The sequence below is a fragment of the Bos grunniens genome, chromosome 14 (genome assembly GCF_055505025.1).
Source record: "Bos grunniens cultivar Pamir isolate PY7600 chromosome 14, Bosgru_T2T1.0, whole genome shotgun sequence".
Taxonomy (NCBI): domain Eukaryota; kingdom Metazoa; phylum Chordata; class Mammalia; order Artiodactyla; family Bovidae; genus Bos; species Bos grunniens.
The window spans coordinates 5,704,485-5,839,890 of NC_141178.1; the positions used below are offsets into that span (position 1 = coordinate 5,704,485).

At 42.8% G+C, this 135,406-nt stretch overlaps 2 protein-coding genes and 1 non-coding gene across 4 annotated transcripts; 2 read left to right on the forward strand and 1 right to left on the reverse strand.

The window, feature by feature from the left end:
- Nucleotides 1–5,620: 5,620 nt before the first annotated feature.
- On the reverse strand, nt 5,621–34,589 carry PSKH2 (protein serine kinase H2). The gene is given in 10 exon segments (XM_086338139.1): nt 5,621–5,918; nt 5,920–6,025; nt 6,028–6,076; nt 14,011–14,116; nt 14,118–14,279; nt 14,281–14,312; nt 14,314–14,537; nt 14,540–14,629; nt 14,632–14,666; nt 34,405–34,589. Coding segments are annotated over 10 exon segments (1,131 nt in total). The 3' UTR covers nt 5,621–5,776.
- A 10,077-nt stretch (nt 34,590–44,666) lies between these two features.
- LOC147358987 (small nucleolar RNA SNORA61) lies at nt 44,667–44,792 on the forward strand. Its single transcript, XR_015141366.1, has one exon. It is a non-coding gene; the product is annotated as a small nucleolar RNA SNORA61 (small nucleolar RNA).
- A 3,980-nt stretch (nt 44,793–48,772) lies between these two features.
- On the forward strand, nt 48,773–105,108 carry ATP6V0D2 (ATPase H+ transporting V0 subunit d2). Of its 2 annotated transcripts, none has more exons than XM_086335239.1 (8): nt 48,773–49,293; nt 62,794–62,965; nt 90,426–90,604; nt 91,790–91,869; nt 93,872–93,949; nt 101,056–101,232; nt 102,420–102,497; nt 104,168–105,108. In XM_086335239.1, the coding sequence occupies exons 1-8, from the start codon at nt 49,164–49,166 to the stop codon at nt 104,327–104,329; spliced, it is 1,056 nt and encodes a 351-aa protein (XP_086191365.1). In that variant the 5' UTR covers nt 48,773–49,163; the 3' UTR covers nt 104,330–105,108. The 2 variants fall into 2 exon arrangements, with proteins under 2 accessions (XP_086191365.1, XP_086191364.1); XM_086335238.1 differs by having other exon boundaries at nt 48,905–49,293; nt 90,375–90,604.
- The last annotated feature ends 30,298 nt before the right edge of the window (nt 105,109–135,406 follow it).

Here is a 135,406-nt window from a genome sequence, read left to right on the forward strand (position 1 = left end):
TTTAGAATCAAAGTCGTTGTTTTGGTCAGATGATTCCCAGCTTTTAACTAGCATAAAGTTATTTGTCTACACGGTATGTTAATTTACTCTAGAAATAACTTCTTAAATATTTCTTGAATAAATGCCATAAGGCAGAATTAATGATAATTATTTGTTAAGATATATAGAGATATATATTTTAAGTTTTGACCCTGAGGGTCTGTGTTGCAGCCCCTGGACTCCTGACTGAGGCTCACAGGCTCTACAGTCCGAGGGCTCAGTAGCTCTTCGGGGTTTCTCGAGTTCCTGTTTGTGGGCTTACTTGCCCCATAGCATATGGGGTCTTACTTCCCTGACCAGGGATCGAATCTGAGACCCCTGCCTTGGAAGGCGGATTCTTAACCACTGGACCACCAGGGGAATCCCTAGAAATAGTTTTTTTATGCTCATTTATTTTAGAAGTTCAATTCAATTCAGTTCACTAACTCAGTCATGTCTGACTCTTTGCAACCCCATGAATCACAGCACGCCAGGCTTCCCTGTCCGTCACTAGCTCCAGGAGTTTACTCAAACTCATGACCATTGAGTCAGCGATGCCATCCAACCATCTCGTTCTCTGTCGCCCCTTCTCCTGCCTTCAATCTTTCCCGAGCATCAGGATATTTTCCAATGAATCAGTTCTTCACATCAGGTGGCCAAAGTATTGGAGCTTCAGCTTCAGCATCAGTCCTTCCAATGAATTTTCAGAAGTTACACCAAGAAAAAAAAACATTATTTAATAGTAAAGGTTCTGTGAAACTTTGCTGAAATGTTTTCACATCTGCAGTAAGTATTTCGCCATAAACATCTAAAGAGTTTTCAAATATAAAATCACCGCTATCGTTTTGCTGTGGAGCTTCGGTGGTTCTGGATGCCCTTTCCTTGGGGGACTGGGTGCGTGCTCAGTCGCTAAGTGGAGTCCAGCTCTTTGCGATCCCATGGACTGTAGCCCACCAGGCTCCTCTGTCCATGGGATTCCCCAGGCCAGAGTACTGGAGTGGGTGGCCATGCCCTCCTCCAGGGGATCTTCCTGCGTCTCTTGCATTTTCAGGCGGATGCTTTACCACTGAGCCGCCTGGGAAGCCCCTTCGGGCCCTGCAGCAGACACCGGCTCCTGGAGGAAATTGTGCGGCCCCCAAGGCGGTGCCCTCACCCTCCTTCCCTGGGGCAGGTGCCAGACTGGCTGTCGGCCTGCCCCTCTGACGGCCAGCCAGAGCACACACAGCTGACCCTGCAGGACGCCGTCCTCCAGGCTCTGTAGCAGCCTGCTGTCACTGCCGTACAGCACAAGCCAAAATCACGCTGAGAAGCAATATATTTGCAGTATCACTTGGAAGGCATGTGAGATATCCCTTCCTTTTGATTGTCTCACAATCCCTCTCTCCAGCAACCCAGACAAACATTTGAGCTCGGTACCTGGAGCTTTGGAGCTCCCAGGAACTATCTTCACCAAATCACCCACTGGTTTATATTAAGGGCCATCATGAACAAGAAACTTGTTGAAACTTCTCACTGCGTTTACTCTAAAGATGCTGCCAATCGTATTGCACTTGCTAATTACACGGCGCATCCTCTGCGGAGATCCCACAAGAAATTTTCTTTTGAGTCCCAGAGTCAGGAATGAATGTGCTCTTTCCAAGCAACTAATTAAAATTAATTTGCTTTAATTTTACAGGCACTGTGAAGCATGTACCTGTTTTCTTCTTTGAACTGACTCCTAGAAAGCTGAGAGTCAAATTTGAAGTTTATCTTTAGCAAATCACCTTCTACAATCTATGGTTTTTAATATTTTTACTTATAAATTTTATGTTATAATTTTACATTTAACTGTTCCCTTTCCCTGAATTGATACTTTAGGAAATAGAATGGAATTATGCAATTTTATAGAATTGGGACAATTCCATAGAACATTGCTTCAAACAAACCCACTAGTTAATAATACTCAGAGCACCATTTCCTGAAAGACTGGAAGTGGGGCCCCAAGGCCAGGGCCACCGGCAACAGAAAGAGGAAGATGCTTTAGGAAGGCAGATCTAACGGAGGACCCCACGTGTGACCTCAGGGCCACAGACACAGGTGCTGATTTCCATCTGTAGTGGGTTGAATGGTGACCCTAAAACACGAGGCCAAGCAGAACTTCAGAACATGATCTTGTTTGGATTAAGAGTCTTTTAAAATATAATCAAGGTAAAGATCCAGAGATGAGATCATCCTAAATTAAGGCGGTAAATCTGGTGATGCGTGTCCTTATAAAAGACAGAGAACGAGAGAGAGACACACAGAGAGAGAAGCCGTGTGAGGAGGGAGGCAGAAGCCGGAGGGCGGCCCCAGGCCACCGGAAGCCAGGAAAGCGGCGCGGAGCCGATTCCCCCGAGAACCTCCACGAGGAATCAAACCCGCGGGACCCGGACTTCGGACTCTGGTCTCCAGAGCACATTTCTGTTGCTTTGAGCCTCTCAGTTTGTGGAGCCCTGGGGAATTGATGCGTCATCTCCAGATTCAGATCAATCCATGTTTCAGGTTTCAGAGCCTTTCTCTATGAATTTAACTCTTGGTTAAAGTGCTTTTTTGAAAGTGAAACTTCTTCACTTCAATAAAAAAAAAATTTCAAACACAAATCAGTAATTATTCCACATATCCAGTTGAAGATGTTTTCACTGTAGCTTAAGTGTTTTAACTTTCCAGAAGCTTGTGCTCTTAAAGGCTATTCACCATTACATTGTTATATGATGTATTTTAATAAATAATGCTATGATATGCAATAGAATGAAAAAATATAGCTCACATGTGCATGATTTCTATTATCCAGATTATATCAATCAAATATTAAACTCCTTGAAATATAGTTATCAACCTTATATCATGCAAAGTAAATCTTTTTTGACAACCCTTTTTAAAATATGCAAGCAAAGATAATAGTAAACAGTCACATAACCACCAGGAGACAGGGAGAAAGGGTAAGAGAGAAAATATTTAGATAAAAAACTCAGGACAAATAATAATACAAGACAATCTAAATGGATATTAGACAATGATGAAGGAGGAAATTGATATCGTTATTCAGGATAAATCTTTTTTCTCTATTAGAAAAATATAAACGATTTCATAAAAGTAATAAAAGAAGAAATGTAAAAGGAAATATGAGACAACGTATCTTTTATAAAATGAGTTGTGTTCTTTTCACTCAATTCATGTTAACCACGTTCAAGTAAAGATTCAACTGTTTAGAAACTGGTTGACAATACCTTATTTCACCAGAGGATGGCAGGAGAGGGTTAAAACATATGAAAAACAGCTAATTTGTAGTTTTCTCTCAGGAGCTCACAACAAAGTTCCGTGATTTGTAAACCTGTCGAAGTCGTTTTATTCAGGGCTTCCCTGGTGGTTCCATGGTATTAATAACATGCCTGGCATGCCAGGGACGTGGGTTCAATCCCTGGTTCGGGAAGACCCCATATGCCATGAGTCAGCTAAGCTGGCCCCAGTGCCTCAGTGAAGGCCAGGCGCTGCCGTATATGAATAAATACACATCTATTTTTCAAAGCTAGCATTTCGAAAGATGATACTGCCGGGGTTTTGGTGGATTGGCTCATCAGTCTGTTTCTCCATGGTGGAGAGAGGAGATGGACATTAGAATACGACCTACAAGCTCCTGCTCACACAAACCGACGGAACAAGGAAGGCAGCCTGTGAAAGAACCATGAATTTCTCAGTGAAAGCGTCAGTCTCTCAGTCGTGTCCAACTCTTTGCCACCCCATGGACTGTTTCAGGGAGACAATCAAAAACAAAGTAAGTTGATTTGTAGGAACTTTACAGAAGCTGGAAAGAAGGGGACTTACCCAAATCACAGCCCTCCATTCAAAATCCTTTATCAGGTCAGGGACAGTGAGCGAGGTCCACGAGTAGCCAGCAGGAGAGAGCAGGGTGTTTCTTCTGCTCGTGAAAACCCCTGGTATCCACCCTGCTAGACAGCTCGAGCCCTTCCTGTCACATCCACCCAGTGTCTACAGATGATTAAGAGATTTAGGTCAGTGGGGACTTGTTTTTTAAGCAGGGAAACCCTTGGGACAAGGGCAGGGGCAGACCAGTCCAGCTTCACTTTCAAACAGCGCATGCCTGGTAAATGCAGACTACCAGGCTCTGGGGTTTCCAAAGCAAATAAGGTCTGGTGCCTGCTCTTCAGAATTCGAAAATGTAGGAGACGTGAATCACACAAGCCACGATCCCTCTGGGCCCTTCTATTCTGTGGGTTCTCTCATCAATGGTCCCCAGTCACCGTGGAAACAAACGCTCTGCCCCTGGGGAACCTCGGGCCTGGTGTCAAGCTCCTCTCCTGGGCTGCTGCTGCTGCTGCTGCTAAGTCACTTCAGTCGTGTCCGACTCTGTGCGACCCCATAGACAGCCTCCCACTGGGCTCCTCCGTCCCTGGGATTCTCCAGGCAAGAACACTGGAGTGGGTTGCCATTTCCTTCTCCAATGCATGAAAGGGAAAAGTGAAAGTGAAGTCGCTCAGTCATGTCCGACTCTTAGCGACCTCATGGACTGCAGCCCACCAGGCTCCTCCGTCCATGGAATTTTCCAGGCAAGAGTACTGGAGTGGGGTGCCATTGCCTTCTCCCCTCTCCTGGGCACTGAGCCCTTACTGTCCCCCTCTATCTGAGTGCCCGATCCTTCTGGTCTGGTCCCCACTGACCCAGACCACCTCCCTGGATTCCACGCTCCCTTCTGTTGTTCTTCTCTGGGACTCAACCCATCTTCCAGCCAGCGCTACCTCTCCTAACCCAAAAGCCAGCACCCTGCTTGCCACGGTAGCTGCACCAATGCACGTTTCCACCACCACTGTACAAGAATTCCCTTTTCTCCACACCCTCACAAACACTTGTCTTTTGCTTCATTAGTAACAGGTGTGAGGTGATGTTGTGGTTTTGATTTTCATTTCACTGATGATCAGTGATGTTGAGCTCCTTTTCATGTACTTAATAGCCATCTGTAGAGAGATGTCTATTCAAGTCCTTAACCCATTTTTAAAACTGTGCTAGTTTTTTTATTTTGTTTGTTTTTTAATATTGACCTATAGAAGTCTCTTTTATATTGGAGATGGACCTTTTATCAGATATATGGTTTGAAAATACTCTCTCCTATCTTGTGGGCTGTGCTTTGTTTTGTAGTTTGCTGTGCAGAAGCTTTTTAGTTTGAAGTATTATCACTATTTATTTTTATTCTATTGCCTGCTAAGTTTCCTTATATTCCCCATAATTAACAACTTCAATGAATAGTTGCAGGCTAAATATGAAATTGACAGACACTTGTGACTATCCTGAGTGTTACCCATATACTGGTCTTAACTATAAAGCAATAATTTCAGAACAAGTGCATTTATTCCCCATATCTAACCATGCCTGCTGCATCTCTGATTCAGCATCCCTTCACTTATTTATCCCTTTTGCCTATAATCTCATATTTTATTTAATCCATCATTATTAACAGATTTATCTACTATTTCCTATTATACGAAGGTATGAGTCATCTTTTACAGTAGTATATTTTGGAGAATTATATATTTTTATATGGAACAATTGCAGATAAAAATGTTAAAAATGAAGGTCACCATTATCCAATAATAACCACATGCCCTCAGATCTCTGGAACTTTAGGTACCTTAACCATGATGAAATGATCCCTATTGATCTAAAGCTACTTATGAAGTCAATGTATCTGGCTTAAAATGGATAAAGTGAGTTAAAGGGCATCTACTCACTAAAGTACAGATAGCGGTGATTCTTCTGCCCTTAAGCTTCTCTTGCTCCACATATGCCTTGATTTATGATAAGAATATGCCTTCGAAGACTGTGCAGATCCAGGACTCTGTGGATGGGGAGATGCACTCTGATGAGATTCCAGGAAATGACCCTTGAAGCATCTTCATGGAAGACCCTACAGCCATGGTGATGACCCAGGAACGGTTCCAGGCCTGCCTAGCTGACAAGTGATGATTACCCCCCAAATCACTAGCTTGTGTATAAAGTTCTTCACCCAGTGTAAAAAAGCTGGCCAAGGCTGAGAAGAAAAGTAAGCAATTAAAATAGAATAAAATAATAAAACAAACACACATATACACAAACACATATATAGAATTACATTCTTAACTATAAAGATCAAAGCTTATCAAATCCAAATGACTTCTTCAAATAAGCCACTCAAAGATCATGTCATCAAATATATAGTGAGCCTAAAACTCCACTTTTGAAAAAGAAAAAAAAAAAAAAACACTCTTTTTAGTGAAAGATAAACATAGCAATTCTCTTTCAACTCTCTAACGAATGAGAGTTCTTTTCCAACCTGTCCAGTGTGCTGCCATCAGCAATGAAAGCTCCCACACCCTTTCACACTAGCAGGACAAGGTGAAGCAGCCGTCACTGGTGAACTCCACCAGCAAATGTTAGGTGAGCATTTATCCCATTGTGGTCATGTCACAGAGTCCCTGTGACTCCAAGAATGAGTTAGAGTGGAAAGTGGAATGAACATCATCGAATTTTGAAAGCTCACTGTGTGGAGAACAGGGAGCCCTCCGAAATTGTTGTTGGGAATGAAAACTGATAGAGCCAATGTGGAGAGCAGAAAGGAGATTCCTTCCAAAACTAGGAATAAATCTACCATATGATCCTGCAATCCCACTGCTAGGTATGTACCCTGAGACAGCCACAATTCTAAGAGACACACGCTCCCCAGTGTTTACGGCAGCACTGTTTACCATAGCCAGGACATGGAAGCAACCTAGATATCCGTCTACAGATGAATGGATAAAGAAGATATGGTGTGTCTATACCGTGAAATATTACCCAGCCATGAAAAAAGAATGAACTTGAGTCCGTTCCAGTGAGGTGGATGAACCTAGAGCCTATTACACAGAGTGAAGTTAAGCCAGAAAAAGAAAATTATTGTACATTAATGCATATATATGGTGGAGCAGGAAATGGCAACCCACTCCAGTATTCTTGCCTGGAGAATCCTATGGACAGAGGAGCCTGGCGGGCCATGGTCCCTAGGGTTGCAGAGAGTTGGACGCGACTGAAGCGACTAAGCACACACACACGCATACATATGGAATCTAGAAATATGGTGTTGATAAAACTATTTACTTGCAGGGAAGGAGTGGAGATGAAGATGTAAGGAACGGACTTGTGGGCACTGGGAGAGGGAGAGAGTGGGAGAATTCAAAAAGGGAGAAAGCAGCATCGACACGTAGACACAACCATGAGGAAAACGGACAGCCGGTGGGAAGGTGCTGTGCAACACAGGGAGCCCAGCCTGGCGCTCTCTGAGGACCCGGGGGGTGGCGGGAGTGGAGGAAAGTGCAAGGGGGAGGTGATATATGTCTAATTACGGCTGATTTGCACTGTTACATGGCAGAAACCAACACACCATTATCAAGCAATTCTCCTCCAATTAAAAAATAAATTTAAAAAATTAAAACAAAAGCAACAACAGCAACAAGAAGAGAGCTTGCTCTGGACTTACTACGCCTACATCTCTAGTATGGAGAGAGAAGGGGGCTTCAGGGTAGAACCCACCATGGTGCATTTCCTCTGAGCCCAGAAGGCCTCTCTGCGCCACTTGGCTGCCTACAAGTGCAATTCCGCCTGTAGCAGAGATATGACATGTGCATTCAGCTATTTGAGGTTTCAGGGACATATTCTGGCAAAGTCTACAGCTTTTGCACTTCAGTGCAATGGCAGAAAACCACAGTGACTTTTCTGAGAACAGGGACAAAAGGGCAGTTGTTTTTTCTCAAACTCCTTTTCTGTGTTACCTACCAATGAGCAGGTATCTAGGAAAAAAAAAAAAAACACTGTGATTTTGTATCCCTCCTCATCTACAAAGCAGAGAGATTGAGAAAACTGCCTGTATATTTGCTATATCTCAAACAACAATTTCTAGTTGGTGTGTATTTTTTTTTAATTGTAAATTTCAAGATAAATAAGGGAATCCCTACAAACTATTGTCTTTGTTCTTGTGGGGGAAAAATAAATCAAATTCCATACATAAACATTACATCCTCCAATCTCTTAGCATTCTGAAGATTTGGATCAAAGAAACCAGTAAAGGAATTATTTTTCTTTTTTTCCCCCTCAGTTTACTTAGATAGATGATCTATGAGAAATATTTTTCCCCAAAATAAAATTCTCAAAATAAATGAATGTGTTTGCCAAATACTCAAACACAGGGAAAATCAAACACAAACCTTGCAAGTCTAGACCAAGCGTGTCGGTGGTTGACTCATGATGCCACGTCCTCCGATTCTGACTAGACATTTATTTGGTACTGGATCCATACATATTTATCTGGGTTCAAGGCTACTTAAAGTTAAACCATTTGTCTTCAGTGGAACATTATAATAACACATGCCACTGAAAGCTGGAAAGAATACAAAATATGTGCAATGAGACTTATGGAGAGCTCATTAAGATGACCAAATGAATATACATTGAAAATGCAGAAAATAAGGTAACTGGTGTCCTGGACAAAAATTCTTCAGACAAACCTCATTATTCAAACACAGGTTACAAATTACAGAATCCCTGAGCCATAACGAACAGCTGGAGAGTATATAGAAGACAATTTCATGTTGCATATTAGAAAACAACAAGTAAAACTAAAAAAATGTCAGAATGTCTACTATATTTTTATCTTCTTAATCTAAATTTTATTTTTGCCTATGTTTCATAAAGAACAAAACAGATTAATATACATACATGTATATATTCTAGAAATGCATAAAAACAGCATGCATGCTCAAACTTCTTGAATAGTATAATGTGACACAAAATGATCAGTTCATGGGATCACAGGTTTAATAAGATTCCTCCTCTGGACCACTGTCACCTGGTGAGGTCATTCAGCCCCATGAGCAGCTTTCACACCCACGTGACTAACTGGCCTGGCAACCCGCTATAACACGGAGAGAGCTGGGGACTGAGGTCAGTGGGTCTGGATGAGAGAGGCTGAGCAGCTACACTCAACTCTGAACTGCAAGGTCTCGGTTTCTGCACCAGAAAAGTGGGGATCACCAACTCTCTTTCATAAGATTGCCTTTAGGGGAGGCACCCCACTTCAGTACTCTTGCCTAGGAAATCCCATGGATGGAGGAGCCTGGTAGGCTGTAGTCCGTGGGGTTGCGAAGAGTCGGACACAACTGAGCGACTTCATTTTCACTTTTCACTTTCCTGCATTGGAGAAGGAAATGGCAACCCACTCCAGTGTTCTTGCCTGGAGAATCCCAGGGACGGGGGAGCCTGGTGGGCTGTCGTCTATGGGGTCTCACAGAGTCAGACACGACTGAAGCGACTTAGCAGCAGCAGCAGCAACCTGGGGGTCCAGTGGTTAAGAATCCACCTTGCAATGCAGGAGATGCAGGTTCGATCCCTGGTCTGGGAACTAAGATCCCACCTGCCGCAGAGCAACTAAGCCCACACACCACAACTACTGAGCCTGAGAGCTCTGGAGCCCGTGTGCCCCCACGAGAGAGTCTGTGCATTGCAGAGAAAGATCTCACGTGATGCAGGGAAGATCTCGCATGCCACGACTGAGACCCGACGCAGGCAAATGCATAAGAAACATCGAAAAAGAAAATATATAATATAAATCAAAGAAAAGATTTTCTGTTAGGACCAAAGTAATAAAGTATGTGAAAAATGATTTTCGAAGTACAAAATATTACCTAGATTGCTGTTGCTCTTGTTCTGGTTACTATTAAATCACCATGTGACTCTTTTATAGATATATTTCACTAACAACATTTAGAGGACTAGAAGATGAAAATCGTCCAAAAGTTCTCAGACCTATTCCACTTACTATTACTGTGACAAATATATGCCATCAAAACTAAAAATAAAAACACCATCCTGTGTGAAGAGGCAATGAACCATGTGAAGACAAAGACAGCCCTTTGCTTTTATCCAAGGCTCATCCAGTTAGTTACAAGCACATTGTAATATTCATGAACAGTGTGGGCCTTTTCCTCCTTTCTTGTCCCTTTCCTCATCTGTGCCTATTTCTCTGTCCTCTGTGATAGAAACTAGCTAAACTGTACAAAACAACAACAAAGAAGGCAGAAAACTGAAACTCAGTATTAGAAATCGCACTATTAGCTTTGGAGAAATAAAAGAAATTGAGAGCAATGGGAAAGATTCCTGGGAAAGATTGAGGGCAGGAGAAGAAGAGAGCGACAGAGGATGAGATGGTTGGATGGCATCACCGACTCAACAGACGGGAGTTTCAGCAAACTCCGGGAACCGGTGAAGAACAGGGAGGCCTGGCGAGCTGCAGTCCATGGGGTGGCAAAGAGTCAGACACGACTGAGCGACTGGACTGAACTGAAGAGGCTCTTGACATTAGAGGAAGGATGCTTTCAGCTCTTCACTTATATAGAAAGCACTGAAGCTAAAAGGGTCGGGCAGGGCTTCCCTGATGGCTCAGTGGTAAAGGATCTGCCTGCCTGTGCAGGAGATACAGATTCCGAATCTGGGAAGAGCCCACGTGCCATGGAGCAACTAGGCCTGTAGGTCACAACCGCTGAGCCTGCGCTCTAGAGCCCGGGCAGCTACTGAGCTCATGCACTGTTGGTCCTGAAACCCAAGCGCCCTGAAGCCTGTACTCTGCAATGAGAGAAGCTGCTGAAGTGAGGAGCCCATGTGCTGCAAGTAGAGAAAAGCCTGTGCAGCAGCAGAGACTCAGCACAGCCAAAAAATAAATGTGAAAATTAAATTATTTTTGAAAAAGGATCAATCCAAGAAGATATAACAATTATACACATTTATGCACCCAACATAGGAACCCCTGAATACATAAAGCAAATGCTAAGAACCGTAAAAGAAGAAATTGGCAGTAACACAACAGTAGTGTTCGACTCTGATAGCAGGCTGATGCCAACTGAAGGGTCATCTAGACAGAAGATAAACAAGGAGACACAATCTTTAAATAACATAATAGACCGGATAGGTTTGATTGATATTTATAGGACATTCCACCCACAAGCAACAGAATAAACTTTCGTCTCAATTCTTCAGGATAGACCACGTTTTGGGTCACAAATCAAGCCTTGGAAAATCTAAGAAAATTGAAGTTGTATCAAGCATCTTTTCTGACCACAATGCTATGAAATTAGAAATCAATTACAGTAAAGCAATCTTTAAAAAACACAAATACATGGAAACTAGACACTGTGTAGCTAAATAACCAGGTGATTCCTGCAGAAATTAAAGAACTAAAGAAACAGAAATATCTAGAAACAAATGCCAATGAAAACATGATGACCCAAAACCTATGGGATGCAAAAGCAGTTCTAAGAGGGAAGTTTAGATCAATTCAATCTCACCTCAAGAAACAAGAAAAATCTCAAGTAAACAATCCAAACTTACATCTAAAGCAACCAGAGAAAGAAGAACAAAGAAAACCCAAAGTCAGTGGAAAGAATGAAATCATAAAGGTCAGAGCAGAAATAAATGAAATGGAAATGAAGACAGCAATATCAAATATCGGTAAAAGTTAGTTTTTTGAGATGATAAACAAAATTGATAAACTTTAGCCAGACTCTTCAAGAAGAAAGGGAGAGAACTCAATAAAATGAGAAATGAGAAAGGAGAAATGATAACCGACACCATGGAAATACGAAGGACCATCAGCGACTGCTATAGCAACTACATGCCAATAAAGCTGACAACCTGAAAGAAACAGACAAGTTCTTGGAAAGGTACAGTCTTCTAAGACTGAACCAGAAAGAATTAGAAAATATAGACACATAGATCACAAGCACTGAAATTGAAACTGTCATTTAAAATCTTCCAACAAAAAAGTCCAGGACCAGATGGCTTCACAGGTGAATTCTATCAAACATTTAGAGAAGAGATAGTACCTACCATGCTCAAAATCTTCCAAAAATTGCAGAAGGAAGAACACTCTCAAATTTTTTCTATGAGGCAATCATCACCCTGATACCAAATCCAGATAAAGATGCCACAAAAAATGAAAATTACAGGCCAGTATCACCGATGAACATAAACACAAAAATCCTCAAGAAGATACTAGCAAACAAAATCCAAGAACATATTTAAAGGGTCATACAATGTGATCAAGTGGAATTTACCACAAGAATGCAAGGATTCTTCAATATATGTAAAGTAATCAAAGGGATTCTTCAATATATGTAAAGTAATCAAAGGGATTCTCAAGAGTCCTCTTCAGTATCACAGTTCAAAAGCAACAATTCTTTGGCTCTCAGCCTTCTTTATGGTGCAACTTTCACATCCATACATGACTACTGGAAAAGCCATAGATTTGACTACATGGACGTTTGTCAGCAAAATGATGTCTCTGATTTTTAATACAATGTCTAGGTTTGCCATAGCTTTCCTTCTAAGGAGCAAGTGTCTTTTAATTTCATGGCTGCAGTCTCTGTTCTAGATGTATCTTTCAAACTACTTTTCAAGAAATCTGTAACTATTCTTCCCCTACCAACAGTGGATAAGAGGGCTATTCTCTTAGTACTCTTAGCAACAATGAGTAAAATTGAGCATTTTTTAAAATTTTTTATCAATTTGAAAGACAAAGAAAAGATACGGTTGTCTTCATTTGCATTTCTTTGGGCATTAGTGAAGCTAGACGTTTTTTTAAAGCTTCTCATGATTTGTGTTGTCTGTGAATTCTTCCCATCCTTTCCTACCTCCCTGTGTAAATCTCAGTTCTCAATTACCAATTTGTATTCAAACAAATACATGTACAATAAGACATTAAATCTGCAAGAGGATAGAAAATATTATTTTTCAATTTGTTATTTAACTTTTAATTGTGCTTAAGATGTTATACATATAGATGTTACACTTTAAGTACGTACGATCAAGCTATCAATACTTTTCCGTAAGAGGAAAAAAAAATCCCTTTCATCATTAAAAATCAAATAAATTTGGTCACTTGCTCAATAAGAAGTAAATTTCCTGTTTTGTCAGGATTCCCACATGGGGCATTGGCAACCTTCCTTCCCTAAACAAAACAACGAAAAGTTAACACATTCCTAAGCACTGGGAGTTCCAAGTTTAAACAATGGATAAATATTTTACACAAACTATAAGGTTAAATATTTGAGAAAACACTGCATCTCACAGAGGGCCTGGATCCTCTAGAATCAAGGCAGAAAATGTCTCCCCAAACACCCAAGCATCACTGTGAGCCTCTGGGTACACATTCGTCTACACAGGGGCTCAGGCTCCGCATGAAGACTGAAGACGTGGCAAACTCACTTACCTACTTGATTGTCAACGTCATGTGCTAGCCACAGACAGCTCAGTCGTTGAGGCCCTCTGCTACCTTGAGATATGGCTCTCAATCAGGGGTGATTTTTGCCCGATGGGGGCCATTTAAGGATGTCTGAGGACAATTTTAATTGTCACAACTCTGGGGAAGGTGTGTGTCTAGAGTAGCTACTGGATGCCAGTATCTAGCAGACTCTGCTAGTGGTGTGTCTCCTGGTACCTGGTTGGTAGGCTTGGCATCCTACTGCATCCAGGGCAGCCATACCCCACACCTCTCCCCACCCGCTCCAGTAGAGAATCATCCCCCTGCAAACACCAATAGTGTTGAAATTAAGAAACTTTGTTCAACTGCCCACCAGTGCAGGGGACACCAGTTCAAACCCTGCCTCAGGAAGATCCCGCACGCCGCGGGGTAGCGAAGCCTACGCAGCACAGCCACTGAGCCCGATCTCTGGAGCCCACAAGCCACGACGGCTGAGCCCGCACGCCGCAGCCACTGAAACCCACGCACCAGAGCCTGTGCTCTGCAACACGAGCAGCCACCTCAGTAAGAAGCCTGCGCACGGCAACCAGAGAAAGCCCGCATGCAGCAACAAAGACCCCGGACAACCCCAAATAAAACACATTAATTTCTTAAAAAGAAAATCTATTCAAAACCAAGTCAATAGGAAGAAACTGAGCTCTTACCTCTCCTGTATAACTATCTTTGCCTTTCAGAATCTTCCTGTAAAGTCTCACATGGCTTTCATCGTCAAAAGACAGGGATCTGCCAAGTAACACATATTCAATTAGTCCACGTGTCAACTGTGCTGGTATAGGATTTTCTCAGCAAAACTTTGGGAGCTATGTACTCTGGGGTCCCACAGAGCATCCTCACTGTCCAGTCACCCCCTTTGTTCCTAGAGTGTGCCAAATCAAAGTCTGTGATTAAAATGTTTGAGTCTACTCCTGGGTGATCGCGTAAGTTTTTCAGGCTTTAGGTCCCTGTTGAGTTATTCTCAACACATGCACATACCTCCTGCCATCAGCAACCACGTGGGGCATTCTGACAGCATCTTGCTCTGTAAAGGATCCCTGAGAGATGAGTTGATCAAAGAGCTCCCTTTCTGGACCCAACCCCACCACCATGTAAACTCGATCTTGGGCCCCAAAGATCTCCAGGAGCTGGATGATGGAACAGTGACTAACCCCCCATAGGATGGGTGACTCAGACTACACACCTCTCTGCCTTCTCTCATTCTGGTTTCCATCATTTGTATTGCAAAAGGTTTCTTGGTGGTCTTCAGCTCCACCCTGACCACCTCCTGAAACTGTCAGTCCCAATAAAAGTCTTGATATCATATCTGTTGGAAGAAAAGTCAAATAAATCTGCTATCCTCTCAAGTGATGATTTTCAAAATGATTTAATTCGATGTTTTACGTCAGTTTTTCTAGCTTTACATTCCTGCATCCAGTTTCCTTACTTGTGTTCATTATTTTTAAAAATCCCCCCAAATCCTCTTTTGAAATGGAGGCAAGGGATAAAAAGTAATTAGTTGGTAGAAAGACAAACAATCTTAATAACAATAACTACCATTAATTATGCATTTATTATGTGCTAGGATCTTTTTTTAAATTGTATCCAATAAAAGTCCTGCTGGGTGATATTAAAAAGTTAAGTGATTTCCCAAGGCTATACAGTTGCAATAGATGGAACTTAAATCTAATTCCTTCAAATGTATTGCTCCAAATTTTCCTTGAAGAATTTTGGGACCTCCATCTAGCATTTTCTCTCCTCCCTACAACTCTTTATGTTTATCATTCTGCAACAGCAACCACCTAAACCAGGTGGAGAAAATAAAAAAGAAACTTAGTCCTAGTTATAACTTCTCCAAAGAGGGAGGAAATGGTATCAGGAGGCAGGGCGCAAGCAGTAGGCTTCCTCAGGTTGCTTGACTGCGAGCTCTCAGTCCCAGCAACGTCTCGTATTTCACTCAAGTTCTCGCCCAGAGATGCTCCTTCGCAGATGACCCCTGAGAAAGTCCACGTGGCTGTGCTATTGAAAGGGCAGCTTTCAGAAGATGGGTGGGGTGGTATCAGGACCACCCTGCGGCCAGCAGCTCTCATCGTTTCCCCGACGACTCCCCTGCACTTGCAATATTTAAGGAGCCAACAGAATCTTAACCTGGGATGTGTGTCAGTAATGTGTAATCATCTCTCAGAAAGACCAGGAAGTCAAGTGGATTTCAAAGGCTAGGGCTCTTCACCTTGAGTTATCTTTGTTGATGTCTATGTAAATTTAAGAATCCTATCAGAATTTAATCTTCTGTCTATATTTAAGAAATGTTGAGGAAGCGCTTGACTTAGAATCAAGATTTTACAGCTGGAGAGAATACTAGAGAATGATTTCATCCAATCTCTCATTTTAGCAATGAGGCCATTTGAAGATCGGGCTAGCTGATTGGTTAAGCTGTGGAGTGAGGACTAGAACCCAGGCTTCTGTACCTGCATCATAATTCGCTGCTTTCCCCACTTTATTGCAATTTCTCCCAAGTAAGGATTTCAACAAATGAAATGTACTCAAGGAGGGTGCAGGGAAAAGATAATTTTTTTAGATGCATACTCAATACCAAAGATTCAAATGCAGATATCAACCTGGACTTTAAATAATCTTATTTCTTTTTGTTGAATTTATTCTTCCTCTAATTTCTTTTTGGTTTGATCCACTTACTTAGTCCTTGTATTCCTGTGCTTGCTGAATAAAAATGGCCTTTGGCTGTACCAGCTTACAGGAAATAGCTTTGTTCTATACAGTGCATTTAATTTTCTGGCCAATTACCTTATCAAAACAGATAGCAATTTAGCAATCTTAAATGGATTCTGCCCCTTCTTCTCTTGCCAACTCTGTTATTTTTATTCGCATGCATTCCCAGTGTGATTTTGAAGATAATCACAGGCATTTCAAATTCTGTTGGTTTGCAGATGAACACATTACCTCTAAAGTGGATGAAAGCATTTTGCAAATACTAATTTATCACTCTGCCCTCAAAACTGCAGGAAAATTCATTTGCTCATGGGATTAATCATCAGCTATCAGAAATTACCATTTCTGAGGAACCACACTCTTACTCAAATAAAAGAAGCTTTACTCAACACTGTTACAGGCTTTTATATACCAACAATTTGAGGAAAAAAAAAAATGCTAGCAATTTGGCATTGGAAGAAACAGCAAGCTTTAAGCCAAAATTTAGAGTTGTGGAAATAAATGGTTTTAGAAAACAAATGTCCTATAACAAGCTGGAAGCTGTGGCCTTGCTCGTGAGCCGCTAATGGCCATGGATGGTGGCCTTGCTCATGAGCTGCTGATGGCCATGGATGGTGACTATTTTTATGACTGGTGTAGCTGTATCTTGTGTAGCGCCTGGCACAGAAGGGACAGCAATAAATGTTGAATGAGAGACCCAGTCACTGAATGCTTATTTCCAATTATCACTTGTAATTTGAAAACATTGAGAATAGAATCAGGCATGGGAGAATCCATCTACAAGGCCAGCCCATCTGCTCCACTCCCACCCTCCATCCGCAGCCTCCCACAAAGCAGCCCCAAAGGTAGTTTTGTGGGTCATCATCTCAGAGATTATAGGAAACAAATTATTACTTTGACCTCAGCTGCCACAAACTGGGAATTTTCTGAACATGATTAAAAAAAAAAATGGAAAAGACAATAATACCTATTTGACAGAAACAATTGTAATGAATTCCCATGAAGAAAGTGAGTATAGTCAGAGTTAAATTCTATCATCTATATCTCCCTGCAGGCTCACAACAGAGCCTAGACCTAATTATGCCACCAACTTGGACAAGTCACTTAATCTTCTGGGGCTCAACTCCTTGCTGGTTAAAGAAGAGCCTTGACTTAGTCTCTAAAGTCCTTCAAGTATTGAGATCCTCACCTTATACGACGCTTTCATACTGTAAGGAGCTGAGTTATAAGGGTAGATAAAGACTATACCAGAGCCTCCTGGCTACAGATGACCAGATATGCCACCCAACCGTTTCAGGCTTGACAAGATCCCACGTCCCTTCTAATTCAAGTTCAGCTGCATCAGCCAACTTTGTTCCTCTCTAAGCTTAGCGGATACTAGACTAATCATCAAGTCATCTTTGTGCCAGAACTTCCCATGGAGAGCAGGAAAAGGCTCTGCATAGAATCTGGTCAGAACACTGTGAAGAAGCAAGCAAATAACCCCCAGGCTAGACTCCAGCTGGGCCGTCCACATCTGTGTTCCTCCAAACGCTGCAGAGTGGAGAGGATTCCGTGATGACTGTCTTCCGCTCGGCCAACCTGGGGCACTCTGACCAAATTCCTTCTCAGGCCAACCAACTGGCTGGCCTTCCTTGCTCATTACTTACATATCAGTTAGATCTTATGTCTACCTTCAGTTCAGTTCAGTCGCTCAGTCAAGTCTGACTCTTTGTGACCCCATGGAATGCAGCACGCCAGGCTTCCCTATCCATCACCAACTCCCAGAGCTTACTCAAACTCATGCCCATTGAGTTGATGATGCCATCCAGCCATCTCATCCTCTGTCTCTGGCGTCCCCTTCTCCTTCTGCCCTCAATCTTTCCCAGCATCAGGGTCCTTTCCAATGAGTCAGCTCTTTGCATTAAGTGGCCAAAGTATTGGAGTTTCAGCTTCAACATCAGTCTTGCCAATGAACACTCAGGACTGATTTCCTTCACCTTAAGAAGACAATAATATCACATGAAGATGTGCACCATCATTTACATATATTACCTAATAGACCTCACAACATTCTAATGTTGTTGTTGTTCAGTGACCCCGTCATGTCTAACTCTTTGTGTCCCCGTGGGCTGCAGCGCACCAGGCCTCCCTGTCCCTCACCATCTCCCGGATCTTGCCCAAGTTCATGTCCATTGCATCAGTGATGCCATCCAGCCATCTCATCCTCTGATGCCCCCTTCTTCTGCCTTCAATCTTTCCCAGAATCAGGGACTTCTCCAAGGAGTCAGCTGTTCACATCAGATGACCAAAATACTGGAGCTTCAGCTTTAGAATCAGTCCTTCCAACAAGTATTCAGAGCTGATTTCCATTAAGATTGACTGGTTTGATGTCTTTGCTGTTCAAGGATCCTTCACACACCCCAGCCCCAGTGTATCCAAAGCAAGGTCCTCCTCACTGCCACTGCAGATGGTGACTGCAGCCACGAAATTAAAAGACACTTGCTCCTTGGAAGAAAAGCTATGCCCAACCTAGACAGCATATTAAAAATCAGAGACATTACTTTACCAACAAACGTCCATCTAGTCAAAGCTATGGTTTTTCCAGTAGTCATGTATGGTTGTGAGAGCTTGACTATAAAGAAAGCTGAGTGCTGAACAATTCATGCTTTTGAACTGTGGTGTTGGAGAAGACTCTTGAGAGTCCCTTGGACTGTAAGGAGATCAAACCAATCAATCCTAAAGGAAATCAGTCCTGAACATTCATTGGAAGGACTACTCATTCATTGATGCTGAAGCTGAAGCTCCAATACTTTGACCACCTGACTCATTAGAAAAGACCCCAGTGCTGGGAAAGACTGAAGGCAGGAGGAAAAGGGGATGACAGAGGATGAGATGGTTGGATGGCATCACTGACTCAACTCAACAGACATGAGTTTGAGCAAGCTCCAGGAGGTGGTGAAGGACAGGGAAGCCTGGCATGCTGCAGTCCATGGGGACACAAAGAGTCGGACAGGGCTGTGCCACTGAACAACAACACCCCCTCTACCAAATCCCCCTGCACCCCACCCCTATCTGGTGCTGTGTGGATGGGAGACCTTCCTCCTGCCCCTGGACTCTGAGATCAGGGATTCCCTCCCTTTCCTCCTTGTGGTTCCTCCTTCCTTTTAGTCTAGAACTTTCCCTATCCTCTGCCCTCCCTACTCTTTTCAAAGAGACACTGGCTAAAAGAGCAAAGAAGGTTTTATTCCAGACTACTGCAATAGGGGTCAAAATTACTGTACTGGGAAAGAACAGCTGTGGAAACACACGGCAGGAGAGTGTGAGGCTGGAGCGAGCTTGTAGGACACTATCAACTGCAGAGGCCACGGGAGAGGGAAACCGGGAGTTAGATTCCGGACTCCTGTAGAGACTGGTTCATAAGGCCAGGATCTTTCTTTCTTTCTTTTTTTTGTTTCCAGGATCTACTTTTTATTTACTTATTTTAATTAGAGGCTAATTACTTTACAATATTGTGGTGGTTTTTGCCACACAAAGACATGAATCAGCCACGGGTGTACATGTGTCCCCCATCCTGAACCCCCTCCCACCTCCTTCCCCGTCCCATCCCTCTGGGTCTTCCCAGTGCGCCGGCTTTGAGTGCTCTGTCTCATGCATCGAACCTGGACCTGCGATCCGCTTCACATATAATATACACGTTTCAATGCTATTTTCTTGATGATTGTATTTCAAAAGAAAGGATGGCCCAAGTCCTGGAGAAAGACATTCCTGGGTTGTAGAACATTTACATCTCAAAGGGGCCGAGATTTTAGGGAGGTCAGGGGCCTTTTATCAGAAGACCTTGGGCTCCTGGCTTCCCTTGTGGCTCAGCTGGTAGACAATCCGCCTGCAATGCGGGAGACCTGGGTTCCATCCCTGGGTTGGGAAGATCCCCTGGAGAAGGGAAAGGCTACCCACCTCAGTATTCTGGCCTAGAGAATTCCACAGACTGTATAGTCCATGGGGTCACAGAGAGGTGGACACGACTGAGTGACTTCACGAGGTCTCTGGCAAGTCTAGGGGAATGACAAGGCCTTGGGTCGCCGGTCACCTTTCTCAGCCCCACTCCAGCCCTCCCGCTGCCCCAGCGCTGCACTGCACTTTACCTGGTGAGGCCCCGGGGCTTGAACTCGGTGCAGAAGCAGGCAGCTTGCATCCTGTGTGTGGCCGTGGGTCAGGGTCCTCCAGAGTGGCCTTGGCCTTGACCCTCTGCTGCAACCCAGGGCCAAGGCAGGGAGCAGGGGCCCGCTCCACAGGGGGTAGCCACCCACTTATCACCGGAACCGCAAGGGAGGTGGGAAGGAGCACCCGGCCCAGGAGTCCTTGCTGGGAAGAAGGCCTTGCCGACGTCAGACTGCCTTGATCCACACTGACCACTTACCCTAATAGATTTAGAGGTGGTAAAAGCAAAGTGGAGGAGAAGGCAGGAGCCTCAGTTTTCTGGTCTGTGAAATGGGGACGTGAACATACGAAGTTATATCTATAAGGTATAGCTTCCCTCTAAAGGACTTTTCCTGTCTCCAAAGCAGAGCTCACTCGTATTAAATTGATACTGTCATGCGAGTGTATGTTCCTCAGTTCTTTGTCTCGTCATGATTTGGAATGACAATATGAACTTTAAATACATTATTTTTAAGCTCTAAGAGCTTGTAATATTTAAAGTATGAAACATCACTGTACTCCTTTGCGTTAGCTGTGCACTCTAGTCCACGTCTGGCTCTCTGCCAGCTCCTACAGCCAGGAGAGACATGAGCTGCACTCTCCCAGTGATGCATCTGAGACGCAAAAACTCTGGGCAAAACCAGGTGTCTAGAACTAAGCGCAATACACTATGCAAACACCAGGATAAAACCTGTGGGGGGAAATTGTATTAATAATTATGTGGTGGTTTAGTCGCTAAGTCGCATCTGACTCTTGCAACTTCATGGACTGTAGCCAGCCAGGCTCCTGTGTCCATGGGATATCCCAGGCAAGAATACTGCAGTGGGTTGCCATTTCCTTCTCCAGGAGATCTTCCTGACCCAGGGATGGAACCAGGGTCTCCTGCATTGCAGACGGATTCTTTACTGACTGAGCTACGAGTCTCAGATATTAATAGTTATATGAATATTAATTAATAATATAATTGTGCTATAATTTATAATTATTCTATAATATATAATCTTCTGTTTTGTATATTTCATTCTTACCTTCATAAGTGTTTTTATGTGTTTGCATGCATTATAAGTATTTTAATAAATGATATTTTAAGTTTGGGTTATATATCAATATATTGATTTTACGTGATTTATATTGATAAAGTTTATATAAATGATACACAGGAAGTGAAATTCGGTGACGATCAGACACCCTCACAGGTTATGGAGCCAGAACTGGAGGCCAAGTCTCCCCGTTTAGTGCCCTCTTAGTGGTCACTTCGTTTATAATTTCAGATAACCCGGGGCCTCCCAGGCGGTTCAGTGGTAAAGAATCTGCCTGCCAAGCAGGAGAGGTGGGTTCAGTCCCTGGGTCGCGACAGTCCTGAAGAAGGAGATGGCAACACACTCCAGTATTCTTGCCTGGAAAACCCATGGACAGAGGAGCCTGGCAGGCTGCTGTCCGTGGGATCACAAAAGAGTCAGACAGGACTGAGCACTCTCAGACAGCATTTAGTCTGTTTTAACAGGGAACATCTGTGATGGGTCAATTAGTCCTGGATTTGCCCGAAAGAACTAACTGTATTTTGAAGGAAATTTTAAAATATGACTTGGGTGTAGCTTAGAGAAAATGAGCCCATTCTGCAGAGGGAGCTTAAGCGCCAAACAGACTTTTCACAAAAAAGAACCTGCAGGATTCTCCAGATACTGGGGGACAAAGAGAGAAGGTTGACGGTAAGCCAGTAAAGAATCTGTGCTTTTGCGTTTCAGGCTTTTGAATGAATTGGCAGAATAGGCAAAAGACCGAAAGACGTGGAATGGGAAAGGAAAGAAAGGGGCGCTGATGGAGAGAAATAAGACATTTAGAGGCTGCTCAAGGAGCCAGCTCGCTGCTCGGGAGCCCAGAGCTGTGAGCTGAGGATGTGGGCGGCTGCCCAGGGCACAGGAAGCGTGCTCCTAAATCCGGGCCCTGGGCCACGAGGACAGCCTCCTGCAGCTCCCAGAGGCGGTCAGTCCATAGAGCTGGTGCCCTGCGGTGAGAGCTTCATCAAGAGCCTACTGCTCAGCCTGAACTTTGCTTGAAAATGGGCTAATACAATCTCTGGCTTTTAAGGCCTTTAAAAATGAAAACAGTAAATTAGAAACCACTGATTAGGTCTCTTTTGGAAAGCACCAACCATTGTTAATAACTGCAAGTGTTGTTGAAAATATAAATTCCATGGCAGGAGACAAAATTTAATGACAACATAGTCAAAACTTTTATGGGTTTTCACCAAGCTTTGAAATCAAAATGTTAAGCACACATCATCAGTGTGTTCTTGTGGCCTATCTGCTGCTGCTGCTGCTAAGTTGCTTCAGTCGCGTCCGACTCTGTGCGACCCCATAGACGGCAGCCCACCAGGCTCTCCCGTCCCTGGGATTCTCCAGGCAAGAATGCTGGAGTGGGTTGCCATTTTGTTCTCCAGTGCATGAAAGTGAAAAGTGAAAGTGAAGTCGCTCAGTTGTGCCCGACTGTTAGCGACCCCATGGACTGGAGCCCACCAGGCTCCTCCGTCTGTGGGATTTTCCAGGCAATCTAACCCCTTGGAAAGAACCTGTGTTGCGTAGAGTAGCATCCTCCCGCAGTCCCCTGTGTGTATTTGTCTTTGTTGTCATAATTGCTCCATTGTTTTCGAAACCATGCAAACGTCGTTGGGGATCACATGCTGTTTACACATTAATTAACTATTTATAGCTATTTAAATTATGTATTTTATCCTAATTGAAGTAATACAACTGTTGAAGTAAGTTTTAGACATTAGGCTCATTTTAAATGAACTTTTATTTTTATGTTCATGTATTTAGTGCTTATGAACGGCTTCCTGTGAGACTCACAGCAGCTGAAGAAGGATGATGGTGTTTAACTAACATCTGGTTCTGGTGCTAAAGTTTACTCCAGCAGTGTTTTCTGAAGAGGATGAAATACATTGAACCTCCAGTTTCTAAAGAAAAAAATCCAACCTCATCCTCAACTCCCACTCATTACCCACAAGTCACAAATTCTCATTAATAGTTGGTGATAACATTCAGAGCAATATGTAATACATTGCACCAATCAGTTAGGGCTGGGTTGCCTCCTATACCCAGCTTTCAAAAAGTAGAGTCAGCAGGGCACAGGGAATCCTAGGCAACAGAGACTCTCAACTAAGCAACTTGATGTGTGAAAGACATACTCAACAAATTGTAATCCAGTCCTAAGGAATATTGCACTGAAAGGTTTTAAGAGCACGTGCTTGTCTGACTCTTTGCAACCCAGTGGACTGTAGCCCATCAGGCTCCTCTGTCCCTGTGAGGAAGTTATGATACCCTTACCTTCCACACAGAGCCTTTGTTATTGCTGCTGCTGTGCTGTGCTCAGTCACGTGCGACTCTGAGACCCCAGGGGCTGCAGCCCGCCAGGCTCTGCTGTCTACAGTATCCTCCAGGCAAGAATACTGGAATGGGTTGCCATCCTTCTCCAGGGGATCTTCCCTACCCAGGGATCGAATGTGTGCTTCCTGCATCTCCTGCATTGGCAGGCAGATTCTTTGCCACTGAGTCACCTGGGAAGCTGTTGAAAGGATATAAGGAATTAAGCCAAATCAAAAACAGCAAAAGAGACACTGATGTATAGAACAGTCTTATGGACTCTGTGGGAGAGGGAGAGGGTGGGAAGATTTGGGAGAATGACATTGAAACATGTAAAATATCATGTAAGAAACGAGTTGCCAGTCCAGGTTCGATACACGATACTGGATGCTTGGGGCTAGTGCACTGGGACGACCCAGAGGGATGGTATGGGGAGGGAGGAGGGAGGAGGGTTCAGGATGGGAAAAAAAAAAAAATACTAACGATTAAAAAGTTGATATCCAGTGTCTTTAAGGAGAACAATAAACACTTCATTTAAAAAAAAAAAAAAAAAAGCTCAATAAAGATCGTTTAGAGAAAATTCATTTCTCTCTTACATGAATGATATTGGCAAACAACACAGAAAAATAATACAAATTTTTCTATTCTCTCTATTGTCAGTCTTTAGTATTTGTCAATAAAGGAAAGAGAGCAACACAAGAAATTAGGGGTGTCACAAAAAGTGACGCGCTGGGAAGCCCTACAATTCTATGACCTGCCTAGATTAAGAATAAAAAGATAAAACCAAAGGACGTATTTAACAGATAAAAAGGAGGAATTTGCTGCATTTGGGATGGGTTTGTTTTTTTTTTGAATAGCTGCAATTTTGTTGTTTTTCAACTTCTCCTTCTTTTTAGAGCCCCCTTGGGGCTTCCCTGGTGGCTCAGAGGTTAAAGCGTCTGCCTGCAATGTGGGAGAGCTGGGTTCGATCCCTGGGTCGGGAAGATCCCCTGGAGAAGGAAATGGCAACCCATTCCAGTATTCTTGCCTGGAGAATCCCATGGACGGAGGAGCCTGGTGGGCTACAGTCCACGGGGTTGCAAAGAGTCGGATGCGACTGAGCGACTTAACTTTCATTGGGGTTAATTTTCTCTCGAATGAACTCATGCCTGAAACATCAGTTTGAAGGTGTTCATCTTCTTGACTTCCAATTTCCCAAGGTGCAGGGGCTGTGTTTCTAATGAGGACTAGAACGGGGCTCTTTTAAGTCAATTTCACATGCACAGTCAAGTGTGGAGCCAACAGTGCAAAACTCCTCTCTGAGCTTTCTTTCCATAAAACCAATAATGAAGAACCATTAAGTAGGATGCCTTTGTGTGAAATTTAGAGATGAGAATAACGTTCCTGCTACCCCTGGAAGACTATTTTTCATTATCACAACAGGTACACACATTAAAAAAAAAATTATAATAATCCAGACAAGTCAGCAAGAAATTTTTAATTACTTTAAATATTTTGCCTCCACTATAGTAGTGAGTCATTCCTGTTAATTTGCATAGCTCTACATTTAGCACTGAAAAAAAGTATTTCATTTTTGTAGAATTTCGATAATTACAAAAAGAAGATAAATGTTAAAATATAGCACTAAATTGCCAGTAAGATCTCTGCTGTCAAATAAAAACACAAATCTTTCCCTTTTTTAATAGTAATGAATCAAAGAAGCCAACAGCCAACTGTGAGTGAAGTTTTAGTGCATAAATCAAAGAAGATAAAGTGAGTTTTTCCATAATATTTTAAATGATTTGCCCAAAAGAATTCTGCATTTTTAACTTGACAAATTGTATCCAAAGCCTTTAGAAAAAAATGATGATTAGAAATAGGTTTAGTTACATGGCAAAAAAATTTACAATACATTAATATTTCTGGGTGGGAAAAAAGATAAAAAAGAAACCCTATATTGTGTGATCTCATTTGTAAACTCACTAATGAGATAAGTTCCTGTGGTGTGGAAGGAAGCCTCCAGCCAAAAATCAAGCAGCAAGGAACCAAGGCCTGTTGACAGCTATATGACAAGCCGGGAACAGATTCCACATCCCCAGCTGAGCCTTGAGATGACTACGGCCCCAGATGACAGCTTGATGCCACTTCGGGAAAGCTTGGCTCTGAAAGTAGATTTCCAAGTTCAAGTCCTGTTAACACCACTCCCCAGCACTAGGACCTTAGCAAAGTTACCTAGCCTGTGTGTTCTCCCACCTTATCCATGAATTTGAAATGATAGCGTCACAAACGTCATAAGGTTGCTGTGAATAACTTCATTGATGTAAAGCACTTAGAACAACTACCTAGAACTTGATAAATGCTCAATAACTATCATTATTGTAATGTATTATATACAATAATTACACAGTTTACTAAAAACTAGCCTAAATAAATGGCTTTAAGGGATTGTGTACCTCCAAATTTAGCCGCTTTGGGCTAAGTGAAGTTGCTCAGTTCTGTCCAACTCTTCGCGACCCCATGGACTGTAGCCTGCAAGGCTCCTCCATCCATGGGATTTTCCAGGCAAGAGTACTGGAGTGGGTTGCCATTTCCTTCTCCAGGGGATCTTCTTGACCTAGGGATCAAAACAGGCAGACTCTTCACCATCTGAGCCACAAGTGAAGCCCCATAATAATTACATAGTTCACTAAAAACTAGCCTAAATAAATGGCTTTAAGGGATTGTGTTAGTTACCTCTTGTTTCATAACACATCTCCAAATTTAGCTGCTCTCAAACAACAAAGTCAGGGGAGAGGCATCCACTGACTCTCAGGACTAAGGCTCTCCGAATATGCCTACCACGTGGGGGCATCAGAGAATGCCTGTCTGAACACGCACGGTTCGTCGGCTCCTCCGGCAGTCAATTCCCTGCAGTAGGAAGTTCTCACAGAGAAGGCAATGGCACCCCACTCCAGTACTCTTGCCTGGAAAATCCCATGGACAGAGGAGCCTGGTAGGCTGCAGTCCATGGGGTCGCTAAGAGTCGGACACGACTGAGCGACTTCACTTTCACTTTTCACTTTCATGCGTTGGAGAAGGAAATGGCAACCCACTCCAGTGTACTTGCCTGGAGAATCCCAGGGACGGGGGAGCCTGGTGGGCTGCCGTCTATGGGGTCGCACAGAGTCGGACACGACTGAAGTGACTTAGTAGCAGCAGCAGGAAGTTCTCAAGGTGTAGTTCTCATGGCTGCCACAGGTAATCAAGTATCAAGACAGTTATTATGAAAAGAAAGCCATATTTCAACAGCTAAACTACTTTGAAATGAGCTTTTTAACAAACAAAACTCAAAACTTGTTGTTGTTTTTTTTAATGTGCATTTATTTAGCTTTGGCCAGAAAACGAAGATCATGGCATCGGGTCCCATCACTTCATGGGAAATAGATGGGGAAACTGTGGAAACAGTGTCAGGCTTTATTTTGGGGGGCTCCAAAATCACTGCAGATGGTGAATGCAGCCATGAAATTAAAAGACGCTTGCTCCTTGGAAGGAAAGTTATGTCCAACCTAGATAGCATATTCAAAAGTAGAGACATTACTTTGCCAACAAAGGTCCGTCTAGTCAAGGCTATGGTTTTTCCAGTAGTCGTGTATGGATGAGAGAGTTGGACTGTGAAGAAGGCTGAGCACCGAAGAACTGATGCTTTTGAACTGTGATGTTGGAGAAGACTCTTAAGAGTCCCTTGGACTGCAAGGAGATCCAACCAGTCCATTCTGAAGGAGATCAGCCCTGGGTGTTCTTTGGAAGAAATGATGCTGAAGCTGAAACTCCAGTACTTTGGCCACCTCATGTGAAGAGTTGACTCATTGGAAAAGACTCTGATGCTGGGAGGGATTGGGGGCAGGAGGAGAACGGGACGGCATTGGACGAGATGGCTGGATGGCATCACTGACTCGATGGACGTGAGTCTGGGTGAACTCCGTGAGTTGGTGATGGACAGGGAGGCCTGGCGTGCTGCAGTTCATGGGGTCGCAAAGAGTCGGACATGACTGAGCGACTGAACTGAACTGAACTGAACTGCTGTGTCTTGTTTGCTGAGCGGGCTTGTCTCTAGTTTCAGCAAGAGGAGGCTCCTCTCTGGTTGTGGGGTACAAGCTTGTTTTTGCAGTGTCTTCTTTTGGGGAGCACGATCTTCGGGGCACATGGGCTCAGTCATTGCGGCTCCTGGGCTCTTAGAGCACAGGCTCAGTAGTTGTAGCCCTCGGGCTTGACTGCCAGCAGCATGTGGGATCTTCCCGCATTAAGGATCGAACCTATGTCTCCCTCATTGGTAGGCAGATTCTCCACCACTGAAGCCCCGCAAATCAAAATGTTTATTCCAAGAAAGTTTGCGCAGTTTTCATAAACATTTCAAAAGCCAGTGACCTAGAGACTGATTCCTAACTTGAATAAATCCAAATTTCTTAACTATTTACTGAAACATGCTCTGGATTTCCCCGCTGCAATATTTAATTCAAACAAGACTCTACAAAAAAGTCAACAGGGATGAGAACCTTGGTTTTTTATTGGCCTGTGCTTTCAAGGCATTTCCACAACGTGATACTTCTCTAATATCTGTTATTCCCACATAAGCCTCTCTCACCAGGGAAATAGCTTTCTCATCCTTGGACACTGTCACCTGTATCCTTGGCAATGCTTTTCTCTCCAACTGTTAGTCTGTGACTAATTTTCTCTCTCCAGCATTTTGTGGAAACCTGCTGTGGACTGAAATCGGAGGTCACCGTTTCCTTGCAAACGTCAGTCTCAGAATCAGGACACAGCCTTACCTCCGAGAGGAGCCCATGGTCATGCTGAAACCACCTGTGAAAGCTTTCAAGACCTGAGCTCTTCACCCTGTCATCAATGCCTCTGGCGTCCAAATTTGTCTGGTGCCAATTGACTTCAGGAAAAACAGAGAATGTCTAAATCCAGACTTATTCCTCCACTATGAGAAGTTTATTTCTGAAATGTTATTTTGTTTCATTTTGTCCTTTTTAAGACATTACTTCTTGGTTTATTTACTTCAATTTCCACATATATGCTGGGTGCTTTTATGAAGTAGCAAATTTTTGATATGACTGATGGGGAAGTGCTTAAGTTATTAAAGTTATTATCATTAGTTGGTCACTATATGTTTGTGCCTTTAAAAATATTGAATATATAAGTATCTGTTGGAAAAAATAGCTGAGATGAGACGTCTGATAAATATTCAGACTTTGAAAGTGTTCCCTAGTTTGATATTTTCATTCTTGTTCTTCTCACACTTGATCCCAACCACTACCAACAGTTCTCAAATTTCAGTATGCATAAAAATAACTCAAGGAGCTAGTTAAAAATGAAAATTCAGAACACTTTTTCCAAAACTGCAGATTCATTGAGCCTGGGAAAAAGCCCCAAAATCTGCATTTTTAACAAATCAATGCAAGGTGGTCTATAAACCCCGGTTTGAAAATATTGTTTTAGACATTGAAAACTACAAGTCATTAAAATTTAAACCAAAGAATCGTAACTATATTCAGTACTATCACTCATGAATGGCAACACTGACCACCTAAACAGCGGACTCATAGACACCACCCAAGTGCCATCACCTCCAGGGAAATCAGATATTAGGTAGTCACCACCTCTACCAGGAGAAGGAGAGAGAAAAAGAGAGAGAGAGCAGGGCAAGCTCTCGATGGCTTGGACAGCAGGAGCGCAGTGGGTAAAGGAGCTGCTTTACCAACCTTTCTGTTAAATGTTTAGTTTCGTTGTCTTCCAATTTCAGAGATAATACATGCTTAGTACAACTTGTGAAAACACGAAAAGAAAGCTGACCTTTAAAAAGAACTTTGATTTATGGATGTAAATAAATGTCATTATTTTTCATTTTTATTTTTCATTATTCCCTAAACATATTACGGTATATATTGATATAATGTAACATTTTTTCCATTTACCAGTATCTTTACTTCCTATGTAAAAAATTATCTAAACGATTATTTTAAATGACTAACCAGCATTCCATCATGTAGCTATTCCGCAATTTAAATATTCCTTTGCCACTGAATATTTAGTCCCACTGTGAGGTGGACATGGGATGTCTTTCAACATAGATGTTTCACTTTATTTTTAATATTGATTGATTTGACTGCATCGTCTCAGTTGCAGCATGCAGGGTCTTCGCTACATCATGTGGATCTTTTGTTTTGATGCATGAACTCTCTAGCTGTGGTGTGGAGCTTAGCTGCTGCTGGATCTTAGTTCCCTGATCAGGGATCCAACCTGTGTCCCCTGCATGCCAAAGCAAATTCTTAACCACTGTACCACCAGGGAAATCCCAGCACGCAGATATTTTAAATATTCCTGTTGAAGTCTTCTTAAGCTTTTTCCTTTATTGCTTCTGCTTTTTGCATTGTACTCAGAAAGGACTCCCAAATTGGATACACTGTGATGTAGAAATGCACTGTGCAATCAGCCTTTGAATTTTTAATCAGTTTCTTATTTTCTACCCATCACACAGATTGGCGATCACCAAAGCAAATTATATCTCAGGGTTCAGGAGCTGTTAGACCTGGCTCTCACTGCTGTAGAGGTAAAGTACGGGAAAGTTACGGCCTCATTCTCCTCGGGTAAATCCCGATTCACCAGACTGTTTATAACGTCCTATCTCTTGTGACTTTGCAACTTGCCATTGTCCTCACCGACCCTATTTACCACTCTGCTGCTGCTGCTGCTGCTAAGTCGCTTCAGTCGTGCCCGACTCTTAGCGAACCCATGGATTGCAGCCCACCAGGCTCCTCCGTCCGTGGGATTTTCCAGGCAAGAGTACTGGAGTGGGGTGCCATTGCACTCTGCTGCTGCTGCTGCTGCTGCTAAGTCACTTCAGTCGTGTCCGACTTTGTGCAACCCATAGACGGCAGCCCACCAGGCTCCGCCGTCCCTGGGATTTTGCAGGCACGAACACTGGAGTGGGTTGCCATTTCCTTCTTCAATGTAGGAAAGTGAAAAGTGAGAGTGAAGTCGCTCAGTCGTATCCGACTCTTAGCGACCCCATGGACTGCAGCCTACCAGGCTCCTCCATCCATGGGATTTTCCAGGCAAGAGTACTGGAGTGGGGTGACATTGTCTTCTCCGCCATTGCACTCTAGACCTGTGAAATCCTGTATTGTGTATTATTCAGTAGCCTGCCATCTAGTGGTGGAAATGGAAAATGAAGGTTTTTCCCCCTTAGAGAATAATCCGATTTTACAATACAGCTCTAAGGTCACTCACTCCAGTAATAACTTAATATTTGTATAAAATTGTGAATAGTTTAGGCTTCCCTAGTGGCTCAGTGGTAAAGAATCTGCCTACAATGCAGGAGACACAGGAGATTTGGGTTCAGTCCCTGGGTGGGGAAGACTGCCTCCAGTATTCTTGCCTGGAGAATCCTGTGGCCAGAGGAGCCTGGTGGGCTACCGTCCATAGGGTGGCAAACAGTAGCGTACGGCTGAAGCAGCTGAGCACGTACGCACACACGAACAGTTTACGGGGGCTTCCCTGGTGGCTCTGTGTAAAGAATCCGCCTGCCAATGCAGGAGACGCAGGTTCAATTCCTGGGTCAGGAAGATCCCCTGGAGAAGGAAATGGCAACCCACTCCAGTACTCTTGCCTGGAGAATCCCATGGACGGAGGAGTCTGACTATAATCCATGGGGTCCCAAAGACTCAGACATGACGGCGACTAAACAACAAACAACAATGTGAATAGTTTATGAATCACTTTTTAAATAGTAGAATGAATCATAAACCTAGAGTCAGAATATCTTTATCTCCAGATTTGCAATTACTGATTTGTAATATCTGCTTTTTTTTTTAATCCTTAACTTTTTGAAGTTGGGCCTCCCTTTCTTTGAGGCAAGAAGGTCGGGTTTTTCTGTGTGTGTGTGTGTGTGTGTGTGTGTGTTTAATATTTATTTATTTGTTTTTGGCGACCCTGGGTCTTGGTGGTTGTGCACAGGCTTTCTCTAGTTCTCTAGCTGTAGACTGCTCCCGTGGTGGCTCGGACGGTAAAGTGTCTGCCCGCAATGCGGGAGACCTGGGTTCGATCCCTGGGTCGGGAAGATCCCCTGGAGAAGGAAATGGGAACCCACTCCAGCATTCTCACCTGAAAAATCCCATTGACTGAAGAGCGTTGGGTCGCAAAGAGCCGGACACGACTGAGCGACTTCACTCTCCCTTTCACTACTCGCAGAGAGTGGGGACCGCTCTCCCGCAGCCGAGCGCAGGCTTCTCACTGCGGCAGCTTCTCCTGCAGTGGAGCGCAGGCCCTAGGACGTGGGCGTGGGCTCAGCAGCTGCAGCGAGGGCCTCCACCGTGCAGGCTCAGTAGTTGGGGTCCTTGGGCCAAGTTGTCCCGTGACTTGTGGGAGCTTCCTGGCCCAGAGATCCAACCAGAGTCCCCTGCATTAGGAGGCGGATTCTTAACCACTGGACCACCAGGGAAGCCCAAGAAGACTGTTTTTGATGTTCCAAAGTTCTTTATAATTTCCAGTACATTTTATAATCTTATGAAATGTGGCACTGGGATAACTCAAATCAAGAAATTTCTTTTCCAGATTCTTTAAAGAATTAGCCACAAAAAGCCGTGAGTGTCTCCATATTTCTTCAGTTGGTATGACATCCTATCAAATTTTCTCTGATAACATCCCTTCCTATGCTAAGATTATAAGCTTTGTATGTATAAAACTATTTCTGATTATAAATCTTTCTTGGGTAACATTTTTAAAAATGTAAATATAATGTATAATAATGACCTCTATAATAATGTAAAATAATGACCTTTCTACCTAATAATTCATTTTTTCTTAGTTCATATTTTTTCATAGAAATAATGTTCTCAGCATAACAATGCCATTTATTATTCCCACTGGTGAATTTTCCATCTTTGCTGCTGCTGCTACTGCTGCTAAGTCGCTTCACTTGTGTCCAACTCTGTGCAACCCCATAGACGGCAGCCCACCAGGCTCCCCCATCCCTGGGATTCTCCAGGCAAGAACACTGGAGTGGGTTGCCATTTCCTTCTCCAATTACATTTTAAAATGTGCATGAATTCAAAAGTAGATAATTTCTTCAAGTAAAAACATGAATATTTATACAATTGTGTGATATATGAATTTTATAACTTTTTAAAATAATTAATGTTATAAATCAGAATTTCTCAAATACTATTCAAAATAATACTACTTCTTCAAGTCACTAAAGACACTAGTTGCCCAAACAAAGGGAGCCATTGTCCAATCTATTGTTTGGAAAATGCTATCTTAAAGTTCAAAGGCTCTAATCACCAAAGGACTTCCCAGAGACTTCAGTATGTTAGCATGCATTTTGATTGTCCAAGTTGGTTGTTTGTTCACAAAGCTTTTCCTTCCACCATAGAACATATCTCAAGGAAATATCGACTGATAATAAAAGATAGAAAACCAAAATCACAATTTAAAAGCAGTGAGATTCAGTTTTACTTGGGAACATTACTGAGGACTGTAGCCAGGAGACAGTCTCTCAGATAGGTCTGAAGAATGGCTCTGAAGAGGTTGAGAAAGAGCCGCCAATATATATGTGAATTCGGGCTGGAAAATATGTGTAGTCAAGCATACATCTTGATAAAAGATTATTGCTAATCACACACACACACAAAAACCAGATATATGAAGTCAATGAGTTTAGTGCTTTTCTGTTTATGGGAAGGTGCGAGAATCTGGAGTCACCAACATTCTTCCTTAGATATGCGTCTTAACTACCTTGGACCAAAATCCAAAACACAGAATGCTCATCCTATTTTTTCCATCCTGAGTTCCCTGAGTTCAGGACTCACTGTTGGAGGCTGTCAGTCGGTTGCGACTTAACCCTTTGTATAACTGGATGATGAGCAACATTCTGTTCTTTTCTGTTTACAGATCCTTAAAACAAGGTAAGTTGCAGTGAATATGTAGGGTGAATGCAACCAGATTGTGAAATAACAGATGAAAACATTTTTTTTTTTAATGCTATTTAGGATGAAGAGAAGGGCTTGCATTATGGGGGAAACCAGTGATGGCTTTGTTGCAGGGACGGGGATGCCTACCAGGGTCCCAGAGTGGGCTCTTGGGTAACACCAGGAAATAGGTCATCTGAGGAGACACCATGCTGACAAAACCAGAGGCTTCTTTGGGAAGGGGCACCCGGACGGAGAGCAGGAGCATAAGGGAACCCAGCTCCGCCACAAGGCTCTCAGTCTCCAGGGTCATGGTGAGGGGATTCGTTTCCAGGTTGTCTATGGCCTGTCATCCTGGCTCAGGGTCTTTCTTGGTGGTATGCGCATTGCTCAGCCAAGATGGATTCCAGCGAAGAGGATTCTGGGAGGTTGGTAGGTCACACGGACTGGTGTTTCCTTTTGACCTTTCCCAAATTCTTCTGGTTGGTGGTAGCATGTCAGCTCCTTGCTCCTTACCAGGCCTCCTGTCATAAAATAACTGTAAAATAACTCATGCAAATGGTCACTGAGGTGCCTGGCCAGGGTGGACGGCTTCAGTCAGTGTTTCCCCTAACAGTTTGGTCAGCAGAGTAAGGGACAGGAAGTAGGAGAACTCCTTGATGTTTGTTAACGTATGTTAAAGAGAAAAACCACAGGCCACATGTAATGCCACTTGTGCCAAAGCCCATGATTCCACCTGGATTTAATCTAATTGTAGTTTCAACCTTCCTCAGAAATGCAACCTTAATCAAGCAGTTGGAATTTTCTGGGCATATGTCCTCTTGGAGGAGGTCGCCATTAACCCCACCATAGAGCCGCCAGAACTTACACAGGACTGGGAAACAGACTCGGGGATGGCACAAGCAGAACCTTGTGTACCAGGACCCTGACCCTGACTTGCCCAGGAGGGTCCAGGAGTCTCTGGAGGAGGCGAGGGTCGGCGGAGGCCTGCTGCAGGGTCGGGAGCACTCGGTGCGACAGTGCGTGCACAGACCTTTTGAAGGAGGTCGCCATTATCTTTGTTATATACAGTATACGGTGAAGTCGCTTAGGCATGTCCCACTCTTTGCAACCCCATGGACCGTAGCCTACCAGGTTCCTCCATCAGTGGGATTTTCCAGGCAAGCATACTGGAGTGGGTTGCCATTTCCTTCTCCAGGGTCCCAACCCAGGGATCAAACCCAGGTTTCCAGCATTGCAGGCAGAGGCTTTACCTCTGAGCCACCAGGGAAGCCCCTTTTACCTTCATTACCTCCACCATAGTTTGGCCCCAGGCAAATAGCAGGGTGAGAACACAGCCCCATCCATCAACAGAAAATTGGATTAAAGATTTACTGAGCATAGCACCATCCATCAGAACAAGACCCAGTTTCCCCCTCAGTCAGTCTCTCCCATCAGGAAGCTTCCATAAACCTCTTATCCTTCTCCATCAGAGGGCAGAGTGACTGAAAACCACAATCATAGAAAACTAACAATCTGATCACATGGACCACAGCCTTGTCTAACTCAATGAAACTATGAGCCATGCCCTGTAGGGCCACCCAAGACGGATGGGTCAAGGTGGAAAGTTCTGACAAAACGTGGTCCACTGGAGAAGGGAATGGCAAACCACTTCAGTATTCTTGCCTTGGGAACCCCTTTTTATACTGAAAAGCCAAAGATAGGACACTAACAGATGAACTCCCCAGGTCAGTAGGTGCCCAATATGCTACTGGAGATCAGTGGGGAAATAACTCCAGAAAGAATGAAGAGAAGGAGCCAAAGCAAAAACAATGCCCAGTTGTGGATGTGACTGGTGATGGAAGCAAGGTCCGATGCTGTAAAGAACAATATTGCATAGGAACCTGGAATATTAGGTTCATGAATCAAGGCAAATTGGAAGTGGTCAAACAGGAGATGGCAAGAGTGAATGTCAACATTCTAAGAATCAGCGAACTCAAATGGACTGGAATGGGTGAATTTAACTCAGATGACCATTATATCTACTACTGTGGGCAGAAATCCCTCAAGAAATGGAGTAGCCATCATGGTCAACAAAAGAGTCCAAAATGCAGTACTTGGATGCAATCTCAAAAACGACAGAATGATCTCTGTTCTTTTCCAAGGCAAACCATTCAATATCACAGTAATCCAAGTCTATGCCCCAACCAGTAACGCTGAAGAAGCTGAAGTTGAACGGTTCTATGAAGACCTACACGACCTTTTAGAACTAACACCCAAAAAAGATGTCCTTTTCATTATAGGGGACTGGAATGCAAAAGTAGGAAGTCAAGAAACACCTGGAGTAACAGGCAAATTTGGCCTTGGAATACAGAATGAAGCAGGGCAAAGACTAATAGAGTTTTGCCAAGAAAATGCACTGGTCATAACAAACACCCTCTTCCAACAGCACAAGAGAAGACTCTATACATGGACATCACCAGATGGTCAACACCGAAATCAGATTGATTATATTCTTTGCAGCCAAAGATGGAGGAGCTATATACAGTCAGCAAAAACAAGACTGGGAGCTGACTGTGGCTCAGATCATGAACTCCTTATTGCCAAATTCAGACTGAAATTGAAGAAAGTAGGGAAAACCACTAGACTATTCAGGTATGACCTAAATCAAATCCCTTATGATTATACAGTGGAAGTGAGAAATAGATTCAAGGGATTAGATCTGATAGAGTGCCTGAAGAACTATGGATGGAGGTTTGTGACATTGTACAGGAGGAAGTGATCAAGACCATCCCCAAGAAAAAGAAATGCAAAAAGGCAAAATAGTTGTCTGAGGAGGCCTTACAAATAGCTGAGTAAAGAAGAGAAGCCAAAGGCAAAGGAGAAAAGGAAAGATAAACCCACTTGAATGCAGAGTTCCAAAGAATAGCAAAGAGAGATAAGAAAGCCTTCCTCAGTGATCAGTGCAAAGAAATAGAGGAAAACAATAGAATGGGAAAGACTAAAGATCTCTTCAAGAAAATTAGAGATACCAAGGGAACACTTCATGCAAAGATGAACACAATGAAAGACAGAAATGGTATGGACTTAACAGAAGCGGAAGATATTAAGAAGAGGTGGCAAGAATACACAGAAGAACTGTACAAAAAAGATCTTCACGACCAAGATAATCACGATGGTGTGATCACTGACCTAGAGCCAGACATCCTGGAATGTGAAGTCAAGTGGGCCTTAGGAAGCATCACTACAAACAAAGCTGGTGGAGGTGATGGAAATCCAGTTGAGCTATTTCAAATCCTAAAAGATGATGCTATGAAAGTGCTACACTCAATATGCCAGCAAATTTGGAAAATTCAGCAGTGACCACAGGACTGGAAAAGGTCAGATTTCATTCCAATCCCAAAGAAAGGCAGTACCAAAGAATGTTCAAACTACCGCATATTGCACTCATCTCACACGCTAGCAAAGTAGTGCTCAAAATACTCCAAGCCAGGCTTCAACAGTATGTGAACCGTGAACTTCCAGATGTTCAAGCTAGTTTTAGAAAAGGCAGAGGAACGATAGATCAAATTGCCAACATCTGCTGATCATCAAAAAAGCCAGAGAGTTTTAAAAAAAAATGCCTACTTCTGCTTTATTGACTATGCCAAAACCTTTGACTGTGTGGATCACAACAAATTGTGGAGAATTCTTAGAAGAGATGGGAATACCAGACCACCTTACCTTCCGCTTGAGAAATCCGTATGTAGGTCAAGAAGTAATAGTTAGAACTGGACATAGAACAACAGACTGCTTCCAAATCGGGAAAGGAGTATGTCAAGGCTGTATATTGTCATTCTGCTTATTTAACTTATATGCAACTTATATGCATATACGTTATGCATCATAAGAAATGCTGGCCTGGATGAAGCACAAGCTAGAATCAAGATTGCCAGGAGAAATATCAATAACCTCAGATATGCAGATGACACCACTCTTATAGGAGAAAGTGAAGAAGAGCTAAAGAGCCTCTTGATGAAAGTGAAAGTGAAAGAGGAGAGTGAAAAAGCTGGTTTAAACTCAACATTAAAAAAACTAAGATCATGGCATCTGGTTCCATCATGTCATGGCAAATAGATGGGGAAACAATGGAAACAGTGACAGATTTTATCTTTTTGGGTTCCAAAAGCACTGTAAGATGGTGACTGCAGTTATGAAATTAAAAGACGCTTACTCCTTGGAAGAAAAGCTATGACCAACCTAGACAGCATACTAAAAAGCAGAGACATTACTTTCTCAACAAAGTCTAGTGAAAGCTATGGTTTTCCCAGTAGTCATGTATGGATGTGAGAGCTGGACCATAAAGAAAGCTTAACACTGAAGAATTGATGCTTTTGAACTGTGGTGTTGGAGAAGACTCTTGAGAGTCCCTTGGACTGCAAGGAGATCCAACCAGTCCATCCTAAAGGAAATCAGTCCTGAATATTCATTGGAAGAACTGATGTTGAAGTTGAAACTCCAATACTTTGGCCACCTGATGCAAAGAACTGACTCATTTGAAAAGACCCTGATGCTGGGAAAGGCTGAAGTCGGGAGGAGAAGGGGGCAACAAAGGATGAGATGGTTGGATGGCATCACCGACTCAATGGACATGAGTTTGAGTAAGCTCCGGGAGTTGGTGATGGACAAGGAGGCCTGGCGTGCTGCAGTCCATGGGGTCACAAAGAGTCAGACACGACTGAGCGACTGAACTGACTGCACTGAGGCAGCACATGGGCCTTCTCCCTGACACCACACCAGAAGAAGACGAGGGAATCCCATGATAAAACCCCTGGGTCTCTTCCTTCCAAAAAGCAGTTATCCTGGCCCCCAATAATCCTTTGTTTTCTTTTACTAATGACTTCCTCACCCCACCCCAGTTTCTATAAAAGCCTTCTGCCTTGAGCTGCTCCTGGCCTCTGGAGTGCCCTTCTAGTACCAGATGGAATGCTTCCTGGTTCATGAATTGTCTAATAAAGCTAATTACACTTTCAGAGATACTCAGTTGAATTGATTTTTGACTGGTAAATCAAATGAAAAGATGCTTGCTATAATGTTATGATGACCCCTTGTAGTTCAAAGTCAAAATGATCCTTTGAAAAGTTAATCCTGGCACCATGAGCAGCAAGTATCTTAGAGTTTAAGTAACTCCTTTCCATGTTTCCCCACACTATTGTCAGTGGTTATCTCTTCGGAGTGGTATTAGAGGGACTTTCATCTCATGTATTTCTGTAATAGTCAAAAGTTTTGCAAAAAGCATGCATTGCTCTGGTGATCAGAGCAAAACACAATGAAGGCTAAACAAAATACAAAGGAAACGATCACCCTTCTCGGTAGATGTTCATTTCTCTGCAAGCCCAAAGATAGAATCTGGATTAAAGTACATTAATGCTCTTAGCCTTTCTAAATAAACAGGATTTGGGCCCTTTTACCTTTGCTTTAAAGTTATATAAGTATTTTATCTAAATATTATGAGTGATGATTCGTTTTTTGTACTTTTCTAATCAGATTAAAATTTTTTCCCTAGAACAGATTTAGTACTAAGACATTAAACAGGGTCTCTGAAGAACAGTAAGATATCATGAAGGAAGACACATATTATATCAGGTCCAGCCTTAATTAAGGTTTAAAGAATATCATTTTGATAAAGTATAAAAGATAAATATTAGTGCAGATAGCACCTTACAAACCCCTGACAAAACAGATTTCATCACCAGCCAACACATGAAGTGCTTTTCGTCTTCTCTTTGGCAAGAAGAAAAATATTAAAACATCCTTAAAACTTTAAATTAGCCAAAGCCAACAAAGCAAAAATAGGCCCACTTTTAACCTTAAACAAGAGATTCTCCTGACCGACGTGGCCCAGAAAGGCAATGATGCTGATGGCAAACCCTCCTGCTTCTAAGAGAGTAAAACCAGGAGCACAGCCGGGCTGAGCACCGTGATAGCCGTTCTGAATCAGTGTCAAGGAAGCATCCTGCTTTGCCTGCGGAGTCCTCGTACTGAATTCGGTCACATGCTCTCTGGGGTTTCTCACTGTAACCCCCTTTAATCCAGCTGGGATTCTTGAAGAACATACACGGAAGTTCATGGGGCTTCAAAACTCAGTTTTTCAATATGAGGGGATTTTTTGGACTGATATGGGAAGTCTGCGTTTATGTTCACATGTTCTAATTGGAGAGCTTGAGTACTGGAGAAAACAGTTAAGCAGAGGTAACCGCAAACCCATTGACACAAGCATTGCCTCTACTGGGCCCATGTGCTCTTAAAAACCCCCTGCCTGCATGGACTAACCTTAGCTTCCAGTGGACAGTGTGGGGCTCTCACACCGCTGAGCACACTGTCCACCCCACTGCAGAGAATCTGCTTTTTTTCTGAACACTTTTTTCTGAACTGAAGTGTTAAAGCAGAGCTCCTTGGAGAAATAGCTGATTCTAGGTCTGGGTGAAAATGGAACAAAAGCACAGACCAAGCTGTCGTTACAGAAAGCAAGGAAGTTGTCGAAGACTGCTGCTGCTGCTGCTGAGTCGCTTCAGTCGTGTCCAACTCTGTGCGACCCCATGGACTGCAGCCCACCAGGCTCCTCCGTCCATGGATTTTCCAGGCAAGAGTACTGGAGGGGGGCACCATTGCCTTCTGCGTGTCAAAGACTACTGGGGTAAATCAGAAGAACACGATGGGGACTTCCCTGGTGATCCAGTGGCAAAGACTGGGCTGTCAACGCAGAGGCCTGGGCTCCATCCCGGGTCGGGGAAACAGACCCCACGTGCTGCAACCAGCCACTGGTACAGTCAAACAAGGAAGTAAACATGTAAAAAGGAGAAGACGACTATGCTTAGATCCATGTGTTAATAATAATAATATTTTTATCAAAAAGAAAATTCCCAGAGATAAATCCACGCACCTAGGGACACCTTATCTTTAACAAAGGAGTCAAGAATACACAAAGGAGAAAAGACAATCTCTTTGACAAGTGGTGCTGGGAAAACTGGTCAACCACCTGTGAAAGGATGAAATTAGAACACTTGGTAACACCATGCACAAAAATAAACTCAAAATGGATTAAAGATCTAAATGTAAAACCAGAAACTATAAAACTCCTAGAGATTTGAAAACATAGGCAAAACACTCTCTGACATAAATCACAGCAGGATCCTCTATGACCCACCTCCCAAAGTAATGGAAATAAAAGCAAAAATAAACAAATGGGACCTGATTAAACTTAAAAGCTTTTGCACAACAAAGGAAACTATAAGCAAGGTGAAGAGACAGCCTTCAGAATGGGAGAAAATAATAGCAAATGAAGCAACTGACAAAGAATTAATCTCAAAAACATACAAATAGCTCATGAAGCTCAATTCCAGAAAAATAAATGACCCAATTAGAAAATGGGCCAAAGAACTAAACAGACATTTCTCCAAAGAAGACATACAGATGGCTAACAAAACACATGAAAAGATGCTCAACATCACTCATTATCAGAGAAATGCAAATCAAAACCACAATGAGGTATCATTTCACGCCAGTCAGAATGGCTGCTATTCAAAAGTCTACAAGCAATAAATGCTGGAGAGGGTGTGGAGAAAAGGGAACCCTCTTACACTGTTGGTGGGAATGCAAACTAGTACAGCCACTATGGAGAACAGTGTGGAGATTCCTTAAAAAACTGGAAATAGAACTGCCTTATGACCCAGCAACCCCACTGCTGGGCACACACACCAAGGAAACCAGAATTGAAAGAGACACATGTACCCCAATGTTCATCACAGCACTGTTTATAATAGCCAGGACATGGAAGCAACCTAGATGTCCATCAGCAGATGAATGGATAAGAAAGCTGTGGTACATATACACAATGGAGTATTACTCAGCCATTAAAAAGAATACATTTGAATCAGTTCTAATGAGGTGGATGAAACTGGAGCCTATTATACAGAGTGAAGTAAGCCAGAAAGAAAAACACCAATACAGTATACTAACACATATATATGGAATTTAGAAAGATGGTAATGATAACCCTGTATGCGAGACAGCAAAAGAGAAACAGATGTAAAGAACAGACTTTTGGACTCTGTGGGAGAGGGAGAGAGTGGGATAATTTGAGAGAATAGCATTTAAACATGTATATTACAATATATGAAATAGATGACCAGTCCAGGTTCGAGGCATGAGACAGGGTGCTTCAGGCTGGTGTACTGGGATGACCCAGAGGATGGGATGGGGAGAGAGGTGGGAGGGGGGTTCAGGATGGTGAACACATGTACACCCGTGGAGGATTCATGTCAATGTATGGCAAAAACCACTATAATATTGTAAAGTAATTAGCATCTGATTAAAATAAATACATTAAATAAAAAGAAAAACCTTTATTGGTCACTTTTGGAGGATTCTAGGGAACCAACACATTATTTGGAAAACTGGTAAATGGAATGAGTTAAGCATTTATCCAGCCTTTTTTTTGGCGGGGGTGAGGGGGTGGGGGGCGGTCCTGGATCTTCGCTGTAACACACTGGCTTTCCCTAGTTGCGGCTCACAGGCTTATCCGAGCACAGGCTCTGGAGTGTGCGGGCTTGGTAAGCTGCAGCAGGCAGGTTTCTCTCATTGGAGCACACAGGCTTAGCTCTCGTGCACATGTGGGGCTGAGTTCTCCAACCAGGGATCGAACCCACGTCCCTTCCACTGGAAGGCAGATTCTTGACCCACCAGTGAAGTCCTCTATACTATCTTTCTTGAATGAAATGTAAGGTAAGGTAACCAACAGTTGATGTTGAAAAGTCTCTTTCTATGTAAGTTCTCCAGCTAATAAATGAAGAAGGAATGATAGTCTAAAATATAATCATTTTGTGACAATGAAACAGTGGATCTAAGTAGTAATCATAAATGGCAGGTGAAATTTAAAAAAAAATGTTACAGGCATCCTGATAGAAGTAGTCAATACCACTATGAAGTGCTCTTACAAAAACTTTAACATGAAAGTGATCAAGCCACCAGATTTAACTACCAATTTATAGGAATAACAGGAGATAGAGCAACAAGTTCAATGACACATCAGGATGTAATCAGCAAATTCCTAACTGTGGGAAACTCTCTAGATTCTGTGACCAGGTTTTTTAAACAAAATGCAAAGCTAATGGAGAGAAGGTGTACCTAAAAGGAAATTAAGATACATAAAATCCAACTGTAATGTCTCCTCATTAAAGCAAACCAAGTGTAAAAAATCATTACCTTGAGAAAATTTGGACATTGACCGGATATTTAATACTAAGGAATAACTTAAAGTGTAATATAATTATGATTATATTATAATGTATAATATTTGTTGTTCAATCACTAAGCCATGTCCAACTCTTTGCAACCCCATGGACTGCAGCACTCCAGGCTTCCCTGTCCTTTACCATCTCCCAGAGTTTGCTTAAACTGAGGTGCATTGAGTCAGTGATGCCACCCAACCATCTCATCCTCTGTTGTCCCCTTCTCCTCTTGCCCTCAATCTTTCCCACCATCAGGGTCTTTTCAAATGAGTCAGTTCTTCACATCAGGTGGCCAAAGAACTGGAGCTTCAACTTCACCATTAATCATTCCAATGAATATTCAGGACTGATTTCCTTTAGGATTGACTGGTTGAATCTCCTTGCTGTCCAAAGGACTCCCAAGAGTGTTCTGCAGTAACACAATTCAAAAACATCAATTCTTTGGCACTCAGCCTTCTTTATGGTCCAACTCTCACATCCATACATGACTACTGGAAAAATCATGGCTTCGATTATACAAAATTTTGTCGGCTGAGAGTTGTATATGCTTCTTAGTATGCCGTCTAGGTTGGTCATAGCTTTTCTTTTAAGAGCAAGCATTTTTTAATTTCATGGCTGCAGTCACCTTCCACAGTGACTTTGGAGCCCAAGAAAATAAAGTTTGTCACTGTTTCCATTGTTGCCCCATCTATTTGCCATGAAGTGATGGGACCAGATGCCATGATCTTAGCTTTTTGAATGTTGAGTTTTAAAGCCAGCTTTTTCACTCTCCTCTTTCACCTTCATTTAGAGGCTCTTTAGTTCCTCTTCACTTTCTGCAGTTAGAGTGGTATCATCTGTGTGTCTGAGGTTATTGCTATTTCTCCTGGCAATCTTGATTTCAGCTTGGGCTTCATCCAGCCTTGCATTTCTCATCATGTACTCTGTATAGAAATTAAATAAGCAGGGTGACAATATACGGTCTTGACGTACTTCTTTCCAAATTTGAACCAGTCCGTGGTTCCATGTCCGGTTCTAACTGTTGCTTCTTGACCTGCATACAAGAGACAGGTAAGGTGGTCTGGTATTCCCATCTCTTTAAGCATTTTCAACAGTTTGTTGTAATCCACACAATTCAGAGGCCTTAGCATGGTCAATGAAGCAGAAGTAGATGTTTCTCTGGAATTCCTTTGCTTTTTTATGATCCAACTGATGTTGGCCATTTGATCTCTGATTCCTCTGCCTTTTCTAAATCCAAGTTGTACATCTGGAAGTTCTTGGTTCACATACTATTGAAGTCTAGCTTGAAGGATTTTGAGCATTACCTTGCTGGCATGTGAAATGAGTGCTGTTATGCAATAGTTTAAACATTCTTTGGAAGTGCCTTTCTTTGGGACTGGAATGAAAACTGACCTTTTCCAGTCCTGTGGCCATTGCTGAGTTTTCCAAATTTGCTGGCATATTGAGTGTAGCACTTTAACGGCATCATCTTTTAGGATTTGAAATAGCTCAGCTGAAATTCCATCACCTCCACTAGCTTTTTTTATAGTAATTCCTCCTAAGCCCCACTTGACTTCACACTCCAGGATATTAAGTTCTAGGTGAGTAACCACACCACTGTGGTTATCCAGGTCATTAAGATATAATATAGTATATACATCAGTGGACTTCCCTGGTGGCTCAGATGGTAAAGACTCCAACTACAATGCTGGAGACCCAGGTTTGATCCCTTGTTTGGGAAGATCCCAAGGAGAAGCAAATGGTTACCCACTCCAGTCTTCTTGTCTGAAAAATTCCATGGACAGAGGAGCTTGATGGGCTACATACAGTTCATGGTATCACAAAAAGTTGGACACAGCTGAGTGACTAACACAAACATTCACATAATATTATATTATCACTAACCCTCCAGTTCCCTTTCCCATCGGATCTAAACCCTGGTCTTGGTGGTCATAAAAGGAGGAATAGTAGTACTGAAACTGTGCTCGTGGTGTGTGCTGTACAGCACGTGGGCTAATTTCAGACAAGGTTGAAAAGAAAAAAAAAAAAAAGAAGAAAAAAAAATATTATCACTAAAGGATTTTGTCTTTTAGAGATACTGACATATTTATGGACAAGACATAGGGTATCTTGGGTTTCCTTGACAGTCAGTCAGGGAAGGGAGGAGATGGGTGATGCTATAGAGCAGACCCAGCAACAGTGATCCAGAGGCCAAATCTGGCTCACCACATGTGTTTGGTGAAGTTTTACTGGAAAACAGTCAAGTTCATTTGTTTGTGTGATCTAGGAATGCTGCAAAGGCAGAGGTGAACAGTTGCAACGGAGACTGTTTGTTTTAAGTGCTGATAGCTTTGACTTGGCCTTTGACTTTGTCATTAAGGATGGCACCCAGGGCCCACCCCAGGGTGAATCCTACACAACACTTTGAAGACACTCTGAGGGACTGTCTGGGGGCGGGTGTGGCTGTCCACAGCTACCTCAGAGTTTAGCCCTGGCTTGCTCTGGTCAACTGAATGGCAATATCCAGGCCTGTGGGAAGGTGTCTAGATCTTCTTTGCTTCCTCCCTGTCCTCTTGAGATCCTGCTACATCTAAAAAAAAGACAACCATTTTATGCTTTGGAGAATAGACATTGCATCTCTCTAAAAAATAACTCCATTCTTTATAGAATAAGTTGACCTTCTAATGGCTGCAAAACTAATGACTCTTGGGAGCTCTTAAAATTATCAGAAAGTTGTAAGCAGTCCTATATACTCTATATAGATAGGCATACATACACACATACACAGATGTATAGCATGCTAGAAAACCACAAAATACCTTCATTCTTCAAATACAATTGCCAAATATAAGGTTTCCTAGAGACACATGGAGCTAAAGATTCTGTTAAGCATAATTTTATCCAGTGGACAGCTATCGAGTATCTGCTTTCCTCAAGGCATGTGACTAGGCACTTGAGAGACAGAAAGATGAATAAGATACTGATCCTGGCTTCCAGGAATGCAGTCTAGTTGGTGAACTGAAATCACAGTGTTTTACAGTGACGAGAGGAAGAGGAGAAGCCGCCGCAGTTGCTTCTTAGCACATATACCCACACTTGCTAAGTATATTTAGGATTGTATCTCATTTAATATTTACAACAAACCGAGGTGCTATTATCCTCATTTTACACGTGAAAGCACTGGCACTTGGAGAAGGCACTGAAACTCAGGCTCTGTCACACGCCAAAGCCCGCTCTCCTAAACATCATTGGTAGTTTAAACACTGAAGTGAACATTTTTATTATGTTTCCGCCAGAAGGACCCATTTAAGAAGAAGCTTTAGATTATTGTCACTGTTCTGGGTTTCCTCTCCTATCCTATGAGTTTGATCTCATTTTTTTTACAAGCATCTTTAGCAAGAATAAGACATGTTTGCTCATTCAAGAAAAAGGGAAATACTTTGCTTACCTCATCTGCCAATTTCATAAAAGTAGAGAAAGTAGATGTATATAATTTTAAAGAAACATTGGAACTCATCTACTTATGAATATAAAATATGAGAAACAAGTTTTCACATACACAAAATCCATTCTTTTTTGAGCGTGTTGACATTAAGGGCTCAGTTCAGTTCAGTTCAGTCGCTCAGTTGTGTCCGAACCAGCATTCCTTTTGGGAGCAAGACATTAAGGGCTGCTGCTAAGTCACTTCAGTCGTGTCCGACTCTGTGTGACCCCATAGACAGCAGCCCACCAGGCTTCCCCGTCCCTGGGATTCTCCAGGCAAGAACACTGGAGTGGGTTGCCATTTCCTTCTCCAATGCATGAAAGTGAAAAGTGAAAGTGAAGTCGCTCAGTTGTGTCCGACTCTGTGCGACCCCATGGACTGCAGCCTACCGGGCTCCTTCATCCATGGGATTTTCCAGGCAAGAGTACTGGAGTGGGGTGCCATTGCCTTCTCCCATTAAGGGCTAGTTAGCAGCAAAACTATGAAGATTTTGTGTTGTGCTGTACATGCTTAAAAACTGGCTCTCTCTCCAAAATAGGTACATAGGTTTATCCTAAATTTTATGATATAATGGATGTGTATCACCCAAATTACAAATAGCAATAATGTTTTTTCATATAAATTCCATTTAGCCTATTGATTTTCACAGTATGCTTTCATTGGTTTTTGTTCAGCTCTAGTTTCTGTTGCCAGCATTTGGTTGCAACTGACAAACGAGTGTAGTTTCAGGGTGGTTGGCTGGTATTTTTATTTACATTAACGAGCAGGACAAAAATGAAACAGTGAAGACATATGTAACGTGACTGGCTTCTCTGTTGAAAAAAAGAAATAGTCAATGGTTTTGAATACTGAAAGACTATTTCTTCAAATTTTTTCCAATTCACAATGTAACTGTTACCGGAAGGGGGACCCCTCTCAAAGCCCAAGAGTGGGCTCTTGTGTGACACTGAGAAATACACTGTCCAAGGAGACACATGTACTGACAAAACAAAAGACTTTGATTGGGAAGAGGCTGGAGGGCATCAGGGGAAGGGAACCCAAGACAGCTGCCCTGTTCCATGGCATGCGGTCTTAGAAATACTGAGAAAGACTTAGAAATAACTGGAGATTTTCTGACACTTTAACTTCAGTTAAGAATTTGACATAATATATATGACAGTGAAATGCAACATGTGTAAAATCATGTTCAGGATACTTGGCACAATGTTTGAGCTAGGTATAAGGGAGAACCAGCGTTCCTTTTGGGAGCAGGAAACAACAGTTACACCCTGGCTTAATTATGCTGTGCATTCTGAGCTGCCTCCCAACTTCTGAGAGTCGGTCCCTTATTTGTGATTTGGTAATAATACTATGGCTTCTGTGTGTTTGATCCCTGGGGTCACAAAGAGTCCAAGAGAACTTAGCCACTAAACCAGCACCACCACACCAACACTATGGCTTCCCAGGCAGCGCAGTGGTAAGGAATCCGCCTGCCAATGCGGGAGATGTGAGATACTGGGTTGGAGCCCTGGGTGGGTAACATCCCCTGGAGAGGCGGTGGTGGTGAAGTTGCTAAGTCAGGTCCAATTCTTGTGACCCCATGGACTGTAGCCCCCCAGGCTCCTCTGTCCATGGGCTTCTCCAGGCAAGAATCCTGGAGTGGGTAGCCATTCCCTTCTCCAGGGGAGCTTCCACACCCAGGGATTGAACCTGGGTGTCCTGCATTGCAGGCGGATTCTTTACTGACTGAGGTGCCAGGGAAGCCCCAGGAGTAGGGCCACATCCCCTGGAGTGGGAAATGGCAACCCAGCCCAGCATTCTTGCCTGGAAAATTCCCTGGACAGAGGAGCCTGGAGGGGCTACAGTAAAGAGCAGGACAGGCCTGACCTCAGGAATAGAGTCAGTCCAGATACTCCTCTGAGTAAATCCTGAGATCTAAAAGGGAAAAAGAATGAAGAGCACCTCCTGAAGACTCAGAGTTTGCAAAGACAGTGGCTTATTATTATAGAATCACAGCGCTGTGTGCCTGCTCCCTGGACTGCCTTCTGGTCTCTGCCCCAGGACCTGGACGAGAGGGAAGCAGCTAGGAGACTTGGAGTAGGCTAAGCCATTACTGGGGCTTCCCTGCGGAGGGCTCAGACGATAAAGAATCAGCCCGCAATGCGGGACACCTGGGTTCGAATCCTGGGTCGGGAAGAGCCTCTGGAGGAGGGCATGGCAACCCTCTCCAATGTTCTTGCCTGGAGAATCCCAAGGACAGAGGAGCCTGGCGGGCTACAGTCCATGGGTCGCAGAGTCGGACACGACTTGAGCGGCTAAGCCCAAGGCATTACTAGAGTTTTGTTTTACAAACACCGTGCTGCCAAATGAGCTTCTCAGGGTTCTCCAAACCGCCTGCTCACATTGGATCTATTCACATAAGGTGTGTGGGGTGTGTGTGTGTTAAACCCCTCTCTTCTTAGTAGCCCTCAATACGTTTAAGAGGAATGTAATTTACAACTGAAAGCACAGAAGCTCGGATGGGGAAGCACTGTTTGCACAACATTCAGGTGTAGCAAGGCTGCAATAGCAGAGCGGGGCGGGGACCCGGCCTCTGACCCTCCGTCCCTCCCACGACCCCGCTCCCCCTGCAGGGCTTTGCTCCCGGGTCCCCCTCGGGTTATCTGGCTGATCCATTGTGGATGGAAAAACAGGGCTGGGCCGGCTGTATGGAAAGCCTTTGAAAGCGGAGGAAACCGGTCACCGCAGCGTGACTATCAGCTGAGAGATCGCCGCCTGACCACTCGGGAGAACCGCGTGCCCCTGCAGACCCGCGCGCCCCTCCAGACTGGAGCGCCCCTGCAGACCTGCGCGCCCTTCCGGACCCGCGCGCCCCTGGGGACCCGAGCGCCCCTGCGGACCCGAGCGCCCCTGCAGCCTCGGGCGGTCTTTCCCGCGATGCTCGAGAGCGCAGAGCTGAACTTCAACGCCGACCACGGCTACCTGGAGGGCCTGGTGCGCGGCTGCAAGGCTGGCCTCCTGACCCGGCGGGACTACGTCAACCTGGTCCAGTGTGAGAACCTGGAAGGTAAGCGCCGCTCTTGTGTAAGTCGCTTCAGTCGTGTCCGACTCTCTGCGACCCCATAGACTATAGCCCGCCAGGCTCCTCTGTCCATGGGATTCTCCAGGCAAGAATACTGGAGTGGGGGAAAAAAGGGGCTGACGCCGCCCGCTGGAAGGAAGCGCGGCCAGGGGCTGCGTCCCCCTGGCCTAGAGTCCAGGGCGGTGTCTTCAGCCCAAGATGCAGACATCAGGGCTCCTGAATTTTGACTAGGGAGGAATAAATTGCATCTATATTTTCGATAGTCTCTAAGTGAAATTTAGCGTTTCCTTTCATTATGAAGACAGGCAACAAATCACAGCTGGTTAGCACTTTGAATAGTAATCCAGTGTTTTCATATCCTCTTACTGTTCTTGCAGATGCCTTGAAATACCTTTTATGCTTTCACTGTTTCAAAGAATGCTAGATACTGGACTCAACCTTGATATTTACTGTCTTAATAAAGAAGCACCTTGTCACATTTTACAATATCTTCGTAACTATATTTTGATATATTTTGTTTTCTTGGTAATTCTATATATTTTCATTCTACGTATTTATAAATATTTGCAGAAGGGTGTCACCAAACTGTCCAGGGATCTACAGCCTTAATTCCCCCCTCCTTCCCCCACCCCCAAACCTTGGTATAGAGAATTTTATTCTATCCGCTTTCTCTGTGTCTATTAATATGAGGGCATGTGTATTTGAGATTTGTCTTCACTGGAGCTTAAGAAAAAAAATCAAGAGACAGGCCTGTGGTGAGGCCACCCTGGATTCAAAAGCCCTGACTTTGACCTCTACAGAGGGTCAGACCTGAGGCTCAAAACCTCCGAGCCTGATTCCTTCTTTGTAAAACTGGGTGGTAATGCTGCCTGCTCTGCTGAGTGGTTTGGAGAAATAAATAAGGCAACGCACAGGAGAATGTGTGAAGAGCTATGAAGCACTCTTGTTCTCTAGTCGCTAAGATGTGTCCGACTCTTTGCGACCCCATGGACTGCAGCACTCCAGGCTTCCCTGTTCTTCACCACTTCCCAGAGTTCGCTCGAACTCATGTCCATTGAGTCAGTGATGCCATCCAGCCATCTGTCATCCCCTTCTCCTGCCTTCAATCTTTCCCAGCATCAGGGTCTTTTTCTTCCAATTAATCAGCTCTTCGCATGAGGTGGTCAAAGTATCGGAGCTTCAGCTTCAGCATCAGTCCTTCCAGTGAGCATTCAAGGTTGATTTCCTTTAGGACTCTACAAAGCCAATTATCTTTTCTTTTTTTTTTTTAACCATTTTACTGAGATATGATTGACATACAAAAGCTGTACATATTTAATGTATACAACTGGATGAGTTTAGGGATAAGTGTACACCTGGGAAATCACCACAGTCTGTGCCATAAGCCCATCTGGCACCTCTAAAAGTCTTCTCCTGCCCTCTGTTGTTGTGTGTGCATGTGTGTGAGGACTATGGCTCTGTGCTCTACAGCAGATCTCTAGGACTTATTTGTCTTGTGTAACCAACACTGCATACCCTTTGACCAGTACCTCCCAACTTCCCCTTCCTCTCTGGAAATTAAGCTATAATGTTTTCAAAGCCTTACCAAAGATCTCACATCTATAATATAGTATTTTTATTATTAAAGGGGCTTCCCTGGTGGCTCTGACAGTAGAGCGTCTGCCTGCAATGTTGGAGACCCGGGTTCAATCCCTGGGTCAGGAAGATCCCCTGGAGAAGGAAATGGCAACCCACTCCAGTGCTCTTGCCTGGAAAATTCCATGGATGGAGGAGCCTGATGGGCAATAGTCCATGGATGGGGTTGCAAAGAGTCGGACGCGACTGAGCGACTTCACTTTCACTTTATTATTAAATACGGCTACATTTATAACTTTGAAACATGTTTATAAAATCATTATCATGTTAATAATAGGGTGCTTTAAAATGTCCAGATCATTCTAGAAAAAACAAGAAAGTAATAAATTGCCAGGAAGAGTATTAGAAAGTGAAAACAAGACAAAAAAACAAGGTGACTTTGTACGCTTCTCAGGTAGGGCTGAGGGTAAAGCCAAACAGGATTAAGGCAGAACTGCCTAAGTTAAGGGAGCTCCTCTCTTTTCATTAGAGATGGAAATGGCTAGACAAATCTTGTAGATGATAACTAATTCTGTTGGCTACAAATAATTGCAATTTAATTCCAAATCCTAAATCATTTCAGCATATCTAGTTTGGAGTTTGGTGCCTGGAGAATGTTAATCACATATAGGAAATAAGCATAAATTGAGGTAGAAAAAATTAATGAGCACAAGGCAGAATGAATGCTTCCGAGAGAAACCATTTGAATGAATTCAGTAGTTTGCAGCAGGCTTTTAAATGAGTTGAGGAATGCAAATTTAAACACAAACCATACATAAATGTCTTCATGATACAAAGCAAGGTTTAAGCCTGCTCACTAAAGAATTCAGAGAGAAATCACCCTCAGCTTCAATTTGGGGGAGAAGGAAAGGTTTCAGACTCTTGAAGCCCTGAAGAGTGAATTTCTTAGAAAAATACACACAGGTGCACACATATGGAATTTTCCATGTAATATCAAGGAGTCATGGACCAGCTGAAGTCATCCTGAGCCCCGAATAAGAAACCTTCCCACGTACACCGTTCGTTATTTTCATGATATCTCATGGTTTCTACCTTTCCTTTCTCCCAGTTATATTTCTTTTTCAGCCATTCATTTCACAACTGTGTTTGAATCTGTTTCCAATCTTTTTGGAGACTCTTGTGAATATCAAATATGCCCTCAAACTGCAGGTTATAACGACTGCTGAGAAAATCAATCTAAATAAAGGTTTCATGTCTTCAGTTGAGGACTCTGAGGCTTGGCGTGGCTATGACCAATCTAACCAGCTCACCAAGGGTGAGGTATGCGGACGTCTGCAGCTATTATACTTTTTCCACTAAAATGTCTGCCTCCTGAGCATGAATGGAAGATCCATGAGTAGGTTGATGCTGCTCTCAGCTCCGTTTTGATATAGAAAATAATAAGGTCTGCCTTGCCTGTTTACCTTATGAAAGGTTGTTGTTGATTCATGCGAAGACACCGGGCTTCTTGGCCCCCGGAGGAGAAGAATTCAATCTGGGGCCAGAGACGAGGCTTGATCGCTCAGAGTTTTTGTGTAATAAAGTTTTATTAAAGTATAAAGGAGATAGAGAAAGCTTCTGACATAGGCATCAGAAGGGGGCAGAAAGAATACCCGCTTGCTAGTGTTAACAATGAAGTTACATACTTTCCAATGAATCCAAAGAATGTCTGGAGGTTGTAAAGACCTCATCAGACCTACTCCCATAATTTACATTTTAAGATAACAGAAGGTTTAATCCAAAGACTGTCCTTAGGCAGGATACATTATTGTTACATAATCCTAAGGAATGTAGAGAAGGAAAAAAAGTTTGTCCTTTCTTCCTCCTTGAGAATTCCAGACCCCTCTCTCCTTGGGGACCCCTAGACTCCTTATCAACCTGCCTAGGAAATGACTCTCTCACTTATAGGATGTTGGGAAATAAGGCACTTGTGAAAAGCAGCTCAGCTGTTGCATCTGTGAGTTTACTGAGAGAAACCCAGCCACTTTCCCAGCTGGTTTAAAACACGCGGAGAGAAATCATGGACACTCTCGGGACAGAAGTTAAGGACTTTAGATTTCTGTTACTTTTGAGCATAATATACACCATACACATGACGGGTCAAGAAGGGCAGGGAAAGCAGTGTCGGGATAGTACCGTGTGGAAGCAGGCACTTTCGGTAAAGGAAAGCTAATTTGGCAAAGATTAAATTCACCTTTAGTCTTTTAAATTTCTCTAGTCTTTAAAAGAAAAGTATCCTGACACCAATGAATTGTTTTGGAACCACTTACCAGGAACACAGGAGGTTTCAGGTCATTTTGGAAGAGACAAATATGAAGATTGTCCACAAAAGCTTTGAAAAATCCTGGCATTTATGATTGTGCAAGTGAGTGTGGTCAGAAATACTCACCTGCTCCAAGATCTCACCCTGACTAACAGTCAGCTGAACCAGTCACTAGGACCCTCTGTTTTAGGCCGCTCCATGACTCAGTCCTTCCCGGGAATAGGAGAGGAAGCCAGTTCACATAGCCTGTATCACTGGTACTGCACACAGAAAATTCCTAAAAAGTGACTTTTTAAAAAAGTTATTTACAATAACTTGAACCAAAATAATAGTGTGAAACGGCCATAAAATCGTCTTCAGAAGAATTAACACTGCTAATTTTTAATTAATTTTTTTTTTTTTAGAGCAACTATAGGTTCACAGCAAAATTTAGGAGAAAGTACAGAGATTTTTTATATAACCCCTGCTTCCACACATGCATAGCCTCCCCGTTATCAGTGTCCTCCACTAGAAAGGTGCAATTTTGTAATCTGTGAACCTATGCTCGATACATCATAATCGAGTCCAGAGTTTACATTGGACTTATACATTCTATATTGTTGTTCATTCACTCAGTCACGTCCAACTCTTTTCGACCCCTTGGACTGCAGCACGCCAGGCCTCCCTGTCCTTCACCACCTCCCAGAGCTTACTCAAATTCATGTCCATTGAGTCGGTGATGCCATCCAACCATCTTGCCCTCTGTCGTCCCCTTCTCCTCCTGCCTTCAATCTTTCCAAGCATCAGGGTCTTTTCTAATGAGTCAGCGCTGCAAATCAGGTGGCCAAAATATTGGAGCTTCAGCTTCAGCATCAGTCCTTCCAATGAATATTCAGGACTGATTTTCTTTAGGATTGACTGGTTTGATCTCCTTATAGTCCCAGGGACTCTCAAGAGTCTTCTCCAACACCACAGTTCAGAAGCATCAATTCTTCAGTGCTCAGCCTTCTTTATGGTCCAATTCTCACATCCATACATGACTATCGGTAAAACCATAGCTTTGATTATATGGACTTTTGTTGAGAAAGTAATGTCTCTGCTTTTTATATACTGTTTAGGTTAATCATAGCTTTTCTCCCAAGGAGCAAGTGTCTTCTAATTTCAGGGCTACAGTCACCATCTGCAGTGATTTTGGAGCCCAAGAAAATAAAGTCTGTCACTGTTTCCATTGTTTCCCCATCTATTTGCCATGAAGTGATGGAACAGACACCATGATCTTAGTTTTTTGACTATTGAGTTGTAAGCCAGATTTTTCACTCTCCTCTTTCATATTCTGTGGGAACGGACAAATGTACAACACGTATCCACCACTGTTACATTATACAGAGTATTTTCACTGCCCTGAAATTATTCTGTGCTCTGAGTATTCTCCATATCCGTGACCCCCTGCGGGAACCACTGGTCATTGTGCTGTTTCCCTAGTTTGGCCTTCTCCAGAATGTCACACAGTTGGGATCATTAAGTATGTAACCTTTCCAGACGGGTTTCTTTCACTTAATAACACACATTTGAGGCTCCTTCATGTCTTTTCATGGCAACACTGCTATTTTCATTAGATTTTTAAATTACAAACCAGACCGTTGTAAGTATTCTTTCATGTTCAAAAAAAGACAAAGTGGTAAGATGAACAGTTCAGAGCTCAAAAATTTAGTAAGAAATAGCCTTCCCTGGTGGCTCAGAGGTAAAGAATCCACCTGCAATGCTGGAGACACGGTTGGATCCCTGGATGGTGAAGATCCCCTGGAGAAGGCAATGGCCGCAGACTGCAGTATTCCTGCCTGGGGAATTCCATGGACGGAGGAGCGTGGTGGGCTGCAGTCCCCGGGGCTGCAGCTGAACAACAAACAGCAAGCTTTCTCTGAAACACGTGCTGAACGTGACCCCGGCTCTCGGGTATGGTGAGAGGTCTGGACCCAGCCTTTCCCTTGTCGTCTCTGCTGTCGTTTCTGGGAAGCGGATGAGAGGAGCTGATTACAGCTTATGAACAATCATTAATGCTTCCTTTTCAAGGGACATGACCTCCATTCCTTTCCAACTGTGCCTTCATGTGGGAATTAATGCGTGTACTCAGCACGTTCTAGTTAGGGCCAGGGAAGGAAAGATGAAAAAGAATACCCTGCCCGAAAAGGGCTCCCACTCTAAAGAATAAAAACATTGAAAGAGTAAGAACCCCTTAATGAGAGCGGTTGGGCCTCACAATTCTAAGTGCATGCACGCTTGGCCGGGGACTTCATGTAGCGTTGTTGGGACTGGCAGAAAATAAAAAACAAATTAAATGTCCACTGTAAGGGAGCTGGTTAAATAAATTATGGAACAGTTATATAATGTAATATCCTATAACTACAGAAAAAAAAGAAAAGGCATAATAAACTGTGAAAGGATTCATGTGGAATTAAAAATAGTAGTTACTGGGACTAGTAATGAGTGGCAGTGGTGTGGATACGTAGTTGACAAGTAGGAGACCTTATGCTATGCTAAGTCTCTTCAGTCGTGTCCGACTCTGTGCGACCCCATAGACGGCAGCCCACCAGCCTCCCCCGTTCCTGGGATTCTCCAGGCAAGAACACTGGAGTGGGTTGCCATTTCCTTCTCCAATGCATGGAAGGGAAAATACCTACTATCTATTAAAAGGTAGTCTAAAATTTAAAAAACTCTTATAGAAGGAAGACTCTTATTTCAAAGGAATTTCATCATTCTCCTTTACACACTATTTGTACCTCTAATTATGTGAAAATGAAAGTGTTAGTCACTCAGGCGTGTCCAACTCTTTGGGACCCCATGGACTGGGGCCCACCAGGCTTCTCTGTCCATGTTTTCTCCAGGCAAGGATACTGGAGTGGGTTGCCATGCCCTCCTCCAAGGGATCGTCCTGACCCAGGGATGTAACCCAGGTCTCCTGCATTGCAGGCAGATTCTTTACTATTTGAGCTACCCAGGAAGCCCTAATTATAGTACTTATTTTCTCTGCTTTGTATAAAAAATGCATATACAGTATTGTCAGTGTTCAAAAATACTTCCATCAGGCAGGATAAATTTAACTTAGTTTAAAAGCTAGACAGCTTGGCCTATGAGGATTAAACCAGTGACCTTGGTGATGTTAGCACCACACTCTAACCAATGGGGCTTCCCTGGTGGCTCAGATGGTAAAGAATCTTCCTGCAATGCAGGAGACCTGAGTTTGATCCCTGGGTCAGGAGATCCCCTGGAGGAGAGCATGACAACCCACTCCAGTATTCTGGCCTGGAGAATCCCGTGGACAAAGGAGTCTGGCGGGCTACAGTCCATAGGGTGGCACATAGTTGGACACAACTGAAGCGGCTGAGCAGCAGTAGCTAACCAGCTGAGCTGACTGGCCAGTTACCATCCCATCTCTACCTGGTAAGCATTTCCTCAGAGCTCTTCTGCCTTTCTCTACAGTTATTCCTTCAGCCACAAATTCCATTCTGCATCTTGTTGCCTGGAGAATGCCCATTCCTCTTTAAAATCTCCACTCGAAGTCATTTTCTCTATAAACCCTTTTGTACTCATTCCTATTGGGATAGAATTGACAAGTCTCAATTTTGTGCTTTATTGTGCCATGTAATGTACCTAATTCTGTACAGCATCTGTAATATTTGCATAAGTATGTCATTCTGGGGCAGGACGTTTGTCTGTTTATCTATCTAGTCCCCTGAGATATCACAGTTAAGGGCTTAACTCCTAAATGAATAAATGAATCTATCCCCTCCTAAATTGTAAGCTTCTCAAGGGCAGAAACTGTAAATAGGTTTGCTTATAGAGGGGTTGGAGAATCCTTTCACAGTGTTAGAGTGTATCAGATCACCACGACGTATACTTTAAGTGCTTTAGAATTTTATTTGTTGGTTATACCCCAGTAAAACTGAACTTTAAAAAAAAAAAGACCTTTTTTAAAGGATAGAAACCACAGCATATCCTTTTTCGTCTCCTAGCTTCCCTAGCCTAAGGCTGTGTTTTGCACGTGGTAAAAATTTGAAAATACGCAATAGACATGTCTGCCTGTTTAAGTCCTGACTCTGCTTCCTGGGCCTGGGGTATAAGCCAGCTGCTTAACTTTTAGCCATGGTGCTTTCCTTTATGATAGATGGTATCTCCCTGGCCCAACTCCCAGTTTCTAAGGGAAACAGACATTTCTGAAAATGTTTTGTAAACTGTAAATCATGAGAATTCCCTGGAAGTCATAAGAACACAGCCTGAATTGCCGTGTATATACAACACAAATTAATTTACCCTCTTCTGCTAGACTTTAAAATCCCTAAAATAATCCTTCCCTTTTCCTGGTTGTGGTTAATAGTGTTTGGTGTATGACTCTTATGTTGTTGATTCTGCTTTCCTTCAAAGAGCACTGGTTTGTTTTGGAAACAATCATTCTATAAATAAATAAAAACTATTAAAATTTAAGAAGAGTTTATAGCTAGAGGATATATTCGAAAGTAAACTGAATCTTGAAGGGCAGTGGGTTGGGAAAATGTCAGTGAAATGGGGAACTGGAGGTGGGGTCAGGGCAGTTGAGCTGATAAGCCGTTCTAGGCTCTTGGGGAGAATTAATGGACTATAAGTAGAAAAACATAAAGGCATACTGGTGAGGGGTAAAGCAGTTGCCTGCAGTACTAGAGTATTCCAATAACACAGGAGTTTGTGCTGGGAAAATTTTCGAGAGCCACCGAAGGTCTAATTATGGAACTTCAGAATATTGAGTGAGGAGAGAGTCATGTCCAAATCTTCAGTCAAATACCTGTATGCATGGAAAGATGTACAGGTTATTTCTCTGAGCCTCGGCTTCTTCATCTGTGGAATGGGGATTATTGTTAAGGCTTATATTGTATGTTAAAATCATCTGTCAGTGGTAAAATACAAATAATTTGCAAGTTGCTTTTAATCTGCCTAAAATTCAGTAGCTCCACGCAACTTAGAGGGTCATTCTAAGATCCAAGCGTTTCTTAGGAAAGATGAAAGTTTGAGGCATGGAGTACAGAAAGGAAAGAAACTTGGGAGAATCTATTAAGAGATTGCCACAGTGATCTAGGTTTATGACAAGAATCTATTAAGAGATTGCCACAGTGATCTAGGTTTATGACATTATCATTCCAAACTGGGGTATAAGGAGAGGAAATCTGGGAAGATATCCAGAAACGATGCAGGAGATTTGGAGTTAATAAATCTTCAAAGAGGACTTGAAGGAAACTCTTCAAAGTTTCATCACCGTGAGAATGGCAGTACTGTAGCAAAAATGGAGGAAGAAGCATCTGGCTTTAAAAATAGTGATAGATTTATTCAAATTAAGTAACTGTAAAGTATGATGGTAATATATTATTTAAGAAAGTTCTGATTTAGGGAATAAAAATCAAAGTCAGCCAATCGAATCAAATTATTTTGGAAGGAGATAGGTATAAGTAAGGGGGCAAAAAAGGTCTTCATCTACATTATCTTTTTTAAAGCTGCACAGTAACCCAAAAAGCATACATTCTAACCCATTTTGAAGGTGAGAAAATTGAGTTTGGAAGGGTCAGGTAATTTCCATAAGTTCAGCATCAAGCAGAGTGTGGGGAAGAGGTAGGGGGCTGCTCAAAGATAGCATCCTTCACAAGTACAGGTGCTGCCTTGGCATAAACCTACCTGGAGTGTGAACAGTCTGGACATTCATTTTTAAGGAGTTCCAACAGGAAGCTGCACAGGAAAGAAAAATGAACCACCCAACAAACCAACAGAGAAAAGATAGCAACCAGAGAGTTTTCCTGCCTCACGAGTCAAGAGATCTCAGCTAATTCCGTGAACCCAGTGACTGCAACCCACAGAAGAAGCATTTTTACATTATGACTCTTTGTACACGCATGCAGGCACATACACATATATGCTATTATACTGTGTGATATACTCAGATATTTGCTATAATAGCTGAATCTGTTCCCGTTGTGCTATTGTGTTCGGGACGTATAAAATGGATTTAGTTGGCAGTGATCTCATAGTTCCTCATTTGAATAAAAAAGAAGTGCCACTTGCAACACGACTCTGGATAAAAAAAGAGTAATTTTCCAAAGTGTGCTCTGTGGGAGGCTGCATTGTTTTCCAGTGGCTTGGGAAGTTCTGTACCAAACTCTTTCCAAAGAAATCATTCAAATTAATGTATTAAAGGCTTTCAGTTCCTGCAGTTAGGAAGCTTATTTATTCCAAATGTATCTGACCACAAAGCTCTATTTATCACATACCTACTAAGATAAGCAAGGCTTCCCAGTGGCTCAGCAAGAATCACCCTGCCCCTGCAGGAGATGCAAGTTCTACCCCTGGGTTGGCAAGATCCCCTGGAGCAGGAAATGGCAACCCAGTCTAGAATTCTTGCCTGGGAAAGTCCCATGGACAGAGAAGCCTATTGGACTGCAGTCCGTGGGATCGCAAAGAGCTGGACACAACTGAGCATGTAGGCACACACGTTTACATAAGCACTTGGGCAAATGCGAGGAAAAACATGTGACCCCAAAACTATCAGCATGATCGTTATCATTGAAAGATAATGATATTAACTCAGAGCAGATATTTCAAGCTAAGATTTTCTTCGGTTCTGATTTCCAGGGTCCCCATCTTAACTGTCCACCAACCACAGTTTTACAAGATTGCTTAAGCAGAGTCTGAAATACCTGAGACATTTAATTTCAGCATCTCACTGGCAGCTGAAAGAGAAACATATGTCCCGTGAGCCATATATCATGGTTTTGGAAGAAATACCATTTGTGTCATTCCTGTTGGCAAATATTTCTCCATGCTGAGACTGCACACTGTCAAATTGTAAAAAATCTGAACTGTCAAAATAAAAGACATGGCAAAAGAGTATGTATTTTTTTTTAGTTAAGCTAATTAAATAGATAATTGAGCAAATAAATTCTGTGGTCAGTCAGATGAAGAGCATTTCTGATGCATGATCTACTCCAGACCCTGAAGAATGCCTGTCTGCTGAGACTCAAGAACCACTTGACTGCAAATGCCCCCTCCTGCATCAGCTACCAGAGTGATTAGCTCATCACCCACAGGGCTCCCTGTTATCCTCAGGATCAAGAATGTCACACCAAATCTTCCTGGGGACAGCCCCTGCGTATTTATCTGGCTTCATTTCTTACCCCTCCTTCTCTCCCACTCAGCTCTTCAACAGCACTGAACTGCTTTGAATTTCTTGCCCCTCCCCACCTGTACAAATTCATGGAATGCCTTCCTTGCACTCTTGCATAGCACTTGAAGGCTCATCTCTGGCTTAACCTTCTTCCGGAAACTTTCCTAGGCTTGTTTTGCTTTCATCCCTCTGAGTCTTGCTCTCATTTTCTCAGTTCAGTTCAGTTCAGTGGCTCAGTTGTGTCCGACTCTTTGCGACCCCATGGATTGCAGCATGCCAGGCCTCCCTGTCCATCACCAACTCCTGGAGTTTACCCAAACTTATATCTGTTGAGTCGTTTTCTATGTTCCCATAAATCAAGGTTCTTATCTGTATTCCTGAACTCAGCTGGTTGCATCATCTGTTTTTTCGTGCCTCTTCTTCCACCAGATTATGAGTTTGCTTGAAGATGAGGAATATGTTTTGTCTCCTGTGGTAACAGCACATAATAGATACTCAATAAATGTTTCAGTGAAAATTGCAATAAAGTCTAGGATGCTCTATTGCCTCCAGTCATGTGCTAGATGGTGCCAAAGACATTTCTGATGTTCAGATATTTGAGACACTTATGTGTTGGGTACCACACAGGAACCAAAAGATAAAAGATACTACTAAGAAATTGGAACTGTCTCTTTGAAGTTAACATATTAAGACTTTGTAATATCCTGGAATAGGAGGTGTTCCAGAAGTATTATCCAGGTATTTTGAAATTCAGATGAGTGAGGTTAAATAATTCCACGAGACAGAATTAAGTAACAGAATAATTGATGATCTGATTTAATTGATTGGTAATAAAATACAGATTTTTTTAAAGGTATGATACTGGCTTTGAATCAATTTCACAACATGATCTTGATGAAGTGATGGGACTGGATCTTTGTTTTTTAAAGGTTAAAACCCATTTAGACCCACTGAAACTCAATGTCTTCATCTGTAGGGTAAATATTAGTAATAAACTTTTCTTTGCCATCAAGCAGGGATGGAGGCTTAGTATCCTCAAACAGTTTTCCTAGCACTATTTCCAAATAGTGGCTCAGTTAAAACCAATTTGCAATCTCTGGACTAGGTGGTTTCTAATGTTCTTTTCAACTGTGCTCAATGATTCTAGAGTTCATATGTAATTAAAAGTTGTTTTTGATTACCTGCATTAACATTGAATCTTATTGCTTTAGAGATTAACATGCAAGTCTAAATCTTACGTAGACCTTATATTAAGGGAACTGTGCTGTTGGAGAAGACTCTTGAGAGTCCCTTGGACTACAAGGAAATCCAACCAGTCCATTTTAAAGGAGATCAGTCCTGGGTGTTCTTTGGAAGGAATGATGCTAAAGCTGAAACTCCAGTACTTTGGCCACCTCATGGGAAGAGTTGATTCATTGGAAAAGACTCTGATGCTGGGAGGGATTGGGGACAGGAGGATAAGGGGACGACGGAGGATGAGATGGCTGGATGGCATCACTGACTCGATGGACGTGAGTTTGAGTGAACTCTGGGAGTTGGTGATGGACAGGGAGGCCTGGCGTGCTGCGATTCATGGGGTCGCAAAGAGTCGGACATGACTGAGCAACTGAACTGAACTGAATAAAGTAGTAATAATTAAATATGCATTTATCAGACTTCCCTGGTGGAAGAGTGGATAAGAATTTACCTGCCAGTGCAGGAAATCGGAGTTGCATCCCTAATCCGGGAAGCTTCCACATGCTGCAGAGCAGCTGAGCCCCTGAGTCACAGCTACCGAAGCCTGAGCGCCCCGGGCCTGCGAGCCACCCCTCCTGAGCCCGCGGGCTGGAGCTACCGAAGCCTGAGTGCCCCGGGCCCTGCGAGTCACCCCTCCTGAGCCCGCGGGCTGGAGCTACCGAAGCCTGAGTGCCCCGGGCCCTGCGAGCCACCCCTCCTGAGCCCACGGCTGGAGCTACTGAAGCCTGAGCGTCCCGGGCCCTGCGAGTCACCCCTCCTGAGCCCGCGGGCTGGAGCTACCGAAGCCTGAGCGTCCCGGGCCCTGCGAGTCACCCCTCCTGAGCCCACGGGCTGGAGCTACCGAAGCCTGAGTGCCCCGGGCCCTGCGAGTCACCCCTCCTGAGCCCACGGGCTGGAGCTACCGAAGCCTGAGTGCCACAGGCCCTGCGAGCCACAACTGAGCCCGGGGGCTGGGGCTACTATAGCCTGAGTGCCCCGGGCCCTGTGAGCCACAACTGAGCCCAGGGGCTGGAGCTACTGAAGCCCACGCGCCAGAGCCTGTGCTCTGCAGCAGGAAACATCACCGCAGCAACGAAGACCCAGTGCAATCAAATAAATAATAAACAGTAAATAAATATGCATTTATCATAAAGTTACTGCAAATTCAGTCAGTGTTGTAAAGCTTTTTCATGCATGTTCCAAATTTAACCTGATCTGGTGCTTTGTTTAATTTCAGATCTGAAAATTCATCTCCAGACCACGGATTATGGGAACTTCTTGGCTAATCAAGCCACTCCTCTTACTGTTTCTGTTATTGACACGGAGATGAGGAAAAAGCTCTGCAGAGAGTTTGAGTATTTCCGGAATCACTCCCTGGAGCCGCTAAGCACCTTTTTCACATACATGACGTAAGTGGCAGCAGGGGCCCTGCTCCTCCCCAGGGTGACTGTGCGAGTGACCCCTAAGAGTTCCAGGTGGGGTTAGGCTGGCCTGAAGTTCAAGACCACTTCTGTTTGTAAGTTTGAATGCATTCAGATCTGAGAACTGATAAGAGCGTGTCTTATCTTAGTGTTAGTCACTCTGTCCCCAGACTCTTTGCAACCTCCTGGACTGTAGCCCACCAGGCTCCTCCGCCATGGGATTCTCCAGGTAAGAATACTGGAGTGGGTGGCCATCCCCTTCTCCAGGGGATCTTCCCAACCCAGGGATCGAACCTGGGTCTCCCATATTGCTGGCAGATTCTTTACCGTCTAAGTGACCAGGGAAGAGCATAGAGCCACATTTTCACTGTTAGAAAATAGATTTCATTTATTTATTTCATTTACTTATAAACATGATTAGGTCATTCATTCTAAGCAGTGATAAGTGCTGCTGATGTTTGAAACTTTCCAGATGTTGGAACTGAAGGTAGGTACTACGCCACATTTTCAGATCACTTGTCAAGGTGGGGTTGAAATATCACAGATCTTTCTTAAAGTCACACCTACCCCTTCAACAGAATAAGGAGCTCCCATCATAGTTAGACGTGTCTTATTTTTATCCCTCTGTGTCACCAGTGGTTCCAGTCTTGCCGTGTGAAGGCCCTTCTTTCTAAAAAGTGTTTGAATTTCTACACAGTAGTAAATTGTATTTCTTAATCTAGTTAACAAACTATATCCAGTGCTCAAAACTTTGGGCCCCTTCAGTTGTCTTAGCTGATAAGCTGAGAATGAATGCCCACAAAGGATGAGCTGTCTATCATGTACATATAATTTAGATTAATATACAGCTATGATTACTACATCCAGGCCATAGACTGGTTGAGAAAGGCTTATAATAAAAATATCCCTCTATTCCACCTATCCCCTTCCTCCCCACACAGTTCTTCCTAAAAGTAAGCACTTCTCAGTTACTTATTATTTTTCTAAAAAAAAATTGCACTGTGTGTATGTATATTGATACAAACTCAACCCACCCTACTCCCACATTTCAATTCATACAGATGACATCAGTTTTCCTCCATTAATATTTGTTAGAAATATCCTCATCCACGTCATGCATTTTTAATAACTATGTGGAAGTCCATGTTTGGTAGACATTATAACTCAGTTTATCAGGCATTATTATGAGTTTGAGTAAACTCTGGGAGTTGGTGATGGACAGGGAGGCCTGGCGTGCTGGTGTCCATGGGGTCGCAGAGAGTCGGACATGACTGAGCGACTGAACTGAACTGATTAACAAATAACTTTTTTTTTTCTATTACAAAAAGTTTGCAACTAGCTCTAACTCATTATAGTGTAGGTCTTGAATTTATTTCTAAGCTAAATTTCTAGCAGTGCAAGGAGTGAGTCAAAGGAATGTCCCTTTGTTTATTTTAGAAAATTTGCTAAGTTGAACGCAACGGAAGTAGCACCAATCTGTACCCCCAAAACAGTGCATGAGAAAGCCTGTGCCCTTACACCATTACCAACATCAGATATTATCTTTTTAATTTTTACCCTAACAATAGGTTAAAAACTATCTCTTTGCTTTAATTTATATTTCTTTATGGGCTTCCCTGGTAGCTCAGCTGGTGAAAAAAAAATCTGCCTATAATGCAGGAGACCCTGGTTCAATTCCTGGGTCAGGAAGATCCCGTGGAGAAGGGATAGGCTACCCACTCCAGTATTCTTGGGTTTCCCTGGTAGCTCAGGCGCTAAAGACTCCACCTGCAATGTGGGAGACCTGGGTTCAATCCCTGGGTTGGGAAGATCAACTGGAGAGGGGAATGAAGGGAACAGCTACCCGCTCCAGTATTCTTGCCTGGAGAATTCTTTGGACAGAGGAGCCTGGCAGGTTACAGTCCATGGGGTGGCAAAGAGTCGGACACTACTGACTTTCACTTTCCATATTTCTTTATTAGCAAAAAGGAATATCTTTTCACACTTGCTAGTCATGTATATTTGCTACCTGACCAAATTCTTTGTGTATTTTTCCTATTAGAGTATGCAGCATTTTTCCTTGATATACAAGGACTCTATAAATTAAGAAAGTTAGCCCTTCGTCCATTTGATATAACTTAACTTTTATTTTAATTTTTTTGCTGTAGGTATATTGACATTTTTTATGTAGTTATCGTCAGTCTTTTTATTGTACAATCTTTTGATTATTGTGTCCTGCTTAGAAAAGCCTTCACTCCAGAGCATCAGTGAATTCACCTGTCTTTTCTTCCATTCCTTTGTTGCTGTTTACATTTAAAATTTTGATTCATGTAAAATGTATTTTGGTGTAAAGAATGAGAGTAGGGATCCAGCTCAAACTGTGTCTCCCAAATAACGATCCAGTAAGTACTTAGAAGGAATGATCGTAGTTCAAGGCAGGAAGCAATCACTGATGAACCTGAGACGTGTTGTTAGCGCCTGTGTTCCCTGTTTGTGCAATCTAGCCTCCTAACAGCGCTGTAGTCTGGGATTTTGTTTATAGACAAGGTATAGATGCTGACGTTTTGAAAGAATCCACCGATAAACAACTAGTTTGAATGAAGATCAGATATGAACCTGGGTCTGACTCAGTCCAAAGCCCAAGCATTTTCTTTGAGAAAGATTCTGGAAAGGTTTCCCAGAAGGGCCGACATTGTTGGCAAGGCTGGAAATGGAGTAGAAGTTGGAGATTCCGGAGAAGGCTGGGTTTGAAGCATGCCGATGGGAAGGACGCTGAGTGAGTAATAACCGGTCAGTTTTGGCTGGAGCAGGCTGTGCAGAAAGAGGAGCGGGATGGGGAAGGGAGGCTACGGAAGAAAATTCCAGTCAGATTATGGAGTCTTCAGAGACAAGTCTTACTCAGTTCTGGTCATCACCGTTTTAAGGAAGAGGAAATGAAAACTTAAGAGCAAGAACTTGCCCAAACCACTAAAAAGTGATTTGAAATAAATGTTAGCAGTAGGCTGTGCAGAATTATTTTGCTCAGACTTAGGTGAGTGCAGAAAAGCTGACCTGTGGTGAAGACAGAGGGCAAGTCCAATTTTAATTAAATCTAAAAGCTGCCAGGTTTTGTACTTTTTAGGTTGAGAGACGATCTCACATGATGGAAATTTTCCCCAATATGTTAAGAAATACTCTAAGAATGATGCTGAGGCATTTGGTCAGTGGTTTCTCTTATGTGATGATTCCATGATTGATTGTTTTCTGACTATAGAATCTTAAACCTGGAAGGAACCTTAGATTAATTCAGCAAGACTTCTTATTTCACAACAAACTATCATATTTTATATCATATTGATCTAGTTAAATATCATATCATATTGATCTAGTTTAAAATATACTGTTTCTAAAAATAAATACTTAAAATTTAAAATATTTCTAGTCATTAGTGATATTTAAAAACTGTGTATAAGTATGTATAGATAGTCACAGATACCTGGGTAGAATGTTAATGCAAAAATGGACACGGAAGCCTCGTTTTGGTAGTATTCGCATTGTTAGTAATGGGCGTGTTTTAATTCATCTTCTTCCTCTCTGTCTCTTGACGGTAAACTCTTTGAACTAGTTCTTTTAAGTATCTCTATCTGGACTCATTAGCAAATAATGAACACTGAATATTTGTTGAATCAATATATAATCCTGTATATATTATATATACATCCTACACCTGCATATAGAAACATACTTTCAGACAATTAGGATTTTATGTCTTATATTTAATTCATGTATGGTACTTGAGGATTGGTTATTTATTGAACGGTATGTCAGGGCTAAAAACCAGATGTCATTCCTATAGATGTGTTTTATGTGGCCAGGGTAGTCTTTACAGTAATATTAAAAAAATTTGTTTCATTAAGGCTTGCATTCCCCAATTAGCCACGGTCTCCAACGCTCCCTTCTGTCTTATGATCTGCATGTATTTAACTTACTTATCAGACCCCAGATGTGTAGGTTTCTTATCAGGCATCAGACCTAGATGTTTTACCTGCATCTTTGCACCAGAACCATGCAAAGAAGTGTTTATATCTCCAGTTTTCAAATTAGAGAAACGGAGGCTCAATGAATCAATGTGTATTTCAAAGTGAGAGCATTATTAAGAGATTTGGAAAGCATTTGGTGTGGGTCCATCATTCTAGAAAGCTGATGGTCTTGCACTCACTCCACAGTTTGTCAAAAGGCAAGTAAATCAGAAGTATCTGTGGGCCTTTAGAACAGAAGTATATTCCTGATCCCTATCCCAGGAGATTCTGACCTAATTGACCTGGGAGTGGGGCCCACCTGTATTTTGGAAAGCACCCGGGTTATTCAGATGGGCACCCCTAACTGAAAATGTCCCATTATGGTGCCCTAACGTTATGACTTGGAAGTCACTTTCACAATTATTCCCGTGAGTCTTTAGCCACAGTTAATTACAATGAAAAGTGTTATCCCCTTGTTGGAGACCAAAGGAATCACACCAAAGCCTAGGTCTTCTGAATCTCAGTCCATGGTTTGTCCCACCATTCATGTGACATGCCAGCATCCAGCAGTGCCTGGAGTTCAGTTCAGTCGCTCAGTCGTGTCTGACTCTTTGCGACCCCATGAACTGCAGCCCACCAGTCCTCCCTGTCCATCACCAACTCCCAGAGTCCACCCAAACCCATGTCCACTGAGTCTATGATGCCATCCAACCATCTCATCCTCTGTTGTCCCCTTCTCCTCCTGCCCTCAATCTTTCTCAGCATTAGGGTCTTTTCCAATGAGTCAGCTCTTCGCATCAGGTGGCCAAAATATTGGAGTTTCAGCTTCAGTATCAGCCCTTCCAATGAACACCCAGGACTGATTTCTTTTAGTGCCTGGAGATACATTACCAAAACAAAGGTGTATGTGTGTAGGACAGGTGTCCAGTAGTTCTGAATCTGTTTTTCTTACTTCTCTTTTAAAACATATTGCAAAGTCAAGTGTCTATCTAGCACCTTGAACTGCCATCAGGTAGGCTTACTTCCCGCCCTATGAGGAAATTCCCAGGGTATCATTATGAAAATGATTAAGCCAACCCTAATAGAAATGGTCTATATTTAAAGTGGTATGATAGATACAGTATGAATGTACAAGAACTGTACATTCGTGTGATATAATTACCGTATATGTGAAACTTGCTTTGAAAATCTGGATGGATATTTTTAAGTGCCTAATCGCAGGAAGATCTGGAGGTTTTGTGTACTATAATTATACACAGTGCTGTGAAACAAAGGAGTGAATCCTATAGCATTTTAATGAAGAGACTGTATAATATAGGCTTGGATTCTTTTGTTTTTCTTCCCTCCTACTCAGCCCTTTCCAGCAGCATTTCAACTTCTATCTTTTGAGATTAGCTCTCTGATTAAAATATTTTAATATTCAAAATACTAATTTAACTTTTTAAGCTTTAAGTTTTATTAATCTTTAAAAATAAATTTTCTCAATGTAGGATAACCAAGGAAATATACTCTTCAATACTTCACAGTAACATCAACCAAGAATCATAGGCTAAGATCCACACAGTGAAGAAAGCTTTAGAGATTCATTTAGAAAAGCTAGTCAAAAGTTCTTGAGTATCTCAGTGACACTTTATAACCCTCTACAGGTTTTGCATTGTGTTGTACAGCTTGGTTTGCCCTAAAAAGTTTCTCTGAATCAGGTCTTCTGGTGCTGAAATGAGGAAGTGAAAGTTGCTCAGTCGTGTCTGACTCTTTGTGACCCCATGAACCATACAGTCCATGGAATACTCCAGGTAAGAATACTGGAGTAGGTAGCCTATCCCTTCTCCAGTGGATCTTCCAGATCCAGGAATGGAACTGGGGTCTCCTGCATTGCAGGAAGATTCTTTACCAGACTCCTCCACAAACTGGATCACAAACTTGGTCACCCCATCACTTGTTAGGCAAAACATAAATAGCATACCTCTGAGTCAGTGAGAACTCACATTCCAGTGGAGCAGGTAGATGCATCCGCAAAGGGTGAAAAGCTGACAGAATTACGCAACAGCTGCAATGGACGTGAACATTCAGCTGGAGGGAGCTGGAGGGTGAGATGACTAATCCTGATGTTGAAAGAGTTTGCAGAGAAGGTAGAATTTGAACCAGGATTTCAAGTGGGCATCAGATTGAAAGAATACACTGTGTAAGTGAGACACGAGAAGATTGTCTACCTGGGGGTGATGGGTCATCTCAGGCGTGGCTGGAGCCCAGGCAAGAGCAGGCGTGTGACTGGGGAATGAGATGAGAGGCAGGCCTGACGCAAGGCTTCACCTGTCTCCATCAGCAACAGCCAGTTGAGGGAAGCTTTTCAGGAAGGGTGCTACTGCTCCCTGCTTCAAACACCCACGTCCTTTTTGTTAGTAAGTAATAGAGACCCTAAGATGTGACATTGTGTATGTGTGTGTTAGTTGCTTAGTCATATCCGTCTCTTTGCAACCCCATAGACTGCAGCCCACCAGGCACCACCACCACCCCACCACCCCCATTCCATGGGATTCTCCAGGCAAGAACACTGGACTGGGTTTCCATTTCCCTCTCCAAAAGGAACTGTAGAAAGAAAGAAAGTGAAGTCGCTCAGTCATGTCTGATTCTTTGCGACCCCATGGATTGTAGCCTACCAGGCTCCTCCGTCCATGGGATTTTCCAGGCAAGAGTTGCCATTTCCTTCTGCAATGTGACATTGGGTTTTCCAAATAGTGTTTCAAAGATGCTGCTTTTTCTTGTTTGTTTTTACTTTTCAGCTCTAATTGTCTTGAAAAGTGAGGGGGAATGATCTGCTACATATTTTAGGAAGATGATTCTGCTGGTATTGTGAAAGATGCATTGAAGAAATGAGACATGAAGCAGAGAAACTATAGAGGAAGCTATTTTAAACGTTTACACTTAAAATATTGATAGGAAGGAGACAGTGGTTAGATGCAGTTGCTAGGCAGACCTGACAGAATTTAGCATCTTGACTTATGATGCAATGAGTGAGAGAAAGCAATCAATGATTCCTGGAATCCTAAGCTAAGGGAGCAAAGCATTTGCAAATAAGATAAAGAGTTTTGTTTTATTTCTAATCAAAAAGAATAAGAAGCCTATTTAAGTTGCATTAAATTAATAAATTATCCTTAGTCGCACCATGATTTGATATATTTTTATACTCATACATTTTAAAAGAATTAAGATCACTCTGTAAAATACTTTAATCTTTGATATCTATTATCAGGATTTTTTCATGTTAAAAGTTTTTTCTAGTATTTTTAAATGACTGTATAGGCTTCTGTCTGGTCATGAACATTCTAGATGTGTTTTGTTTCTTCCTGACTTCCAAGTCTGCAAAGTATTTAATTTGTTAAATTCTGAGCTCAAGAATCAAATTCCCAATACAAAATATCAGGTTGAATAACATCCAGTTGACAACACTGTGTATTTGTGATTTTGATTCTTTGGCCAGAAAAAATCTTCTGAAACCTTACAAATTGCACCATCTTAAAGGTTTTATATCCAGAGATTCTATGCGAATGTTCAATGGGAAGCAAAAATGTCCGTAGTCCAGCTGCTGATGAGACCTTCTTTGTGTAAAATTCGCCAGGCTCTGGAATTGAAAACACTGGTGCTCTTCTACAAAAGCAATACTTGGTCTTTCTGTAACTGAACGATACTGAATCAGCATAAGTGAGTGAATAAGTCACTCCATGGTGTCCAACTCTTTGAGAATCCTCCAGGCCAGAATCCTGGAGTGGGTAGCCTTTCCCTCCTCCAGGGGATCTTCCCAACCCAGGGACTGAACCCGGGTCTCCCGCATTGCAGGCGGATTCTTTACCAGCTGTGTCACAACAGAAGCCTAATTAATCCGCATGACCTTTATTAAGTGATGCTGTGAGCGAAGGCCTATGCTAGGTTCTAAGACTGGAGATGAACTGAATACAGACTTTCTGCTCTAAGCCAGTGGAAGAGTCACTTAAGGCGCAGATTCCAAGACCATGCCTCTAAAAATCAGGTTTTAGTAAATCCTGGACTGCAGTTTAGGAATCTATACTTTCAGTAGGCCCTACAGGGATCCTGATGTACATGAGAAATTCTTACAGCCAGTAGGCAGGCTCTGAGTGTACAGTACACCAGCTGTGGGGCCCTGAAAAAGTTCCTTAGTCAATCAAAGCCTTTTCCTCATCTAGAATAATAATTACATACAATAGAGTTGCAAGTTTACCTGAAAACACATATACAATATAGAGTCATAAGTGTTAATTGAAAGTTCTGTGTTGCATGAGGCCCAGTGAAATGAAAATACATGGCCCTTGGTAAAGAACAGTAATTTCAAGAGACCAACAGCAGAGAATTAAACCAAGCATGGTGATGGTTTAGTAGCTAAGTTGTGCCCAGCTCTTGCGACCCCATGGACTGTAGCCTGCTAGGCTCCTCTGTCCATGGGATTCTCCAGGCAAGAATACTGGAGTGGGTTGCTGTGGCCTCCTCCAGGGGATCTCCCCAACCCAAGGATGGAACCCGTGCCTCTTGCGTCTCCTGCATTAACAGGTGGATTCTTTACCATTAGCACCATCAGGGAAGCTTACTGAAAAATATACACGAATATAATATGTAAATAAATCCACACACACAGTATATCTACATACATTTGCTCAATACAGCTAATTTTTCTCATTAGGATCTTATCATCTGTGAAAGTGAGAAAAGATTGCATAAAGGAGGTAATGCTGAGACTGAGGTTGGAAGGAGGGGACCCTGTTTGTACGCGGCCAGGAGGGAAAAATCTAGCGGAGAGAGCAGAAACATAGGCTTAACCAGTACTGCTGCTGGATTGCCTATGCCACTTAACTGATAAAAGCAAAAGTAGCGTCTGAAGATTAAGGACGCTAAGGTCATGGGCGTAAAAGACCTTAGGATGCTACAACAGTTCTCCCCAGAGTGAGAAATCAAGGTAGATGCATCGTTTTCTTTGTTTTATCCACATTCTGGCTAGGCGGCAGTCAACCACCAGGGGGCGCGATTGATCCCCGTAACCCTTTCTCCACATCTCTGCTCCTTTCGCAGCAATTGTTTGGTAAGATTTGAGACTGTCCCATAACCCTGGTACTAATTCATATAACCACTGCCCTAGTTGTATTTTATCTTGTTTGTTTTATTTTTAAAATTTAAAATGAAGCACCTTTTTTTTTAATAGTTTTTATTAAAAAATGTATTTAGTGCTTTCTGCAGACCAACAGTTTTACACTTTGTCGATGTTTAGTTGCTAAGTCACATCTGACTCTGAAAGCCCGTGGACTAGCCTGCCAGGCTCCTGTCCACGCGATTTTCCGGCAAGAAGACTGGAGCGTGTTGGCCATTTCCTTCTCCAGGGCATCTTCCCCACCCAAGAGTCGAACCCAAGTTTCCTGCATTGGCAGGCGGATTCTTTACCACTGAACCCCTGGGAAGCCCTACAGTCACTATTCATGCATGAAATTTAATTCTCACCACAATCCTATGAGGTGGCTTTTCAGAAACACAGAACAGGTTTCATAAGTTAAGTCTTTACTTCAGTACCTATTTCCCAAGCCCAGAAGGAAGCACTCATAAATTTTATGTATGCCTTTTCAAATTTTTTTCAACATGAAAAAAGTTTATATGTATGCATATATTTATATCTAAACCAACATGTAAAATATACATAGCTGGTTTTAATTTTTTTAGAACAGTTAAATTATATGATGTATTGTTTACAGTTTGTCTTTTTTTTTAGTGTAATCTATTGATATTAAGAATTTTCTACAGAAGTGCATAATGTTGTTGTTTAGGGGCTAAGTCATATCTGACTCTTTTGTGACCCCACGGACTGTAACCCACCAGGCTCTCTGTCCGTGGGACTTACCAGTCAAGAATACTTTAGTGGGTTGCCATTTCCTTCTCCAGGGGATCTTCTTGACCCAGAGATCGAGCCCGTGTCTCCTGCTTTGCAGGCAGATTCCTTACCCCTGAGCCACCTGGAAAGCCATGAGTGCACATGGATCTACCTTATTTTAAAGCATATGTTGTGTACTGTTCCCTCGTTTGTCCATATAGTTTATCTCTTTGCTATTTCGAGTAATACTACAATGGAAATCATTGTACCTCTTATGTTTGCTGTCTCTTGCCGGCATTTCTTTATGAGGGATTTCCAGAAGTGAAATTGCTTTGTCCATAATTGTGCAGGTTCTAGATTTTGACAGTTATCAGCAGAAATGTTTTATTCCTTTCCCTATCTTCTCAGCTGTTTCTTTTTCTTCTTTCCTCATTGAAAGAAATAAGATTCTCCAAAACCTGTTGTGACTGGTGTTTTGAATATAATAAACATGAAATTCACCAGTCACTATTCTTGACCAGATGGAGAACACCCTATAATATACACTCACAGCATGTTTAACTGTCTAATGGACAAGAAGAGTCATCACCCCATTGGAGTATTCCTATCAACTTCTGTAATATTTACATACACTGCTATGGAAGAGGCAGCATTGAAGCCATCTTGCTAATGTTATTCTTCTCAATAGAAAAGTATAGAAAGAGCAAGGAATAAGCAGCTATGATCCCTAGAAAAAGTACCAGGTATCTCCTTCATCCTTTTTACCCGGGGACTGTCAGAGTTAGGGTTACAGGAAGAAATGTACTCATCAATTGAAAAACATCATCACTGTGCTATTGTCCTGGGCAAGTATGGTTCAGGCCTCTTGGAGGCCACAAAAAATGAACAGTTTCTAAGGGTATTGTAAGGAATAAAAACAAGTAGGAATTATCTGTAAATAATTACATTTGAAATGAACATGTGAAATCACTTACCCAAGATTACACAGTTGAATAGTGACAGAATTAATGCTGAATCCAGGTCTCAGCTCCTTAGATATATAATTAATATTTGTGAATGAATGAGCTAACTCCTCCCCATGTTCGCCATGGCTACTGCCAATGTATACTGAAAATTAATTTTGCACCAAGATAAATATAAATACAGAGCTTCAGAGACAGAAGAAAGATATCACTTCTAGCTAGAGATATTTTAAAAGCTTAAAATAAATATTTGAATATTGGCCTTAAAAGATGGGAAGGATTTCAGCATTTAGCAACTGGTGGGGGACGGATGCTTTTTCCATCTAAAGAGGAGTAGGAGCAAAGACACTGATATAGAAAAGGACAAATGAGTTTGAAGAATTTTTAATCCACACAAATGGGTTAGGCCAAGACTGGCGAGAATCTTAAGTACTAGGGAAGAGTGCTAGAGATTCCAGAGCTCCCGCGGGTTTGAGAAATGCATAGTGACCAGCGTCCTTGTTTGAAATGTGCTGTTCCAGCAATGCTGACTTCAGAATAGTTTTTCAATATTTTATTTTCCTAGAAGAAAAAAAAAAATGCACGTGACAGCAAAATGAATTGCTTTTAAAAATGGCTTTAATTTTCACTTCCTCTATTTAAAAAGTAGGAAACTTCAGGGGAGTAAGAAATGTGACCCCAAATGTCCAGTTTCAAGAAGGAACAGAATATTCATGGGGAGATTCCAAATCTCAGCCGCCTGTTCAGCAAATCAGACTAAACGCAGGGCTGCCCCACCTGAATATATAGGATTAGCATTGGACTGAGTACATCTGGGGTAACACAGAAATGTTATCAGTGCAGTCAAGAAAAGCTTTCATTTGAAAATTGACACATTGGACAATACTTCCTACGTGGCCCTATCATCTGCTTTTGTGCTCAGTTGCTTCAGTCGTGTCCGACTCTTTGTGACCCCATGGACTGTAGTCCACCAGGCTCCTGACCACAGGATTCTCCAGGCAAGAATAGTGGAGTGGGTCACCATGCCCTCCTCCAGGGGATCCAACTCGCATCTCTTACGTCTCCTCCACTGGCAGGCAGATTCTTCCGCCTGAGAAGCCCAGCCCCATTGTCTGTGTGACAGCAAAGAACTGGCGGGCTTGTTAAGGCGGATCAGCTGTTGCTGAGGAATGAAATAAGTGCAGCAATCAATGCAAAGAAATAGAGAAAAACAACAGAATGGGAAAGACTAGAGATCTCTTCAAGAAAATTAGAGATACCAAGGGAACATTTCATGCAAAGATGGGCTTGATAAAGGACAGAAATGGTATGGACCTAATAGAAGTAGAAGATATCAAGAAGAGGTGGCAAGAATACACCGAAGAACTGTACAAAAAAGATCTTCATGACCCAGATAATCACAATGGTGTGATCACTGACCTAGAGCCAGACATCCTGGAATGTGAAGTCAAGTGGGCCTTAGAAAGCATCACTACGAACAAAGCTAGTGGAGGTGATGGCATTCTGGTTGAGCTATTTCAAATCCTGAAAGATGATGCTGTGAAAGTGCTGCACTCAATATGCCAGCAAATTTGGAAAACTCAGCAGTGGCCACAGGACTGGAAAAGGTCAGTTTTCATTCCAATCCCAAGGAAAGGCAATGCCAAAAATGCTCAAACTACCACACAATTGCACTCATCTCACACGCTAGTAAAGTCATGCTCAAAATTCTCCAGGCCAGGCTTCAGCAATATGTGAACTGTGAACTTCCTGATGTTCAAGCTGCTTTTAGAAAAGGCAGAGGAACCAGACATCAAATTGCCAACATCTGCTAGATCATGGAAAAAGCAAGAGAGTTCCAGAAAAACATCTATTTCTGCTTTATTGACTATGCCAAAGCCTTTGACTGTGTGGATCACAATAAACTGTGGAAAATTCTGAAAGAGATGGGAATACCAGACCACCTGACCTGCCTCTTGAGAAATCTGTATGCAGGTCAGGAAGCAACAGTTAGAACTGGGCATGGAACAACAGACTGGTTCCAAATAGGAAAGGGAGTATGTCAACACTGTATATTGTCACCCTGCTTATTTAACTTCTATGCAGAGTACATCATGAGAAACGCTGGGCTGGAAGAAACACAAGCTGGAATCAAGATTGCTGGGAGAAATATCAATAACCTCAGATATGCAGATGACACCACCCTTATGGCAGAAAGTGAAGAGGAACTCAAAAGCCTCTTGATGAAAGTGAAAGTGGAGAGTGAAAAAGTTGGCTTAAAGCTCAACATTCAGAAAACGAAGATCATGGAATCCGGATCTTCATGGGAAATAGATGGGGAAGCAGTGGAAACAGTGTCAGACTTTTTTTTTTTGGGCTCCAAAATCACTGCAGATGGTGACTGCAGCCATGAAATTAAAAGACGCTTACTCCTTGGAAGGAAAGTTATGACCAACATAGATAGCATATTGAAAAGCAGAGACATTACTTTGCCAACAAAGGTTCGTCTAGTCAAGGCTATGGTTTTTCCTGTGGTCATGTATGGATGTGAGAGTTGGACTGTGAAGAAGGCTGAGTGCCGAAGAATTGATGCTTTTGAACTGTGGTGTTGGAGAAGACTCTTAAGAGTCCCTTGGACTGCAAGGAGATCCAACCAGTCCATTCTGAAGGAGATCAGCCCTGGGATTTCTTTGGAAGGAATGATGCTAAAGCTGAAACTCCAGTCCTTTGGCCACCTCATGCTAAGAGTTGACTCATTGGAAAAGACTCTGATGCTGGGAGGGATTGGGGGCAGGAGGAGAAGGGGACGACAGAGGATGAGATGGCTGGATGGCATCACTGACTCGATGGACGTGCGTCTCAGTGAATTCCGAAAATTGGTGATGGACAGGGAGGCCTGGCATGCTGCGATTCGTGGGGTTGCAAAGAGTCGGACGTGACTGAGCGAATGAACTGAACTGAAATGAATGTATTTCACACGTCCTCCCCCCACACCTTCCATGAATTGTGCATTTTATGTCCCTCTTCCTGTGTTTTCCGTATGTACAAGCATGACCCGGAAACATATCACACTCCTCCTCACCCAGAACAGAACGTTGACGCTGAGAGCACCATGTGACGTGTTGCAGATGAAAGGATGCTGACCCGGCCGCTTAGGCAGAAGGAACCAGTCTTGATATCAGGGTGTGCCTCCCGTGATGAAGCCAGACCTTAGTCACAGTGCTTTGAGATGATGAATCTATTGCCCATCTCCAAGTTCACCAAGTTATTTCCTATCCAGCCGCGCCTGGAGGGGGAGTTCAGTCTGAGTCATGAAGAGCTTCCATCTACACTAAGGGGTTCAGGCTTTTTTATACATAAAAGCAGCTATCATTTATGATGAGTTAACCAGCATGTTCTGAAATTAGTGATTACATTTCCAAAGAGAAAACATTAAACATTTTGAAGTTTAGATATCTTAACAGAGACTTCATATGAAACGATGACCACACAAGCATAATTCTAATAAGATGCAGAACAGGTTGGTGACAGATTTTGTAAAAGGTGTAAATCAGACCTGAGGGCCAATATCCCAACAGGTGTCGTGGTTTATGCCCTGTGGATGGTCTGTCTCCCAGATGACTGAGGCCTTCAGCCTCATATCTCCATGCCATACCAGGGGTTAATCCCTTGTCTTCTAAGAGCAATAGGTAAATTTTAAAAGGATTCTATTAACTAGAACTAAGTGTGAAAGTCGGAGAAGGCAATGGCACCCCACTCCAGTACTCTTGCCTGGAAAATCCCATGGACGGAGGAGCCTGGTGGGCTGCAGTCCATGGGGTTGCTAAGAGTCGGACACGACTGAGCGACTTCACTTTCACTTTTCACTTTCATGCATTGGAGAAGGCAATGGCAACCCACTCCAGTGTTCTTGCCTGGAGAATCCCAGGGATGGGGGAGCCTGGTGGCTGCCATCTATGGGGTCACACAGAGTCAGACATGACTGAAGCGACTCAGCAGCAGCAGCAGCAGCAGCAAGTGTGAAAGTATAGAGATATAGAAATCTCAGGCTTGATGAAAGAGTATAAACAGTGCAAAATTTTTACACTAAGTATTATATATACAGCTTCTAATTTTTCCCTCCTCTTCCTCCAAGGTCCAGTTTACAGAGAATTAGCTTCCTCTAAGGGTATGTGACTCTCCTTTACTGGAGGAGAGTTTTCATATGTATGACTAATCCTGGTGCCAGCAGTTCAAGTTGAATAAATATTTCCATTTGAGACTGAGGAAATGGAGCTCTTTTTAAAATGGTTTTTAAGTAACAGAACTGGGCTTAGAATTAGGCTTATCTGTTTCGAAGCTTGGCCTCCTTTTACTGTTATAATTGATTATTTACAAACTATTTTCATATGTGTGATTTGATTTAATTTGCACAGCAATCATGTGAAGACAATGATATTCTGCCCTTTCCCACCCCTTGATGCCAAGCTTCTTAAAAAAGGGTGGTCTCTACTCCTATCTTCTCACTTATTTTCTCAACCCACTTCAGTCTTAGTTCCGACCCCTCCATGCCCTCAAAACCACTCTAGTTGCTAAGTCTAATGGGTATATTTTCAGCTTTTTTGTTAGATCTTGGTTTCTAAAACCATTCCCCCGTAAAGGGAACCGACATTCCTTGCAGAAACAGCTATTCTAGGACTGGAGCGAGAAATATACAAGATGAACTTGAACTATCTTGTAAGACCAGAATATGAGGATGTGAAAAATGAAACAAAAGAACCCGAAGTGCTTTGGGGTGTGTTAAAGGAGCTCACAGGAACGGACTGCAGGAGCTCCAGGGGCCAAAGCTGGAGCAATCCGAGCAGCGAATTAAGGGAAGTTATACTGAATTATCATCCAAAATATAAAATAAATATTTTTTAAGACCATCCTGGTCTAAGTAAATGATTGGCTACCTTAATAAATGAGGGAGAATGCTGGGAGCGAGCTCCGCCCGTGGCAAAGGTCATGAGGAAGGAGGCTCGGCATATGCAAAGGCAGGATCGAGCCTCAGGAGTCCCCCTGGAAATTCTCGAGCATCTACCCCCAAAACCAGAGTCTGCCTACTTTCTGCTTTGTGCTCTCACCTACACCTCTGACTTTACGGGGGGCTGTCCCTCACTACCTCTCTCTGAAAAAAGAGTTAGCTTACAGCTCCAGTTAATAATTCCTGGGTGTGACAGTGTTTAACCTACAAACTCCTTTGGAAGTCCTCTAGCCTGCCTGAATAGGTTTTTCCAGCCACATGTGATTGTTCAGAGCCTCCCAACTGTGAGAGGCAGGAGATGTTCTAAACTGTCTAAACACAGATTCCTTTGAGTAGTTAAAAGATTGATTAGAAATTGTATTGGTGAAGGGTTTTTCACTTATTGGGCCAATGTTTTCTGCTAAGTCTCCATACTCCTTACCTACTGTGTCCTTGGCAGTGTATTGATTGATATAATGGGTGTATAGAAATGTAAGTAGTAGCCTCAATGTTTGTAACCTTGGACTCTTGAGTTAATTCTTTTTTTGATTGAGCCCACCTCACCTTTGCCCTGTAGGAATGCAGCTTTGTCCAATGCTTTTTGGAGGCTGGTGCCTGACTTTAGAATAATCACCTTTAGAGAAAAATAAGTTCCTTAAAATGTTAACAGGCCTCCTGGCCAGAAGATGATGTAAATCACCTGAACTTTTGCATATGATAAGTTTGAAAGCCTGGCTTCGATTAGAACCAGGAACTGCTGTCCTTGCATGACTCCACCCCTTCCCCCATTATCCTCTATGCATAATTAAGGTATAAAAACTACTTTGGAAAATAAAGTGCGGGCCTTGTTCACTGAAACTTGGTCTCCCCATGTCGCTCTCTCTCTCAAATTCTGGCTGAGTCTCCATCTGGAGCGCGGAACCCACCATGCTTGCTAATTATGCCTGGGCTTCTAAGATCCGACCGGGGAGGCCTCAGTGTCTCCTCTCCTTCGGGAGAACGGAAGGACGCCTGCGGCCTACGTAAGTGGTGCACACTTCTTGCCTTGAAGTTTTATTGGTCTCCCGCGTAAACCAAGCTACTCGGCCTCTTTTCTCCACTAGATTTTCCTACTGAGCTATCCTCATCTTATTACTCTTTATATCTTTGATAAAATATTTAAATAAATAGGTCGCTGACGCCGTCCCCGCTTCGAATACCCTGGATCAGCCGGGTATGGTCCCCGGCAGGAGAAAAGACAAGTCTCCCTTGCAGAATGATTTGTGTAGATGCTGCATCCTCAAGGCTGGTGCCATATTTCCCACCTCTTATGCTTGACTTCCAAAGAGGACAGTATGGAAAGAGGAGGCAGGGCCTTTTCGGTGGAGGGGTCTGGCAGACACCACCTCAGCCGGGTGCCCGTGCTGGCACAGGCGGTCGTGAACTATGCTGCCAGGAGGCTCCGTTGATAGAATGCGATGGAAGTGGCTCCTCCGGCTTCTGCTTTGCAGGTGGAGGTGCAGAACTCGTCTGCAGGGGTGACTGGGGGGTGTGGGGGCAGAGCCCTTCTCCAAGCTTCTGGATTTCAAGCTTCCAACTTTTCCCTCCTCACCCTTTAAGACTCCCCCGGCTCCACCGTCCATCACACCAGGGACTCAAGGCAAAGCAGCAGTGAGTCCCAAAGGAGAGGAGAAGAGAGGAAAGGGTGAAAAACTGTTCCAGGAAACAATGACTAAAAACCCTCAGAATTAGGCAAAAGACACAAACCTACTGATTCAAGAACTAAACAAACCCCAAATAAGAGGAACCCAATGAAACCCAAGCCAAGATACATCATAGTCAAACTTCCAAAAGACAAACACAAAAGTGCCTGAAAGCTGTGATACTCGTGGGGGAAAAGCGATGTGAACAATGGTAAGTTTCTCATTATAAACCATGGTGTTCAGAAGGAAGGGTTGTAACATTGTTTAATGCTAAAGGGAAAGAAATCTTAACCCAGAATTCTGTATACAGTGAAGGCATCTTTCAAGAATGAAGGGTGACTCAAAACAGCCTCAGAAGAATGAAAACTAAGAATTTGTGGCCCATAGACCTACCTTAAAGAATGGCTAAACAAAATTATTGAAACAGAAAGGAAATGATAAAAGAAGGAATCTGGAAACAACAGGAAAAGAACAATAAAATAGGAGGAAAACGTGAATAAATACAACAGACTTCCTCCTCTTGATTTTCTATATTATAGTTGACAGTTGAAGCAAAAATTAATATTTTTCTGATGTGGTCTTTACTGTATATGGAGGAAATAGTTAAGACAGTTCTATTATAAGTAGGGAAGATAAGGAGAAGTTTTAAGAGAGAAGATTTATGCAGTTTCTAAAGGAACTAAACATATGCTACCATACAACTCAAACTGCACTTCTAAGCATTATTCCAGATAAACTGAAATTTATTTCTACATAAACACTGACACACAAGTGTCCATATTTACATTATTTACAGGCAGCAGCTTGTATGTATTACATGTATCTCAAGGGAATTAAGCTGAAGTAAAATATCCAATCTCAAAATGTCACATGATATATCATTCTTGTTAAATATTATTCACAAAAATGGCAAAGCTATAGAGAGAACAAATTAGTACTTGCCAGAGGTTCAGAGATGGGCTTCCCAGGTAGCTCAGATGGTAAGGAATCCACCTGCAATGCAAGAGACTTGGGTTCAAACCCTGGGTTGGGAAGATCCCCTGGAGGAGGGCATGGCAACCCACTGCAGTCTTATTGACCTGGAGAATCCCCATGGACAGAGGAGCCTGGCGGGCTACAGTCCACGGGATCACAAGGAGTCATGACTGAGTGGCTAAACTTTACAGCGAGGAGATGGTTGACGGGAAAAGGGTGGACAATGAAGGGGTGGTGCGCTGGAGGTCTTCAGATGACGAGGGAGCTCTGTACCGTGATTGTGGTGGTGCCTGCACCAATCTACGCATGGGATAAAGTAACAGAACTACACACGTGCAGAGGATCGATGTCAATTGTCTAATGCTAACATTACAGCCATGAAGATGTAACCCCTGGTGGAACCTGGGTGAAGAGGACGTAGGACCTCTCTGTACGATTTTTGCAACTTCCTAGGGAATCTATAATTATTTCAAGATAAAAAGCTTTAAAAAGTATGGCAAAACCAATACAATATTGTAATTAACCTCCAATTAAAATAAATAAATTTCAATTAAAAATTTATCCCATATTGTTGTATCTACATGGTAGTAACAGTAATAATAACTCATAAAATCTCTTCTAACATCTGAAGCCTATGATCACAGGAAATGAAAAATTAGTGTTTAATTATACGTATAGAGAGTTACAGAGAGACATAAAAGACTTTCAACATAAAGACATAAACGCTATATTAGTGTAAAAATTTCATCAGCGAATTGAAGTAGATATAACATTTCCAGGAAAAAAAAGAACAACATAATTTCTTTCTGTTTATGTATTTGTAATTGAGTAGTGGTGGTGTCTTAGTGAGCTTGAGTTTCTATAACAAAATGGCACAGACTTGGTGACTTGAAAAATTGGACTTTAATTTCCTACAGTTGTGGAGGCACGGAAGTCCACAATTAAGGTGCCATCCAATCTGGTCCCCTGGTGAAGGCTCTCTTCGTCACTGTGTCCTCACACAGCAGGAGAGAGAGCAAGATGCCGGGTGGCTGTCCTTAGAAGAGCACTGATCCAATCATGCAGGCTGCACCGTCGGGACTTCACTTGAACCTAATTAACAGCCTCAGTGGCCCCAAGTCCACATACCATCACACTGGGGTTGGGGCTTCTACATGAATTTTTTGTTGTTTAGTCACCCAGTCGTGTCTGACTTTTGCAGCCCTATGGACTGCAGCACACCTGGCCTCCCTGTCCCTCACCATCTGCCCAAGTTCATGCTTATTGCATCAGTGATGTAGTCCAGCCATCTCATCCTCTGATGCCCTCTTCTCCTTCTGCCCTCAATCTTTCCCAGCATCAAGGACTTTTCCAATGAGTAATCTGTTTGCATCAGATGACCAAACTTCCAGAGCTTCAGCTTCAGCTTCAGCATCAATCTTTCCAGTGAATATTCAGGGTTGACCTTCCTTGAGGTTGACTGGTTGGATCTCCTTGCAGTCCAAGGGACTCTCAGGAGTCTTCTCCAGCACCACAGTTCAAAGGCATCAGTTCTTTGGTGCTCTGCCTTCTTTAGCTGTAGTCCAGCTCTCACAACCATACCTGACCCCTGGGAAGACCATAGCCTTGACTATATGGACCTTTGCCAGCAGAGTGATGTCTCTGCTTTTCAACATACTGTCTAGGCTTGTCATTGCTTTTCTGCCAAGAAGCAGTCATCTTCTGATTTCACGGCTGCAGTCACTGTGCATAGTGATTTTGGAGCCCAAGGAGAGGAAATCAGTCACTACTTCCACCTTTCCCCCCTCTATTTGCCATGCCGAAATGGGGTCAGATGCCAGGATGTTAGTTTTTTTAATATTTAGTCTTAAGCCAGCTCTTCCACCCTCCTCCTTCACCCTCATCAAGAGGCTCTTTAGTTCCTCTTCACTTTCTGCCATTAGAGTGGTGTCATCTGCATATCTGAGATTGTTGATGTTTCCCCCGCCTATCTTGATTCCAGCTTGTGACTCATCCAGCCTGGCATTTCTCATGATGTGCTCAGTGTATAGGTTAAACAGGGTGACAGCAGACAGCCCTGCCATACTCCTTTCTCAGTCTTGAACCAATCGGTTGTTCCATACAGGGTTCTAACTGTTGCTTCTTGACCCGCATACAGGTATTCTCATCTTGCTGAGAGCTTTCCAAGTTGGTCATGATCCACACGGTCAAAGGCTTTAGTGTAGTCTATGATACAGAGATATATGTTTTTCTGAAATGCCCTTGCTTTTTCTGTGATCCAGCGAATGTTGGCAGTTTGATCTCTAGTTCCTCTTCCTTTTCTAAACCCAGCCTGAATATTTGGAAGTTCTTGGTTCAAATAATGCGGAAGCCTAGCATGCAAGATTTTAAGCATGACCTTACTAGCCTGGAAGATGAGTGCAATTGTCCAGTGGTCAGCACATTGGTTAGTACCACCCTTCATGGGAATTGGGATAAGGATTGACCTTTTCCAGTCCGTGACCACTGCCGGGTCTTCCAGATTTGCTGACGTAATGAAAGCAAAACCTTGATGACATCATCCTTTAAGGATTTGAATAGTTCTGCTGGAATTTCATTCAACATGAATTTTAGGAGGACAAAAATCAGCCTATAGCAAGTGAGTATCTAGACACTTCACTGAATAATTTAATTTGACTGATTTAACAGTTTCATTTTAAATACTGACATCTGTGATATACCAGAAATATCTTTGCAGTATTTAAGCTTGCAATAAAAGTTTTTACGTATCAACGTAAAGTAAATGAGCTGGTGCATCGTTTTCAGCAATTGTTTCATGTGGTTCCATGGCAACACTCTTAAGACTTGCTGCCCTACCCCACCTGGGAGGTCACGCCCCTGGAAAATTATTGTGGTCAATTGCCCTGACCCCTTGCCTGACAGCCTTGAACCAATTGTCGCTGTTCCTGAACCAGTCCAGGCCTGACACCTTTCATGGCAGTTTCCCAACTCTGCAGCTGCTCTATCACATGTACCTTCTGATCAGGCACTTCCGTTGCTCTAAAGCCATCAATAAAATTCTACTTGTTTGAGAGCTTCTAGAAATTTATTGAAATCTCTTTTCCCCTCATTTCACTCTATTGATGAGTGTTTTCCTTTTCATATACCTTGAATATTAATGTGCTTCGGGCAGGGGGTCAAATGGTGCATGACGTGCTCAGACAAAATCCGACCAGAGAAGCCTAAAGGGTTTGTCAAATCCTCTGGCTTTGCCCTGTGCCCGGAGAACCCCAGGGATGGGGGAGCCTGGTGGGCTGCCGTCTATGGGGTCGCACAGAGTCGGACACGACTGAAGTGACTTAGCAGCAGCAGCAGCCATGTTAGTAGATGTGTCTTCAGAAAGGACGTGACCACTTTCTTCTGAACCTCTCCTAACTATATTCTTAAAAGAGCTCTCTCTCTTTACCTATCTCGCGCCAGAGTGCTTAGGGAATGATGGTCATTTCTCAGCTGCTGCTAATGACACTTAAACACTTAAAATTTTTATTCATAGAACAGATCCACTAACACCAAATTATGGCTCTCTCTAGTGTCTGACCATTTAGCAACTGTTATATTAGCCCAGAATTTGATAGTTATATCACAGGAAAGTTAATTTAGTTAGCTTCGAGATCCTTAAATAAGTTGGGGGGCAGAAGGAAAAAGAACAGCACTAAGTCCAAAAGGAAATATTAAACTATCTTCTGGGCGAAGCTGCTTTGTCTGAATCCAGCATGGAGCCGGGCTCTGGTGGGGGGGTCCCAGCCCTGCCCCTCTCCAGCAATGTGACCTTGGACAAGGCGTGGAACCCCCACAGCCTGATTGCTCTGTGTGGAGTGGCCCTTAAGCACTGACTGGTGGGGAGTCTTGAGTAGAACCATGTGTGTATTGGATGTAATGCCTGACACATGTTGACAACCTCAAGAAAGGTTGGCATTCTTAAAAATTAGTCTTTCTAAAACCTAAACTTTTTGAAATCGTGTCATTTACTCCCACAATTTTAGGTTCATTCATGTGCTTTCCTTGTGGCTCAGCTGGTAAAGAATCTGCCTGCAATGCAGGAGACCTGGGTTTGATCCTGGGTTGGGAAGATCCCCTGGAGAAGGGAAAGGCTACCCACTCCAGTATTCTGGCCTGGAGAATTCCATGGACTGCATAGTCCACGGGGTCGCCAAGAGTCGGACACGACTGAGCGACTTTTACTTCACTTCACTTCATGATTTTCACAGGTACCGATGTCAGAGTTATAGAAGAAAACATTTGGAAGGGGCTCAATGAGAAAGTTTGTCTAGACCATGAGTGGGAGAAACATTGACCCAACTGAGGGGACACGGGTCTCGGCTCTGTTACTACTTATAAGCACAAGTATTTGAAACATGAGGAGTTTGAACTAGGTGAGCACCCAGGTGACTTTAAACTCAAACATGACTCAAGTGACCCATTAGAGATTTCATTCCTAACCGCTGGAGGCATGGCCCTGAAGGTTATCAGGATCATAGTCTGGAGAGAACAAGCTGTCTTCCGGGCATATCATCCCCGTCCACCCCAAACCGCCACTCATTATGCAGCCGGTGCCTGTGCGCTGGAGGTGAGGAAGGAGACGCCTCTCCCCTGCCGTGGTCCAATCTTGAGTTCTCACTTCGTTTTCCGAACAAAACTATGAGAACTGCCATTATTATCCCATCTTAAAAACAAGGCCAACTTAAATGAGTTGAAATAAAGCAATTCAATCTCCGCATGCCTTTCTCTTTGCAATGTAGGACCTAGCCTTTCTGTTAACTTTAAAAAAAAAGCACCCGATACACACATGTGCACACACACACACACGTGTGCACACGCCCACATGCACTGTACAGGCGTGGGCTTGAGTTTTGTTACCTGTGGGCTGACTTCTCATTGACTGTACGCCCCCGTCAGCGTCGGTCTAATAGTCCTCCACAAATCGGGAATGTTGGCAGCTCCCCTGCATCACAGGTGTGCCATGGGGAACAATTAAATATCTGGAGTCTGCTAAGATTATTAAGTGCTGGCAATTCCCCTCTCAGGTAATAGCTTCTGAGCCATAAAGGGACAGTTAAATAAGCACTTCCATTTTAATATCCTTTTCAGGAGATAAAAAGGATTCTCCAATTCTATACTGTCTAAATTTGGCACTGCTGTTTGGAGGGGTGAAGAAACTTCATAGTTACACAATTTCATGAAGGGATACGTGCCTCCTTCTAAAGTTCTTTAGGTAAAGTTTTTCTTGGGATAACTTTTAGAAGCTCAGGTGCCATGTAGGAGACTATTTTCCTGCTGGAAATGCATTCTTGTCCAGGAAGTCCGTGACCCAGGCAGCCAGACTCCAGCGACTGTGCTTCTGAGCGGACAGGTTTATTTTCATCCTGGGAAAGGTGGGTTTGGTTTTTTTCACATTTATCTATCCCGTTTTGGCTGTGTCTGGTCTTAGTCGAGGCCTGCGGGATCTTCTGTTGAGGTGCGTGGGCCTCTCTGGCTGTGGCGGGACCCGCTGTGTGTGGACTCTAGTTTCCAGCACACGGACTCTGGTTGAGGCACGGGAGCTTCGTTGCCCTGTCGCATGTGGGATCCGGGTTCTCTGACCAGGGATGAAGCTCGCGTCCTGTGCATTGCAAGGCAGATTCCTAACCACTGGACCACCGGGGGAAGTCCTGAAAGGTGTTCTGTTTTCAGGCTTAAACTGTGCAGCGGTTGAGTCCCATCGCTGTCAAACCCGAGACTGTGTCTCATCACTTAGCTGTCTCTTCCATCTCATCGCTTAGCTGTCCCTTCCGTCTCTTCCACCTCAGCCTCTCGCTGCCTCTTTCCCCTCCGCTCTTAATTACATTCTCTTCACTGCCATCTTTAGGAAAAAAACACCAAAACTGGAAGTCCAAAGTTTCTTCAGCCCCTAGGTCTCCATATAGTTACCTTCCGCTGCCCTGTAGTGTGAACTCTTTTAACAAACAGAACGAACAAAACCTCTTTACTTCCCACTCGTTTTAGACACACAGTGGCCAGGTTTCTGCCTTCTGCCCTTTCCCTTCCACAAGCAAATCCCCCTGAACGTGTGTTCACTCTGGCGTTAGAGGGCCTCTTAGTGGCTGCATCCTGAAAACACTTGGCTTTAGCGTCCCCCTTGATTTTCCCCGGTGGTTCAGAGGGTAAAGCGTCTGCCTACAATGGGGGAGACCTGGGTTCAATCCTTGGGTTGGGAAGATCTCCTGGAGAAGGAACTGGCAACCCACTCCAGTACTCTTGCTTGGAAAATCCCATGGACAGAGGAGCCTGAGGAGCTATAGTCCATGGGGTCGCAAACAGTCGGACACGACTGAGCAACTTCACCTCACCTTGATTTTCCTGTGGCCTTTGACTTCTTTCTGAAACGTCCTAGAACTCCCTCCTGTGGCTTTCTCCCTCCCGTCTGGTCATTCCTGCTAAGGTTCCATCCAGGGCTTTGAATGTTGGGGTTCCCCAGAGTTCTCAGGACGGAACTCTCGAGGTGCACTTGAAGGTGTGACCTCAAGCACTCCCAAACACCTGCTTCTACCTTTAAACCGCCCCCGCCTGCCCCATGCTGCACCCGGTCCCCTGACCGTCTCTGCCCCACCGCTGTCTTCAGGACTCAGATGTCTGGAGCCTGCCTGGGGTCTCCTCCTGGGCATCTGAGCTCACTCTGCCCAAAACCTGCTCCTATTATAACCTGCTCTTCCTCCAACACTCGCATCTCAACAAATGGCTCCAGCTTCTAACTGTTAAAACCAGAAACCGATGTGTCATCCTTGACAACTAAATACAACATAACCTGAGCGTTCAGAGAAAGCTTCCAGGATCAGACCGAGTTTGACGCACGGCTCTCTCATCTGTTAGCTGTGTCATCATGGCTGAGATTTTTTACCTGTCTGGGCCTCTAGGTGCTCGTCTGTAAAATTTCATTAATAATAGTACCTATTATCATCACAGTGTGATTATCATAATTAAATAAAAATGCAGTATAACTTTTGAAAAGCATTTTACTAAAGTGTGCTTCCCTCTTCTGTTTTAATGCCTATTTTGTCTATGTAGATCATAATTCTCCCCTGTCCTTAAAAGGCACTCAGTGTCTCCCAGGGCCTTTGATCTAATTTCCTCATCTTGTCCTTCAGGACCCCGCCTGTTCAGTCTGGGCCCCACCTCCAGCACTCAGCCTCAGGCAAAAGGATGTCCTTGTTCCTGGCTCTCTGCCTCTGGGGCTTTCCATGTGTTCTCCCTTCTGCCTGGAAGCATTCTTTCGCCCCATTCCCAGCCTCTTTTGCTTAGACAGCTCTTACTCATTCTGCAAGTTGCAGCCTGAAGTCACTCCCTAGGAAGTCTGATCCCAGTTCAGTTCAGTTCAGTTCAAGTCGCTCAGTCGTGTCTGACTCTCTGCAACCCCATAGACTGCAGCACGCCAGGCCTCCCCGTCCATCACCAACTCCCGGAGTCTACCCAAACTCATGTCCATGGAGTCAGTGATCCCATCCAGCCATCTCATCAGCGTGATCCCAGACAGGTTTAAACACCTGGCTCTGAAGCTGCGCACCACCCCGAAATCTACGCAGCCTGTGTGCTGCACTGCAGGGCACCCCAGTGGATCCTTGTCCAGTACTTCCCTTAGCTACGTTTCGACAAAGGAGGCGACTGTGTCTCTCTTACTTCTCCACCTCATTGTTTGGAACATCCTTGGAATATAGGGCTTTGTATTGAAGGAAGAAATCACATAAAGTATGAATCTATGGACGCTTGGGGTTCTGGGAGGGGGATGAGGCTAGAAAGCTCACTCTCTCATAAGAGAAAAAGACCAGAACAGTCCAATTTTTAATAAATAAAGCATTTTAATTTTAAAATGAACATTTTAATTTTATTCCTTTTTATTTTAATTTAATTTAATTTAATTTATTTTTTTAACTTTACAATATTGTATTGGTTTAGCCATATATCAACATGAATCCACCACAGGTATACACGTGTTCCCCATCCTGAACCCTCCTCCCTCCTCCCTCCCTGTACCATCCCTCTGGGTCGTCCCAGTGCACCAGCCCCAAGCATCCAGTATCATGCATCGAACCTGGACTGGTGACTCATTTCATATATGATATTATACATGTTTCAATGCCATTCTCCCAAATCATCCCACCCTCTCCCTTTCCCACAGAGTCCAAAAGACTGTTCTATACATCAGTGTCTCTTTTGCTGTCTCGTATACAGGGTTTTTGTTACCATCTTTCTAAATTCCATATATATGCATTAGTATACTGTATTGGTGTTTTCCTTTCTGGCTTACTTCACTCTGTATAATAGGCTCCAGTTTCATCCACCTCATTAGAACTGATTCAAATGTATTCTTTTTAATGGCCGAGTAATACTGCATTGTGTATATGTACCACAGCTTTCTTATCCATTCATCTGCTGATGGGCATCTAGGTTGCTTCCATGTCCTGGCTATTATAAACAGTGCTGCGATGAACATTGGGGTACACATGTCTCTTTCAATTCTGATTTCCTCAGTGTGTATGCCCAGCAGTGGGATTGCTGGGTCATATTTTAAATACTTAAAACTTTGAATCCTCAGTGATGGGGCTTCGTCACAGATTTCAAAAGTCAGTTTTTAAAGTAGAAAGAAACCTTCAGTTCTGTTTCTCAACTTTGTCAGTCCATAGTCCATCATGAGAAATCAAACCATTTTACACCCTTGTGGCTCTCTGCCCCCAGCCCCATGCCCCACATACGACAATTAGTGTGTAGGGTCATCTTCTACGTGGTTCCGCCGGTCAGTTATTATGAATATGGTTTTTCAAACTACAGTTCCCTCTGGGAGTCAAGTATTTTACCGCAGCCACATCTCTCATACACCGGAGCTTAAAATAAAAGGAGATGTAATTTCCTTCGTGAACGGGTATGTGCCTGAATGGTGTGTGTGTGGCTTTCATTTAACCCACGGGATGCTCCTTATCCTCATGCAGTCGTTTTCCTAACGATCGAGTCCTAACGATCGAGTGCTCCTTCCACACCAGCTGCAGTTACATGATCGACAACGTGATTCTCCTGATGAACGGCGCGCTGCAGAACAAGCCTGTGAAGGACGTTCTGGTGAAGTGCCACCCCCTGGGCCACTTCACGGAGATGGAGGCAGTCAACATTGCAGAGACACCTTCTGACCTCTTCAATGCCATTCTGGTCGAGACACCCCTAGGTACGAGTGCATAGGTAATTGTGCAGCTGCTTGCTTGTGTTACCACACTATTAGAAAATGCAGTTGCACGTCACAGTTGTCTCCATGAACACAGTGTCACACTGTACAGATTCCTCGAAGGGGAGGGGACATGCAGAATCCTCTGGTCCAGCTCCCTCCTTTTTCAGATCAAGACAAGTGATGTGATACCACCCCAGATCCCACACAGACCACTGGTAGCCGAGACAGGCCAGGCCTCATCTTCCAACCTCCAAACCCATGGGCTTCACTCCTGATCACAGCAAATAAATAATAAAACTTGTAATTTTTCAAAAAATTTTCCTTTTTTGATTAATCCTTACCTTTTCATTTTAAATTTCTGTCTGTATAAGGCTGTGTCTGGGAAACACATTGTTTTAAGAAGTTTGGGAATGCCATTTTTTTTCTGAGATGCTCAGGAGTGTCCGTCAAACAACCTGAAGCCGTGATAAAATAAATGTTAATGTCATCATAGTTTGGCACTGACAAGAGTTGCAGCATTTAAAATGCTGAAGGAATCATTTTATATCTCCATTGTCAGGAAACCTAGATAACAGCAGTTCACTGTTGATCATTCATCATAATAGTTGCCATTTAAAACAAACTTTAAAAAGAAAAGTAATCACATCATTATTAAGTGTTGGTTGCTCCAGGAGCATAGCACGGCAGAAAGACGGTGAGTCTGAAAACCCAGGTCCACAGGCATGAAACCAGGCCCTGTCACCCCCAACCAAGGGACTTGGGACAATTCATTTCACCCCAGTTTCCTCATTCTGAAAACAATACTCTCTTCCTATCAAAGAGTTTTAAACACTAGGACAGTTTTAATACAGCTCCATACTTGTCACATAGTAAGGTCGCAAATGGTGAATATGGCTGATGTGGGGAGGGACTTCAAAAACGGAAACCATAAAGTGAGTAGTTCAAGGTTGTGAGGACTGAATATGTTCAAGTGTATCCAGTGTTTACTGGCGGCTCGCACGGAGCAAATGCTTCCTCGGTAATCACTCCCCGTCACCGTCATTGTCAGCTTCAATGAGGCTGTCAATCGCCCTCACTCTACAGTGTCCTAGTCAGGGGTGAGCAGAGGGTGGCACATTCACAGAACATTTTCTACAATGTAAAATCCTATTTTGATTTATTTTGTATGATAATTTCTGCTTTCAGCTCCGTTCTTTCAAGACTGTACTTCTGAAAATGCTCTAGATGAACTGAATATTGAAATCCTGCGGAATAAACTATACAAGGTAACTGTTTTCCCAAATATGATGTTCTTCTTTGTTACATAATACATTGTAACCAGAGTTCTTCATTAGATATTACTTACTCGCTAGCAGCTCAGCTGGTAGAGAATTCGCCTCCCTAGGTCGGGAAGATCCCGTGGAGAAGTAACTGGCAACCCACTCCATTATTCTTGCTGGGTTGCAAAGAGTAGGACACGACCGGATGACCAATACTTTCACTCTATTGACCAACGATCGGCTCAGCTGTGTGGTACTGGGCTTCCAAGGTGGTGCTAACCCGCCTGCCGATGCAGTAGACATAAGAGACGTGGGTTCAGTCCCTGGGTCAAGAAGATCCCCTGGAGAGGGCAATGGCACCCCACTCCGGTGCTCTTGCCTGGAGAATCCCATGAACAGAGGAGCCTGGCGGGCTGCAGTCTATTGGGTCGCACAGAGTCAGACACGACTGAAAGCGACTTAGCACCAGCACTAGCTCTCGCTAGCCAACTTCTGAATTATGAGGTTAGACATAATGGGAACAAATCTCTTTTTTAGTCCTGACCTGTCTTCTAGTTAAATACCCGTATGTCAAGTTCATGAAAATCCCATGGATGGAGGAGCCTGGTAGGCTGCAGACCATGGGGTCGCTAAGAGTCGGACACGACTGAGCGACTTCACGTTCACTTTTCACTTTCATGCATTGGAGAAGGAAATGGCAACCCACTCCAGTGTTCTTGCCTGGAGAATCCCAGGGATGGGGGAGCCTGGTGGGCTGCCGTCTATGGGGTTGCACAGAGTCAGACACGACTGACGTGACTTAGCAGCAGCAACAGCAGCAGCAGCAAGTTCTCCCATCCAGCAAGATTCTTGAGATGATCCCATTCTTCTCTGTATCCTTAGCTCTTACATGACACCTGGCACATAAAAGGTGTCAACTGGATGGATGGATGGATAGGTCGATAGATGAGTGGGGTGAATAACGCCAATCCATTTCCAAAGCAGCGGCATGCACAGCGACCCCTGTGTTATGTAGTTTCCATGTCCTCAGCCCTGTGAACCTGCCCACACAGTTTTAATGGACTGACAGTGTGTGGCATTCCAGGATGGCCAGCCTGTGGACACCACACCACAGGCACCACCTTGTGCAGTGTGGCCATCTCTCTGGGCCGTGCTGCCGCCCTCTGAGATGCCCTGTGTGATAGGGGCTGAGTCAAAGGGGCTGTCCATTTCCACCCATGCAACCGCAGCACCTTTAGACACGCTCACAGAGCAACTGAATGGATATGCCCTCTACCTAGCTTCTTATGCTGAAACATATGAAACCTCTCCAAGGCACTGCATTGCAGCAGTTTCCTTTTTATAGACAGACTTATGGGCTTCAAGGAGGCATCCCTGAGATACAGCTAAGAGAAGCCACTGTTTTAAGCATTTCTAGGCATTAGTTCATTTAATCCACTCAGCAAAACTACGTGCCATCCCTGCTCCCCAGATGAGAAAACTGAAACATGGAGAGGTAAATGTAGTTGGTAGAAGTCAGCGAGCTAGTAGGTAATAGAGCTGAGACTCACACGAAGACTGCCTGACTCTACAGCCTAGACTCTGCCTTCCCCGTGTACTGCCCACGTTCAGCGCCATCCCAAAAGTGTCTCCTGAGCGCTAGGACTTTCACTTTTCATAGGACCCATTCTGGACCTATTTGCTGAGCTCATAAGACAGTTTCATGGTCTTGTCAGAATAGTGAGAATTAACTATGAAATAATCCAAGAGCCACGCAAAAAAGTGTTTGGTACGTTATTTCAAGCTATGGTAAGTTCAATTTTGTTCTTTTACAGAGTTTTGCTTTTTAGGCTGTGCAATGTGCTGCAAGGTGAAAGTTTGCATCAAATATATTATAAAATATCTCCCTATGGGAGAAGTAATTCAATTTTCATTAAAGAGTTTAATAAGTCGTGAAAAGCTGATCTAGAAATTTCCAAAAGGAAAATATGTTCATTTTCTTGTTTTGTGATCTTTCTTTTTTTTTAAGTCCTACATCGAGGCATTCTATAAATTCTGTAAGAATCATGGTGACGTCACAGCGGAAGTCATGTGTCCCATTCTGGAGGTAAGAAAGAGACCTCGACTTTTTTATGCCAAATAATGGGCTCACATGCTTTTTATTTATATAATCCTACCATTTTTTTTATTCTTAGAAGTTCTTTTATCTGGAAATAAAATAGCAATATATTTTATCATGTGTATCATTTGATGTCTTCAGTAAGAGTGGTATTTTCCTAGTTTTCTACAGAGAAGAGCTATTTGGGAATTAAAAAAGAATAATGCTTATAGAAGTTTGATCATGATTTACTTGGATATAGTATGAAGGAAGCAGATTACAATTCGTTAAAAATTTATTATGGTTTGGACAACTGGTGCACTATAGGTACCCATAACAATCACCAAGTTCCCTCCCAACCTCGGGCCTGTTGGGAACCCCCACAACTTGTCAGCAAAACCCCCTGCAGGTGGCACTTCTCATTAAGTCCTAAAATAAAGGCCTCCACGAGCAACCCTTGAGCACCACTGCAGAAAGACCAGGGGTGGTGATTCACAGTTGGCGTGCCCGCTTACTCCTCACAGCGTGGCGGAGGCCACCTTCGGCACCCACCTCTCTAACAGATGTTATACTCCCTTTAATTCCTCTTCATCATCACAGCTTTCATCTGTTCCCAGAGGCCCTCTTGCTTGCAAATGTCAATCTGCACACGCACGGGAGACTCAGGCCAGAGATCAAGGGATCGGAGGGGAATTCTGGGAGTAGTTTGAGTGTTTTACCTGGATCTCTCTTGCTGACTTACTATTTCACTTGGATCTTAAAAAAAAAAGCATTCCCCGGTGGTCCAGTGCGAGGACTCTTCGCTTTCACTGCCAGGAGCACAGGTTCAGTCCCTGGTTGGGGAACTAAGAATCCTTGAAGCCACATGGCACAGCCAAAAAAAAACAAACAAACAAACAAAAAAACTTACTGGGCTTAGAAAGCTCTTGCTTTGCTCTATGGAAAGAAGTTTTGTCTAAAGAATATCCTTAATCATTAGATTATCAGTTATACTGGCTTCATTGATGGGTTTAGTTCAGTCTCTCAGTAGTGTCTGACTCTTTGTAACCAGCACGCCAGGCGTCTCTGTCCATCACCAACTCCCGGAGTTTACTCAAACTCATGTCCATTGAGTTGGTGATGCCATCCAACCATCTCATCCTCTGTCATCCCCTTCTCTTCCTGCCTTCAACCTTTCCCACCATCAGAGTCTTTTCAAATAAGTCAGTTCTTCACATCAGGTGGCCAAAATATTGGAGTTTCAGCTTCAGCATCAGTCCTTCCAATGAACACTCAGGACTGGGTAGATATTAATATTTACATATTTGAATGATTTCTAATTTCAAGAAAAGCCTGATAAGAACTACTCATTGAAGAAGAAGAGAAAAAGCTGAAATAGCTTCATCTGCACATATTTTAACTTAATGTTCTGATACTGCATTTGATAAAAGTGTGTGTATGCAGAGTTGCTTCAGTCATGTCCAACTCTGCGACCCCGTGGACAGTAGCCCACCAGGCTTCTCTGTGCATGCGATTCTCCAGGCAAGGATACTGGAGTGGGTTATCGTGCCCTCCTCCAGGGGATCTTCCTGACCGAGGAATCAAACCACATCTCTTACATCTCCTGTATTAGCAGTCTAGGTTCTTTACCACTAGAGCCACCTGGGAAGCCCCCTGATAAAAGTAATTCCCCTCAAATATCTAATTATTAAACTTTTACAGTTAAAGATACTGTTGAAAATTTAAAGTCAAAGCAGTCCTTGAAGTAAGAACTCTTTGGAGGATTCCAAAAATATTTTTTATCTCTATCTGATTACATAGGTGGTGGGCATCAAAACATATTTTTTTAAGACATGCCAGTTGTCAGAAAGTGAGTTCCAGACATGCTGAGCATATAATACAAGCAGCCTAGTGACCCTCTGAAGCACCTCACTTTCTTTTCATAAATTTAACTACTGCTGCTGCTGCTGCTAAGTTGCTTCAGTCGTGTCCGACTCTGTGCGACCCCATAGATGGCAGCCCACCAGGCTCCCTGTCCCTGGGATTCTCCAGGCAAGAATTTAACTACTAGCCACTCTACAAAAAGCCACATTATCTATGGCTCAAAGTATAGATTCTACATGGCATAATTCCTGTGGCTTAGCAACAATTCACCTACTTTGTACCTACCAAATATGTGGGAAAGAGTTATGTTACGATTAATAACCTTCACATCTGTCAAAATGACTATCACCAAACGAATATAAACAACAAATGTTGGCAAGGATGTGGAGAAAAGGAAATCGTCGCCACTGTAGTTAGGAACATAAATTGGTGCAGCCGCTGTGGAAACTGGTGTGGGGTTTCTCAAAAAAAAATGAAACTAGAACTACCACATGACCCAGCAATTCCACTCCTGGATACACATCTGAAAAAAAAGCAAAGATACTAATTTGGAAAGATACATACACGCCAGTGTGCATAGTAGCATTATTTACAATTTCCAAGGAATGGACGCAACCTAAATGTCCATCAACAGATGAAAAGGTAAAGAAGATGTAGTACATATATACAACGGAATACTACTCAGCCATGAAAAAGGATGAAATCTCGCCATTTGCAGCAATTTGGATGGATTTGGAGGGCATTATGTTAAGTGATGGAGAAGGAAATGGCAACCCACTCCAGTGTTCTTGCCTGGAGAATCCCAGGGACGGGGGAGCCTGGTGGGCTGCCGTCTATGGGGTCACACAGAGTCGGACATGACTGAAGCGACTTAGCAGCAGCAGCAGCATGTTAAGTGAAATAAGACAAAGTACTGTATGTTATCTTATATGTGGAATCTAAAAAATAATACCAGTGAATAAAACAAAAAAGAAGCAGACTGGTGGATAAAGAGAACAAATTAATGGTTACCAGTGGAGAGAGTGAAGGGGGAGGGGCAGGATGGGGGAAAGGAAGGGTTATTACGGGATTTTATGAAATGTGAAAATCGTAAAGTGCTATAGAATAATCTTTCATTTAATAAAAAAGAAAAAGATAATAACCCTACAGAGGTATACAACAGCAGTATTAATAGCTAACATTTATTGTATACCAGATACTGTCCTAGGTGCTTTATATATATAAATTCACTTGGACTTCAAAATAGCACATTGAGATGTGTAGCTTAGGACCTCTTTTTCAGAGGGGACACTGAGGCACAGAGAAGGCTAGCAAGTTGCCTGACGTCAAACAGCTGTCAGGATTTGGGTTATCTGGCTCTGGTTCTTATGTGTTTATCTACTGTGCTAGGTCACCTCCACGTCAAATTCACCTGCAGCTCTTCTGTATGACGCCAAGTGCTAATTCTTAAGCAAGATCATACTCCACATGCTTTAAAAACCAGGAGCAAATAAGAATTATGTCTTTGTCATCCTTGGTAATGTGAAAAGGACAGCACAGTATTAGAAGAATACTTGTCGCCAGGAGGATTTGGTCAAAATACTATATGCCCTGTGTTCTCTTTGTCCTTTCCCGATACCCAAGATACTACCTTGTTAGATTTTTTTTCAAGCAATGTTAAAAATCCATTTAACTATCTTTATATGCTTAAGTAAAAATATCAGTTACACATGGTGTGCAGTTATTACATGTCTAATGATATGATCAGAAGAGGTGTGTCAGTTTTATGTCAATGTCCCAGGTCATGTAATTACTTCCCCTTTTGTTTGCACAACCATAGAGCACTTAGAATTTCGAAGTTCTTCCGTATATTTTCTCATTTGATCTTATTTGATAAGAGACTTCAAAAGATTGAATATAGTAGAAGAGGGAATAAACCTAGGCTTTCAGGTGAAAATGTGACCTAATTACGAGATTGTGGCTTCATATTTAAAAAAAGAAATTGACTTACGTCCCAGGCAAATGTGCTGCAGGGGACTGTTTGCCTCTTTCCTGCTTTTCTGATGATCTGCATGGTTAATGAAGCCGTGAAAATAATAAGCACAGAGTATGCTTGTTTTACCTCCCTGGGCCAGGACACATGCTGATAAGGAAGGGCTGGTTCACTTCACGCTCTTCCTCTGCCGTCAACCCTCTGTCCACTGCTCCCACCAGGGAGACCCTTCCTCCTGTAAGGAACTGGCAAGAATTTTCAAACTAATCAGCCCAACTCTGTCATAAGCAACAGATAAGGGTTTTGAATCTGTCAAAATGCATAGCTATCTTTTGCAATAGCAACAAAAAATGTTATGGTTTTACAATGCCTGAGTATCTGCAGGGAAAGGAAAGACAGGATGTTTAAGGTACGCTGTGCTACACAGGCTGGTTGCCTTCTGCAAGCGATACTGGGCTTACGGGAAACCAGTACCACCCCAGCTACTCGCCTCTGTAATCAGGTGTCATGGCAAAGTGTCTGCTTAGGGACGGTCAAAGACAGGATGGCCTCTTTACAATTCAAAAATTATAGCTCTTTTCATGAAGAGAATACACACACAAACACGCACACAGCCTCTAGGCTAGAAGAAAGCAGTAGATCAGATCAGATCAGTCGCTCAGTCGTGTCCTACTCTTTGCGACCCCATGAATCGCACCACGCCAGGCCTCCCTGTCCATCACCAGCTCCGCCAAAGGAAATCATATCCGATTAGAAGAGAGAAGGGCTTCAGATGAAAAACATTGTATTTCAGGAGATCCTCAAAGGCAGGTAGAATTTCAACCTGTAGAGTTATGGGATGGTGTGTGTGCTCTGTAGGCAAAGGGGAAGGACCAGAAGTTGGAAAGTGAGCGGCGTGTGCAGATAAGCAGCCGCGTCCGTCAAAGTCCTCTCTTCTGGCGAGGCTTGGGAAGCCTCTCCCGTTCCCTCCCAGCTACCTGTCCCTGCCGCCTCTGCAGCTGCATCCCGGGACTTGGAGCTTCGGGCACTGCCCCACGATGTCACGCTCTGCCCGCGCGACTTCTTCCTCCGCCTTGGTGCCTGCAGTGCTCCCCACCCCACCCCGTTTCTCTCCTTGAGATTCTAACATTTTGGCGCTAGAAAGGACGCTGAAGAGCATCTGGGGCGATGAACTCCATTGTTGCTCCGCCTGCCCTGTTGGTTATTTTCAGGGTTTCTTTTTGCCATGAAATCTCCCTATTGCATTTCTTTTCTTATCCCGGAAGGTCTAAGATTACTGACAAGTTTGATTATATTCAGTAGCCAGAGGCAGCTGCCTTTGCTTCCATATAAGGCTTCTCCTTGCCTCTGACGCACCCATAATTTCCATGAGAGCAATCAAAAGAATCAGAGAAACCAACTCTCGCTCTACTGATAGGAAACACCTGTTCTAACAAAACAGTTCCAGTAAGATCTGTTGTAAGTCTGGATTTGCTATTGGTTAATTAGTAAAAAAATAATAATACTGTAGAGCAATTCATTTCAGTTCTGATGTGCATATTAGCAAGCTTGGGATCTTATTTCAAATGCAGATTCTAATTCACTAGGTCTGGACTACAGTCTAAGATTCTGAACTTCTAACAAGCTTCCCAGTGAGGTCAAAGCTACGAATCCTTGAAACACACCTTGGATAGCAACATGGTAGAGAATATTAGAGAATTTTAGAGTGGTAGAACTGTGGACTATTCTGTTGCAGTTGGTAAACGTTTAAGATCTTCCTGTGTCAGGCACTAGATATTCAAAAAATAAATAAGGCAGACATGACCCCTCAAAGATTTTAGAGTGCAGTGGGATGAAAGGAACATGCAGAGATTTTAAAATAATGCGGTAAGCACAGGTTGCTTTGGGTAGGTGGAGACGGTCTTCCTAGCCCAAGGTTATCATGGCAGATTCCCCTGGCAGGCAGAGGAGGTACCTGTGGGGGACGGACTGAGATGGAATGGTCAGCGTGGGTAGAAGCAGAACCAACAGGAGTGTGAAGAAATAGAGGGCGATTTCAAGAAGGATTTGCTGGTCAGATGAAACAGAGAGGTGGGACGTGGGGCTGGGAGCTCAGTGTCTAGTAGGGCTCAGCACAGAGGAGACAGGTGGGGAGTAGACTGACCCCTCCTGAGAGAGCATGTGATCAGACCTCACCATTTACAAATAAGGAAACAGGTCCGGAGAGCAAAGTCACTTGTCCCAAGTCCCATGATCCTTAGAGACAGGCTTAGATTTATCAATATCTACCCTAGGAGTTGAAAGAAGAAAACCAATACCAGGGAAGTACAAACGAATGGTAAGTAGCCTGGTTTAAGTTATGACCAACCTAGACAGCATATTAAAAAGCAGAGACATTACTTTGCCAACAAAGGTCCAGCTAGTCAAGGCTATGGTTTTTCCAGTAGTCACTTATGGATGTGAGAGTTGAACTTTAAAGAAAGCTGAGAGCAGAAGAATTGATGCTTTTGAACTGTGGTACTGGAGAAGACTCTTGAGAGTCCCTGGAGTGCAAGGAGATCCAACCAGTCCATCCTAAAGGAAATCAGCCCTGGGTGTTCATTGGAAGGACTGATGATGAAGCTGAAACTCCAATACTTTGGCCACCTGATGTGAAGAGCTGACTCATTGGAAAAGACCCTGATGCTGGGAAAGATTGAGGGCAGGAGGAGAAGGGGACGACAGAGGATGAAATGGGTTGGTTGGCGTCACTGACTCAGTGGACATGGGTTTGGGTAAACTCTGGGAGCTGGTGATGGACAGGGAGGCCTGGCACGCTGCAGTCCATGGGGTCGCAAAGAGTCAGACATGACTGAGTGACTGAACTGAACTGATCTCAGCATTCAGAAAGGGATGTTAACTGCTATGACATGCACTTTTTTGTTCTAAACACTTTGCCAGGACCTTCTGTGTACATTATCTCATCCTATCTCTGAATCGATCCCAGCAAGTTGGTCTTATTCTGATGTTTATGGAAGGGGCATTTGGGACTCTAGGGGGCTACACGAGAGAAACACTTGAGTAACTGATAACAGAGAGCCTGGGAACTGCAGTGGGATGCCCTGGCCTCCTGGGCTGTGAGCTCCTTCTCTGGCCAGCAGAGTTGCTCTGTGACAGGAAGAGACTGTGGGGATATTAATAACACGTCTGTATTATAATTAGCCATAGATTGGAAAGAAAGCAGATCGTTTCGAAAATGAATTTGTCTAGAGCATTTAGTAGGTGGTTCAATTTCATTGACTCTCATGTCTTGCAAATTCAGTTTGAGGCTGACCGGCGTGCTTTTATCATCACTCTGAACTCCTTTGGCACCGAGTTGAGCAAAGAGGACCGGGAGACCCTCTACCCGACCTGCGGCAAGCTCCACCCCGAGGGGCTGCGCCTGCTGGCCCAGGCCGAGGACTTTGAGCAGATGAAGAGGGTAGCGGACAGTTACGGAGTGCGTGCTTATCCCGGAATGTCTCGCATGATTTCCTCTCGCATGCTTTAGAAGTCCACACATCACATTTACACTTTATGTAACGTGGTTATAATGTTTATAGGCTAGAAGGCAGTATTTCTTGCTATGATGTTTCTCCCAAAGAAATACATCGAGTTTCTAACCCAAGCTAGTGTGTTTTTTAAGATTCCTGCCAAGCAAGTACTTGTTTAAATCTCCAGGGGATGGTCATTCGAACCTTTTTTTTTTTTTTTTTAATACAGTGCTTGATAGAGCAAATTCCCCAAGGGACTGGTGCAGTGGAAATGTGAGCTCATGTCAGAGTTATGTGTAAGAGCCTGCCCCAGCTGCCCTTTCAAGTGCCCACTGGACAGACAGTGCTAGGTACAGAGTGTCTCCTAGAAGGACACGGGAGAAATGGTCATACTGTTTACCACACCCTTTGCTCGGTGGCCAGCATTCGGGAAGGAGGGCTGCCGCCTCCTCTCTTACTGCGGCACCCGGCTGCTCTTGGACAGCCTGAAGCTTCTCAGCTCAAGGGTGTAACCTCATCCCCTGGCACCCTCCCTTCTGACTTGCAGACAGTAACACACACCCTCCAGGGAGCTTTTCCAGAACTAGAATGACACCCCTCTCATCTTTGCCTGTGGATTTTTGCCCCCAGGGAAAGATAAGCCAACCAACAATGCATGAATCTTTGTAACGTCTCTTGCGTCACTGCAAGAGGCTCTTGAGCGCAATCTTAAAATTTGAGCTTCTCCCTGGTTTTCACCCCTTCCTCACTTAAAATTCCATACGGATTTTATCAGTTGTCATCTCAAAGAACTGTGAAGCCACACTGAGTAACCCACGAGCACTCATTTAGCCTCTATAATGTGTCTAACCAGCCCTAAGAGACAAATGTGGAAATTAGCTCATACCACGTGCACAGAGAGCGGAATTGCTTTTGCCTCCTGCCTTGTAGGCCTGAATAAGCCCACAGAACGGAATTGCATCCCTCCTCTCCTTGTTTGGATTTTTTTGTTATTTCCTCAAGAGACCAAAGAGCCTACAAAAAACATTCAGGCCTTCTGGATAGATTTTCTAAAACAGATGCACAATTCTTATGTTGCTGGAAAGATATGATTTTTATGCTTATAAAACATGAAGACTTGTTTAAAAAAGAATGTCTTGCCTTTGTTTTTCAGGTATACAAGCCTTTGTTTGAGGCCGTAAGTGACAGCAGTGGGGGAAAGACTTTGGAGGATGTGTTTTATGAGCGTGAGGTATGGTGGAAATGGAAATGCTCCTAGCATTTACACCCTTTTCCTCATACTCTGGGTTTTAGTTTTTGTATTTTTTTAACACCTTGGGTTTTCTTTACAGTTGACCAGGCCAACTGACTAGGCACGTCTGTAGCTTGGACAGGTATTAGTCAGTGTCTCTGCCTTGGAGCGTGAAGGCCCTGAGGTTCACAAATGATGGCTTCTTGTGAGATTGTCCCATCCAGACAGATGTGCTCATAGTGAAGTTCCGGGAGTGAGGCAGCTGCGCTGTGCCTAAGTCACTTCAGTCATGCCCGATTCTGTGCAGCCCCGTGGGCTGTAGCCCATCAGCCGCCTCTCTCCAGGGGATTCTCCAGGCAAGAATATGGAAGTGAGGTAGCTCGTCCATAATTACCCAGAGAAACAAAGCTAGGATGCCCTCATGATCACGTGTTGACAGCCGTCATGGAGCACACTCTGTTAAGGGCACACCCTCTAACCCATCCCTTCTTCAAGGAGGGTTTATCACTCCTGTGCAGTTACAACACTTAGGAATTATTTGCGTGGAAATCCATCCAGTCTAGATTATTCTGTTTTCCTGAAAAGGCAGAAGAGTACTTTAATCTTATAGCCAGTTCATGGGCTACTAAAACGTGCAACGAGAGGACTTCGGGCAGCTAGCCCGATGGCGGGCCCCCCACATCCGGACAATATTTTATGATGTGTTTTATTCATTTCCCTAAAACCACTGGTTTTAGAGAGAAGCCTGAAATTTACCCACACTTTAGGGTCAGACTGGCTCCAGAAAGCAGTATGAGAGTCTTCCTGTAAGCCCTACTCTAGACATTTTCTAACAGCTCTCTAGAAGGAAGTGAACACAATGCAAGTTGTTTCATATATTAGGGATGCTTTAAAAGCCCACACTCTTTGCGCTTCTGCAAAAACCGCTGTTAAAGGGCCCCCCTTGGCGGGAAAAATGCCTGCCTGCTCCTGACAGCGGGGAGCTTCCCCTTCCTGACAGCTTTGCTGGAGGTTTTCAGAACAGAGTAAGGGACTTGGTACCTCTTCTTTTTCCTAAATGGAAAAGAATAAAGGGATTGTTCCATTTCAGACTGTACCCTAGTTTAAAAAAAATTTTTTTTTAAATTTTCTTTTAACAGTTTAACTATATGTCAAGTTTCTAAGGAAACTCATAGCGTAACCTGGTCCAGATTCCAGAGTCCTGTATGACATTGCCCTGAAAAGGAGTCCAATAGCCTAAAAACGACTTGAAAATTGTAAACCGTTGTGCACCAAGGAAAAATATCTTATCTAAATGAGAGAAGCCAAATCAATATCTCTACCAAGTTACTCACACACACACACACACACACACACACACACAGACGAAGTCCTCCCAAGGTGAATCAGTGCTTACAGTGCTACTGAGATTTGGAGCTTGTCTTGTAATTTTCCAAACTTACTTCGTAAACTGCTGGTTGTCTGCCTTTCTCTGCAAAGTGACACTCTTCTTTCAGACTTGCTGAATTTCCTGCTGTTTCCCTTTCTTTGACCCAATTTGGAAATTGTCTATTTAAATACATATAAGCACTAAACAAGCACTAGCTGGTCTGTAGCTTCATATTATTTCATTAATGTAGTATGTTCCATATAAGTTGATGGTCCATTTTTTTTTTTTTTTCCTTCCTCAGGTACAGATGAACGTGCTGGCATTTAACAGGCAATTCCACTATGGTGTGTTTTATGCATACACCAAGCTGAAGGAACAAGAAATGAGAAATATCGTGTGGATAGCCGAATGCATTTCACAGAGACAACGAACTAAAATTAACAGTTACATTCCAATCTTATAACCCAGTGAGGGGCTCTCAAATGCAGAAAATCATAAACATTAAGAGGAAGTTATGAGGGAAATAAAAGAGTTGTGTTGTACTATCTAGATCACACAAAAGTAAGAGACGTTGCACTTCATGAATTGTACACCCACTGGAAACACAGCAAAGCAACCCTGAAACAAAGCATATCTTTTGCCAGGAGCCTTAAATCTTGTTACGTCTCATTCTTCACTGGGCCTTAGACATTAATTTTAATTAACCTGTGGTGCTTTCCCTATTCTCATTTTCTTCTTATAAAATCAAATCTATTAAGAAGTGTTTTGCTTTTCCATGTTTCTCCACAAGCTGAGTGTCTCCTTTACTCGTTAACTGTCCATTCCTTATCCATGTCCACAAAAATCCAGAGTAGTACCTAGGCATCAAGGAGCACACACACGGTGGAAAAGACTGTACTTTCTTCTAATGCACGTTGATCTGGTAGGCTTGGGAAAGCTCCAGAGTTCCAAATCATGTCCCACAGGGGCACGAGTGTTAAACTTCTTATTAAGGCTGCCGACTATGACTTATTTTCTCACAACTTTCATTAAAAAAAAGGTATACCTCTCTTTCTTACAGTTTCTCCATATTAATACTTTGAGAAGAAAAAATTGTTATATTTTATTCATTAAGAAACATAAATCATAGGTTCACAGGATATGGATTCTCTATAAAACTCCAGTTTACCAGAGAAAGAAAAATCAACAAACACTGTTCCAGTGCTTTCTTTAAAAATAATAAAAAATTCCTAAATAGAAAAATCTGGGGTTTTTTGCTATGTTTAAAAGGTAAACATATATTTATATTTGAAAGTTCTTCAAGTAAGAATATTTACAGAGTATAGAAAAGTGAAGTCACTCAGTGGTGCCCGACTCTTTGCAACCCCTTGGACTGTAGCCCACCAGGCTCCTCCGTCCATGGGATTTTCCAGGCAAGAGTCCTGGAGTGGGTTGCCACTTCCTTCTCCAGGGGATCGGATCTTCCCCGCCCAGGGATCGAACGCGGTCTCCCGCACTGTAGGCAGACGCTTTACTGTCTGAGCCACCAGGGAAGTCCAGGAATACAGAGTATACCTATACTGAATTAAGTACAAAGACCAAGAAGTAAATCCATTTGGTGGGGGCGGGGGTGGGGGGGTGGTGGTTGGGAATTAAACTTATAAAATATTTCCTAATTTCAGTGATAGGAATTTTTTAAGCAGGAGGAAAAACAGTGGCTCAGAGAGTCAGAAGGCAGGCAGGTGCCTTGCTGCTCAGCTGTGCAGGGGCCCGGGCCGTGTGCCCACGTGGAGGCCGTGCTGTAAAGGCTCCAGCGCGGATTCAGCAGCCAGAACCAGGAGCTGCTCCAGGGGCAGCCTCTGCCGTGGAAAGCATCCTCCCCGGCTCGCCCCTGCCCCTACCTGCGGCTGCCGTCTTCCCCTCCGAAGCCTGGAGGCCAGGAGATGCCCGTAAACTACATTTCTGCAGTCTGCAGCGGGGGAGACTGGTAAGACTGGGCGTCCCTAAGGGTCGAGGGCAAAGATGCTGGTTGCACAGCGGCCCCTTAGAGAAAGTGGTGCTTTCTCAGACCAAGCCCTTCCCACCCGCCTCTCCATGACCCGTGTGGGCCCTTCACGTGCCCCAGGGCTGCAGGCTGCGGTTACTGCTCTCATCACCTCTATGCGGGTAATGAAGCCTCCAGCCCCCGCGAGGCCCTAGCCACCAAGTCTAACCATCGTGTGGACAGAAGAGAAAGGAATTTCCTGTCACCTCATGTGGCGCACGCTGCAGGTTGTGCCCTGTTAGAGACAGGGTGCACCCTCTGCTGTTGGGAAAACTTGGCTTCGAAGTTACAGCCTTTAAGTGTGGCTGGGATCCGATTTCTCTGTCCTACCTCGGGGACCCTTTGGAAACGAGGCCAGCAAATCAGGTACAGAAAGCAACACAAAAAACCACGAGGCAAAAATGCATTTCGTTTCCTAAGTGGTGGAAGCTGAGGCTCTTTGTTATCCCTTTAGCACCCACCTCCCAGCAGTATTCCATCAGTCTCAGATTTCCACCTCTATAATCGGCTGACTTTGGTCTTGGCACACGGTACTCCAGTGGATTCTACACCCAGAATCGCTCAGTCTGCACCCGGTCCAGCCCGCGCCACAGGCAGACTTCCGGCCACCCCCACCCCTTCATTCCCACCCCCTTCTCGAAGGTTCCAAAGTCATTTATCAGTCTGTCTGTGGGCAGGGACCTGTTAAATCTATAAGAAAGTTTTTCAGTCAGGAGAATTTGCGGTGCTTGGGGATTCAAAATCAGCAATTGCAGTTCTCAGGAAATTTGGAGAATATCTGAGGCAGGAAAAAAAATTGCAGTCCTTTTATTTGTTGCAATGCTTTTGGAATGCTGACAGCAAATAAAAAGGACCATTCTGAATCTGGGTGAATTTTGCCTAAGGCTGTCTTGCTGAATATTGGACAAGTTGAATTAACCCTTCCCCGCAGCATGGCAGAAACTTAATAAGACATTAAGACAGATAAATAAAACTTTGTAGAGTGAAGAAAGACTTGGTTATCAGATTTGAGAGGTTTCATCAGTAATAACTTTTAACCTACCACTTGAAACATGCTGGTAGTGTCAGATCTCACAGGTAAGATGAAGATATACGTGAAAGTGAAAGTGTTAGTCATTCAGTCGTGTCCGATTCTTTGCGATCCTATGGACTGTAGCCCACCAGGCTCTGCTGTCCATGGAATTCTCCAGGCAAGAACACAAGGGATCTTCCCAATCCATGGATCCAACCCACGTCTCCCGCATTGCGGCGAGACCTGATATTGGGAGTTTTTATGTTAGTTTGGATGGCTGCATAGTTACAAAATGTAGGAGCTTTATAAATAAGAGAATAGGCTGCAGAAACTATCGTAAGGGCCAAACCACCTGCCCTGAGCAATTTCCTATGCTCATTTTCCTCTTTTACATCTTCATTACTCTGTCTGGCCTCCCATCAATCACTTTCCCACTTTCTCCTCAGTCACTTTCTGCTGCAATTTCCAGCTTCAACAACCAACTTGATCACTAAGTGAAATATGATTGATCAGAGCACTGCTCAATGAGAACAGCTGGCTGCTTTTCCAAGGGAAGGCAAGTTGGGGTTCTCTTTGAAAAGGAAAGAGAATACATGAAGAAGATGCACATAGAAACCAGTGTCAATCAATATACTGGAAGTTGTCCCCAGAAAATTATCATTCTGTTCAGATCCACAAAATGTCATTTAAAGACTGGGATCATTGACAAGCTATAAAAGTACATTGGTAGCTCTATGCAGACTTCTGATATCTGTAAGAATGTTTTCAACATTCCACTTAGTGTGGATCTCTTTTTGACAAAGTTGGAAGCAAGTTTTATGGATAAATACATAAGAAATTATTAGATCTCCATTTCAGGAAGCAAGTACCAGATTCCCTATCAATAGAGCAGGCTCTCATTAAGACTGGTTGCAGTGGTTTTACTGCAAGGTTGCATATGTCTTCACATTCTTTAAAACTCCTCCACCTAGAGATGGGGCTCTTTGTCCCTTCTCCTTGTACATAAGCTATCTTTAGTGACTTACTCATAACCAGCAAAATCCAGAAATGCAGTGCTGTATGCCTTCCAAGGTTATTTAGTTCCCTTTGCTTACTGGATTTTAAGTCCTGAGCTACCATGTAAGTAGTCCAGCTTCCCTGAGCCTCACAATACAGCAGCCAAGGTTAGACACTCAGACAACATGGAGAAGCAAGGTATATTCAAATATGACAATCCCAGTTGAACCCCAACCAACAGTATCACGTCTAGACTGCCATGTCTAGCCCAGGCTAGTCTTCAGATACTAAAGCTCAACCCAACACCTGACCACAACTGCATGAGAGGTCCCAGGCGAGAACTACCTAGACAAGTCCTGTCCTAAATTACTGACCTGCAGTATCCTTGAGCTTAATAAAGAGTTGCTGCTTTGAACCGCTAAATCGAGGGTACTTCTTTGCAGTAGTACAAATGGAACAGTGGCACTCAGCAGTCATCCACTGATAGGTCCCACAGTGTCTGTGGCCACTCTGAAGTCCTTTCTTAGGCCTGCCGAAGCCATCCACTCTCCAATCGTCTTTGCAGGTGGTTGGGGTAGGTATGGTTTTCTACGTATATCACCTGCAAATGAGTCTTGACTCTGACCCGGAGGGACTACTTCTGTGCCGTTTGAAGACAGAAATGTCACTCCCAAGGCCAGATAGGAGCGAGCAACTCCAGGGGACAGGGCGGCATCTTGCTTTCCAGTAAGGTCTGGCAGCACCAGCCTCGCTGACCCTGAGTCTCACTCTTCAGAGGTGATAGTCATTATTACCTTTGTCGTTTTTTGAACAAACAGCAATTTTAGATTTTAAACTAAACATTTTCAGATTCTTCTTTTGTAAGTTTTGAAAAATTAAAGCAGTTCATTCTGTATTCAGCTCTTCATGCTGACAAGATACATATTTTGTTGGATAAGATGTTCACTGTTTTTAAATTTTTGGTTTGATTTAGTGTTTTATTTTTAATTTTCTGCTCTTTTAAAAGATGAGTGAAATGCTAATATATTACAGTTCATTTCTGCAACATCAGGAGTTTTTAAAATTAACATATTTTCGTTTTTTTCAGGTTTTTGAAGAATAATTGACAAAATTGTAAGATACTTTAGTGCACAATATGATTTGATAGGCATGGGCACAGACACTGTGAAGGGAGTCCTCCCATCATGGTAACACCTTTATTCTTGTATGGGAGAGAATATTTAAGTTCTACTCGTTAGCAAATTTCAAATATGCAGTACAGTGTTACCAACTATAGTCATCAAGTAACACGTTTGATTCTATTAATAAGACCTTATTCATCTTATAACCAAAGGTTTGGACCTTTCTACCAACTTCTCCCTATTTGTACCACTCCCTGCCCCTGTTAGTCACTTTTCTACTCTCTGTTTCTATGAGGCTGACTTCTTTTTTTCCAAAATGTAAGTGAAAATTGAAAGGAAATCTATAGGTAAGATTTTAGTGATCGTGATTGTTGGTTGCTGTGGTTCCGTTAGTTGCTCAGTCATGTCTGACTCTTTGCCACCCCATGGGCTGTGGCCTACCAGGCTCTTCTGTCCACGGGATTCTCCAGGCAAGAATAGTGGCATGCTTTGCCATGCCCTTCTCCAGGGAATCTTCCCAACCCAGAAGTTGAACCCAGGTCTCCTACATTGTAGACAGATTCTTTACTGTCTGAGATATCAGGGAAGCCCCTTAGTGATCATGATTAGATATATTTTAACTCAATCTATTTCTTAAGATATGTGGAAATATGGAAGCTTGGGTGACCATCAATTCTAGCTCTGGGTGTCCAGATCACATGGTTGTGTGCAAGGATTCACCCTGGTGCTGTGATGAGAGGTTTGTATTGAACAAATCTTTCAGAACCCGAAAGGCTTTCAGTAGAAAGACTGGAAGAAAGTTATGCAAGAACCACACGTGCAAATAAATAAACGTAAACCATATCATAGGGAATTATCAGTTCATAGTTCAACTGTTCCCTGTGCTGGAGGTAATTCTGTGAAATACCAGTATTACCTGAGCCACCAACTTTAACATGAGTCATTAACCATGGCTCTAATCATTTGAATTAAAATAATCCTTTAAGATTATTATATGTTAGAACTGGACATGGAACAACAGACTGGTTCCAAATAGGAAAAGGAGTATGTCAAGGCTGTTTATTGTCACCCTGCTTATTTAACTTACATGCAGAGTACATCACAAGAAACGCTGGGCTGGAAGAAGCACAAGCTAGAATCAAGATTGCCGGGAGAAATATCAATAACCTCAGATATGCAGATGACACCACCGTTACGGCAGAAAGTGAAGAGGAACTAAAGAGCCTCTTGATGAAAGTGAAAGAAGAGAGTGAAAAAGTTGGCTTAAAGCTCAACATTCAGAAAACGAAGATCATGGCATCTGGTCCCATCACTTCATGGGAAATAGATGGGGAAACAGTGTCAGACTTTATTTTTGGGGGCTCCAAAATCACTGCAGATGGTGACTGCAGCCATGAAATTAAAAGACGCTTACTCCTTGGAAGGAAAGTTATGACCAACCTAGATAGCATATTGAAAAGCAGAGACATTACTTTGCCAACAAAGGTCCGTCTAGTCAAGGCTATGGTTTTTCCAGTGGTCATGTATGGATGTGAGAGTTGGACTGTGAAGAAAGCTGAGCACCGAAGAATTGATGCTTTTGAACTGTGGTGTTGGAGAAGACTCCTGAGAGTCCTTGAACTGCAAGGAGGTCCAACCAGTCCATCCTAAAGGAGATCAGTCCTGGGTGTTCATTGGAAGGACTGATGCTGAAGCTGAAACTCTAATACTTTGGCCACCTCATGCCAAGAGTTGACTCATTGGAAAAGACCCCGATGCTGGGAAAGACTGGGGGCAGGAGGAGAAGGGGACGACAGAGGATGAGATGGCTGGATGGCATCACTGACTCGGTGGACGTGAGTTTGAGTAAACTCCGGGAGTTGGTGATGGACAGGGAGGCCTGGCATGCTGTGATTCATGGGGTCGCAAAGAGTCGGACACAACTGAGCGACTGAACTGACTGAATCCTTAAAGAATCTGATGAACATGATGGACACCTTCCCTAAGAATAATAGACACTACACATTCACTTAAATCTACAAAAACCAGTATCAAGAGAATAACAAGGCAAACTATAGATTAGGATAAAATATTGGCAAAGACATATCTGATAAAGCACTGTTATGCAAACGTACAAAGAACTCTTAAAACTCCACACTAAGAAAATAAACAACCCAGTTAAAAAAAAGACCTCAAGAGGAATTTCACCAAGGAAGATGCATAAATGGCAAATAAGCTTATTGGAAGATGCTCCACATCATAGATCATTAGGGAAATGCAAATTAAAGCAATAAGATACTACTACACACCTATTAGAATAGCCAAAGTCCAGGATTCACACACCAAATGCTGACGGTGGTGGTGGTGGTGGGGAGGCAGGGTGGGATTGGAGCAAAATTCATTGCCAGTGGGGATGCAAGATGGTGTGGCCACTCTGGAAGACAGTTTAGTGGTTTCTTACAAAACTAACCAGCAATCACCTCCCTGCTCAGTATTTTGCCAAAGGAGTTGGAAATTTATGTCCACACAAAAACCTATACACAGATGCTTGTAGCAGCTTTATTCATAACTGCCCAGACTTGGAAGCAATCAAGATGTCCTTCAGTAGTAACAGATAAACAGTGATCATCCAGAAGGAGTGTTAGTCAACACTAAGCCATGAAAAGACATGGAGGAAACTTGAAAAGTGAAAGTGAAAGTCGCTCAGTTGTGTCCAACTCTTTGCGACCCCATGGTGGTGGTTTAGTCACTAAGTCATGTCCGACTCTTGTGACCCCATGGACTGTAGCCCGCCAGGCTCCTCTGTTCATGGGATTCTCCAGGCAGAAATACTGGAGCAGGTTGCCATTTCCTTCTCCAGGGGATCTTCCCAACGCAGGAATCGAACCCCAGGTCTCCTGCATGGCAGGCAGATTCTTTACCAACTGAGCTACAAGGGAAGCCCTTTGCAACCTCATGGGCTATCTTAAATGCATATTATTAAGTGACATAAGCCAATATAAAGGGACAACATCCTGAATGATTTCAACTATATGACATTCTGGAAAAAGCAAAATTATGAAGGCAATAAAAAGATTGGTGTTTGCCAGGGGTGGTGGGGGGAGAGATGAACAGGCCCAGCTCAGAGGATTTTTAGGTCAGTGACTCTCTAGGATATTCTGCTGACGGACATATGTCATTATACATCTGTGTAAACCCATACAATATAACACCAAGCGTGAACACTAAGGTAAACCGTGGACTTGGAGAGATTATGATGTGTTAATGTAGGTTCGTCCTTGATGAAAAATGTGCTGTTCTGCCGAGGGATGTCGATGATGGGGGAGACTGCATGCGTGGGGCATGGAAAATCTCTGGGACTCCCTCTCAGTTTTGTTGGAAGCCTAAAACTGCTCTTAATTGTCTTAAAAACATAAATACATCTGCCAAGCTGATATTTCCTGAAGCCTATTTTCAGGATGGGATGATCAAATGGGAAAAATTACCATTAAGGCAGCACCTTCAGTGTAAGAGATGAACATTGCGCCCTCACATTTTCTCATGGCACCTAGAAATGAATCATTTCTGTCTTCTTTAATTTATATAAAAGTCATCCTTTGTTGCTTAAAGCCAACTAAAATAAGTCAAGCGGAATAGTGAAGAGTGGGCAGGACAGATGCAGAACCCCTTTAGTAAAAATTATAAATCTAGGAGGAGTAGGTGGAAATTTAAATCGGTTTTTTCTAGAAGAAAATACACATCCTTATATTTAGGAAGTAGCCTGTGCTATCCTGCACTGATGGGACCATTTTCAGGCAAGACCGTGGAGAAACTATGTGTAAATCAAAAGCAGCTGGACACACTGCCAGCCCGTACTGAACCACATGGAGAGCGTCAGCTGACTTAAGACAGGAGCAGTTTTACAATATGGGAAAGCAACAGCAAGGAGAAAAGGGATGCTTGTGTGAAAATGAAGCAGGTATCTACAGTCTGCAGAGAAAATGACCGTTCAGTATCAGCTCTGGATTGAAGCCCCGAGAATAGTGTACTTCAAGAAATAACTTACCTGAAGGAAATATGCAGCACAATTTGGTTTGTATGCTCCAGAGAACTTGGTGTTCTGCACAGCCTCTGAAGGTAGGTCTGACAGCACAAATTCAAGCTGCATATCAGCACAATGGCTCTGAAAACAAATTGACATATGTGTATGGTCCATTAACTTTCTACAGTAAATCTGTCCAATGGCCATATCTTGCTCTGACAATTTTTTTTTAATTGGATTTCTCTGACAAATTTAGTACATCAGGCTAAACGTTCCTTTTTCAATATAGTCATCTAAGAAACATGCCTACATCTGTTATATCTAGCCTAAAAAAATAAAATAAAATGGATAATTTAAGCTGGATACTGAAAGATGGGCATAAAATGGGTATGTAGAATTTCAGAACTAGAATGGGCACTAGATTTCCAGATAGGGAAACTGTAGTCAGAAGAGCTAAGATTAGGGGTCAAAACTAGGCCTCAAGTGTTCTGTGTCTTCCGTCTTAGATAGATAGATAGATATAGATATTCTACTTTCTTAGAGGTGGTAGACAAGTTTTTAATTTTCTCTTTAAGTTACCGCCTCCAGTTTAAGATTCCTGTTTGTTCCAAATATGTCCTGTGAAAAAATGACAGAAGTCCTATCAAAGTTCATAAAATTATGAGAAGGAAACCACCTCATGTCTTTGGGAATTTGCAGAGTTCATGGAACTGGATCTGGGGCTTCACAGATTTCATTAAAAATTATCTGTCTTCCCCATGTCATCGCAGAGATGACCAGCAGCAGCCCAGCCTGGTGGGAAATGTTCTTCTAGTCCAATAGCAACAAATGCCCCGGATTCGACAGTGACTGACTTGCCTAGGCATTTCATGTAAATCTTTGCAATTATAATTTTTATCATTCTGTTACTATTTGAGAATTGAGGAAGCATTTTAAAACATTTGTTAATTTATTTTTATAAATTATTAGAATAGTAGAAACACTACCTATTTTATTGAATCATTTTAATCATTTAAACCCTGAGCCCTTACTGAGGACTAGCCCATATCATGCACAGTGTAACTTTGAAAATAATTTTGCCCTTTCATCCAAGACTAAGTGCCAAATTTTGGACATGAGTTTGAGCAAGCTCCGCGAGTTGATGATGGACAAGGAGGCCTGGCGTGCTGCAGTCCATGGGGTCGCAAAGAGTTGGACACAACTGAGCGACTGAACTGAGCTGAATGGAAAATTATTTGGAATGCTAGTTATCAAAACTTTGGTTTATTAACATTTACATTTAAAATGTTAATAGCTAAGTTATATCATGACACTTTAATCTCCCTTACCCATAGTATATAACCTGTAAGTAAATTCTCCAATTCTTCTAACAAAAATATTTCTTTAACTCACCACGTAAGTCCAGTGCTTCATCATCTTTTGTGTAGGCTAGGTCCATAAACCTCTACTGTCTAACTGTCATCCCCACTACAACTGAGAGGGCTTTTAAAAATCTAAGACCTTATCACTCTTTAAAGCAACAACAAAACTCTCCCATCATTTCCCCTTATATTTGAAATAAAATCAGAACTTTACCATGATCTACAAGGCCCAGAAAGGTCAGGCCTTCGCTCCCTTCCCACTGACATCCTCTGTCCCCTACCACACTCACTGGCCTTCTTTCATATTTTCAGGACTCCAAATTTGTTCCCATTTAGGGCTATCATGTTCCTCCCTCTACATAGAATTTTTTCCCACTGGATTCTCCCAAGGCTGGCTCCTTTCCTTCAGGTTTTAACGTGATTTTGTCACGTTGCCCAGTTCCAATGGGCACTTTTCATATCTTTGAAGTTGTGCAAACCACCAGTACACGATGTTCCTATATATTCAGTTTCTCAAAGACTTTTTTCAGTTTCAAAGAGGTACCTTGTATTGTCTCTCTCAAAGCATCCTGTTCCTTACCTTATATCTTACCACAATTTGTAACCATAATGGATTTGTTTATCTGTTTTGTAATGTTGGCCTTCCCCACCCAACGATGGTGTGTGAGAGCAGGAAATTTATTTTTTTGATCATCGTTATATTAATATATTCAGTATTTGGCACAGAGCCTGGCATATGGCAGCATTTAATAGATATTTGTTTAATGAATGAATGCACAAATTCTTCCACCTGCAAAATACATAGATTCAAATCAAGAACTGCTAGAAGATGAACTGAGGCATATTAAAAATTTTAAGAGTTTATTTAAGCAAAATCGATTCCACTGGGGCAGCTCCCCTCTGGAAGCAGTGAGGCATGCTCTGCCGACAGCAGCTAAGGGGAAAGACTTACAGAGAAAAGGCTGAAGAAAAGCAAGGAAATTGTTTGAATGGCTATAGCTTAAGCATCTGCCTTGTTTGGGGAAGCCTAGTTGACTGTTTATTAATGGATTGTCCTCAGGTTTTTATTTCCTAACCTTGAGGCATTTGTAGGTCTAAGTTTTGCTTTGCTTACAAAGACTGCTAAGGTCTTAACCCCATCCCGGTCTAATGTCCTCCTTGTTTAGTTAATTTAATAGAAGGAAAAGCCAAAATATAACCCTGGGACCCATAAATTTCCTTTGGGGCACAGATATTTTCAGTGCCCAGTGAAAGTGACTCAGTCATGTCCACTCTTTGCGACCCCACGGACTATGAAGTCCACAGAATTCCCCAGGCCAGAATACTGGAGTGGGTAGTCTTTCCCTCCTCCAGGGGATCCTCCCAACCCAGGGATCGAACCCAGGTCTCCTGCTTTGCAGGTGGATTCTTTACCACCTGAGCCACACGGGAAGACTAAGATTTTTTTTAAAGCCCAAACAACTGAGTCTGATAGAATGTCACCTCCTCAGTCCATGAAAACAGAAACACATTCAAAGATGGGGTCCCAGGGGGCTCCTCTGGACCACAATGAGATCTTCAGCACATAGTAGGCATCCAACACGTATTTGTGGAGTAAATAAACGCATATGCAGAGCAAGTATAACATCACCACCCACCCTGACCTTTGTAACCAAAGAAGGGAAAGTGACCCGGAATCCATCCCAAGTACAGCGTTCCCTGGGAGTCAGAGCAGCCAGACTGCAGTTCTTTGTCTGCACTCACAGTTGGCTCAGCAGCCACAGTCAGAAGCCAAGCCAATTCAATCACAGAAATACACCTCAGCCAAGAACCGCTTAACCAAATAGAGCCTATTTCCCGTCATCTACAAACACAGGTGTCTACAGAGGACAAACCCGAAGAACAGGTAAATGAACCAAAATTGCTCCATGGTGTTCTCTGCACACCAAGGTAAGTGTGGGTAATGACTCTCAATCCCATTGGCCTGCCTGCTCAAACTCCTTTAACATCTAACTTGAAACTCACAGGACTCTACAATACATAAAACACTGGTTATTTCCCTCATTGATATGGCGTTTGAAAAGAATTATCAAACAGGGTTTACTCTGCCATGCACCGTTTATTCAACTAATTATGTTCTCTCTTTTTTAAAGAGTTCTAGGCATGGAGATAAAAGCAAAAGTGCAGAACATCCCACTTCAGTGATGAAAATCAATGGGAATATAAAGAGGGGAAAAGATGAATGATATTTAGGAAAAGGGAAGGAATGGAAATTATTTTAAATAACCGCAGGTGGAATGGAAGGTTAATTGCAAGGTCCAGATGCTGCTGATACTCGTGTCTCTCTGTTCACCAGGCACCAACCCACACCCCATTCATTCCATCGGGAACGGAAAGGCACTCAGAGAAGGCTACTTCCAGCTGAAGGAGCGGCTGAGATTTGGGGAAATAACTGTTTTGGGGGTTCACATCTATTACATGCTCTTAGTATGGTCTCCTGGTAAGATGGCATTTAAGCACCTGTTTCAGTCTCCTCTACTTAAATGTGTAAGCCCTGGGGAGAGAGGCTGGCCGTTTCCACAGTGGTCTTCTCCAGGTGTAGGTAAGACAAGTAAATCACAGCCAGAGACAGACTAAAAGCTGCATGAAGACATGAGACCTCTGTCCTCTTGAACTTCTTTTTCGAGGTGAGGAGAGAGCTGAAAAGGCCCTCACTGAGGACCAGCCCTGTGCTTCCTCCTTGACCCTTGACATCTGCTCCTTCTAGCAACTTAAGCAATTAATCTGATCTGCCAAATGGGTCTCCAGTGAGTCACTCCAAAGGAGACACTCCCCAAGTAAACCAGTTCCATAGTCCTAATACTTGAACTTAGTGAAACTTAGCAAGACATGAAATACAACCCTAGGTAAAGGAAAGTAAGCATGATGAAGGTATTTTGGTCATTCTGGTCATTATTTGTGTTGCTTTTCTGACCATCTGTCTTAAGTTCTTTCTCCAGAACTTACTTCACAGTTATGGAGAACTATTTTAAGGCAGAGATACCTCAAAGACTATTATTTGCTTTGATACTATGTGGGAGTGGGTTTCTTTTGTCAAAACAAACAGCTTTTTATTGATTTATGTAGTTGATTTTATAGTTGATTTACAGTTGATTTTATAGTTGACTTACAATGTTGTGTTAGTTTTAGGTGTACAGCAAAGTGATTCCATTGTAAGTACGTATGTATCTTTTTTTTTTCAGGTTCTTTTCCCTTATAGGTTAGTACAAAACATTAAGTATAGTTCTCTACTATACGGGAGGTTCTTGTTGGCTGTCTATTTTATATATAGTAGAGTGATGTGTTAATCCCAAATGCTTAACTTTTCCCTCCCCACAGCTTCCCCTTTGATAGTTAGTTAGTTAGTTAACTTAGATAGTTAGTTTTCTGTGACTAAGACTCTGTTTCTGTTCTGTAAATAGTAATACGTTGATATGCAACATGTTTCATATGATAAGCGATATCATATGGTATTTGCCTTTCTCTGTCTGACTTACTTCACTTAGTACAATAATCTTTAGATCCAACAGTGTTGCTGCAAATGGCATTATTTCATTTCCATGACCGAGTAATATTCCACTGTATATACATAGACCATATCGTCTTTATCTGTTCCTTCGTTGATGGACATTTAAGTGGCTCCCATGCCTTAGCTATTGTAAATAGCACTGTAATGAACTCTGGGGTACATGTATCTTTTTGAATTATAGTTTTCTCTGGTATATGCCAAGACGTACGATTTGGGGATCATATGGTGGTTCTATTTTTCATTTTTTAAGGAACCTTCATACCATTCTTCATAGCAGCTGTATCAGTTTACATTCCTACCAACAATGCAGGAGAGTTCCTTTTTCTCCACACCCTCTCCACAATTTGTTATCTGTAGACTTTTTAATGAAGGCCATTCTGATCGGAGTGAGGTGATACTTCCATGTAATTTTGATTTGCATTTCTCTGATAATTAGCAACACTGAGCACCTTTTCGTGCGCTTTTTGGCCATTTGTATGTCTTCTTTGAAGAAATATCTATTTGAATCTTCTGCCCATTTTTTGATTGTATTGTTTGTTTTTTTATACTAAGCAGTATGAGCTATTTGTATATTTTGGAGACTAATCTCATGTCAGTAGCATCATTTGAAAATATTTTCTCCCAGCCCTTAGGTTTTCTTTTTGATTTGTTGATGGTTTCCTTTGTTGTGCAAAAGCTTTAAGTTTAATTAGGTCAATTGTTTATTTTTGCTTTTATTTCCATTACTGTAGGACATGGATCCAAGAAAATATTGTCATGATTTATGTCAGAAAGTATTCTATTTTTTTCTCCAGGAGTTTTGTAGTATTCTGTCTTACAAGTAAGTCTTTAATCCATTTTTACTTTATTTTTGTACTTGGTGTTAGACAATATTTTAATTTAATTCTTTTATATGTAGCTGTCCTACCCAGTACCACTTACTAAAGGAATTGTCTTTTCTCCACCATATATTCTTGCCTCCTTTGTCATAGATTAATTAACCGTAAGTGTATGGGTTTATTTCTGGGCACTCTACTCTATTCCTTTGATCCAGGTATCTGTTTTTGTATCATTACCATACCATTTTGATTACTGTATCCTTGTACTATAGTCTGAAGTCAGGGAGCATGATTTCTCCAGCTCCATTCTTTTTCTCTCAAGATTGTTTTGGCTATTCATGGTCTTTTGCATTCCATAACAAGCTTTAAAATCATTTGTTCTAGTTCTGTGAAAAATATCATTGGCATTTTTTTAAGAACAATACTTTTTTTTTTTTTTTTAAAGAAATCTGTAAATTGACAAAGGAACCCACCAAAATGTAGTGCCATGATTTTTGGAGCATTGGCAAAGTTTTCTGGAGGAGGCCATGTTCAGGCTGAGTCTTACACAACAGATCAGCATTGAAGAGAGAATCCAGGCAGAGAAGGCCCTGCATGGAGATGCAGAGCAGAACATGTGTATGTGCGTGGGACGGCACGGATGGTTTGTGGGAAGCTGGAGGGAATGGTTGACACCAGGTGACAAGGGCTTTTACAGACTCTGCCAAGCAGTGTGGCCTTCACCCTGTGGCCACTGAAAGGCTAGCTAGTGTTTTTACATCAGTGGACACATGCTCAGATCTGTTCATAGGACTGGCACAGTACACAGTGCAGGAGAGACCAGTGCAAAGATGCTGGCCGTGAGCCAGTTGCAGTGAGTTAGGAAGGAGATGGGAGCACGTCAGTGATTGGAGAAGTGGCAGTTGGCTTGGAGAAGTGGGCACAGAGGCCCGAGATCTTTAGGAGGCAGAATCTGCAGGGTCTCACAGCCACTGATTATGGGGAGTGTGAAGGCAGTCAGGGACCACAGGGATGCTTAGCTTGGGAAAGCTGAATGGAAGGAAACACTGCTGTTCTGCTCACAGACTTCAGAAGGGGAGAGAGGGAGTGATGTCAGCAGGAGGTACATTAAGGCTGAGAGACCCACAGGACAATGAGGAGCAAGGAACCAGCGGACGGCTCATCTCTTCTGTTCCCCATGGTCCTGGAATCCATTCACCTGTTCCGAGGCAAAACTTGTTCTAGAGCCCCTTGGATTAAGATCCACTGGATCTGACCTTCTACCAGGGCTACTGCCTCCTGCTCATACCCATCCTGAAAAAGGGTTCTTTTTCCAGGCTTTTTGGACCACCTCACTTTTGAGGTTTTGTGGCTTTTTCCAACTCTGTTAGTTCAGGTACTGCCTTTCAGATTACCTAGCACCCACCTCAGCTCCGCTGACTTCCCTTCTCACATCTGTTCCTGATTTGAAATACCACCCTGAATGAGAGCTAATACAACCTTCAGTCCAGGGTATTACTTTACAAGTGTAAACAATAATTTATGTCCAGAAAGAGTGGCCTAAAGTCCATGTCACCTACCATGTCCAAATCCGCCTTCTCTTGCCTCGCCTTTCATTCATTTGTCCTACAAATTCTTTTCCCCTTTGCTTCCTGCCCCAGAGTCTCACTGGCACCCCCTGGTTCTTAGAGGCACTATGAACTGCTAGTCTGACAGGCACACAGTTGTGAATGCTCCTGAATGCTACTCTACCTTCCTTTTCCCCTTCCTGGAATTCACATTGAGGTCATCTCCACACTGAAACCTTCATTAGCACCCCAGGGTCTATGTCAGAATCCAAACTCTTCCATCTCTAAGACCTGAACCCAACAGTCAGATGCATCTACACTACTGTGTCTTTCCCATCCTCCTCTGAGCTGGTCTGCGAACCAGACCAGCCACCTCTGTTCTTTGTGTGTTCTTTTATACTATTTCCTTGACTTGAACACTGTGAAGGTTCTTTTTTTTTTAACCTTTAAATGTCTTAGCCATCCATCCAGGTCTATCTCAATTATCACCTCCTTTGAGAAACCATTCTTTTACTTTTTTGGTAAAGTTTTATGATAGTCCAGTCTACTTACTTTTTATCCTCTCCTTCTGTGTTCTTTTTTTAAACTTTTTATTTTTCATTGGAGTATAGCCCATTGACAATGTTATGATTGTTTCAGGTGGAGAGCAAAGGAACTCAGCCGCATGTATGCATGTATCCATTCTTCTCCAAACTCTCCTCCCACCAGGCTGCCACATAACATTGAGCAGAGTTCCCTGTGCTATACAGCAAGTCCTGGTCAATTTGAAATGTCCATTTGAAATTTAGCAGTGTGTTCATGTCCATCCTAAACTCTCTGACATCATTTTCCTCCATTCCTCTCTCTCAGAAACCATAAATTCATTTTCTAAGTCTGTGAGTCTCTTTCTGTTCTGTAAATAAGTTCATTTTTATCATTTCCTTTTAGATTCTGCATATAATGGATGTTATACAATATTGCTCCTTCTCTGTCTGACTTATTTCACTCAGTATGACCATCTCTAGGTCCATCTGTGTTGGTGCAAATGGCATTTTCCATTCTTTTTAATGGACGAATAATATCCCATTGTATTTATGTACCACATCTTCTTTATCCATTCATCTGTCAATGGATAATTAGGTTGCTTCCATGTCTTGGCTATTATAAACAGTAAGAACATTATGGTGCCGATATCCTTTTGGATCATGTTTTTCTCTAGATATGTCCAGAGTGAGATTGCAGGGTCACATAGTAGCTCTATTGTTAGTTTTCTAAGGAACCTGCATATCGTTCTCCATAGTGACTGTACCAATTGACATTCCCACAGTGTAGGACAGTTCCCTTCTCTCCACATTTTCTCCAGCACTTATTGTTGGTGGAGTTTCTGATGATAGCCATTCTGACTGATGTGAGGTGATATTTCATTGTCGTTTTGATTTGCATTTCTCTAATAATTACTGATGTTGAATGTAGTTTCACGTGCCTCTTAGGCATCTGTATGTCTTCTTTGGAGAAATGGCTATTTAGGTCTTCTGCCCATTTTTTGATTGTTTTGTTTGCTTTGCTGATGTTAAGCCTCAAGAGCTGTTTGTCTCTTTTGGAGACTAATCCCTTTTTAGGACTTCCCTGATAGCTCAGTTGGTAAAGAATTTGCCTGCAGTGCGGGAGACCTAAGTTTGATACCTGGGTTGGGAAGATCCTCTGGAGAAGGGATAGGCTACCCACTCTGGTATTCTTGGGCTTCCCTTGTGGCTCAGCTGGTAAAGAATCAGCCTGGGCATTGCAGGAGACCTGGGTTTGAACCTGGGCTGGGAAGATCCCCTGGAGAAGGGAAAGGCTGCCCACTCCAGTGTTCTGGCCTGAGAATTTCATGGACGGTATAGTCCATGGGGTTGCAGAATCAGACATGACTGAGTGACTGTCACTAATCCCTTATCAATCATAATTGCAAATATTCTTTCCCAACTGGTGGGTTGTTTTTTCATTTTGTTTATTATTTCCTTTGCTGTGCAAAAGCTTTTGAGTTTAAGTAGGTCTCATTTGTTTGTTTTTATTTCCATTATTCTGGGAGATGGGTCAGAAAGGATATTGCTGAATTTATGTCAGAGAGTGTTCTGCCTATGTTTTCCTCTAGGAGTTTTATCGTGTCCAGTCTCCCATATAGGTCTTTAATCCATTCTGAGCTTGTTTTTGTGTATGATGTTAAAGAATGATCTAATTTCACTTTTTTCCCATGTATATCTGTCCTGTTTTCCAGCACCATTTGCTGAAGAGACTGTCTTTCCAACATTATGTAGCCTTTCCTACTTTGTCCGACATTAATTGACCATAGATGCATGGGGTTCTTTCTGGGCTTTCTATTTTGTTCCATTGGTCTCTGTTTCTCTTTTTGTGCCAGTACCACACTGTTTTGATTATTGTAGCTTTGTAGTATAGTCTGAGGTCAGGGAGCCTGATTCTTCCAGTTCCATTTCTCTTTCTCAAGATTGTTTTGGCTATTTGGGATCTTCTGTGTCTCCACACAAGTTTTAATGTTTTTTGTTCCAGTTCTTCATTGAATCTGCAGGTTGCCTTCAGTAGTATAGTCATTTTTGATAATATTGATTTTTCTAATCCATGAACACTATGATCTTTCCATTGTTTGTATCTTCTTCAATTTCTTTCATTGAGGTCTTATAGTTCTCAAAGTGCAGGTCTTTTGTCTCCTTAAGTAAATTTATCCCTAGGTATTTTATTCTTTTTGATGCAGTGGTAAATGGAATTGTTTCTTGAATTTCTCTATCTGATCTTTCACTGTTTGTATATAGAAATGCAACAGATTTCTATATATTAATTTTGTAATCTACAACTTTACCAAATTCATTGATGAGTTCTAGTAGTTTTCTGGTAGCAGGGAGTGGGGGTTTAAAAACTAAAATGTGAAATGATTTTGAAGGTTAACCTCATCCTCCATAGTCACCCTTCAGGATAGCAGAGAGGAGCCTGTCTTCCATGGAGGTCCTTCCCTCTTAATATCATTGCTCCATCTTTCAAAACAAAGGCCTTTACTCTCTTCTAGCAGATAAGGGCTTCATAAATACATGTCTCGGTCTTGTTAGGCATCAAACAAGCACACTTAGACTCTAAGGAATTAACTGATTAGAGCAGGAAAGCCTTTGAGAAAATGAGTATGAGTCAGGAACTTGAATCTACTTTCCTTAGTTTCCAGAACTTTGTAGCCTTGGGCAAATTACTAAACTTTTAAGTTTGAGCTTCTGAGACTTCTCTGGTGGTACAATGGATAGGAATCTGCCTGCTAATGTAGGCGACATGGGTTTGACACCTGATCTAGGAAGATTTCACGTGCTGCAGAGCAACTAAAGCCCGTGAACCACAACGGGCTTTAGTTGTGGTTCTGAGCCACATGGTCTGAGCCCATGGTCTGGAGCCCACAAGCCACAACTATTGAGCCCGCTTGCTGCAACTGCTGAAGTTCACGTGCCTGGAGCCTGTGCTCCACAGCAAGAGAAGCTCCCACAGTGAGAAGCCCATACACTGCAACAAGGAGCAGCCCCTGCTCACTGCAACTAGAGAAGGCCTCCCAGCAACAAAGAGCCAGTGCAACCAAAAGTAAATACATAAATAAAGATTGAACTTCCCTATCTGTATGAGGGACAGAATTACACCTACTTCTTACGATTGCTACAAAATTTAGATTAAGCAATATGTTTAAATGCTTAGTACACAGCCTGGCACAAAGTAGGAGCTCAATAAATGTCCTGTTACACCTCCTTTGGACAGACTTGCATCTGAATAATTTGTGCATGCTGCTGTTCCAGTCGGAGAAGGCAATGGCAACCCACTCCAGTACTCTTGCCTGGAAAATCCCATGGGTGGAGGAGCCTGGTGGGCTGCAGTCCATGGGGTCGTGAAGAATCAGACACGACTGAGTGACTTCACTTTCACTTTTCACTTTCATGCATTGGAGAAGGAAATGGCAATGCACTCCAGTATTCTTGCCTGGAGAATCCCAGGGACGGGGGAGCCTGGTGGGCTCCCGTCTATGGGGCTGCGAGAGTCAGACACAACTGATGCGACTTAGCAGCAGCAGCAGCAGCTGTTCCAGTCACTAGGCTGAAAGTATCCGGAAAGTGAAGACCATCTGTTAATTGCTTTTGTGTCTCCATTAGTTCAAATCATATGTGCTTTTCAAATCGAATCAAAATTTGCTACTGGATATTGATATAATATAGATATATGACCAAAATAATTTTACTGAATTCCCAGGTTGGCTGCAGATTAATTAATTCTGATTAACGAGGACTGTCGCCTTCCATATAAACCTGAACAACACTGTACGGTCTCTTTTGTACAGTAATTTCTTCCATTTCGAGGCCGTGGCCACCCTTCCCCAAACTCCTAGAGCGGTTCATGTTCTGGTCTTACAATTCTACTTACTGCTCCCAGCTCTCTTTGCCCTTCCCTCTCTAAGTCCTTCACTGCAGGTCTGCTGCAATCCCGCTTAGCCTGGGTCATGTCTCCTGTGATTTTGGGGGGCACTCACTGCTCTTCTTTTTTCAGTCTCCTCCCCTCCCCAAGCCTCATCTGAGCCTTATAGTAAACTCTAATAGAAAGTTGGATAAATATGTCCCTATCTTCTTAACTAGAAGCCTCCACACTGGATGGAAACTTTTCTTGGTGGCTTGAGATCCTTTCTGCCACCACTCACTTCTCCAGTTTTCATTGTTTTGTCTTCACAATTTATAGTTTAATAATTTGCCTTCTTTTTTAGAAAGTGTCTGTGGGACCACAAAGTCTGAGATGAACAGCGGTCACCTGGGGGACTTGGACAGTTGGAGTCCTGCCTTTGCCTAGTTTTCAAGGACAGGGGGCACCTCCCTACACAGGAGGGGTGAGGGCGTCCAGAGAGCAGCTGGCATTTGCAGTGTGCCCTGCAGTACCCTGATGCTCTCACCTGACTCACAGTGCATCTCCAAACCAGCACCCACCAAAGCAACTCACCTCTCCATAGCCCTCCCTTTGAGGGTGTTACATTTTTTTTTTTCAGGGCACAGTACATACTTGTGTCCTGGAGTTAAATTTATAGCTGCCATTCTAAAATTATTACTGTTAAAAAATATTTTTCCTTATAATTTCAGAATATAAAAAGGGGTAGAAAAGACCAAAAATAATAACAACAGAGTTGCCTCAAGGGCTACTAAACTGAATAAGCTCATTTGCCTGTCTTTGAAATGACTCTAGACAAGCACATGTTTTATAGCTTTATGATTGCTTTTTCTGCAATTTTCTTGCCCCTTCTATAACTGTCAGTGTAATAGAAGTTATTTTTTATTAGTTTTCTCTGGCTTCTTTATATTACATCTGATTTGCTGCCCACCAAAGGGGAGCAATAAAACCATACTTTTATACCACTTAGAATTGGGTCCAAAAGATACGTAAAGAAGACTCAGGATAAACTTGAGTACCTGGATATTGTGAGGCAGCTCTGAATTCCCAGTAAACTCTTTGGCCTGATGGATTATTCTCTATTTCCTGAGAGCTAGATTACTTTGTTAAATAACAACTGAGTACGTGAGAAGAGTTTTTTATAATATTAGTGTTCTTGTTGACAGGAAGTGGTGGAGCTGAATCAGCAGACCGACGTCCTCTAAAGCAGTGTTAAATCATGTCTTGTAATGAAATTTAAAGACCTTGGGTACTGGAGATGCCAATTGCCAAACTGCATTACAAAACAAGCCTGATTATTAAGTATTCCACTGAGTATGTATATGATAACAAATCAGGAGAGGGTATTTTCTTCCCCGTGTTCTGCCAACTCTCAGCTTGAATCTAACAGTTTGGCTGAGCACATTTCCCCTTTCTGTTTCATCTGGATAAATTTTGCTTTTTTGGTTTCCTGTCACATAAGGTTATGTTTACAAAAAAGGCCATATCTTCTAACCTCTGGTCTTTGGATAAAGGGAATTTCAGACTGTACCATGAGACTAATTAGTAAGCAAAGCTGCTTAGTGCCAGCTGCTATGGAAACGTCAGATATTCCACTCTGTCAGACTATGTCATTTTAATTGGCATTGAGGGAAAGTAGACCTAATTTCTAGGAACAACTTAAGCCAAAATTCTTTACTAACTTGATGAAGCATTTTGAATTTGAAGTGAAAAGTCAACTTCTAGAAGGGGAAAAATGTATTTTTATGAAAAACTTGAGAATAGGACACCTGAAGAGGAAAAAATGATTTAAATTACATCTGTGGAAAAGATTATTGTGTGTTTGTCCACTTTTGTTTCTCTTAAATCTATTAGAGGGCTATTAGATCAGTGTGCTCCAAGAGCTTAACCATGTGGGTTTACAAGAATCTAATGACTAACCCACGGAACAAAGGACCTGCCAATCATGTTTGCCATCCTGTAGTGCTTTTATAATTGTCACTTTGATTAAGATTCTTTAATTTTCAGGCTAAAGAAACTGACTCTGGCTAATCCAAATGAATTAGGAGAGTGTGTTAAAGGGTTGCTCACAAAATCAAAGGAAGGGCAACACAGACCTTGCAGAGGACAGAAATCAGAGCAGATCCAGAGACATCATTGGGGTTAGTTGCTCATGAACATTCTCTCTGCTGCTGCTGCTAAGTCGCTTCAGTCGTGTCTGACTCTGTGTGACCCCATAGATGGCAGCCCACCAGGCTCCCCGTCCCTGGGATTCTCCAGGCAAGAACACTGGAGTGGGTTGCCATTTCCTTCTCCAATGCATGAAAGTGAAAAGTGAAAGTGAGTCGCTCAGTCGTGTCCAACTCTAGCAACCCCATGGACTGCAGCCCACCAGGCTCCTCTGTCCATGGGATTTTCCAGGCGAGAGTGCTGGAGTGGGGTGCCATTGTCTTCTCCAAACATTCTCTCTAGGACACTCATATCAGGTGACTTGGTTCTGAGACGCTTCAGTTTCTGCAGGTCTCCATTCATCGTCAAACGTCTGGGGAAGAAATATCCTCTTGGCCCAGGCACAGTTAGCATCTCTGTGGGCCCCTGAGTTCAGCCCCTCAGTTGTATTCGACTCTTCTGCAACCCCATGGACCATAGCCCGTCGGGCTCCTCCCTCCATGGAATTTTCCAGGCAAGAATACTGGAGGCAAGAATACATTTCCTACTTCAGGAAAACTTCCTGACCTTGGGGTCGAACCCTTGTCTCTTGCATCTCCTGCATTAACAGGCAGATTCTTCACCACTGCGCCACCTGGGAAGCATATCTACCCTTGGGTTAACAGCCACTGCCAAGGATAAAGGGCATAGAGTGAAAGGGAAGGGAAAATGATCAAGGCCACTCAGAGAATCACTGTGTACTGAGCAGCAACCCCAATTCTATCTACTGTTATTGCTGAAGTCATAATGAGGCTCTAGGTTCATGGAGTTACAAAGAGAACATTGGTTTTCCTGAATAATTTCAACACTTTATTAAATACCTATAGTATGCCAGGGAGAAGACAAAACTCCGGGTATAAAAAAGTTCTCAATCAAGTAAGAGATGCAGATGTTTAAGTAATGAGTAGCATCATAACAGATATAATTCAGGCTTGTGCATATTTAGGAAGTTATTAGAAGCTTTAAGAATCTGCCTACAATGCGGGAGACCTGTGTTCAGTTCGATACCTGGGTTGGGAAGATCCCCTGGAAAAGGAAAAGGCTACCCACTCCAGTATTCTGGCCTGGAGAATTCCATGGACTATCCATGGAGTCACAAAGGGTCAGACACAACTGAGCGACTTTCACTTCACTAGAAGCTTTAAAAAATATCAATTGACATACACCTGAGATGTCAGGGAAATCTTTTCAGAAGAAAGAATATTTGTCTTTTTTTGGTTTTTTTTTTTGGTCTTTTTTTTTAATTGAAGTATACTTGATGTACAATATTGTGTTGGTTTTAAGTGTATAGCAAAATGATTCATTTATGCATTTTTTTCAGATTATTTTCTATTATAGGTTATGAGCTGAGTCTTGAAGGATAAGTGGGAATTTATTATGAAGATGAGAGGCATGCCCTCTAGAAAAAGTGCAGTTTCAAAAGACAAAATAAAGAAGGGTAGAAGTAAGAGGCAGCGTGGCTGTCTGCAGAGCTTTGAGTAGTTCAATGTCGTTGCAGTTTGGGGATCTGAAGTGAAAGTTGCTGAAAATAAGTCTGGAGGAAGAGGCACACCCTGGAAGTTCCTATAAAGGCTATGGATCCCATGCTTTAGGCAACAGAGAGTCAGTAAGGATTTTTTATTTGGGTGAGTGACATGTTGAATGTCGTTTTTAGAAAGACCACTTTGGCAGCAATGGAAAAGAATATGAACAAAGGGAAGAAGACCGGCTACATGGAACTCGCCATAGAGTAGAAAAGAAAGGTCCAGGGAAATCCAGTCTTCTTTCTCACGTAGCGGACCAGATGATGGGGTTGCTAGCTGAGAAGAGGGACTGAAGAAGAGACCGCTGAAGCCAATCAGAGGCCAAGTGCATACACAGGTCTGCAGTCAGAAGAGAGACGTTTCTGAGTTAACAGGGCAAGATAGCCATTTCAAATGTGGATATTGATGAGTTTCATATGTAGAATATTTTGACTAAACACAGACCTGAGAATGGAATCTTGGAGACTATAATTAATGGATGGATCAAGGGAAAGAACTGAGTTGGAAATTCAAAAATAAGAAGAAGAGCAGTAAAAAGCGGATACAACAGAAAGCAGACAGAGGAAAGGGAAGGGAGTTTCAAGAAAGAGTATGTACGGGTTAGGATGGGACTTCGCTGCAGGTTACACTTCTTTCTCAGGTAGACTAGATGTGGAGCTAGGCTGCTGGTAGTAGTATGGGGGCTTCATTATCATCCAGTTCCTTCTACATTTTACCCGGAATCTTGATAATCCAATTGGGTTCCTCAAGATTCATCTCAGGGGAAGGAGGACATGTCGAAGAAAGGAGAGTCCTCCCTGTAAGGATACTTCTCTCCACTTTACCCAGTACTTCTGTCTATTGGGAGAATTTAGCCATATGAACACACCTCCCTTTAAAGGAGGCTGGGAAATGCATATCAAATTTGGGGCAACCAGAAGTCCAGCTGAAAATAGAGCTCTGTTTTACTAAGAAGGGGGAAACGTATCCTGAAAGCAAACTGGGAATTTCTGCCACACAAGAGTTGGTGAACACTGACACAAACTCGAGAGAGTTCCTGCGAGATGAGGATTGAAAGGGATTCACTGAATCAACGACAACCTTGGCAAAAGTAGTTTCTCCGAGCGATGAAAATGTAAGTCAAGCTGCAAATAGATAGAAAACCGATCTTAAGGGACATGAAATTGTATATGGATTTTGCTTTCAACAAACGGGGCTGTGAAAAGAAAGGTGAGAGGTGAGATCAGTTACCTTGCCCTGTCACGGGATGGAGCTCGTGAAGAATTGGGGCTCGGACTTGAATGGGCCCCGTGAAAGCTGCTGCAGAGGGCGGCAGCCTGGGGAACCAGGACAAGGGAATGACTTTCTGCCCCTGGAAATGGCTTCAAGGGTAAACCTAAATCTAATCTGACCCAAAGAACTCAGCCCTACAGATCCTTTGCCTGAATCAGGAGTGGTTAATTTACTAAAGTGAGCCAGAGGATTCCTACAGTGGAAGTTTTAGGTTTCCTACTAGAAAAAATAGCTTATCAATTTTATTCCAGTGGTTGAAACTATAAATTATGAAAGTAAGTTGGCAGCCATGGTTTTCATCATGTGTCAGAAAGACAAATGAAGTCAGGATTAAGAGGCAGATAGAGATTAAAGGCAGAAAGAAAAGGCAAGTCAGGGTCTTAGCAGCATTTAGATTCTCGCTTCTGATTGTTTCTGAGACTCAACAATCTTTCCCTTGAGAAGTGTGAGATCAAGATCCTTATAATAAAAATCTCCTTCCTGCTTAAATAAATTCATGACTTAGTTACTAAGTCGTGTCCGACTCTTGTGACCCATGGACTATAGCTGTCCAGACTCCTCTGTCCTTGTGATTTCCCAGGCAAGAATACTGGAGCAGGTTGCCATTTCCTTCTCCAGGGGACCTTCCTAGCCCAGGTACTGAATTCTGGTCTCCTGCATTGCAGGCGGATTCTTTACTGACCAAGTTACCAGGCTCAGAGTAGATGTTCCATAAACAGCCACTGAATAAACATCTCCTATCATGTGGAACTTTTGTCTCAAAACAATATGATGCCTATGAGAATGCCTCAAAAATGATAAAATAATATATCAATATGACAGATTAAAATATGTTTTGCTTCTTGAACAAATGTATTTCTTTCTCTATTTATTAGCTTTTCCCACTCAGGACAGTATAGCAATTCATTTTCAAAATGATGAATTTTTATTCCAATAAAAGAATCATAACTGAACTGTGATATTAATGTTATTTAACTTGACTTAGATATGACTTTTATGATCATTATAAAATATCAGAACAGATAAGGATGATATTTATAATGAATTCTTCGAAATTTCTTCTTTCCTATTTTAAAATTTAGCTTTCCAGAAACACATAATCTTCTTCTTTATACAATGGAGTAGTTAAAACATAATGTTAATCTATTTCCTCTCAAAATAAATTTGTTTAAATGACCAGAACTCTCTTGGAAAACACTTCCAGTAACTTCTAATGAAGTTAAAATCTCATCATCATTGTAATTATTAGGATTATGTCCACTGGTAGAATTTTCCATTAATATAGAAAAGAAATATTAATATGTTATGGTTAATACTTTTAACCATACATTTTTCATGCTTCTCTTCCTCTCTGTGAATATTTTCTTTTGTCCCAAGAGTGTTCATGAAAATCATATTTAATTTAGCATGTGAACTTATTAGCCAAGGCAATACTTTTTACAAAAGTGAGTTTTTCTTGACATCTATTTCTTCTATACAATTGCCTCTTAATTTAGTGAGACCAAGATACTCCATCATGATGTAAACTGGGAAAACAGTTTAAGATGTAAAATTAATATACAAATTGCAAAGCAATTATCCTCCAATTAAAGATTTTTAAAAAATAAAAGTTATATGGGATAAATAGCCACTCTTTACCATGATGACTGGATGTTTTTTAAAATTTTGACACTAGATGTGATTAAGTAGATATATTCTAGGTTAACATCCAGGATCTAGTCAATTCCTTCTGTTTCCAAGTACAAATTATCTACCTGTTAGATATAACAGAAACAAAAACATGTATAGAGTAATCGTCTCAAGCTCACGAGCAATATTCACCAAGATAGACCACATTCTGGTTAATAAAGCACATCTTAAATTTAAAAGAATAGAAGTCATACAGTGTCTGTTCTCAGACCACAGTGGAATTAAGCTAGAATAACCAGATGTGCTCAGGTCTTAATCAATGAGTCGGTCACTGATTTTCCTGACCTTGTTTCTGATGCCATACAGCAATGCGATGTCCTTTGGTTGCAAGTCTGCACGACTGTGGCTTTATTAAGGTCACTTGTGTGTCTACCACTCTAAAAGGGTTTCCTGTCCTTCCACGCAGCACAGTTGTAATTCGACGCCAGCTTCTCTGTTAGCACACACTGAGTTGTAATTAGTCTCTGGCCCTAAGTCTGTACACAAGGAACAGAAAGTGGCACAGTCTGTCAATGCATATGATCACTGTAGACAACAAGCCAAAAACGTGGATGAAAATTAGCCTCATTCTCTTCCTTAATAAGGGAAGGATTTGTAGTTTTGGACTAGATTTCCTATGTACCTCAGGCGTCCTCTTCTGTCTGCCCATGTAGATTTATGTTACAGAAACATTTCACTCTGTTTTTTCTTTTTAAGCGCAGCATTGTAATTTAAATATTAATAATGTTTTCTGTTCAGAATTTAGAATTTTTCCTTTTTTATATGACATAGCTTATGCAACTTATTATACACTATGTTTTGATAATTCATCTTAACCCAGCGTCTTAGAAGATGCTAAATAGTTTTCATTTTATTGCGTTGCTTTACTTGACTTTTCTATATACAAGGCGTTTATAATTTCTCCCTTAAGTCCCAGGACCACATCAGGCAGAAAAATTCATGCAGAAGAATATTTGGGTTATAGCCTTCAAAAGCTAGCTCTAAGTAAAATTTCCATTTTTAAATATTCAAGGACTTTGTTCACTTCATTCTTGTTCTTTCTTGAATCTTCCCTGACCCCTCACACTGTGGGATTGCCTTATTATATGCTCTGATAGTACCACTTTTTTATCTTTCATAACTTCTATCTCAATTTATAAGAATATGCTCATTTTGAGATTACTTGATTAATGCCTAAATTTTCTTGTAGTTTGTAAACTCCATGAAGGCAGAAAAAGTGAAAGTGAAAGCCTCTCAGTCGTGTCTGACTCTTTGTGACCTCATGGACTGTAGCCTGCCAGGCTCCTTTGTCTATGGAATTCTCCAGGCCAGAATACTGGAATGGGTAGCTTTTCCCTTCTCCAAGGGATCTTCCAAACCAAAGATCAAACCCAGATCTCCCACATGGCAGGTAGATTCTTTACCATCTGAGCCACCAGGGAAGCCCAAGAACACTGGAGTGGGTAGCCTATTCCTTCTCCAGGGGAATCTTCCCAACCCAGGAATTGAACCGGGGTCTTCTGCATTGCTGGTGAATTCTTTACCAACTGAGCTATCAGAGACTGTGTTAATGAAGAAACAGACTAAAATGTTTTAATAAAGAAAACCACAAATAATGCAGCTTATACAGGCTGCAAGTGTATTTCTCTTTCATGTAACATCACAGGTGAGGGCAATCCAGGGCTGGTGGGATGGCTGCTCTCCTCAGCACAGGCCTCCGTCCTGACTGAAGAGGGCTGCCGGTGTCTTACTGTCTCTCTGTCAGTTAGAAGAGTAAAGGACCAGAGCAGCGTGTGTTCAGTGATCCTTTAAAAGGTCAGAGTCCCTGAAGAAGAAACGTTGCTTCTAGGCTCAACCTATCAGCCACAACTTACTCACATGGTCATTAATAATTGCAACAAAAAGAAATCTGGGAAATGTAGGAGTTAGCTCGCACCCATGTATACTAGGAAAGACAAGGAGGTTGAACCTGGGGAACATCTAGCAGCTTGCCACAGTATCTGTGTGTGTTGTTACTGAACCTTATGTCTTCAGAGCCCACTCCAGAGCAAAGCGCTTAACAGCTATTCAAAGGGTAAATGGATGAATGGATTTTAGATTCACACCATCACTGACCTTCCCCTACATTTGACCCTTTCCTCTTTCCCCACCTGAGAAAGCTGTGAATCCAGAAGAGCAGGAGGCCTCGGAGAGTTATAGAAGTGAGAGAGTAGCTATGTGTGCACCATGGGTCACAGCTTTTTTATTTTTGCAAGGGTGAAGTTGACAAAATTAGCTGATACTTACGATGTAAGATTCATTAATCCTTAAGATGAAGTGAAAATATTTCGGAATATGCCCAGGTCACTGGGGTCCCTCGGGTCTACTCACCCTTTGTCACACCACCCATCACCCTTAAGTTGAAGGTGTGGTGGTTTCTTCTCCCAGTTGAACACAGAGGGCTGTTGAAGAGAACACACATACATCTCCAAAACCCAAATGTAAGTTCTGAGAGACAGTGCAGTACGAATACATAATAAGGAAAAAAGAAACGGTTCTCTCACAAGTGAATTACTACTTCACATTATCAAAATAAGTGAGAAATAGGACCATGACTCTCCAAGGAAAATTTAATTGGAGCTTTTCTATATCCGCTTAGCACCTTTTAAGGCACGTTCCACTTGGTATTATACTTAATCTGTGAGCTGTCTGTGGACTGAAAGCATGGCTTGTTTATGTTTATACAATATTTCCCCCCAAGAACCAAGTGGCACTCAACAAACATCTGTTGAATGAATCAATGAATAAATGAGGAATTAATGAATCTCTTGAGTTTTATTGTGCTAAAAATGTAACTGGAAAAAAAGGTAACTTGAAGCATAAAACCTCCTCTAAGACTTCAGCTTCCTGGGGGCTACCTCTCTGGACCTTGGGAAAGTCATATTTGTTGTGTATTTAGTAGCTCTTGGTAGCTTCTCTGGTGGCTCAGACGGTAAAGTGTCTGCCTGCAATGTGGGAGACCCAGGTTCCTTCTAGAAAACCTGAAGGAATCTCTAAGCTTCCATAGGGTCTTTGTGAAGAAAAGGCATTAATCGTTAAAAGGAAACAATGAAAGAAAGGGAATAGCATTTTTGGTATTAACCTAAAAAAAATGTGAAGTTTGGTTATGAAGGAGGAAAATATTTCTCTATTCTATCGTAGGATTGGAATTCACCATTTATCAGAATTGAGATGTGCTTTGGGAGTGTATGTGCACGTGTGTGTGAGAGTGCACGTGTGTGTGGGCTTTAAATAGTCCTCACTGCACAAAGCCGCCGTTCGTGGACTCCCAGTGTGCTCTCAGATTGAGAGGGGACTGGAGGACTCAGGTCCATCCTGGCTGTTGCCAAGCTACTCAGGAAACATCAGCGTAGACCACTGACCCTCTCCCTAACCCACCAAGTATGTTACTTTGACATGAATGTCTCAGATTTGAAAAAAAAAAAAAAAGTACTTCCATGGAAGAGAAGCACGGACTGTGGGGACTGTGGAAGGAGATCAACCACTGTGGTTAAGAGGCACATTTCCCGAAAGAGAGGGGATAGATTTGCAAAGTCAGAAAAACGAAGCATGGAATGGGAGGAGCCAGATTAGGAACATGGATGTATCAAGAGAGGTTCCCTCAGGAAGACTTTAGCTTCTCAGGGGGCTATCTCTCTGGATCTTGGGAAAGTCATATTTATTGTATATTTAGTAGATCTTGGTAGCTTCCCTGGTGGCTCAGATGGTAAAGCATCTGCCTGCAACGGGGGAGACCAGGCTTCCATCCCTGGGTTGAGAAGATTCCCTGGAGCAGGAAATGGCAACCCACTCCAGTATTCTTGCCTGGAAAAGCCCATGGACAGAGGAGCCTGGTAGGTTACAGTCCACGGGGTCACAAAGAGTTGAACACAAGCGAGTGACTTCGCTTCCCTTTAGCAGCTCTTACATTGCGCTGAGCTGTGTAACAAGGTTTGAGAAAACTCTTCTGGGTGTTGAATGGTGGGTGGCAGGAAGGAAGCGTGAGCCTGCCCTTGGGTAAA

Excerpts from the sequence above, each read along its gene's own strand:
- ATP6V0D2 (XM_086335238.1), top strand. The coding sequence starts at position 49,164 with ATGCTCGAGAGCGCAGAGCTGAACTTCAACGCCGACCACGGCTACCTG. Across the intron at positions 91,870-93,871 it reads TGCGGAATAAACTATACAAG|TCCTACATCGAGGCATTCTA; the intron begins GTAACTGTTTTC and ends TTTTTTTTTAAG. Across the intron at positions 101,233-102,419 it reads GGGTAGCGGACAGTTACGGA|GTATACAAGCCTTTGTTTGA; the intron begins GTGCGTGCTTAT and ends TTTGTTTTTCAG.